The 136,968-nt window shown below is 56.5% G+C and overlaps 6 protein-coding genes across 13 annotated transcripts; 4 read left to right on the top strand and 2 right to left on the bottom strand.

The window, feature by feature from the left end:
• Positions 1–19,846: 19,846 nt before the first annotated feature.
• IQGAP3 (IQ motif containing GTPase activating protein 3) lies at positions 19,847–56,760 on the bottom strand. Of its 7 annotated transcripts, none has more exons than XM_062192500.1 (38): positions 56,661–56,760; positions 53,697–53,784; positions 51,015–51,171; positions 50,425–50,502; positions 48,490–48,566; positions 47,734–47,801; positions 47,525–47,638; positions 47,145–47,323; positions 46,644–46,722; positions 46,018–46,181; positions 45,457–45,544; positions 43,775–43,938; positions 42,350–42,507; positions 41,042–41,163; positions 40,785–40,948; positions 39,068–39,158; positions 38,176–38,343; positions 37,946–38,085; positions 37,685–37,855; positions 36,013–36,096; positions 35,812–35,883; positions 35,660–35,729; positions 33,204–33,412; positions 32,405–32,557; positions 31,974–32,137; positions 31,468–31,692; positions 27,838–27,978; positions 26,509–26,593; positions 25,908–26,140; positions 25,461–25,593; positions 25,266–25,368; positions 24,613–24,739; positions 23,712–23,799; positions 22,765–23,013; positions 22,444–22,610; positions 22,053–22,154; positions 21,540–21,648; positions 19,847–20,984 (listed from the first exon to the last, which is right to left on the bottom strand). In XM_062192500.1, exons 1-38 carry the CDS (start codon positions 56,695–56,697, stop codon positions 20,871–20,873), a joined length of 4,935 nt encoding a protein of 1,644 aa, XP_062048484.1. In that variant the 5' UTR covers positions 56,698–56,760; the 3' UTR covers positions 19,847–20,870. The 7 variants fall into 7 exon arrangements, 6 of the variants coding, with proteins under 6 accessions (XP_062048484.1, XP_062048483.1, XP_062048486.1 ...); XM_062192499.1 differs by having other exon boundaries at positions 22,053–22,151; positions 46,644–46,731; XM_062192502.1 differs by having other exon boundaries at positions 22,801–23,013; positions 56,661–56,758.
• Positions 56,761–58,749: 1,989 nt separating this feature from the next.
• On the top strand, positions 58,750–66,874 carry TTC24 (tetratricopeptide repeat domain 24). The gene is made up of 11 exons (XM_062192504.1): positions 58,750–58,805; positions 60,649–61,352; positions 61,465–61,668; positions 62,040–62,168; positions 62,279–62,391; positions 62,569–62,640; positions 64,242–64,324; positions 64,464–64,555; positions 64,884–64,962; positions 65,123–65,266; positions 65,374–66,874. Exons 2-11 carry the CDS (start codon positions 60,653–60,655, stop codon positions 65,438–65,440), a joined length of 1,683 nt encoding a protein of 560 aa, XP_062048488.1. The 5' UTR covers positions 58,750–58,805; positions 60,649–60,652; the 3' UTR covers positions 65,441–66,874.
• Positions 66,875–68,285: 1,411 nt separating this feature from the next.
• On the top strand, positions 68,286–70,404 carry NAXE (NAD(P)HX epimerase). 2 transcript variants are annotated; one of them, XM_062192507.1, is made up of 6 exons: positions 68,286–68,486; positions 68,592–68,700; positions 68,836–68,946; positions 69,029–69,142; positions 69,660–69,807; positions 70,148–70,404. In XM_062192507.1, the coding sequence occupies exons 1-6, from the start codon at positions 68,305–68,307 to the stop codon at positions 70,348–70,350; spliced, it is 867 nt and encodes a 288-aa protein (XP_062048491.1). In that variant the 5' UTR covers positions 68,286–68,304; the 3' UTR covers positions 70,351–70,404. The 2 variants fall into 2 exon arrangements, with proteins under 2 accessions (XP_062048491.1, XP_062048492.1); XM_062192508.1 differs by having other exon boundaries at positions 68,416–68,486; positions 68,596–68,700.
• On the bottom strand, positions 70,241–77,388 carry LOC133760277 (G patch domain-containing protein 4). Its single transcript, XM_062192506.1, has 8 exons — positions 77,319–77,388; positions 74,811–75,027; positions 74,286–74,359; positions 74,093–74,185; positions 73,913–73,999; positions 72,400–72,491; positions 72,122–72,172; positions 70,241–71,926 (listed from the first exon to the last, which is right to left on the bottom strand). Exons 2-8 carry the CDS (start codon positions 74,887–74,889, stop codon positions 71,122–71,124), a joined length of 1,281 nt encoding a protein of 426 aa, XP_062048490.1. The 5' UTR covers positions 74,890–75,027; positions 77,319–77,388; the 3' UTR covers positions 70,241–71,121.
• A 21,850-nt stretch (positions 77,389–99,238) lies between these two features.
• On the top strand, positions 99,239–100,881 carry HAPLN2 (hyaluronan and proteoglycan link protein 2). Its single transcript, XM_062193664.1, has 5 exons — positions 99,239–99,326; positions 99,533–99,886; positions 100,032–100,148; positions 100,245–100,427; positions 100,598–100,881. Exons 1-5 carry the CDS (start codon positions 99,239–99,241, stop codon positions 100,879–100,881), a joined length of 1,026 nt encoding a protein of 341 aa, XP_062049648.1.
• A 21,572-nt stretch (positions 100,882–122,453) lies between these two features.
• Positions 122,454–135,448, top strand: BCAN (brevican). The gene is made up of 13 exons (XM_062193663.1): positions 122,454–122,544; positions 123,172–123,543; positions 123,823–123,997; positions 124,311–124,438; positions 124,876–125,169; positions 127,093–127,326; positions 127,864–128,514; positions 131,616–131,723; positions 132,235–132,393; positions 132,923–133,005; positions 133,269–133,413; positions 134,531–134,721; positions 135,341–135,448. The coding sequence occupies exons 1-13, from the start codon at positions 122,454–122,456 to the stop codon at positions 135,446–135,448; spliced, it is 2,739 nt and encodes a 912-aa protein (XP_062049647.1).
• Positions 135,449–136,968: the final 1,520 nt, after the last annotated feature.

Here is a 136,968-nt window from a genome sequence, read left to right on the forward strand (position 1 = left end):
GGAGGGAAGAGCGGACCTCCCATCACCTGGTTCCAGCCGCTTGGCCAGAGGAGTGGTAGCCACCTCGTCCTTGGTCAGCCGGTCTTGCAGCTGCTTATCGATCTGATTGTCAATATCTGCCACCATCTCTGGAGTTGAAAGCCTGGCAGACAACAGAAGAACTTCCTACTTCCTGCCAGGGAGTAGGGACGGAGAGCCCTCTCCTTCCTTGAGGAGGAAGAAGTGGCGAGACCCTCTTCTGGCTGACAGCAACACCGTCAACCTGAGGAACCCTTGGGGGGGTGGGCAGTGCGGGTGGGTTTCCCCCACAGGAATCTCCAGTCAGCCTGGAGGCCGGCTCCGCCCCCTGCAGGGTGGGGTGACATCCAGGAGCAGCGTGTTCCAGAAAACCCCAAAATAACCTGCCTTTGCTGTCCGGCTGCTATTTCTGTCCATCTTGTTTAATTATTCAAACCCAAGTTGGGGAGTGAACTATAAAAAGCTCTCCTGCTTGGGGACCCAGGAGAGCCGGGAGACTGGCCAGGTTGCAATCGCAGCGGCCACAGGGTCTGGGTGAGTTCACATGGGTCAGCCTCCTGCTTGAAAGCTCCTCTGCCGTGTGCCTGCCACCTCAGGCAGAAGGCAGAGACCGGGACCTCCCTCCGGAAAGCTGGCCTGCCTCGCTTCAGCCTCTCCACACCCCTGTCTGGCCCCGGAGCTGGCCCCAGCCCCCTGCCCTGTGCTTTGCAAGTATTTCCTCTCCACTGTGCCTCTGCACTCGACCCGTTCCTTAGCCTTGGCTTCCTGACCCACAGATTCTAATTGTTCGGCCTGAGTGTCCACGGCCACGGCAGGCAGTGTGGCAGGAGACAAGTCAGGTGGACCCAGGGACAGGGAGATGGACCAGGCTCTTGGCAGCGGGGGGTGGGGTGGAGAGCACTGTTGGTGGGGTGGGTGCTAAGGCTCTTTGGGAGCTTCTCTTAGGGTCCCTCACTGTAGTCAGCAGGATAGAGGTAAGGCTGCAGGAAGCACATTCGTCCTCTTTTGAGCCTAGTTTTTTTCTTTTGTTTATTTCTTGTATTTATTTGAGAGGCCGAGACACAGAGCCCCCACCCACTGGTTCACAAGTGTGAGGAAACTAGGAACCCAATCCTGGTCTCCCATGTGAGTGGCAGGGACCCAAGTCCTTGAGCCATCACCTGCTGCTTCCCAGAGTGCATTAGCAGGAAGCTGGGATCAGGAGCAGAGCCGGAACTGGCACCCAGACACTCCCAGCTGCTGGGTCCTAGCTGCTGTGCCCAATTCCTGCACCAACTCTAGTCTTCTTTTTTTTTTTGACAGGCAGAGTGGATAGTGAGAGAGAGAGAGAGAGAAAGGTCTTCCTTTTTGCCGTTGGTTCACCCTCCAATGGCTGCTGTGGCCGGCGCACCGCGCTGATCCGAAGCCAGGAGCCAGGTGCTTCTCCTGGTCTCCCATGCGGGTGCAGGGCCCAAGGACCTGGGCCATCCTCCACTGCCTTCCCTGGCCACAGCAGAGAGCTGGCCTGGAAGAGGGGCAACTGGGATAGAATCTGGCGCCCCGACCGGGACTAGAACCCGGTGTGCCAGCGCCGCAAGGCAGAGGATTAGCCTGTTAAGCCACGGCGCCGGCCAAGCTCTAGTCTTCTGGTTTCCCGGTCTTGTGGCAGTTTCTGTTGCAGTGGAAGCTCGGGGTGGCTAAGTGAGAAAAACAGGGCTCCCCAGGACTTTCTTCTGTGACTGCTCCTACCTGACAGGCCTTTCTTAGAAAAAGAAGGAACAGGGGCTTGTGTTCATGGTTGCTCTGGCAACATGGGGTTGTCATGGCGACTGGCCTTGGAGATGGTTGGTCAGGGGACTCATGTTAGTGAAGGGGGGACTGGCAGTTCCGCAACCTGAGCAGGAAAAGGTACAAGAGCAGTGGGCAGCCTCAGAGATCCCAGACATAGAAGTGAGTCTCAGGACAGACAAAGGGACAAGGGCAGCAAAAGTGGCACTGGAGCCCCAAGACAGGGAGAGACCACAGCAACAGACCCAGAGACCCAGGTCCAGGGCCAGATGCAGGAATGCACACAGTGAGGGGAGAGGCCCTGCATGGGATGAGGAGCGTGGCAGGACTGTGCCGCGGGCAGTGGGGGCCTGAGTGTTAACATAGAGCCTGGGGTTCACAGTGGGGCCCTCTTCCAGGGCTTGTGCCCCCGTGTTCCCTGGCAGCGGTGGTCACGGCTCCTGCAAGGTCCAGCCTGGCTCTCCCTGCTGTGGCTGCTACTAGAGCTAGGAGGGGAGGTTGCTGAGGGATGGGGATGAGGCCATGTTGCTAAGCAACAGGAGGCTGCGCACCTGGAGGGCATGGGAGGGGCCTGGCACGGTTTGTGCCAGGGGAGCAGGGAGACAGTAAAGGAACTGGGTGGGCAAAGCACAAGGGCCCCTCTCCCCCGCTGCCTGTGCTAGTCACGGAGGGCAGCTGTGCTCCGTCTCGGGAAGCGCATGGGGACAGTATGTGGTCCGCCTCCCGGATGCGTGTGTGTGGTGTGTGCCGACCTGGGGGTCGCACACAGGGCCATCCTGGAGCAGGGCGGGGCTCCGGCAGGGATATGAAGGTTAAACAGCTTCCACAGTGCCCGACTGGTAGGAGGAGACCAGGTCTTGCTCAGCCTGTGGAAAGGAACAAGGCAGGAAGCTGTGCAGAAATGCAAAGGCCCCGGGCTGGGAACTTGGGAGCTGGCAGAAGGCTGGGAAGTCGCTACAGCCTCTTGAGAGGTATTTTGCCCTCGAGAGGCACTGTGGGGGCACGTGGGCCTCATGCATCCAGCCATCTGCTCGAGGTCTCTGTGTTCTCAAAGCCGGAGGTCTCCACTGTATTTCATTACCCTGATTCTCTCCCTCTCTTAAAAATGTACTTATTTATGTGAAACACGGAGTGATAGAGAGGGAGAGACAGAGACTCCTCAGGGCTGGGCCAGGCGGAAACCAGGAGTCTGGAACTCCATCCCTGTCTCCCACGGTGGGTGCGGGGCCCAAGCAGTGGACCATCATCTACTGTTTTCCCTAGTGCTTTAGCAGGGGGAGCTGGATCAAAGTGGAGCACCCAGGACTCAAACTGCCCGACGCTCATAGGGGATGCTGACGCTGTAGGCGGCAGCTTAACCCACTGTGCCACAACAATACCGCTGTTCTCTCGATTTTTATGTACTATTTTCTTTTTCTTTCTTTCTTCATTTTTAAAGATTTATTTACTTATTGGAAAGAGTTACAGGCCGGCGCCGTGGCTTAACAGGCTAATCCTCTGCCTTGTGGCGCCAGCACACCGGGTTCTAGTCCCGGTTGGGGCACCGGATTCTATCCCGGTTGCCCCTCTTCCAGGCCAGCTCTCTGCTATGGCCCGGGAAGGCAGTGGAGGATGGCCCAAGTCCTTGGGCCCTGCACCCCATGGGAGACCAGGAGAAGCACCTGGCTCCTGGCTTCGGATCAGCGAGATGCGCTGGCCGCAGCGGCCATTGGAGGGTGAACCAACGGCAAAAAGGAAGACCTTTCTCTCTCTCTCTCTCTCTCTCACTATCCACTCTGCCTGTCAAAAAAAAAAAAAAAAAAAAAAGAGTTATGGAAAGAGAGAGTAAGAGGGAGGTCTTCCACCCGCTGGCTCACCCCCCAGATGGCCACAACAACCGGGACTGGGCTAGGTAAAAACCAGGAGCCAGGAGCTTCTTCCCAGGTCTCCCACGTGGGTGCAGGGTCTCAAGTACTTGGGCCATCTTCTGCTGCTTTCCCAGGCCATTAGCAGGAAGCTGGATCGGAGGTGGAGCAGCCAGGGCATGAACTGGCACCATCCCCTATTATTTTCTTTTTAATCTTCAGGATGACTGGTATGAAAGTCCAGTATTAGGGTAGAAAGGCGTGGAGGCAGAGAGCAGCCTCATGCAACAAGCAGTATTTATTGAACACTTGTGACCTGCCAGCCGGGGCGCTGGGGAGGCAGCGAGGGCCGGATCTCGTGGGGGTCCGCAGGCAGCCTCCTCAGCAGCGCAGGCAGTCACTGGCTTCTCCCAGCAGACACTGCCTTCCCACGTGCTGCTCGTGCAAGTTGATGGCTTCTCCCTGTTCGCGCTGGCATGGTCCTACAGTTCCCCAGGGAGCTCCAGACTTGTCCCACAGACTGATTGCTGGGGAAACAACAGGGTGCAGTGAGGACTTCTGGTTGATGGCCCGTGAGGAAGATAAACATCTGGGAATACAAGGAGTCTGGGCTTGTTTTGTTTTCATTCCTGCTTTAAAGGCATCGTGACAAAGCGACACCATCCTCATTTTGTAGACGATGAAAATGAGGCCCAGAGAGAGTAAGGAGCACGTTCACATTCAACAGCAAGAAGCAGCTGTGGCATTCCAACCCAGAACTCTCTGTCCCCGGCCAGCGGTCAAGGGAGAAAACAGCTCGGCTTCCCCACTGCCGAGCGGAGTGGTAGAACCTGACCACGTGTTCACAGGGACACCCAGGCTGGGGTGGGGGCAGGACTCATCCCAAGCCTGGTGAGGGGAGTATCCTCACGCACTCACAGGTCCAGGATGGCCACGCGAACACCTCCGAATGGCGCAGATTCAGGGAAGGCTGGGGCAGACAGAGCCGAGCGCCAGTCCAAGCCCCAGTCCTTTCCAGCTGGCGAGCTCTGGTGAGTCACCGACCCTCTGTGAGCCTCAGTTTGCTGGGGGTTGGTGTGAGTGTCACGGTACGGAGTGGTAACGACCTGCGCCGTGCTTTGGAGACGTGCAGTAACGAATGGCCCTCTCCTGCCAACCCTACACCAGGACACAAGGAGGAGACGGGAACCAAGGGCAAATTCAAGGTGGGCGCAACCCTGTGGGTATGCACAGGAAGCCCACCGGCTGGAGGAGGCAAGAACAGCAAAAAGACCCTTCTTTTTCTCGCACTCTCTCACTCTCGCTCCTGGAGCAAGTGCAGGAATGACAACAGATAACAGAGGGCACAAACCTGCCAACTCCTATTTCTGTCCCTGTTCTCCCCCAAGGCAGATGTTTAGTGTAGAAATCAGAGAACGGGAGCCCTGGAAAGGTGAGAATCAAGTCTGCAGCCCCATTCCTCTGTGGCTTCTTGGAGCAAAGTTCACCAGAGGCACCGGGAACTTGCACAGATGGTGGTGGCAGTGGTGTTGTCCCCTGTGTGGGAGGAATCTGGGGTGTAGAAGAGGCATCAAGAGCCTGGAGGTGGAAACAGGGGACTCTGGTCCGTAAGAAGGGGAAAGACAGCTTCCAACCACCAGGGCTTAATCCCCACGACTGTTCTAGAAAGCTAGAGAAAGAAGGTAGGGTCATCCGGGCATTGTTTGAGATTCACCAACCCCTGACTACTTATGTGAGTGTGGACATCACCCAGGAGACGGCCGGAAGTCCGGAGGATCTCAGCCCACCCTAGACCTAATCACAGTGGCACTGAAGAGTCATGGGTGCTGGAGGCTGGTGTTGTGACAAAGCGGGTTAAGCCACCACCTGTCATGCTGGTGTCTCCTATGAGCAGCGGGCTATTAGAGTCCCGGCTGCCCTGCTTCTGATCCAGTTCCCTGCTGATGCACCTGGGAAAGCAGCGGAAGATGGCCCAAGTGCTTGAGCCACTGCCACCCATGTGGGAGACCCAGACGGAGCTCCTGGTTCCTGGCTTTGGCCTGGCCTAGCCCCAGCCATTTGGGGAGTAAACCAGCAGATGGAGGATCTCTCTCTCTCTCTCCATGTATATAAATAAGTGTGTGTGTGTGTGTGTGTGTGTGTGTGTGAGAGAGAGAGAGAGAGAGAGAGAGAGAGATTTTGCCTTTCAAAAAAAGAAATCTTAAAAAAAAAAAAAAAAGGCATGGGTGCTCGGAGAGCTCATTTGAGCCTGAGACGTGCTGCCACAGCCTGTCCTTGGCACAGGTGACCTCCTGTGTCCACCTCCGGTCTCTTGGCACCTCTTCTATTGCCCATTTTCCTCTCATGCTCAGGGACAAGGCCACCCACATCCCAGAGCCTCTGGTGAACTCCACAGGCAGAGACAAGAAGGCCCTGAAGGAATGGCGCTGTGGATTGGATCTTTGCAGGCCTGCAGCTGTCCTAGCCATTGAGAGCTGGGAATCTCTTCCAGGAGTGGGCATTTGGCTCACTGGTTAAGATGCCGCGTGCAATGCCCATACTCCGTATCAGAGTGCTCAGGCTTGACTCCAGCTCTGCCCCGATTCCAGCTCCCTGCTGTCAGCTCTGGGAGGCAGCAGGTCATGGCCCAAATACTTGAGTCCCTGCCACTTGGAAGACCTGGACGGAGTTCCCAGTGTCTGGCTTCAGCCTGGCCCAGCCCCAGCTGTTATGGGCATTTGGGGAGTGAACCAGTGGATGGAAGCTCTGTGTCTCTCTTTCTCTCTGCCATTCAAATAAAAGGAAAGGAAATAAAATGGAAAAACATTTGAAGGAGGCTCTCCCTCTGGGGAGGGGAGGGAAGGAGGCGCTGGGCAGGGCAAGGCTCTGTGCCCGTTGTCCAGCGGCCTCTTTCATGTGCTTTACGCAGGGGGTTTCCGGCTAAGCTTTCCCTTGAAGGGCTGGAAGAGGTTTGAAAATCATCTGAGCCGTGTCTCAGAACATCTGAGCTCTGGGATGCCACACAGCCCTACAAAGCCTGAGGTAGATCTGGGCCCAGTGATGCAGAGCGTCTGAGACAAATCGTCAATGAGTAAAGCAAGTTTCAGAGCAATCTATATAACCATAGGCCACGTATGCAAATAAGCCTATGTGGGTATCTGTGTACTGGTCAATGATCGACTCTTACAGTGGTGGCCTAAAATGACAAGAGTTGCTTTGTGTATGCGTGTACGATGTGTGGTTTGGAAGAGTGACTGGGCTCAGCGGGGTGGTTTTCAAGCAGGTCCATGCTGTTGTGGTTGAAGGATCAGGAGTCTTCTCGAAGTCTTCCTCACATGTCTGGCCCTCTGACTGGGCTCACTCCAGCAGGTAGCCTGGAACAGCAGCAGTCTTTCTCCCCCTAGGCTCAGCTGGTAGTCTCTCCAGCAGCCACACCTCTCACAAGAAGGCCTAGGGCACCAAAAGCATGCATCCGAGATAGAAAGCCAAGAGGACTCAACATTGCTTTGCAAGGCCTAGGGTTGGGGTCACCTAGTGTCACGCTGTCATATACTGGTCAAGGCAGTCAGAGGCCTGCCCACTTCTAGGATAGGGGACAGAGCCTCTACCTCACAACGAGTGGCAAGACTGTAGAAGCAACTGTGTGATGGGAAGTGTTGTAGCCATTCTTGGAGCCTACGTTCTGGTAGAAGGTGGCAAGTTCTATACTTGAGGGTAACTGTACAGAAAAGAGCCCTGGAAGAACCCACAGGCTTACCTCTGAGGAAGGCGGGTGCAGGTATGTTTTACCTTACTGTGCATGTATTACTTGTGTCTTTTACATACAGAGTGTACATATGTATTTTATTAGATGAAAAGGAAAGTAAAGAGAAGGAAAAGGAAGCGAAAAGTAAAATTTATAAGAAAAGGATTTAATTGATTGGATTTCTGGTATTTGGGTTGGTTATAATATCTTTTAAATAAGATAGAGGCGTGTGGACAGTCTTATTTGTTTATGTAACAGATACCTATTACATGTCTGCTCTGTGTTCATGGAACAGCTCTGTCCAGAAATCTGAATGAGTCTGAGTTGACTTGGAGGGTCATCTCTGATAACTTCATCCACTTGAGCACTTTTATTTGGAAAGACAAAAGGCAGGCTTGCCCAGAAGGTAGTGGCTTCTAGCAAAAAGTCTTCAATTTATTAGATGAAGGCAGTGGAAGAGGGGCTGGTGTTGTGGTGCAGTGGGTTAAGCCATGGCCTGTGACACCAGCATCCCATAAAAGCACCAGTACAAGTCCTGGCTGCTCCACTTCTGCTTCAGCTCCCTGCTAATGCTCCTGGGAAAAGCAGCAGAAGATGGCCCAAGTACTTGATCCCCTGCCACAAAGTGGGACACTCAGATGAAGCCCCTGGGCCCTTGCTTTGTCCTGGCCCAGTCCTGGCCATTGTGGCCATCTGGGGAGTGAAGATCTCTTCCATCTGGGATGGAAGATCTCTCTGTCTCTCTGTAATTCTGCCTTTCAAAAAACAAACAAATCTTTTTTTTTTTTTTTTTGACATATAGAGTTAGACAGTGAGAGAGAAAGACAGAGAGAAAGGTCTTCCCTCCGCTGGTTCACTCCCCAAATCCCAAATGGCCGCTATGGCCAGAGCTACACCGATCCAAAGCCAGGAGCCAGGTGCTTCTTCTTCCTGGTCTCCCACGCAGGTGCAGGCGCCCAAGCACTTGGGCCATCCTCCACTGCCTTCCCAGGCCACAGCAGAGAGCTGGGCTGGAAGAGGAGCAACCAGGACTAGAACCCGGCGCCCATATGGGATGCCGGTGCCACAGGCGGAGGATTAACCAAGTGAGCCACGGCGCTGGCCCCAAAACAAACAAATCTTAAAACAAGCAAACAAAAAAAGACTGTTCGGCTTTATTCTTCCAGTTCTCTATTGCTGTGTAACAAATGGCCTTAAAAATGCAGTGGCTTAAAACCTGATTGCTGTTGTGTTCTGGACTTCTGTGCTCAGCCAGGTGGTTCTCAGTGGGGTTCCCTCATGTCGTTGCACACAGAGGGTGGCTGGAGTCACCTGCAGCCAGAGCTGGGGTCATCTCAAAGACTTCCTCGTGTGTCTGGTTGTCAGTAGGACCTCGGCTGGGAAGCTGAACCTCCTGTGGCCTTACCCCGTTCAGCATGGCAATGGGGTTCCAATAGGCCCAGGCGGAAGCCACCTGTCTTGTTATGACCTAGCTTCAGAAGTCACATAACTCACTTCCACAGCCCAGATATGAGGGGAGGGAGCAGAGCTGCCACTTCTCAATGGAGGCATGTGTGGGGTGTGCAGTGCAAAAGCAAGAGGAGCATGGGAGGGGATGGGAGACTTTTTTATGGCTACCTTAGAAAGTGCAATCTATGGGGCTGATGCTGTAGTACAGTGGGTTAAAGGCCTGGCCTGCAGCACTGGCATCCCATATGGGTACTGGTTCAAGTCCCAGCCGTTCCACTTTTTTTTTTTAAGATTTATTTATTTATTTGAAAGGAAGAGTTACAGAAAGGCAGAGAGAGAGAGAGAGAGAGAGAGAGAGAGAGAGAGAGAGAGAAAGGCCTTCCATCCTCTGGTTCACTCCCCAAATGACTGCAACAGCCAGAGTTGCACCAATCTGAAGAGCAGCCTCTTCCAGGTCTTCCCATGCGGGTGCAGGGGCCCAAGACTTGGGCCATCTTCCACTGCCTTCCCAAGTCACAGCAAAAAAAGAAAGTACAATCTACTACATTTACTAATGATCAAAGAAAAGCTAAACAGTAATGTTTCTATTTTTCAAGTAACAATACACTTGGTTAACGCAGAGTCAGGGCCGAGTCCTTGTGCGTCCGGCCTGGTGGACTAACTCAGTCTGCAGGTGTAACCCCCGCGGGTCTCAGGAGCAGAACATGATGAGCGTCTCAGGGCCAGACAGGAGCTGACCCTGCCGGGTGCCGCCAGTCCCAGGCCGGTCGGGGAGGCACTGAGTCTCACAGCCCCGGCCGACAGGGGCTCCTCCATGCTACAGCTGCCCCGACTGGACCACAGATGCCACCTTGGGAAAAGGAAGATTGCAGAATCGCATGTTGGGTTCTCATTGCCTGAACCTGGAAGTGTCCTGTTTTGTGATGTAGATGCATCTCCCTTCTAGGGGCTGGGCAATGTGAACAGAGCTTTCGGTGAGCGTCGGCGGAGGGGGTTGTCTCTGCTACGCAGGACTACAGGTTGCAGCACCATCCAGGGCCGGGCAGCCCACCTGACCTCCCAGGCCCCCAGGGCTCACCTTGTCACCTTCTCCAAGTCTTGGCTGAGATGTTTCCTTCTCTGTGAATCCTCTCCTATATTATTTACTTATTTGAAAGGCAGAGTGATAGAGAGGGAAGAGACACACACACAGAGAGAGGGAGAGATCTTCCATCTGCCGGTTTTCTCCCCTAATGGCCACCACGGGCTGGGGCTGCAATGGGGGCTGGGCTGGGCTGAAGCCAGGAGCCCAGAAATCTACCAGGGTCTCCCATGTAGGTGGTGGGGACCCAAGCTCTTGGGCCATCTTCCACTGCCTCCCCAGGCACATTAGCAGGAAGCAGGGACAGGAACTGGTGCTCCAGTGTGGGATGCTGGCACCCTAGGCAGAGCTTAATCCCCTGCGTCTCAAGGCTTGTCCAGATCACTCTCCTAAAGGTGCCGCCCACCCCTCCCCGCTCCCCTCCAGCCTGCTGTCCCTCACCTTGCTGTCCCCCTTCCCCCCAGCGCTGGTTACTTGGAATGCGCTGCAGCCGGCGCCCTCTGCCACGTCTCTGCCACGGTGTCAGTTCTGTGCGGCCGCTGGGTCTGGTCCGCTCTGTTCAGCGCCGTAGCCCGCACACACAGGGCACTTCCCAAATATTTGCGGGAGGATTAAATTTTTTCAAAATCCTTGCAGCTGGCGAGGGTGTGGTGAGACTAACACCTCTATGCCCTCTGAGTGGGGCTGTAAATTGGCGCAACACCTTTTTTTAAAATAAACTTTTAATTTTGTCATAATTTTAGATTTACAGCAAAGTTGCAACGACGGTACAAAGAGTTCCAGTGTACACCTCGCCGAGTTCCTTCTTAGGGTAACTGCCGACATTACAGTGGGATGTTTGTCAAGACCAAGAAGCCAGCAGGAGCACATGGCCGTGAACTAAACCCCAGCATTTATTCGGTTTCACCGCTTTTCCCATTATTCTTTGTTCTGTGCCAGGACCCAATATATATTTTTAAAAGTTATTTATTTGAAAGGCAGAGAGACAGAGAGACAGCTCTGAGCTGCCGGGTCACTCCCTGAATGCCTGGTCCTCCACGTGGGAGGCAGAACCTTGAGCACTGGGGTCATCGCTGCTGCCTGCTCGCGTCTGCATTTAGCAGGAAGTTGGAGTCAGGAGTCAGAGCAGCCATGGAGCCCAGGCACCTGGAGGTGAGCCGCAGGCATCCTAACCAGGACCCCAACTACGTAGGCCAAATGCCCTGCTCCCCGCCAGGGGTGTTTTAACTCTGTGTTCCTTGTGGAGAAAGGGATCCTCTTACGCCACATTAGTGAAGAGATGAGATAGAGCTAGAGCTAGAGAGATGATAGAGATAGAGACAGAGCTGGAGATAGAGAGATGATAGAGAGGGAGATAGAGAGATGATAGAGATGGAGATAGAGATGATAGAGATGGAGATAGAGAGATGATAGAGGGAGATAGAGACAGAGCTGGAGATAGAGAGATGGTAGAGAGGGAGACAGAGATGGAGACAGAGAGATGATAGAGAGGGAGATAGAGAGATGATAGAGATGGAGATAGAGATGATAGAGATGGAGATAGAGAGATGATAGAGGGAGATAGAGACAGAGCTGGAGATAGAGAGATGGTAGAGAGGGAGACAGAGATGGAGACAGAGAGATGATAGAGAGGGAGATAGAGAGATGATAGAGATGGAGACAGAGATGGAGATAGAGAGATGATAGAGAGGGAGATAGAGAGATGATAGAGATGGAGATAGAGATGATAGAGATGGAGATAGAGAGATGATAGAGGGAGATAGAGACAGAGCTGGAGATAGAGAGATGGTAGAGAGGGAGACAGAGATGGAGACAGAGATGGTAGAGAGGGAGACAGAGCTGGAGACAGAGAGATGATAGAGAGGGAGATAAATGATAGAGCTGGAGATAGAGAGATGATAGAGAAGGAGGTAGATGATAGAGATGGAGACAGAGAAATGACAGAGATGGAGTTAGAGAGATGATAGAGAGATGATAGAGAAATGAGAGAGGGAGATAGATGATAGAGATGGAGACAGAGATGGAGATAGAGATAGATATGACACAGAGAGAGCTCCCATCCACTGGTTCACTCCCCCAGTGCTTGCAACAGCTGGCAGTTGGCCAGGCTGAAGCCAGGAGCCCACACTTCAGTCCAGGTCATGCATATGGGTGGCAGGGACCCAAGCTCTTGAGCCATCATCTGCTGCCTCCCAGGAGCTTGTATTAGCAGGAAGCTGAATGCAAAGCCAAGGAACCAGAACTTGAACTCAGCACTCCAATATGGGATGTGGGCAATTTAACCATTAGGTCAAACACTGGCCTCACTCTTTTGCTTTTCTTTTCTTTTTTTAATTTGACAGGTAGAGTTATAGACAGTGAGAGAGAGAGAGAGAGAGACAGAGAGAAAGGTCTTCCTTCCGTTGGTTCACCCCCCCAAATGGCCGCTATGGCCAGCGCTGCGCCAATCCGAAGCCAGGAGCCAGATGCTTCTCCTGGTCTCCCATGCGGGTGCAGGGCCCAAGGACTTGGGTCATCCTCCACTGCCTTCGCAGGCCACGGCAGAGAGCTGGACTGGAAGAGGAGCAACCGGACAGAATCCAGCGCCCCAACTGGGACTAGAACCCTGTGTGCTGGCGGAGGATTAGCCTAGTGAGCCGCGGTGCCGGCCTCCTTCTTTCTTTCTTAAGATTTATTTGCTTATTTGAAAGGCAGAGCAACATAGAGGAAAAAACAAAGGGATAGAGAAATCTTCCTCCACTGGTTCACTCCCCAAATAGCTGCAACAGCCAGGTCCATGATAGGCTAAAGCCAGGAGCCAAGAACTCCATCTGGGTCTCTTGTGTGGGTGGCAGGAGCCTACGTATTTGAGCCATCATCAGCTGCCTTCCCAGGCACATTAGCAGGGAGCTGGATGGGAAACAGAGCAGCCAGGACTCAAACTGGCGCCCCAATGTAATATGCCAGTGTTGCAAGCACCAGTGTAGCCTGCTGGGCCACAGGCGGGCTCACTTGTAAAATATTTCCTGGGGGCTACTATTTGGTGCAGCAGTTAAGATGCACTTGGAATGCCTGCATCCCATATCTGAGTGCCTGGGTTGGAGTCTGCCTCTGGGCCCAGCTTCCCGCTAATGTACATCCAGGGAAGCAGCCGTCGTGGCTCAAGTACCTAAGTCCCTGCCACTCAGGTGGGATTGAGTTCTGGGCTCCTAGCCTTGGCTTGGACTAGCCCCCAGCTGCTGCAGGTATTTGGGGAGTGAACAAACGGATGGAAAAAAATCTCTTTGTCTCTAATAATGGAAAATCAATAAATACAGATTTAAAAGATTTCCTAGATGGCCGGCGCCGTGGCTTAACAGGCTAATCCTCCACCTTGCGGCGCCGGCACACCGGGTTCTAGTCCCGGTTGGGGCACCGGATTCTATCCCGGTTGCCCCTCTTCCAGGCCAGCTCTCTGCTGTGGCCTGGGAAGGCAGTGGAGGATGGCCCAAGTCCTTGGGCCCTGCACCCGCATGGGAGACCAGGAGAAGCACCTGGCTCCTGGCTTCGGATCAGCAAGATGCGCCGGCCACAGCAGCCATTGGAGGGTGAACCAACGGCAAAAAGGAAGACCTTTCTCTCTGTCTCTCTCACTGTCCACTCTGCCTGTCAAAAATAAAAATAAAAAATAAAAAATTTCCTAGGACTGTATATTATAATGAAGAAACTACAAAATGTCTATATTCTTTGATGTACTAATTTCTGTTCTAGTAACCTATTCTAAGCAGATAATCAGAAATGTAGTGGGGCTGGCGCTGTGGAGTAGCAGTAAAGCGGCTGCTTGCAGTGCTGGCATCCCATATGGGCACCAGTTCGAGTCCTGGCTGCTCTACTTTATTTATTTATTTATTTTTGACAGGCAGAGTGGACAGTGAGAAAGAGAGAGACAGAGAGAAAGGTCTTCCTTTTCCGTTGGTTCACCCCACAATGGCCGCTGCAGCTGGCGCACCGCACTGATTCAAAGCCAGGAGCCAGGTGCTTCTCCTGGTCTCCCATGTGGGTGCAGGGCCCAAGCACTTGGGCCATCCTCCACTGCACTCCCAGGCCACAGCAGAGAGCTGGCCTGGAAGAGGGGCAACCAGGACAGAATCCAGCGCCCCAACCGGGACTAGAACCCTGTGTGCTGGCGGAGGATTAGCCTAGTGAGACACAGCGCCAGCCAGGCTGCTCCACTTTCAATCTAGCTCTCTGCTATGGCCTGGGAAAGCAGTAGAAGATGGCACAAGTGCCTGGGCCCCTGCACCAGCGTGAGATATCCGGAACAAACTCCTGGCTTCAGATTGGCGAAGCTCCAGCCGTTGCAGCTATCTGGGGAGTGAACCATCAGATGGAAGATATCTCTCTCTCGTTCGCTCGCTCGTTCTCTTTCTCTCTCTGCCTCTGCCTCTCTGTAACTATGCCTTTCAAATAAATAAATAAATCTTAAAAAAATATAGTGAAGATCTTGTACACAAAGGTATCTGTTAGAGACAGAATAGTAAAAGTTGAAAACAAAACAACAGTTCAATGTCATAGAAACATTAGACATTGACTAGATGAGCTATTTTATAGACATTAATAATATTTTTTAAAAAGATTTATTTATCTATTTGAAAATCAATTCGGAATTACACAGAGAAATAAGGAGAGGCAGAGAGAGAGGTCTTCTAGCCACCTCTTCTGGGTCTCTCATGTGGGTGCAGGGGCCCAAGGAATTGGGCCATCTCCTACTGCTTTCCCTGGCCGCAGCAGAGAGCTGGATTGGAAGTGGAGCAGCAGGGACTCGAACTGGCGCCTATACAGGTGCCTATAAGGTGCAGGTGGCAGCCTTATCTACTACACCACAGCGCTGGCCTCAATATTCTTTTTAAAGAAACAGAAAGGATCTGGCATTATGGCACCGCAGGTAAAGCTGCCATCTGTAATGCCAGCATTCCATATGGGTGCCGGTTCGTGTTCCAGCCGCTCCACTTCTGGTCAAGCTCCTATTAATGGCCTGGGAAAGCAGTGGATGATGGCTTAAGTGATTGGGCCCCAGCCATCCACATGGGAAACCCAGATGGAGTTCCAGGCTCCTTGCTTCAGCCTGGCCCAGCCCTGGCCGCTGAGACCATCTGGGAATGAATCAGCAGATGGAAGACCTCTCACTCTCTCTGTCTCTCTCTGTCCCTCTCTGTAACTCTGACTTTCAAATAACTCTGACTTTTAAAAAAGTCAGAAGATTTGGGAAAAATAAATTTCAAAAAAAATGAAAAGTATCTCATGGTTATATGAATAAAGCAAAATTTAAAATTGCAAATAGAGTGTGAACTCAGCTACTCCATTATTTCTATTTATTTTATTATAAATTGACAATTTATAGTTGTGCATCAGTCTCTCTAGTTCAGTTTGGCAAAGCTAATGGATTCTTACGTCGCATTGCTAAAGTCTGTCCTCTAGAAGAGTTCTCAAAAAGTCTGCGGTGAAAGAGGCATACTTCTAAATTCCCAGGCTGTTACAGACCGACATTTATGCAAAATGCAGTAAAAACTGGTTACTAGAAAAATGAAATGAAAGAGAGCTATAAAATATAAGCTTCAACATTTTTATTATATTCAGGTATAAAATTACTGACAGGTTGCTGTTAAGTTTCTAAATGCTTGCTCTCTCTCTTTTTTTTTTTTTTATGATTCATTTACTTATTGGAAAGGCAGAGTTACAGAGTGACAGGGACACACACACACACACACACAGAGATCTTTTACCAACTGGTTCACTCCCTAAATGGCTGCAATGGCTGGGCCTGGGGCAGGCTGAAGCCAGAAACTCCTTCCAGGTCTCCCACGTGGGTGTAGGGTCCCTAGGTCTTTAGACAGCTTCCACTGCTTTGCCAGGTGCATTCACAGGGAGATGAAGCAGAAAGGACTCACACCAGTGCCCATATGCGGTGCCAGCATAGCAGACAGCAGCTTAACCTGCTGTGCCTCAATGTCGGCCCCTTCATTTTTTAACATTTATTTATTTATTTGAAATACAAAGTAACAGAGAGAGAGAAGTGGAGACAGAAAGAGAGAGGGAGAGAACTTCCACATACTGGTTCATGCCTTGGATGACCATAGTAGCCAGGTTTGGGCTAGGCCAAAGCCAACAGCCAAGAACTCCAGTCTGGTCTTTCATGTGGATGGCAGGGGCCCAAGTAGCTGGGCCATCTTCCACTGCCTTCTCAAGGGCATTAGCAGGAAGTGTTTGGAAGCGGAGCAGTCAGGACTCAAACTGGCACTTGGATACGGGCTGCTGGTGCTGTAGACAGCAGCTTAACCTGCTGCTCCACGGCGCTGGCCTCCCGCTCTCCATTTGTGCACTTATCTGGCTGTGGGCCAGTCCCAGCGTGTGGAGTCCACTTTGATAAGTGCTCCCCTGGATCGAGGGCCAGGCCACTGGTCCTTGTCGCTCACATCACAGTTCTAGGGTCAAAGCACTGGCTTTCCTTTTCCTAAGAGCAATAGCACCAGTGCAGAAAGCCTGCCCTGGTTAAGCTGGTCCTGCTCCCCCAAGGCGACCGCCGCCACACTCATGTGTCATTCCAAATAACCCAGAACACTGACAGTGCTTCCACATTGCACAGGTGCGTCCAGCTCATCATCTCTGCTGGCTATTTAACGTTACATCCTGTGGCCGCCCTTTTAAGTTCATTGCCTTTACAGAGATTATGGTAGCAAACACTCCAGAGCTCTTTGCCTGCTTATCCAGGTATACGAGGGTTTTAAAAAGTTCACGGAAAATGCATATTATGAAAACTATGAATGGATTGAAAACTTATTTTTGCAAACAAATTACCTTTTAAATCCATTGTCCTTCCTTCCTTCCTTTCTTCTTTCTTTCTTTTGTTTATCCAAAAGGCAGAGTTTACAGAGAAGGATAGAGATAGAGATATATACATACATACATACATATATATATATATATATATATATATAGAGAGAGAGAGAGAGAGAGAGAGAGAGAGAGACTTTCCACCCACTAGTATACTCCTCAAATGGCCTCAATGGCCAGTGCTGGTCTTGTCCAAAGTCAGGCGCTTCTTCCAGGTCTTCCATGTGGGTGCAGGGGCCCAAGCACTTGAGCTATCCTCAGCTGCTTTCCCAGGCACATTAGCAGGGAGCTGGATTGGAAGTGGAGCAGCTGGGACTCAAATTGGCACTCATATTGGGATGCTGGCATCTCAGGCGGTAGCTTTATCCGCTATACAACACCAGGGCCCCCCATTTTCATTTTTAAAAAGAGTATTTATTTATCAAAAAGGTAGAGTGAGAGAAAGAGAGAGAAATCTTTCATCTGCTGATTCATTCCCCAGGTGCCCGCAACAACTGGAGCTAGGCCAGGCCAAAGTCAGCAGCCAGCAACTCCATCTGGGTCTCCCACATAGGTAGCAGGGGCTGGCCCAAGTACTTGGGCCATCTTCCACTGTCCCCTAAGTGCATTAGTAGGAAGCTGGATCAGAAGCAAAGAAGCTAGGACTTGAATCAGGCACTTCAACAGGAGATGTGGGTATCCTCAAGTGACAGTTTTTTAAAAAAAGATTTGCTTATTTAAAAGGCAGACTCAGAGAAAGAGAGGGAAAGGGAGAGAATCTTTCATCTGTTGGTTCGCTCCCCAGATAGCTGCAACAGCCAGAGCTGGACCAGGCCAAAGCCAGGAGCTCTGTGGGTGTAGCGGCCCAAGCATTTGGGCCATCTTCCACTGCTCTCCCAGGCACATTAGCAGGGAGCTGGATCAGAAATAGAGTAGCTGGGACAAGAACTAGTGCTCTATGGGTTGCCAGCAACACAGGCTGCAGCTTTGCCCGCTACATCACAATGCCTGCAGCCCCCATGCGACATTTTTACTGCTGCACCAAACATTTGCTTTATGCACTTACAGTGTCAAAAAGAAAAGCTTTCCTGGAATATAACTTACATACCATAAAGTTCACCCTTTATGAGGAATACAATTGAAGGACTTTTACCACAGTCAGACTTGTGCAGCCATCACCACCAACGGTTAAAGAACATTTTCATTTCTCCCCAGGGAAATCCCATACCCATTGCCAGTCACTCTCCGTTGGGCCCTTTGCCCACCGCGACCACTGAGCTCCCTATTCCCATAGGTCTGCTTATTCTGGACATTTCATATAAGAGAAGCCATGATTTGGGCCTTTTGCATCTTGTCTTTGTACATAGCCCAATGTTTCCAAGGTTCCTCCATGTTGTAGCGTGTGTCACTACTTCACTCTTTGTTTAAGATTTATTTATTTTTTGAAAGTCGGAGTTACACAGAGAGAGGAGAGGCAGAGAGAGAGAGAGAGAGAGAAAGGTCTTCCATCCACTGGTTCACTCCCCAGTTGGCTGCAATGGCCAGAGCTGCGCAGATCCAAAGCCAGGAGCCAGGAGCCAGGAGCCAGGAGCTTCCTCTGGGTCTCCCACGTAGGTGCAGTGGCCCAAGCACCTGGGTCATCTTCTGCTTCCCAGGCCACAGCAGAGAGTTGGATAGGAAGTGGAATAGCCAGGACTAGAACCGGCACCCATATGGGCTGCCAGTGCTTCAGGCCAGGGCATTAACCCACTGTGCCACAGCAACGGCTCCAAAAATTTTCTTACACTTAGGTCTGTGAGGTTTTAATTTCTGCATATGAGGTAGGGGTCCAACTTCATTCTTCTTGTGGATCCCAGCTGTCCTGTTAGAGACTGTGCTTTCCCCCCGTGAGCTGTCCTGGCACCTGCACTTCCATTTTTGTCATTGCCAAACTGTCTTCCACCTTGTCCAGCCCCGGCTGTTGTGGCCATCTGGGGACTGAACCAGCAGTTGTTAAGCTCTGTCTCTCCCTCTAACTCTGCCTTTCAAATAAGTAAGTAAATCTTTAAAAAGAAAAGAGAGTGACTGAGAGGGTTGGTGGAAGGAAGAGAAAAATGCAGGGGAATACAAACTCTCGGGGCAGTGGGGGCCGGAGAGCCTCGCTCTGCCCCTTACCCACTGAGGGGCTCCAGGCAGAGTTCCGAGCCCCTGAGCTCCTTTCAACGTCTGTTAGACAAAGATGGTGACCGCTTACCTAGTACGCTGTCGTGAGGGGCAGATGTGTGTAACTACCGCAGCCCTCAGTGACGGCGTGGCTGTGGTCCTGGCACTGTGGGGGAGCCCACGGTGGCACCGTGTTGGAGCCATTTGGTTTGGGAGTGTGATTTTTAATGATGATTGAGCGCAGTAGAAACCAGGATGCACTGGTATGTGTCACTGTCACCCAGAGCAAGGTGGCACTTGAAGTCTTGGCTGTGACATGTGAAGAGGGGGAAGAGGCTGTGAGTGAGATTGGATGTGACAACAAGACAGATCCTGAGTGACAGAATGGAATGGCGTGGAGGGGGGCCGACTGCACCCGCCAACGTGAGTGCTAACGGGGGCTGCTTGGGAGTTCAAACGTCAGGGCAGATGTCTGTGTGTCCTGTCTCCTCCCTCATGGACTCCCCTCCTGTTTCCTGAAAGCAGGGAGCAAAGGAGGGGGCTCTCTCCCCAGAGAGGGGCTTCTGATGGGAGTGCAGGACCTGCAGCGCCTGGCGAGCTCAGTTCAGGCCCTTCTGGTGTCAGGGCGCAGGGCTCCAGGAAGAACCTGCTGGGAACGTGTGCAAAATGGGTGGGGCGGAACTCGGGCTGGGCTCCCCTCCCAGTTCTAGGCTTCAGAGTGGCTGACAAAAACAGAACCGAAATCGAAGCATTCCTTCCTCCTCTGTCCCCAGGGGAGGGGAGAGGGCAAACACGCCGCATCTCATTAGCTCAGGCAGGCACAGGGGGCCTACTGGAGACGGGCAGGGGCAGGGGCAGGGGCAGGGGCAGGGGCAGGGGCAGGAGCAGGGGCGGCTGCAGGAGGGATTCCCCGGGCTCTCGGGGAGATGTGGCCCAGAACCCGGGGGACTGCTTTGCAGGAGATGAAATAAAAGGTAAATAACAGATGTGGGGGTAGCAGCTGCTTTTATTAAAATGAAGTCAGAAAAATTGTGGCAACAGGGACAGGAAGTCAGGAAAATGTGGAAGTGACAGAAAGACAGTGGCAGGGGCAGGACTGGGGATGTGGAAATCGCCTGGGAGAGTCGCCTCCAAGGCCTGAGAATCCTGAGGGCAGAGGAGAAAAGGGAAAGACTGCACTTGGCCCTGACAGGAGGGTGTAACGTGGGAGGGGACCTAGGACTCCCCCGAGGTGACTTTAAACCCAAGGCCTAAATGCGTCCTGTGGATACCACTTGGAATAGAGAAACAAGAACCCTTTCTCAGCGCAAAAAGAAGAGAGAATTAAAACCATGATTAAGGCGGCTCAGCGGTTGGGAGTGCAGGGGTGGGAGAGAAAATAAATACCCCAGTGACCCACATATAAAACAGACCATAAACAGGGGAGTGCGGTTTGAGGTTACTGGAAGGTCAGCTTGCCCATAACGCCATGGAGAACAACAGTGCCACAGGCCACGGGGCATCAACAAACCCCAGTGCCAGGGCGAGGGGCCGAGGGGTGTACGATGTCACAGCAGCTGAGTGGCCGGGGCGTTGGCCGGGCAGGCGCAGCCGCTGCTGATGTGGTGGGAGGTGGGGCTGGGGAGCCTGGCCCTGGCTTTGGGGGTCTGCTAAGAAAAGGAAGTGGAGAGGAAATCAGGCCATCGGGGCAGTGTTTATAATATTGGGGTGACCGCGGGAAGGCAGCAGCAGGCACGAGAGCAGTAACTTTCCCAGGCCAACGTGTGGAGCCTAGGTTTGTACCCACCACCAGGCTGGAAAACCAGGGGGTTCCTCATGTGGGGCAGGGCCCACTGTAGCCAACCAGAGAGCTACTGCTGTGGCCAGCGGGCAGACTCCTTGCAGGCGGGGAAGGATGGAGACTCCCCGAGGCGTGCTGGGTCCTGGGCCCCAGTGTCTGTGGGCAGCACGGTGCTGAGTTAGTGTTAAAGAAAAGCATCCAGCGAGGCACCAGGGGCAGGCTCACACCTGGCCTCCATCATTTCCGCAAGAACTTCTTGTTGAGGAGGAAGATGAGAAGGTTGACATTGACCTTGGCCTTGTTAAAGAGTTTCATGATAGCCACACCCTCATACTGCAGCTGCAGGAGGTCCTAGGAGGGAGGAGGCAGGGAGGGGAGGTGAGCGGCCGCTGGCTGCTGCACAGACACACAGAACACCAGCACCACGGAGCCTTCCAGGCCACCGAGCTAGGGCAGTGAAACCCACTTCACCACCAAGGCCGGCGAGGCCAAGGGCCAGCGACTGTGACCTGATAAATGTCAGAGCCAGCCTTGGATTCAGTTTTCCTCACTCAAAAACCCGAAGCAGCAAAGAGACTGGGATTTAACATCACTGCCTCCCTGAATTCCAGCCTTGCTGTCACTGAGCCGCTCTGGGCGCCCGTGGGCTGGCTTCTTAACCTTTTCACCCTAGAGCCTATCAAAGAGGGGTGTCGCTCAGTGCATGGGTAGGACTAAATGGGGTCTCACGGGAAGCCCCCAGCGTGTGCCAGGCTTCATGTGTTAACTCCGCCCCATTGGCCTCTCCCCGACGCTTGCTTGTCAGGGTTTGGGCTGCACAGACCCCACTCTTCCCTCCGGGAGTGGACAGTGCGGACTGGGCGGGGAATGGAGCTGCAGCCTAGCACCACGGGAGGGACCTCTCACCTGGTAGTGCAGCTGGAACCGCTCCATGTCCACACCCAGGAACTTGGCGCTCACTTCAAACTTCCCGGCCTCATCTCCAGGCGTGATGTCAAAGATGACGTTTCTGAAGCTGTTGGGAACAGGATTTGAAACAGGGAGCCCTCACCTCCCTCCAGGACCCTCATTCTGGGCAGCGGGGTGTGCCACCCGGAGCCCGGGCTTTCCCTCTGTTGGTTGCTCCTGGGGGGGGGGGCAGCCCTCTGTTTCCTCCCAGTTTCACGTCTGCTCACATCACCTCTTCTACTTGCCCAGCTGCTCCCGCCTCCTGGCAGATTTCCCAGCATCCTCTGCTTTGGGGTACCTAGAACTGTGCTAGGCCTCGTTGGCTGTCCCTAACTCTCTGCCTGGGATGCTCTGTCTCCACCAGCATTCTAGCGGCACCTTCCAGCCAGGACTGAGTTCCTCCCTCCCTCCACCTGGCGCCCGCCCAGGGGACAGGAAGGGGCTGAGCTCCTGTGCCCCGGAGACACGTACTGAGAGGTGGGCAGATCTTCAATTTCCACCAGGACCCCCTTCTCCAGGAGCTGGGCCGCCGTGTAATGGAGAGATGGCTGCTTCTTCCCCTTGCCAGCACTCCTGATTGAAAGAAGACCCTCAGAGAACTCCGCCCACACACTCCCCTCTGCCAAAGACTCTCGCTCTCTGTGGCTGGCACGAGATGCTAGACCCCAGGGACGACATCTCAGGGGTGGAAGGCAGGGGACAGGGGTTGCCATTGCACCCAGGGCTTTGAGAGGGAGACCCCGAGGCCAGAGCCAGGAGCAGCTGTGCCATGCCAGGGGTGAGAATCCCCTCTCAAAGCCAGGACACAGTGGGACGCAAGTTGACGTGGGCAGGGGGAGGGGCCCTTGAGGCCAGCACCCACTTGGAGCTGGGGGCCAGGTGGCCCAGGCAGGCCCGGATGTACTGGCTGTAGTAGTCGCCCTGCTCCTCATAGAAGGTGGTCTTGGCGTTTAGGCCCTGGACGGTGGCCTGAAGCTTCACCAGCTCTGCCTTCCGCCGCTGCCGGTGCCTGCGCTGGTTGCGGATGTCCTGGGATTGGGGGGCGGGGGAGGAGGGGGCATGAGTGGGCCCTTCCTGGCAGGAAGTGGATTGTGAGGCTGCTTTTCCTAGGAGGACCCCGCCCAGGCCTTGAAGGCACACCTTCCCGCCACACGCGCACGCACACGCGGGCCCGGATCGTCACCTTGGCCAGCTCGTCCACTAGCCCCTGGATCGTCACCTTGGCCAGCTCGTCCACTAGCCCCTGGTAGCCGTCCCGGGCGCTGACCAGGCCCAGGCCCTCGAGGCGGCGCAGGTTCCGCAGGACACGCCGTTGCTTCTCTGCCAGCGGCAGGAGGGAGTGAGCTGTCAGCGAGCGGTGTCGTCGCAGTGGCTCTGGGGTCTGGGCCTCATAGGCCTGGCGCCGGCACATCAGCCGCTTGTGGGCCACTTCCTGGGGGGCAGAGAGGCTGGAGGGGTCCACCAGGCCCTACGTCTGCCTTCCAGGCCCCAGGTGCACTTCTCGGGGTGTCACCAGGAGAGTGGGGGCAGGGTGTGGGGGTAGCTGGTGGAGAACACGGAGGTGTGGCACAGGGAAGGGCCTCACGGATGGTCACATGCAGTGGTTCTGAGGAACCCCGAACAGAAGCTCCAGCTCTGTGGATCTGGACAGATGCTGGCCGTGACCTCCCCACAATGGAGCCTGGGATGCCGTGACCTCCCCACAATGGAGCCTGGGCTACGTCTGCAGCCCTCACCACCTTTCCCTGGGAAGCTCCGGCTGAGCTTCTTGGCCAGCAGGCTTCTCGCCCCTCGCTTCCCACCTTTCCTGCCCCTGGGCCTTCAAGCCGAGCGCTCTGTTCCCTGAGCACAGCCCTTCTGCACCTGCCCATTGGCTCGTTCCCCACAGCCCCAGCACGGGGAGTGGGGAGGAAGGGGCCTCCCCGGACAGCGCAGCCTGCAGCTTCTCAAGGCTATGGCTGTTCCCCTCGGCCTGTGGGCCTCCAGGGGTCAAGGGCAAAGGCTTTGGGCCTCTGGAGCGCTCACTGCTGGTGGGCAGAATGGGCAGGGGCCCAGGGGAGGGAAGAGCAGCGCTGGGGGGTGAGGAGGGGCACGAGTGAGACAGAACCTGAGGCTGCCCTGGCTGCTCACCTGCTCTCTGGAAGCCGAGAGGGACAGGATCTCCGTGAGGGAGTCCCCGGGGTGGAACTGTATGATATCGGCCAGCATCTGCTTGGTGCTACAGGAGGAGGGCAGTGACGGGAGACAGCAGAGAGTAAGCGGACCCTGTCCCACACATTATGGCTGCCAGGGACCCTTGGGAGCTAAGGAGAGAGCGTGAGTGGTGGTGTTGCTGCCCAGAACACCCTCCCCACAAACCATCTTCCAAACCACTTCCCTTTGGTTGAGGGACCCGTGTCCCCTTCCCTTCTGAGTTCTCAGTCCACCCCACGCCCCCTCCCTCTGGTGGCTCTCTGTCTGTTTGCCCTAAGCTCTAAGGCCTTGCATGGCAGGGCAAAGCTCCAGGCCCGCTCACTTGTTGACAAATGGGTGAGCCGGGGGTCGCCACGCTGGCTCTTTTCTGCCCAGACGAGCAGCCTGGCCCTGCCAGGGGGCCTCCCTCCCTCTCGCAGAGCTGGGGAAGAACATCGCTGTGCCCCTCTCCTGATCTTCACACTCCAGAGGAGCGGGCAGTCAGAACAGAAGTCCACGACCCGCTGGCCGCGGGACGGTGACATGTCACACGCCTACCGAGCCATCCCCTCACAGTGAAGGCGGAAAGGCCACCCACCTCCCGGCTGGCTCCTGCCGTGGGCTAACACGTAAGGCTGCTTCTAGCGGCCTGGCAGCAGCCAGCACTGTTTCTGGCGACGTCAGCCACGACACAACGCACACAGCTGAGGTTGTCAGAAGGGAGGAGCCGAGATGGCGGCGAAAGGAGGGAGCCAAGTTGGGTCCCAGGGGAACTTCCGGAAGGGCAAGGGAGCCCAGGAAGGAGTGGCCTGAGAGGAGGGCCACTTGGTTGCGGGACTCAGAGGCCGGCCTCACCCACCTCAGAAGCAGACTCCGGGCGCTGGTATCGTCGGCATCCGCCTCCAGCCCTTCAAACTTGTTGGTGAGCGTCAGGGACACTTCGAGCTTGCTCAGGTCCATGTGCCCATCTGCAGCTATGTTCTCCCCTGAGGTGAGGTGAGGAGTGAGGCAGGCCCAGGTGCACACAGGTGTTGCACACACATCCACATCGTGGTCGGTGTGCTGCTCTGTGCACCCCACAGGCAGGAAGCGTGCCCACGTGCCCAGTGGTCCTGCACTGTGCCCTCTGCCCTCAGCACTGCCCTCAGCCAGAGCACACCCCGGGTTCCTGAGGGTGCTCCTCCCCAAGTGAAGCCCTTGGCGCTCTCCCCTCACCACCCCCACTCTGCCCTCCCAGCCCCGCAGGCAGGCTGCCTGTCATTCCACAGCCCTGAGATCTCACCTCATCAGAGGGACCTACTGAGACCCGCACAGGCCGTGAGCCCATCGTGTCTCACTGACCTGCTGGTGCTGGGTCCCTCCCTCTACATCTGTCCCTGTGTCCCCCTCAGGGCCGGCGGGAGAGGAGAGGGAGAGGAGAGCTGCCCGCCATGTGGGTAAGCCGGCCCGCCTGCTTGACCCTCCCTCCCTGCGGGCCCCCGGCTGGTCCCGGCTACCCAGCAGGACACGCACCGATGAGGTCAGGGACAGTGGGCAGCTCCCCAAGGTCCTCTAGGAGCTCGTGCAGGGGGTCCCGGTGGTCAGGGGCGATCCAGTCCTGGTGCTCCAGCAACAGCTGCAGGAGGCAGCACGGTCTGAGCTGGGCCCTCCCCACCCCTGGCACGGGTTTCCGGACCCCTGGCCACCCTCCAGGCGGCAGCCCCTCACCCTGTGCGTGTTGACCAGCTCCCCCACGGTGATGTACACCATGGGCTTGGCCACAGCCACCATGTCTGAGTACTCGTCCATCGCAAAGCGCTCCTCTGGCTCAGGCACCTGGCAGGCTCTGCACACGAACTTCCTAACTCCGGGGTGGGGGTGGGGTTGTGAGCGAGCGGGGAGGACCAGCAGCTGCCTGTCTTCTGTCCCAATCACTCCTCTTGGCTCTCTGATGAGGCTGCTCAAGCTAATGCTGATGCTCCAGGCTCAGCTCCCACCCTCTGTCCCAGGGGGCCATGGAGCCAACCTTCTCTAATAGGCCTCTTGTCTCTCCACGGGGGTCCTGGCTCCCAGCCCACCACTACACCCTCCCTTCCTCACAGGTTCCGGGGGAGAGGCGGGATGTGAAAGTCGAGGAGAGAGAGGGATGGAAGGGGTGGGTGCCATCCCCCAGACCTGAACTTGTGGTGCGTTTCCTCCAGATAGTCGTTCAGGACCCGCAGGTGCCCATTCTCCCCGGAGAAGGCCTTGCCGGCTGCCGCGTGCTGCAGGAGCTGAGCCACAGCCCCCAGGGCGTGGCGCTGCGGGGCAGCCAGGGCGCCGCCTGCGGCCATGGCCACAATGTCGAAGGCATCGGGGGCCACCACAGCGGGGTTCAGGAAGCGGTAGTACAGGAGGTTCCCCACCACCTGAGGGCAAAGAGACTCTCCCAGAGGAGCCCGGAGGCCCCCTTGCCAGCACCAGCCCTGCATCCCCAGCTGCCTTGGGCCGACCCCTTCACTTTACAGAAGACAAAACAGACCCAGAGCAGGTGCACCAAGTGCTCAAGGTCACTTGAGTGAGCGCTGGGCCTAGAACCCAGATCTCCCGACAGGAAGCCCGGGTTGTCACTCTCTGCTCATGCCCCGGCCTTCCCATCTGCCACCTGACGCCCTGCTGGTAAGCCAGGTGCGGTCTACAGGGTGGATTTTTCCAGCCCTTCTGTCTCAGTGTCGAGATCACAGACACCAGCACGGCCAGGCAGGGCTCCGGAGGCGGGAGGGGAAATGACGCTTACCTTATAGACTTCGGTCTCTGTAGCATCCGGGAACTTTTCTGTCAGAGTTGTCTTCAGAACTTTGGCCACATATCGCATCCCATACCTGGGGACAGAGCAACAGGTGCAGTGGTTCTGCTTGCCCAAAGCCATCTTGCTGCTGAGACCTTGGGGCCTTGTCCCCTCCCTCCTGCCCTTGCATCAACATCCATGATCAGGAGCCACCGTCTACTAAAGCTCTCACTCACCCTCCAACTTGGCCCGAGAGCCTCTTCTTTGAGACCCTCCTGTCTGCCCTGGAGGACACCTTACATCCCAAGACCCATCCCACCTTCACCCCCGGAGGCACCTTCAGGCTGTACCTGGGTATCTGACGCTCACAGCCAAATCTTGTCCCAGGACAGCCCAGGGGGCTCTGAGGCAGCTGAGCTTGCCAGCTACACCAGAGCTCCTGGGAGGGGCCTGTTCTGGGCTAGGGCAGGGCTGGGGGAGGTCAATGGGCTGGGGGAAGCTCCAGCCAGCGATAGCACTGTAGGCGATGTCTTCCCCTTTGTGTGCTCCCCGGCCTGGCGCGCAGGAACCATCCTCCCTGCCTCTTTGGCTCACAGGGGTTTTGCGAGGACCAAGCGGAACTGTGCGTGTGGAGGGGGCACGTGGTGCTGCCTGACTCAGCGGGAGTCCTGTCACGGAGGCGCCACCTGCACATCTCATTACGTTCACCTAAAGCCACTTCCATCTGCTGGGTTCCAGAGACAGAAGCGCACCTCTCCTTGTGGCCCTTCCTCTCCGACGCCTGGTTCAGTCTTGTCCGACTCCCAGTGGTCGGCTTGCTCCCAGATGCCTGCACCAGCCCCTAGCTGGGGACGAAGTCAGAGCCAGGAACTCAATCCAGGCTCCAGTGCGGGCGTCACAAGAACCCAGTTACTTGCACCATCGCCACTGCCTCCCAGGTTCTATGGGAAGCCGGAGTCAGGGGCGAAGCTGAGTATCGAGCCCAGTTGCTCCACCATGGGATGATGGGATTTTAACTGCTGGGTCAAATACCCACCCCCACTCATTTGCTTTGTAAAAACCATTGATTGACTAAATTTTCAGAAAGAGAACTACAAACATGCCTTACTTGTTTAACAACAACCACGCGAGGCCCTCTCCTGTGGCTCCAGTGAGGGTCTCAGAGGCCCACACAGACCTGCGAGCTGTGTTCCAGTCCCTGTGCATCTCCTGGGACCCCTCTGAGGACCCCGCTCCTCTCCCCTTCCTGTCTCCTGAACGGCCAGCTCTGCTCTCCCCAGCATGGCTCAGTGCTCCTGAGATCCGGTGCTGAGGCTGGCATGGGGTTGTGGCACGTACGGAATTTGGTCCACTGATGAGATGATGGCTACCAGGAACTTATCAGTCACGGCCAGGAGGTTGCGCAGGGAGATGTCCAGTCGTCTCTGGACCTCAGGGTGGCTCAAGGCCTGCTCCGGGGTGACATCATAGGGGAGTTGGCTGTGGACAGTGGACAGGGAGAGACAACGTAAAGCCGGGCCCTTCTCTCATGGCCTCCCTTCCCTGAGGCCCTCCATGTTAAACTTGTCTTTCAAAGTTTTATTTATTTGAAAGGCAGAGTTACAGAGAGAAAGACACACTCACACACACACACACAGAGATATCTTCCACCCACTGGTTCACTCCCCAAATGGTTGCAAGGCCAGGGCTGGGCCAAGCCGAAGCCAGGAGCCAGGAGCTTCTTCCAGGTCTCTCACATGGGTGCAGAGACCCAAGGACTTGGGCCATCTTCCACTGCTTTCCCAACCAAATTATCAGGGAACTGGACTGAAAGCGGAGCACCCAGTACTCAAACAAGTGTCCATATGGGATGGTGTAGGTGTTGGCTTAACCCACTATGCTGGCCCCACCCCCGCCACTGTTAAACTCTACCCAGCGACAGGATCTCCCACAAGCAGGCTCAGGGCAGCCCAGCATTCCAAAGGGAAAGGGCCAAAAACAAGAAGGGACTCAGAGAGGGCTGGAGGACGTGAGGGGCTGATGAAGAAGGAAGAGCCGGGGAACCCCCGGGGGAGCTGGGAGTGTGCAGGAAGGAATCCAGAGGTGCGGTCCCTGCTGACTCCCAGGGGAGCTGGAGCAAACCAAGGGCTGCCCTGCACGTGAGAGGGCACTTCTAAAGCTTGTGCAAAAACGAAATTAAAAGTATGAGTTAGGGGGCGGCGCTGTGGCGCAGTGGGCTAAGTCTCTGACTGCGGCGCCGGCATCCCATATGGGTGCCAGGTTCTAGTCCCAGCTGCTCCTCTTCCAGTCCAGCTCTCTGCTGTGGCCTGGGAAAGCAGTGGAGGATGGCCCAGGTGCTTGGGCCCCTGCAGCCGCATGGGAGACCCAGAGGAGGCTCCCGGCTCCTGGCTTCGGAACGGCACAGCTCTGTCCATCGCAGCCATTTGGGGAGTAAGCCAGAGGATGGAAGACCTCTCTCTCTGTTTTTCGCTCTCGCTGTCTGTAACTCTGCCTCTCAAATAAATAAACAAATCTTTTAAAAAAAAAAAATTATGAGTTAGGGACCGGCACTTTGGCATAGAAGGGAAGCTGCTGCTTGCAGCACTGATATCCCACATGGGCACTGGTTCAAGTCCCGGCTGCTCCACTTCCAATCCAGCTCCCTGCTAATGTGCCTGGGAAAGCAGTGGAGGATGGCCCAAATCCTTGGGCCTCTGCACTCACATGGGAGACCTGGATTAAGATCCTGGCTCCTGGCTTCAGTCTGGCCCAGCCCTGGCCATTGTAGCTGTCTGGGAGTGAACCAGAAGATGAAAGATATCTCTGTCTGTCTCAGCCTCTCCCTCTCTGTAACTCTGTTTTTCAAATAAATAAACAAAGCTTTAAGAAAAGCATGAGTCAGGACCCGATATTGTGGTGCAGTGGGTTAAGCCATGGCCTATGATGCTGGCATCCCACCAGTTGAGTTCCGGCTGTTCCTTTTTTTTTTTTTATTTTTTTTTTAATAGATTTATTGATTTATTTGAAAGGCAGAGTCTACAGAGAGAGGAGACAGAGAGAGAGAGATCTTCCATCTGCTAGTTCCCCAAATGGGCACAACAGCTGGAGCTGGGCCAGTCTGAAGCCAGGAACCAGGAGTTTCTTCCAGGTCTCCCAAGTGGGTGCAGGGGCCCAAGCTCTTGGGCCATCTTCTGTTGATTTTCTAGGCACATTAGCAGAAGTAGAGCAGCCAGAACTCGAACAAGCACCCATATAAGATGCTGCTGGCACTGCAAGATGGCAGCTTAACCTGCTGTGCCACGGCAGGCTCTGCTCCATTTTTAATCCAGCTTCCTGCTAATGTGCCTGGGAAGGCAGCAGAAGGTGGCCCAAGTACTCAGGCCCCTGCTACCCATGTGGGAGACCTGGATGAGGCTCGAGGCTCCTGGCTCTTGGCTTTGGCTTGGCCCAGTCCCGGCCATTGCAACCATTTGAGGAGTGAACCAGCAGATGGGAAGATCTCTCTGTTTTGCTGTCTCCCTCTCTCTCTGCAACTCTGCCTTTCAAATAAATAAATATACCTTTAACAACAACAAAAAAATATGAGTTTTTTTGGGTGCAAAAGGGATCTGAGATACATCCATAATTTTTTCACAGTACACATTTTTTATATATTGTGGACATACAAATTATTTGACAAAAAATTTTTTGTTCCAAAATAAATTCATACTTTTAATTCTTTCCATGAACTTAAAAAAATAAAAAAAATACAAAACTTACCTGAGAGGGAGAAAGACAGAGAGGCAGACAGAGAAAGAAAAACAGAGAGCATGGCCGGTGCTGTGGCTTAACAGGCTAATCCTCCGCCTTGCAGCGCCGGCACACCGGGTTCTAGTCCCGGTTGGGGCGCCAGATTCTATCCCGGTTCCTCCTCTTTCAGGCCAGCTCTCTGCTATGGCCCGGGAAGGCAGTGGAGGATGGCCCAAGTCCTTGGGCCCTGCACCCGCATGGGAGACCAGGAGAAGCATCTGGCTCCTGGCTTCGGATCAGCACAATGCGCCGGCCGCAGCGGCCATTGGAGGGTGAACCAACGGCAAAAAGGAAGACCTTTCTCTCTATCTCTCTCCCTCACTATCCACTCTGCCCGTCAAAAAAAAAAAAAAAAAAAAAAAGAAAAAGAAAAACAGAGAGCTCCTGTCTACTGATCCATTCCCTAAAAGCTCTTGGCTTTGGCCAGGAGCCCAGAACTCAACCCAGGTCTCCCACATGGGTAGCAGGGAGCCAAGTACTTGAGTCATCACTTCCTGCCTCCTAGAGTGCACATTTAGCAGGGAGCTAGAATCTGAAGCAGAACCAGAACTTGAACCCAGGCACTTGGATGTGGGACGTGCCCATCCCGAGCAGTGTCAACCCCTAGGCCAAACACCCGCCCCTCCATGAACTTTCTGAAGTACTCTCATAGCCTTCGGCAACTGGGACGTTAGGGAGGGCTGTGCCAGAGCCATGTGGTGCCCCCACGTCACTCCTGTTCCAGGCAGAGCATCACCAGGACGGCCTGCTGTCCTCAGTGGCTACATTTCCCAGCACCCGCGAACCTCAGTAACGCTCCTGATCTTCCAGAGCAGCCTCCCTCTCCAGCGTCTCATTTGCCTACTCATCTTTAGATCTGAAAATTCATCTGCTCCCCTATCAATAACGAGTCTATATCCCAGGTCCCAGCAAACCTCACATATCCTTTGCAAGCCCTGACACAGCAATTAAACACATTTGCATATTCATCTGTGCTCTTCCTATGTCAAGCCTGCTGGGTCTGGAGTCTTTTACATCGGTTCCATGTTAATTACTAGAAGGAGTCTGAAAGACTACCTTATTTACTCCTATAGGGCTTGTTCCGTATTTGCATAAATCAGCATGCTCATTTATATATCACCTTCAAACACACCCCAGTTTTCCCGGCGAGGCCCAAGAAAAGCTGACGGAAGAGCGTGCTCCTTTTGCCCATGTGCTCACCTGCGCTGCCCTGTCTGGGCCTCTGTCTGGTTGATCCAGGTCTTGTAGAGGTGGACAGGGTCCGTGTGGACGCTGAGCGTCTTGTCCTCCAGCACGTCTTGGATGACCTTGCCCAGGATCTCCCGCAGGGCGCTCTGTCCCCGCTCGTTACGGTAGAATCTCACCACCAGCCTTACGACCGTCGGGTTGCCAGTCACCACATCCTGGGGCTGCTCCACCTTGGACCTGCGGTTCGAGCAGTCATTGATTGGGCCAGGCTGCTCACTCTTCCTGAAATCTGACTCCTCAAAGCCTACTCTGGTGTTCCCCTCTTACCGGAATGTCCTGGTACCTCCACCTCACCCTTTGCACTAACGCATCAGCCCACGTCACCCCAAGTCTGCTGTCTCAGGTCATGTCTTACAGTCTCTCCCCAAAACCTCAATAGGTTGGCGCCTCGTGATGGAGCCCCCAGGGGCATCTCTGAACTCACTCTCTCCCCTGCCCTCTGTGTCCGCACAACCTACTTGATTTCCTCCTGGAGCGCTGTCTTGAAGAGCTGGAGCAGGAGATAGGCCTCTCGGCGGTTGGACGCATAGTTGTACAGGCTGAAAATCACCGCCTCCATGAACTTGGTGGTTCTGTTCTGTGGCATCTGAAAGATCAGCTTGGCCAGGTAGATGGGCTGGGTCTGTAAGCAACAGGGGAGAGACAGGAATGGCTGGTAATACACTCCAAGGACTGGCGATCGGAGCCAGCTCTCCTCAAGGAGACGTGGGACAGGGGAGGCACTACCACACTCTCAGGGAACTGGGAACATTCTGGACAAAGAGAAGAGGCTGCCTCTTGCCCTGGTGACAGGCATTGCGATAATAGGAAAGGACATGGAGGCCAAGGCACAGACAAGAAAGTCTCAAGGTCCTGGCAGAGACTTCTCCTTCCAAAGCCCTCGGCTCACCTGGAGCAGGTAGAAGAGGTGTTGGTAAGCTTCTAGTTTCTGCCGTTTCTCTTTGCTCAGCGACTTTAATCCCTTCTGCTTGTCCAGAACCATCATATCCGACAGCTGCTCCTTATTCTTCTTGGTCAGCTTCTTGCAGTGGGAGACCACCTCCTGCAGGGGTGGGGGAGCAGGTGATACAACCAGCCCAGGCCACGAGATGGAGCATATGGTCTGGAATCAGCACCTGGAGGAGCCAGGCTTTCTTCTGTTTAAGACACAGGCATGAGCCAGGGGAGATGAGTGGTTCTGAGGCCAGGGAGGGCCCTGCTACTGTCCTGAGACTCTATCTGGCACCCCTGCTCTCATGGGGTGATCCCCAAAGAGACCTGGGTTGCTAGGCAAAGGCAGCATGTCTACTTTTTTTTGCGCTTCTTTTTAGACTGTTGTATAACTGGGAGGTGGAGACATCACCTGTCACCGCGTATCTGTGTAAGGAGCTTTCACGTCTACCTCCACATCTGGCCCGGGGAGGCAGTTGTTCTCACTGTTCCCAGCTTACTAATGAGGAAACAGCCGCGGAGGTTAAAGGACCACCCACAGCTCCGTCGCTGGCAGTGTAGCTCCATGACCTGTTCCTCTTCCCACTCTATCACATGTCCCCAGCAAACTGTCTGCTACAGGGAGAGGGTCCTGGAACAGGGCCCTAAGCCAGGTAATGAAATCCACAGATTTTAAAAAGATGCGATTAGCACGCAGAGAACGTCAGCAGCACCTCCCCAGAGGCGGCTGGACCTGGGGAGGGCGGCCAGGGCCTCACCTGCAGCGTGATCCGGTTCTTCACCAGTAGGCCAATCTTGATGTCCATAAGGTTGAGGTCTTGCTCCAGCTGCTGATTGGACCGGATCTTCCTGACCACCTCCTCCTGGAGCTGTAGCAGCTCCGCCTCAGCCGAGAAGTCCTGCTGGCTTTGATTCAAGAGGTGGGCAAATCTGCGGACCACACTGAGAGGAGGGTGGGCTGCATGTACTGGCAGGAGGGGAGGAGGCGTCAGGATCAGGCAGGTCTCATCAGGGGCCTCTTGGCCAGCCCCCTACCCGAGAGTTGGCCCACCCTTAGTCCCCATCCTGCTTGAGGTCAGCAGGTCCCCAGCCCCAGTCCTGCTTGCAGTAGGAGGGCTGCTGGAGCCAGGCCTGACCCGAGCTCCTTGTCTTATAACTGGGGAAGACATGGAGCTGCTCTTCTCCTGCCTTCGATGCACCTGCACCCTGGGCCTCTCCCATGAGCTCCCTCTGACCAAGGCCGGAGCCCCAGCTGCCTCTGATGAGCCTCCCTAGTCTGCGGGATTGACGCCCCGCTCCTGCTGGGCCAACCCACTCCCACCCCTCCACCTCCCCTTGGCCCCGCCTGCTCCCCACAATCCTCTGCCAGGAATGTCTGGGCATAGGGGGAAGGACAGGCAGACAGTGTGGTCAAGGTCAGCTGGCCTCATAATTACAGGGGAGGGCAGAAACACATGGTGACTCTCCTTGAATCACCTTTCGAATTGGTATTTGGGCAAAAAAACAAACAAAAAAGTCCTCTGAGCTAAGCTACAGGGAACAACAATTCAAAACAATAGCTAACACTCATAATATTGACTACGGGACAGGCGCTAAGTGCCTCACGTACACAAAACAGCCCAGTGAGGTCAGTAGGCTGGAACCATCCATCTTCCTGGTGAGATTACCGAGGCACAGAGAGGCTAAGCAACTTGCCTTAGGTCACACAGCTAGTAATAAATGGAGAAGTCAGATTTGGAAGAGGAATAAAACTAGGCCTTGTCCTTAAAGGCACTCTAGAAGCAAAACCACACGGCACTCACAACAGGGTGGCTGGTGATCAGGGCAGGTGAGCACAAGGATCTCTGGGAAAACAAAAGCAGGCCACCGGGGCAACCTGGGAAGTGAAGAGACACTTCCCGAGGAGGAGCCCCGCCTGCTGTCTGTGAAAAGGAGGTGACAGAGGGTAAGCGTGGCTCCCTGGGAAGTGCGGAAGGACCTGGCATCTAGAGTACAGCACAGAGGGTGCAGAGTGAGGGCCGGGGTCAGGCAGCTTGGGGGGCAGAGGTGGCCGGGTCACGGGCAGACGTGGAAGCTGTGGTTAGCAGACTGGACGTCGTCCTCGGGGCAGTGGGAAAGAGTCACGACAGAGGGATGAGATCACATGTTTGATGGATTAATCCAGCTACAGGGCGAGGATTGATCTTCGAGGAGTGAGAAACAGGGGAATCTGAGACAATGGACGGCCGCTCGGATGTGATGAAATATTTATCCATCTGCCCTAGGGACGGGCCTACACGACAGGTCTTACAAGGATGTCCGTGTATGAAGAAGAAAACGGAAGCAATAGAGGGATCAAGCAACTTGCCAGGCCGCGCGGAGTTTGGGGGCTAATGAAGTTGGGGGACAGAACTGGCAAGAAAAAGTGCTTCCAGCAAAACTATAAACTGCTGAGAAGAAGAAGGGGATGGAGGGTGCCCAGACAATGGCATTAGTGTAACAGCAAGAGAAAGGCCAGGCGGGAGTGGTGGGGAGGGGAGAGAGGCCAGCTGTCTCGGTACAGAGGGACAGGTGAAGGCCCCATGGGTAGGACCAGGAGCTGACTCCTGAATGGGACACCTGCCCTGAATCCCAAGCATGTGGCCCGCAGTCCAGAAAGCAGAGGGCCTAGGCTAGAGGAAGCCAGGGGCCAGAGGCGAACATGGAAATGGACCCCTCGTTTCCATCACCAAAAGGGGTCCCCTCACCCCCAGTTGGGCTCCTGGACTTGAAGGACAGGTGCCAAGAGCAGCCAGGGAGGACATCTTGAAGGCTCCGCACTCACGCCCAACTATGGGCGGGGTGGGGCTGGAAGACAGCATTCCCCCCAATGCCCCAAGAGTGTGGACAGGACTGCCTGCCTTGCCAGGCCGTGCGGGCGCCAGGATGAGGGCAAAGTGGGAGAAGGGTGGAACTCTGGGCAGAAAGACCCCTTTCTTGCTTTAGTGGTAGAACAGGTAGATTACCTGAGTCTGGTGCAGATCACCCTGGCTGGAGAGCTCTCCCCGTGACAAGGCTGCTACTGCCATGGCCGGGGGGGCTTTTGTTACAACTCACGTCCAAGCTGCGGCCCAGACACCTCCCGACTGCCTTCCTCTCACCTGCTGAGCGGCTCCAAGAGGGACACCCAGAGCTGCCTGGCCTTGTGGGTCCTAACTCTGCCATCAGATTTGGGAAGGCTAGGCTGGGGGCTCACCTAACATCCTGTAGTCACCCCGGGCTTTCCGGGCACGGAAAAACGCCTGGATCTTCACGACGGAGTCAACCTGCCACACACATGCGCGGGGGAGGGGTTGCCAGCTGCCCAAGCTCTCACGGGTGAAGGCAGGGGTGCAGGGCGACACTCACATGCTTTTGGAAGTAGTGCAGACGCCTCAGGTATTGTCTCCGAGCTGCCCACATCCGGGCCCAGGCCTGGATCTGGGAGAGAGACACTGACTCAGAGCTCCAGGCTGGAGGCCCCCTATTGGGCCAACTCCACGGGGCAGGAGGAGGTTCTCGGAGGGCCCCTCGAGTTGCACAGGAACCCGCCTAAACCGCTGCCGCTACCTTGATTACGGCATCCACGTTTGCTTTTAGATACTGCAGCCTCTGCAGGTAACTCCTGCGCTGTCTGTGACCCCGCCAGTGAGCCTGCAGTCATGGGAGACAAAGAGGCAACCAGGGTCTTCAGCCCCAGAGGCTTCTGGGAAAAGGCATCCCAGGCTGGAGTGGCCAGGATTCAGGACCCTGGTGGTGGTTCCGGCTGGCATTGCACCTTTCAGGAGAGATGAAGGTCTCAGCATGTGCGGGTAGCTCCATTCTGAGTCTCGCTTTGCTTGGCTGGAGGGCAAGGGGTCTGGGGCTCTGGGCTATCTCTGTCTCTGTCCCAGCACCCAGGCAGACCCACATGGCTCCCTTTCCACGTCCTTCCCACTGTTGGTGTGAAATTCCTGCCTGGGCTCACAAGGGAGCAGCCCCGTGACTCAGACCACTACATGCAGATCACTAAAGTTCTGCGTGGCCTTCTGGGACCAATGCCCTGAAAATAACATTTCATAATGGCCGCCACCAATGGAGCACTTACCACACTAAGTGCTAAGTGTAATTTTCCTACTTAACCCGCACACTCCACATGGGAATATGACTAAGGGAACCGAGTGCAGCAGAGGGGCTTAAGCAGGGTGCACGAGCTCATGTGGCCCAGAAGCTGTAGGACCGAGAGACAAACTCTAGCCTCTGGTTCCCAAGCCTGAGCTCTCAGTTACCCCCCGCCCTAGGTCTTCATCAAGGGCCGCTTGCACCTCCGACTGTATAGCTGTCAACCGTGGGTTCTTTGGTACTGTCTTCATGTCCCTACCTACACAGAATCTAGCAGCGATCCTGCCCCAGCTCCTGCAAGGGGAGAGATGGGGCCCTCGCCCGTGGGTCTCACACCCATCTGTCAACATTGCCCGGTGCCGAGTGGCGCGCTTCGCAGGTTCTGGGCACTCGAAGATGCCTATTAACTCAAGTGTCTTCACATTGCTAATATCTCCATGAAGCCCTCCAGACCACCTCCGTTCAACTCCCACCATTCCTGGTTTGCACAGTGCCCCCAGGAAGCTCCCTGGCTGCCTCTTGTCCCACTTACTTGTGGGCCCATCTCCAAAGCCTCCCTGGGACCACCCCCACGTTGGAAGGAAAAAACGCGGAAGTGGCGGGTAGGCGAGGGAGGGAGCAGACTCTTCCTTCCCTAAGGGGTACTCCAGCCTTTCCTGTTCAGCCACTGACACCTCTTCGTGACTCCTACTCAGGGAGTCCTCCCGGTGTCTAAATCCTGGGTCTCACTAGGTTTTATTTCACGCCCCCCTCACCCCCACCCCATGGAAGCTACGAGGCAGCTCTCGTGCTCGCTGGATAGAGAGGACGATGGCGACAATAACCAGCACTCGTTCCATCTTCTCGCTCACCTGCCAGGCAGTGTAGAAACCCTGTAGATGTTACTATCTCAATCCTCATAGCAATCCCAGAGGGTGGGTGCTAGCTCTATCCCTAGTTTTCAGATGCGGAAACAGGGAGAGAGAGAAACGTGCCAAGGACCCAGGTTAATAGGCAGCAGCGCTGGGATTCAAACCTAGGTAGCCTGGCTCCAGAATCCACACTCTTCACCACTACTGCTCAGAAAGATCATCTCAACGGCGCTCAGTAAGAAGCAGCGGGGAGGACAGACTGGAGACTCGGAAAGCCAGAGCCACCCCACCTGGATCTTGACGACTGCCGGGAGCCAGGTCCTCAGGAAGTGGGAGCGCTCGGCGAACTTCTGCCGGACTAGAAAGCCGCGGAGGCGGGCCTGCAGCCGGATGACGAGGCCCACGTTGGCCTTCCAGAGCTGCTGGCGGTCGTGGGCGGCCGTGACCTTGGTGACGGCTGACTATGGAGGCAGGACGGAGAGTGGGTGGGAGCCTCTCTTGCAGACAGCCCCTGGTCTATGACCCCAGCCCTTGCAAGGGGCCCGGCCAACCTGGATCTCTTCCCGAGTCAGGTGGGCAGTGTTGAGGCGGCAGTCACGAGGGCGCTCCCAGGCCCCCTGGAAGGTCTGCAGGTGGAAGTAGTAGGTGGTGCCATCCTTCATGTCATGTTGAACCCAGAAAGCTGTATCCCCTGAGCAAAACCAGGTAAGCAGGGAAGGTTGGGAGGAGGCGAGGGATGGCCAGGGTGGGCAGAGAAGGGAGGGCAAGGCCTGGCCATTACCTGGACGCCGCTTCTTTGCCACGGCACCTTCCAGGGCTCGCTGGTAGCCGTTGGCACAGTCCGGAACTACCCCACGGAGGCCCACCGAGGGGTTCCTCAGCACCCGCTCTGTCTGGGCTGCCTTGCCTTCCTTGATGGCTTGATTGATGGCGGCCACGCCAAGGGCCACTGGCAGGGGCGTCAGGACAGAGCAGTCAGCCCTTCCCCAAGTCCCTCCCACGGGCCCTGTGCTGTCTCCTGGGCAGGGATTCAGTGGACACAACAATCAATCCCTGGAGGGCATGGAGAATACCCCAGGGTGTACAGACAGGAAAAGCAGCAGCACACGACACATCTGTGTGCAGAGGCTAAAGTACAGTCAGGGAGGGCTCCGGAGGGTGGCTGTGGGCCGGGGCTTGGTAGAAGCAGAATCAGCTCCTATAGAAGCTTAAAGGTAGGCTATGGACAGAAGGACTGCTGTCTCCGACAGCCAACACCATCCATGTCCCCCATCAGGATGCTGCCTGTTTTCTTCAAACTCCTGCCAATCCCTCTCCTCCTTCCCTAAGACTAAACATTTCCTAGCCAGAGCTGGTTGATCAGAACGCAGACTCAGGAGACCAGTAGAAATGGTCCGGACTTGTGGCTACCGTGGCTTGCACTTGCTCGCATCACAGGAAAAGAGCCCACAGGAAGGCACAGAGCAGGAGCAGGTGGACTACGGGCACGCAACTCCTGTGCACTTCCTGCCCCACGGAGTGCCAGGAAATGCAGCCGTGGTGCGTTTCTGATTCTGGCCAGCCTGCCTGCCCACGGAGGTGGCGGGAGAGGGAGGTGACTGGGCCCCCTGATTATCTGAGCTACAGCTGAGCTCCTGTCTCCTCCCCACGCCTTCCCAGCCCCGCCCGTTTACTTCTCTGAGCTGTGTCTGTGTCCTGGTTGGCTCTGACTACTCCTTGGCGGATCTCCTCCAGCCACAGCACAGCTCCAGGATCCCCTGTCGCCTGGAGAATGGAGAGAGAGAAAAGACGAGACCCGAGGATGGTTGCTCTAAGTGCCCCGGCCCAGCTGCCCTGAGCAATCAAACTGCAGGCCGACACCGGGAGCCACAGGGAGAGCGCTCTCCACGGCCCTCCCCTGCCCTGGCAAGCAAGGCCTTGTGGCCCCTCGGACTGCTGCAGGCTTCTCCTACCCTGCCGGAGCCTGCCCCAAGCATCAGCCCAGCTTGGCCACAGGGTCCGACAGAGTTTCTTCAACCTTCAGATCTCAGCAGCTTGATTCCCTGCCCTTGTGCCTCAGCTACATCCGGGGATGAACAGCCCACACTGCCTGACCCCCATTCTCCAATGCCTCAGTTCACATCTTCTCAGGCTGAGCCTGAGCCTGACCCTGCACCATCTTCCTGTTCTTGTACCATACTTCTCAACCCCGACCGGTCGGGTAAGCCCTGCCTGCCACTCTGTTGGCCTAACTCAGAGGCTTCCCCTCCTCGTCTCACTCAATCCGACTCTACTCCCTCCCACCTCTTCTTATTAGGAACAGACTTTATAAACTAACATGAAAATTACATAATTATTTTCATTTTATTCAAAAAGCAGAGAGATAGAGAGGGAGACACACACACACACACACACATCACACACAGAGACCTTCCATCTGCTGGTTCTCTCCTCAAATGCCTACAATAGCTACAGTTGGATCAGGTGGGAGCTGGGAGCCCAGAACTCCATCTGTGTGTCCAACATGGGCAGTAGGGACCCAAGTATTGAGCCATCATCTGTTGCCTCCCAGGGTGCAGGAAGCTGAATAGGAAGTGGAAGAGCCAGGACTCAAAGCAGGCACTCCAGCATGGGATGCGGGCAACTGGAGACACCCTAACTGCTCTGCCGAATGCCTGCCCTTATAAACTAGCATTTTATCGAGTACTATGTTCCAGGCACTGTTCTATATCATTTTCTTAGGAATTAGTATTTGCAAAGCACATAAAATAATGCTTGGCACAGAGTGAGAACTCAATAGTTAGCCAGCCCTCCTGTCACACCGTATCACAGCTAACTCATCACTAGGAGATATGATCATTGCCCCAAGTTTGTCAGCGAGGGAATGGGGGCACAGAAAGGTGAGGTGACACATGCAGGGCTGGACTGCCAGCACGCACACTCAAGCAGTCTGGCTCAGGAGCCCCTGCTCTCAGCCACTCGCCACTGCCACCTCCTCGGGACACCTCAGGCTCCAAGACCTGCCCCATCGGTCCACTCATCGGATTTTCGCCCTCACTCTGAGAGGTGGGTAGGACCAGGGTATGCGGTATTTTACAGTCAAATAAACAGAGCTCAAAGACATCAAGGGATCTGCTGAAGGTCACGTGGTCACTCAGTGTGAGAGCAGGAAATCCAGCCCAGATACCCTGGCTCCTGCACGCACGCTCCTCCCACACTCTGTCCAGAGCCCTGGTGACAGGAGGCATCGTCCTCTCCTCCACCAGACTGGAACCCTGCCTGCCCTCCTCTCCTGGAAGTGACCGGCTCCACCAGACTGGAGCTCTCGGCCAGGTTCCATCTGGGCACAGCTCTCCCCACAGGGGCTGTTCCTTCTGCTCTGGTGACCGACGCAGCCAGCCCTAAACTCACCTGGGCCTTCTGCCTTTTGGCTGCCACGAGGAGCAGATGGTACCGAGGGGCCACAGGAAGGCTAACGCTGTCCAGGCCAGCCGTGGGAAGCAGCAGGGCAGAGAGGGTCTTCTCAGGGCTGTCCTGGTCCAGAGCCTCGTTGATGAGGCTGACGGCAAGCACCTCTGAGAAAGACAACGCTAGGTGGGCAGGGCCCCGGCCGTAAAGCTAAGGGGCGGGTGCTGGGCCGTCCTCCCCCAGCCCTGGGTTGCACTCACGGTCGGTCTCTTCTTGGACTTGGGCATTGACCTGGCTCACAGTGGCCTGCAGATCATTCCAGCTCAGGAAAGCCCCGTCCACTCCACGCACCTGTCGCAGCTTCACCAGGGCGTCAAAGTACCTGGCAGCAGGGAGCGGAAACGCACGGCGAGTAGATGAGCAGCAGTCGGGGACAGAGCGCACTGCTTCCCTGCGTGCTCTCAGGACCGCACGCTGTCTGGGCTCCTTTCACCCTGCTGTTCTCTCGGCCCCTCTGCTGGCTCGTCCCTGAGCTCCAAACTTCCCACCGCTTCTCTCTCCAGACGCACACCCTGGGCGATCTCCCCTAGCCTCACGGCTTCAAACACCACTTGCCAGTGACTCCCCGGAGCAGCCCTGCAGCCCACCCATGGATCTCAGCGGCCTCCCGGGATCCCCACATGCAAGTGTCTAATAAGCTCCTCAAACCCAGCCCTCCTGATCCCTTGCTCAACGCGCAGGTCCCACTCTCTCCCATCTCGCCAGGAATCATGGTGCCACGCCCAACCCCGTTCTCTCTCACAGCCCATTTGCAGTTCACCCCGTCAGTTCTGCTCTCAAAGCACATCCCAGATCTGACTCCTTCGCACAGCCGCCACGGCTCCTGCCCCCGGCCACTCCCGCTCCTCGCGTGCCTGGATGACTGCAGTAGCTGTCTAGCAGGTTCTCCCCTTGGGCCTTCGAGGCCTGGTCCTGTGCAAGTAGGTCAGGTCACCTCCTTCCCTGCCCAGCATCCTCCCTGGCTTCCCTTCTCACTCCGGGGAAAGGCCAGAGGCTAAAGGACCCGGCCTCTGCCGCTGCGGCCTCACTGCCCACTCCGCCCCCTTCCTAACTCCACTCCGCCACACCAGAGTCCTCGGAGCACGCCTAACCCCCTCTTTCCTGGGGCCTCTGCCCCAGACAGTCCCATGACAATCCCTCAGGCCTGCCGGGTCTCTCCAGTGACTCCCTCACCTCAGAGGCCTCTGCAGCCAGGCTGCGGGGAGCGGAGAAACCGTCCACCCGCCACGGCCCCACCTCCAGCCCCTGCACTCACAGGCCAGTTTGATGAGAGCAGGGTTTTGTTCCCAGCACCTGGCACTCAAACCCAGTCACAGGAGGGATCGACAGAGCCAAGAGGAATGAGCAGCGACCCGCTGACTCCCAGGCCGAGAAACGGAGGCCAGCCCCCGAGGGTGGCCCGGGCCCAGGGGCAGGGTGGCATGCGGCAGCCTGGCCTCCCAGAACCCGGGGTCCTAACCACACTCCTCCGTGCCCCCACGGCCCGCAGGTGGCTGACGCTTTCTCACCGCTGAGCGTTTTCCGCTTCCACCCCCGCCAGGCCTGTGGCGGGGCTCCCCAGACTGCTCCAGAAGCCGCTGGTGTCCTTGGCCTCCAGGGCCTGGTTGATCAGGACCACAGCTGACAGCATCTCCACGGCCACAAAGAGCTCCTCCTGGCTGAGCTCCTACAGGGGGAGGGCAACGCGCGAAAGGCCTGGCAGAGGGCCCGGAGGCCTGCTGCCGTCCTGCCCAAAGGCTCCGTCCCAGCGTCTCCATCCTCAACCCCCAGGGGCCGAGCCAGGCACGAGCGTCAGTCCCAGAATGCTTACCACGCGCTCAAGTACAACCACTGCACACACGGTCCCACTGACTGCCCACACACACCAGCAAGGAGGCACCGTGAACACGCCCAGCGCACAGAGGGGCCCACAGCAGTAATGCAAGCTAACCCCAGCTGTCTGATCCCAGAGCCCACGCTCGACCAGTGAGCCCTGCCAGCTCCCTTCTGGTCCTAACTACGCAGCAAGAATCGCAGCAGGCCCTGCGCACACAGAGGTGGAGCCCGGTGGTCACCGCCACACCCAGGAGGCCCTCGCCCATTGCTCTGCTGGGCCTTCTCCTTCTCACATACCAGCTGCGCTGTTCCCTCGGTCGGGAGCACCCTTCCTGCTCCCCCGAATGGAGACACCGTGAATAACAGTGGCTACCGCTCACCTTCTCTAAGCGTGTACGTGGACGGGTTTAATTACATGGTAGGAAGGAACTGAGGGGTAGCGTCACCTAGCTGGGAACTAGCGGAGCTAGCAAGGCAGGGACTGGGACTAAAGTTCCCAGTCTTAGTCACTGCGCTTCCTTGTAGGAGCTCAACTCATGTGTTAAGACCACGCCTCTCCTGAGGCTCATGCCCAGAGCAGATGCTCTGTAAACCCTGCTGCGGGTATGATTCTCTAGAGGTTGCCCTCTCTTCCAGGAAGCCTTCCCAGATTTATCTCTAGCTCTGCTTCCCCCATTTCCGGGGTCTGAAGTCTTCTTCCATATAAGTCATCTACTGTTGTTTCCCTAAGTCTCTGTCTGGCCCCTTGGGTATATCCTGACTCCCTTAGTGGATGTCTCAGCTTGCTGGCCCGGGGGTGGTGAGGCAGCAGAGTGGTTACCAGCATGGGCTTCAAGTGTTTTCTGCTTCACTCTTCCCCACCTGCCAATCACAGCAGTGCCGGGCAAGTTGCTTGGCCTCGGAATCTTGGTTCCCCCATCTTTAACAAAGAAACAATCCGCCTTCCCTTCTAAGGTGTTTTTAAGCACTGAGTGAGTGTATAAGGCAGTGTGTGCTCAAAGGTAGTGACAGTGCGCCCTTTCCCCAGCCCTTGACCCTCACCTGCATCCCTGATGGTCCTCGGGGGGTGCTCTGGACAGACTGCCCGGCCCTCCCGCAGCCCAGCCCTGGGCACTCACCCCCTGCTGCTGCCGCTGGAGCACTGCCAGCTCCTGCTGGTACACAGCCGCGGCACCAGGGTACACGGGAGGCAGCTGGGCTTCGGGGCACATCAGCTCCCTCACAGTGTCGGCTGCCGCGCCCCTCTGGATGGCTCTGTTGATCCGCCCCACAGCCTGGAGCACTGCAGGAGGGGAGAGGAGAGGTGCACAGGCCGGGCGCTCGGGGCCATCTCAGTGATCCCGGCCAGCCGGGCTCTGCTGGCGACCACGGCGGGGAGATGGCCTTGTAAGTGCTCTTGAAATGCATTCTGTTGGGTTCAAGATGTGTTTCTAAATGCTCGGGGGGAAAGGGGCTGGGCTGCTTTAAGAGGAGGCTCGGTGAGAAGCAGTTTGTCAGGTGCCAAGCCGAGTAGCTCAGCGTGTAACACAGGGTGGCTGGATGGCAGAGGTGACCGATGGTGGCTGTGGCGCACGAGTGAGCTGAGGTTAGTCCAGGGCTCCAGGACCTCCTTGGTGACAGCAGAGGAATAAGGCGTTAGCTCCAAGGTGGAGCCCTCCGGGTTGCCAAGTGCAAGAGGAAGCTACAAAGGGGCTACAGCGCATCCTTGTAGCGTGAGTTTACAAACCCTGGGCCGTATAAAACGCTAAGCAGACATGGGCACTGGCATGGTGAGAGGGGCACACAGTCTCCTGGGGGAAAATAAAGACACAAAAGCACCCACAGGGCACTGCTGTGAATGGCACGCCACAGCCACAGCCCCCTTCTGCACAAAACGCCATGGCAGCACAGGGCGGGATGGACGCTGGCGGGGAGAGACTGCCCTGAAGACTTGGAGCAAGTTCTGGGGGATGCTCTCACCACTTCCAACAGGTGAAAATGGGGGAGAGGGACAACTGGGGGGACAGGAAGGGCTGGGAGCACAACCAAGGAACTGGTGCTCCGAGCAGACCAGAGGGGAGGGACTCCGTGGAGGTACCAGCCCGCCAAGGGGCTGGGACTCAAGTGTAGATAAACAATGGAAGAAGCGGTCAAGGGCTGAGGCCAGGTCAACAAGGGAGATAAGATCAGATCAGCGCAGGAGCTGATAAGGGGAGCAGCTGCTAACAGACGCCCTGGGGCTGGGTCTACACTGTTCGCCCAAGGCAGGCCCAAGGCAGATGGTGACTGCGCAACCTCAGGAGCTGCCAGCCAGTCAAGACCGAGTGAAGCAATTAACACAGGGCAAGGTCCACAGGCTACTGCCTTCCGCCCGTGCTCTCCTCGCTCTGGCTACGCGGATGGACCTCTTAGGGAAACAGCTATGATTCCCACTGTTTCTGAATAAAGAACTGTATTTGGATAGAACGTTTTAAGAGAAATGGAGTGAGATATGAGTTTCTCTCTCACCTGGGAAATCACTACGCTCAGAAGCCGAAGGAATCGAAGCAGGTAGAAACTGTCAAAATCGCAGGCGAGCTGCCTGGAAGGAACCGGCCTGCCCAGGAGCCAGCCTGGCGCAGCCCTGACACGCCGTCATCTCACCTAATGAACTCATCTGCGGTGTCCCTCCAGGCGGGCTACCCCAGGGCAGCAGTCCCTTGCCAGGAGAGGGAATCGGGCAGCAGTCCCACTGCCCCGTCCTGAGCCAGCACAGGGGCTGGACACTCCCGCAAGAGCCCGCGGCGCACCAGACCAGGCCTTGGGCCTAGGGAGGACTTACTGGCTTGCTCCTGCTCTCCCTTCCTGTTGGCTGCAGCCACGCCGGCCTGGACCTCTTCTTTCTCCAGAAGCTCCACCAGGCCCAGCTCCTGAGACAGAGATGCGGGCGAGAGTCCTGCTTTAGGAGCGGCCAGCAGGAGCTCCCCAGACCACCAAGGCACCGACCCGCGATCCCACTCTCCCCGCTTGGCAGAATGGGCTGGCCCACCCTTGCCTATTTACCCATTTTTAACCTTGTTTACTCGGCAAGCATGATAAATAACAAAACAACACAAGTGTAGATAGCATCAGAGCGAAGGTCAGCAGCACTAGGACAGCAGGTGCTGTTGCAATGGGGGAGCACATCACCGCCTACTCTGCAGCCCCTGGGTCTCTCCGGGTCACAGGAGCGGACCCCCAGGGGACAGGAGCTGATCAGTTCCATCCAGGAGGCTTTGGGATGAATTTCAGCCTTTTGAACATGTAGTCAGCGCTTACTGAATACAAAGAACTGACAGCGGTGCTCCTTGGGTAAGAGGTCCCCTCAGTCACCCAGAGGAGATGGCAGGTGACAGGGCCTGACCTGTGCTTTCTGCTCTCTGTCTGAGCTCAGCTGTTCCAGGTACCAGTCGGCAAAGTCTCTCCTCACCCCTCGGAGGGCCAGGGCGGGGTCTTGAAGGGCCTCGAGCAGGGCCTCAGGGCTCTGTCTTTCCAGGGCATCATCTACAACTTCTAGAGCCCCGTGGACTGCAAAGGGCCGACATCTAGTGAGCATCCCAGCCCTGGGAATCTGCCCAGTCACCCCACTCCCACCCCCTCCCCCGAGTTCCTGGGCCCATCTGATGCAGCCCTCATTCTCCAGCTTGGCCCTCACAGCCTCATCTGCGCACTCCAGGAGAGCAGAGAGCCTGATGCAAACAGGCAAAGCCTCATCCATCTGGAGCCTTCAGGCAGCCCCTCCCCCAACCACTGCACACTCCCACCCCAGGGTCCCCAGCACCGGGGGCTGAGGGGCCTGTCCCTTTGCCTTTGTCTTTCCTGTGGACCTCTCTTCCAGAGGATGCCACCCTGGCAGGGACCACTTCTCCAGACACTCAGGGCCAGGAGGCCTCTGATCGTTCCCCAAGACAATAGCTGGTCCAAGTGGGGACTGAAAAGCCACCCTCACACCCCAGGGGAGAACCCAGGCCCCCCTGGGCTGTCTCTTACCATTGACGTGGTTGATGTTGCCCTGGATTTCAGCCTGCGTGAGGTAGAAGTCGTAGACGTCCTGGCTCTCTCTGTCATCCTGCAAAAACTTCATTGGGGGAAAGCCAACTCGACCTCCTCCCATCGCTCCCTCCCCGTCTACACCTGTTCCTTCTTCCGGGGGCCACCCTCTGCTCAGGACTCTGGGGAAGCTGGGTCTCATCCCTGGCACCGACCGTCCCTGCTTTCGGGATCTCCAATCCACTCCTGTGCCGCTCTGTGTTTCAGAGCCTCGCCCAGTCCTCCCTGAAGGCAAGCCATCCCCCCAGAACCTCTTCTCTAGGCTGCTCTTCTGGGTTCTCATCAACCTGCGAAATTCCTCTCCTATTTCTCTAGTCATCGATAAACTAGTTTCTCCGAGAAACTTTGGAACCTAGAGACAACAGTTAGGAACCCTGGCTTCACTGGAGGCCTCCAGGCCACTTGACTTTCTGGCCTCTGCTCCCCAGGATGCCTCCTTACGTGGTTCCTGGCGTTGGCAGCCTTCTCCAGCTTGGCCTGGGCCAGCAGCTCCTGGTAAATGGGTGCCAGAGGCTCTCGAAGATTCCCCAGAAGAGCATTGGGATTCTGCAAGGCAGCCAGCGTGTCCTCGACCACCCCTCGCTCCACTGCCTCATTGATGGCAAGGACAGCGGCATGGACTGTGGGGGGCAGGGAAGCAAAGTCAGGAGGTCAGGATGAACCCCAGACCAGAGTGCAACCAGCTGCAGGCCACCCCGACATCGCTTCCTTTTCCAGGTCGCCTGATGGCCCCGCCTGTGGGTGACAGGTGGCCAGGATCCATCCGAAGACGTTCACTGAGCCTGGTGCTAGCAGGAGTAGCCCGGCAGCCTTGCCCCTACCTGCAGCCTCATCTACCGAGAGCTCATTGGCCAGGATGCCCCCGATCTTGCTGAAGGCAGGCAGCTGGAGGCCATACTTGGCCAGTTCAGAGGCCATGTTGCTGAGTTCCTCGGCTGCAATGACAGTGTAGGCGCACTTCCTCAGGCTCAGAACTCCTCAGCCCCTGCCCGGGCTGGTGGCGGGGCCGGGCGAGCCGAGATGGGCTTACCTGTGAATTCCACTTTCCCGTACAGATCCTGTATCTGAGGCGCTAATCCCAGCCGAAAGAGGAAGAGACTGGGAAGGAATGGGAAGGCATTGGAAGACACACTTTGACACTGTGCTCACAGCTGGGTTTGCAGGAGACAAGATGGGGACTCGGAGTGAAGTCCGTGCGGCACCTGCCCTCCAGTCACCCCCAATCCACAGGGAGAAATGTTACCAGCAGTCAGCCAGGACAAGGGCCACAGCAGGCAAGCACGATGCTGTGGCAGGACTGGGGCAACGGGGAAGGTGTCACAGAGGACACATGGCAGGAGCAGGTCACCGGATGGACAGAGGAGAGGCCCAACGAGCAGACACCCGCTGAGCAGAGGCACAAAGGAACACAGGAGATGAGCAGACACAGGTGTCGCTCTCCGTGAATTTAGCCAACCGGCTGGGAGTAGGACCAAGCAGCCCTGCCTACTCACCCTATGTGGCTTATGTGGGACACTCTTGCTGGGTGCTGTCCTGGTGCCTTTACACCCCAGTCACAGAAGCTGAAAACCCTACCCTGCCTGCTCATTCCATTCACCCATATGGGTCATGCCCAGAGGCGCCCACAAACACGCACGTAAACCTAAGTGGGACCACGGACATCTAGATCCTCAGGCTCCCGAGGCGCTCCCTGGGGTCTACCCCCATCCTGCCTGCTGCACGGGTTGCTATCAGTTGCTGGCCCCATCCACAGAGGAACAGCTGACAAAGGTCTGGGGTCTCTCACCTGAGAGCATGGATGCAGTAGACCACCCGGGGCATGTTCTTCTTGTCATAGATGTCCGTGGTCTCGGGGAAGAAGGTCTGGAGGAGAGACCAGCTAGTTATTGCCGCTGGGGGCTTGGAAGCCGCACCATAGAAAGAGGAGGCAGAGACATGGGTCTTCCTCTCCAGTCTGAGGTGTGTGCCCCCTTTTCGCTCGGGGTCACTCTCCCCAGTCGTTCTGAGTCAGCTCAAGATGAGAAGACCGGGACACATAAGCCAAGACTCAGCCACAGGGCTCCCTGGACAGACAGAACTCCTGATGAGACTGCCGGAGCCCCGGCCCCAGCCATCTCACAGACACAGGGAGCCTGACCTCGCTGCAGACCCTTACCAGAAAGGGCATATGCTGGGGAGCTGGCTGTCCTCCCGCAGAGGGCCCTAGGAGGCATGCATTGTCAAGAACCATGAAGGCTGGGCCTGGCACTGTGGCATAGTGGGTAAAGCCACTGCCTGCAGTGCTGGTTAGAGTCCTAGTGCTCCACTTCCCATCCAGCTCTCTGCTATGGCCTGGGAAAGCAGTAAAAGATGGCCCAAGTCCTTAGGCCGCTGCACCTGCGTGGGAGACCCAGAAGAAGCTCCTGGCTCCGGATCAGCATGGCTCTGGCCATTGCGGACATTTGGGGAGTGAATAAGCAGATGGAAGATCTTTCTCTCTGTCTCTCTCTTGCTTCTGCTCTTCCTCTCACTCATGCTCTCACTCTGCCTTTGCCTCTCTATAACTCTACCTTTCAAATAAATAAATAAATCTTCAAACAAAACAAAACAGAAGGAACCACAAAGGCCCAGTTACTCCTGTCCCCAAGCTGGAGGCCCATAATCAGTGGGGGGAGAGCCAGAACTAAGTCGCCCTAGGCCTGGATTCCTATGCCAGCTGCAGACGGTGACAGGGCCTGACCTCAGCACATTTTGATTACATTTAGGTTCATAATAAAGGATCGAATCTAGAGGCTGAGTGCCCTGGTCCCAGGGTAGGCACTGTGGTGCAGCGGGTTAAGTCACCACTTGGGACATGGAATCTCCCACAGGAGCGCCAGTTCAAGTCCTGGTCGCTCTGCTTCCACTCCAGCTCCCTGCTAATACCTGGGAGGCGACAGAAGGTAGCTCAAGTGCTTGGACCCCTGTCACCCATGAGGGAGGCCTGGATGGAGTTCCTGGCTCCTGGCCTCAGCCAAGCTTAGCCCTGGCTGAGGCAGCCATTTGGGGAATGAACCAGAAGATGGAAGATTTTCTCTCTCTTTCTCTAACTCTGTTTTTAAATAAATAAATCTTAAAAAAAAAAAAAAGGCGTCCCGGGTCCACTATTGCTCCCACCAGAGTATCTTCCTTTCCTTTCGCCTCCTCACCGTGTAGTTCCCATCTATAGTGAAGAAAAGCAAACCAGAAAACAGTGCTAAGTTCTATGGTTCTCTACAATTCCCAAAGAGAATTCACATCGGCCACGTGACACCCTGACATTTCACTGGGCACAACTCTCCCCATTTTCCACGTGAGAAACAAACTGAGATTCACAGGGAGAAAGGACAGGCTTTGTGTGTCCAGCTGGGGTCTTGGGCCTAGGCTTCAGCTCAGTCTCCCACAACGTGGAGTGTCCGCGCTTCACACTGTGAAATGGGTGGGAGGCGGCTGGCCACCGTGTGCCCACCTCCGGTGTGACCTGGGAACCTCACCGCTAAACGGGGACAATGCAACTCAGTCAGGGAGACCTCACCTTTTATCTACGGGGACAGTGGAGTCAGAGACCAGGTTACTTGGTTCAAAGGCATGTAGCCCCCCAAACGGTTCCTTAGATTGTTAGCTCAGAGGACACCTGCAATGGGGCTGAGCGGCCCAGGGAGCTAATGTGTGTATCAGGGCGGGGGCGCCGGAGGTGAGTGAAGAACAAAGGCCCCAGGGTTACCGAAGGCAGACCGATGTGGGCAATTGCAGACAGCCAAAAGTTGATGTTCTCCGTGTGACGGAAATGCAAGCCAGTTGCCTGAAAGGGAAGGAAAGAGAAGAGACTCTGTTTCCAGTCTCAGCGCTCCCTGTGGGTAGTGCCGGGACCACAGCTTAGATTCTGGAGGGAAGGGCGGCCAGGGAGCCAGAGGAAACCACTCCATGGACTTCCCATCCCCCAGAACAGAAAAACGGAGCGGGAAAGCACCAGCTAGACATTTGGGAAGGAGGGCAGGGGTGGGGAAGAGAGGACTGGACAGCAGGGAGCAAGGAAGGGGCAGCACCCGCAGGTGGCTGAGCCCACAGGCCTCTGGGCGTAAGCGTGGCAGTGCTCACGTTGTGGCACCTGAGGGCCCACCGAGCAAGCATGCTTGCTGCTGCAAGAGTACACACCCACCTGGCGATCCAGCACAGTGAGCAAATGCACCCACCCCTTTCCTCCTCGGAAGTGTCCAGTTTGGGGTAATAAATACAGGGCCACCTCCCCTCCCAACTGCAAGGTGGGGGGAGTGGAGAGGAAGCAGGCAGACGGTGGCGCTCACTGCTCCCCACCTGGTACCGCAGCTGCTCCACGTCGTAGATCTTCTTCAGGGGAACCACGGAGGGTGCGAAACAGTGGCCCAGCTTGGCCAGCAGCACCCCGTTCCGGAGGCTCTCCTCCAGCTCCACCGGGGACGGAAGCTCCTCCTTCAGGCAGGCCTCCATCCAGCTAGGAGCACGAGAGTCCCTTTTCACCCACTCCGGCAGGCCACAGTGGCTTATTCCAACCTCCCCTCCCTCCTGCCCCCTGACCCTCCCCTGCCTCTCTCCCTGCCCAATCCCAAGCCCCACTCTGCCCATTGCCTGGCTGTTTCTACCTTCTCCCAAGTTGCCCCACACTTGGACTGGCCAACTCTCAGCCCCACCTGCCCCAAGCTAAACTCCCGGACAGACCTTGAACCTGCGCGCCATCAGTGAGGCTTAACCACGTGCACTGTTACATGACACAGTCTGGTTACATATCTGACTGCTGGACCAAATAAAACTGCTCACTGCTCTCTGAGAAGCCAGTTCCATCAAGGTCAGGTCTGCCTATGGACTTACATGGTCATAACCTAGCTTTGATAATGAGGGTAGTGGAGACTCCTGGGCTGATGGAAGGGACGCAGCACAAACGGAGAGAAAAGGGGCGGCCACTGGCCTCACAGTTGACATCTGCATCTCACAGAGGAGTGAGAGTCCTGGCTCTGGCTCCTGACTCCAGCCGCCTGCTAATGTCCACCCTGGGAGGCAGCAGGTGATGGCTTCAGTGACAGGGTCCCCACTCCCCGGAGAGAAATGTGGGTTGTTTTCCCAGCTCCTGGCTCTGCTCTGGCCCAGCTCCAGCTATGGTGGGCATTTAGGGAGTGCACCAGTGGATGGGAGTTTTCTGCTCACTCTTTCTTTCAAATAAATGAATAAGTAATTTTAAAAACAAAACAATCACAACAAAGGAGGGACCGAAAAGTCACAGCTGTTGGAATAAGACCCACTTTGCACACCATCACTTGCAGTACACCTCCCTGAGCCTCAGCTGTAGTCTGCAAACTCAAGATAAGACCAACTGTGCTGAGCTTGTGTGGTTTGCTGGGTCAAACGATGTTTCCAACCTACACTCTATCTCATTGCCACTTTAACTATTTTTAGTCCTATTTATTAAGTAATGCAGTTTGTACTTTTTTATTTTGTAACATTTTGTGATTTTTTTTGTACAATACTGTATTTGTATGATAGAGCAATTCTCAGCTGATGGAATGAATAAAATGGCATAATTAAAAAAAAAAAAAAAAAGACCAACTGTGCTTCCTGCCACAGCAGGCCGCCAGGATCTAAAGAGCGCACACACCTGATAGCACCTTGAGTACCAGTGTAAGGTATTACCAATGCTGGTGGTTGCATGAAGAAATCTCAAACTTCCCTAACACTGGGTCTGCGGGAAAACATCCATGTCCAGAGAGCCGGTCACACTTTGCTGCTGCTTCAGACTTTCTTTGCCATAGACACCTGATTTCCTCTCCGCAACCATCCCATCTACTTTTATGGAGAACATTAAAGTATACTACTGGGGCCAATGCTGCAGCATAGTGGGCTAAACCACCGCCTATGACACTGACATCCCATGTGGGTGTTGGTTCGAGTCCTGGCTACTCCACTTCTGATCCAGCTCCCTGCTAATGCACCTGGGAAAGCAGCAGAAGATGGTTCGAGTCCTTGGGCCCCTGTACCCACATGGCAGACTGACCCAGAAGCTCCTGGCTCCTGGCTTCAGGCTTCAGTCTGGCCCAGCCCTGACTGTTGCAGCCATCTGGGGTGTGAGCCAGCAGGTGGAAGATCTCTCTCTCTCTCTTTCTCTATGGCTCGCCCTCTAATTCTTTCAAATAAATAAATCTTTTAAAGGAAACACCGCTGCTATTGGTTCCGGTGAGGACCCCAGACAGAGGCAGGCTGAGATGTCAGGTTAGCAGGGAATGTTCAGTGAGGAGATCAGCTTGCTCTCACCTGAACTCCTGGATCAGACCGAGCATTACTGAAAGTGGGACAGGCAGACATGAGGCTCCCCTGGGAGATGTGATGTGAAACACACACCACCACCAGTGAAGTCTTGTCAAAAATGTTGAACCTGAATTTCATCGAGCCTTTAGATCCATTTATAGGAAATATGGGGTATAGAGGAATCAGTTGAATGACACCAGGAAGCAAATAAAGTCAGAATGTAGGATGTTCGTACGGGGGGAGGGGGGGGGGGGGGGGGGAAGGAAGGGGGAAAAATGATCCAGTGTCTTCAACAAGGCAATGACATGCAAAATGGAAAAGGGGAGGTTAGCTGCTCCAGATTAAAGACTTATGAGGCAAGGATAATATATGTACTTTTAAAGATACTTCTTTGAACAAGCCAAACGAAAAAACAGACGTTCTTTTTAGACAAACAGGAAAATTTGAAAATGGCTTGGGAATCGGTCTTCCAAGGTCTTGGGGATAACTCAGCTGGGTATTATAATAGCATTGTGGGGATGACGGCAGAAGTCTGTATATTGTACAGATACATACTGAAGGACGCAGAGGGATAAAAGAGGTAATGTTTGGTATCTGCTTAAAAAAAAAGTTATTGCAACTCTCCCTTTCCCATAGAATGGAGCCCTGTCCCCTGGCACTTGCATTGGGGGCAGGCACCTAGGGTGGGGAGACCAGGAGGCCCTCTCTAGGGACTCTACTCACCGCTTGGCTTCCTCCAGCCGGCACAGGTACTGATAGGCCACGTTCTGCCGCCTCTGCTCATCCATCTGCTCGGCCGTGAGGCGTTCATCTGCGGGGTGAAGGGGAGGGGTCCACCAAGGGCGAGTCTGACAAGAGGCCTCAGCAGGGAAGCACCTTCTTGTATTAAAAAAATAATTTTGTAACAGACACAAAGAAGTTTGAGGTATGGGTCACCATGCAATGTTTTGGTCCGTGGATACATTGTGGAATGTGAAGTCTCTTCTTAGGCAGCTCTGCTCAGAGCCCTGCAGCACCTCCCACCCGCCCTTCCTCCGCTTCCCTGGACCCCTTTACCAGGGGCCACCCTGTAGATTGGAAGCAGCCCTGCCTGGCCCCCCCAGTTATCTTCCGGCCTTCCTCCTCCTCCTCCCCAAATCTACTCCATGGCCCTTCCCTCAGTATCTCGGAGCAGGTGCCTCCTGAGCCTTGTGTGGCTGAGAACTTAGCACCTTATCTCCCCCCGTTAGACTCTGAGTTCTCCAAGAACTGGACCTGTGTCATCCTCATTAGGTTCTCTCTCAGAGGCTGCTAACAGAACCCACAATGACCTGGCTTTCAACAGCCATTCATCAATGCAATACCTCCTTTATGTCAGGCACTGGGTCGGTCTGATATCAGATTATGGGGGGCATATGACATCACCATGTGCTTATTAATAAATCCCCAATATTAATAAGCATGTGTGGGTTCTTGCCTAATATTCAGAGAAGAATTCTGAATACCAGCATAAGTGAATGAGGCAGCATGATACATTTTAAGCTTTTATTCAGTGAGAGAAATGCATAGGAGAGTAAGGGCTCTATCTAAAAGGAGATATAAATCTGGATTCATACTGAGCACCAGGAGCCAGCCACGTGGAGGAGTATGCAGGCCAGGAAGCATGGGGCAGGTGGCCCGAAGGCCATGCACCCTGGAGGCACTGGCCAGCACCGGCCTGCAATGGCAAAAGGCCAAAAAGAAGGAAGAGACCTGGCACACCGTGTCCTAGGCTTTTAATCCACTTCCAAGGAGGAGTGGTTAATTAACCTGATTGACAGGTGGGAACACAGGTGTGGCCAGGTAGGGGCATGAGGTCACACAGGGGTGTGGGGAAGGTGTGGTCTTACAGCTCGAAAACCTGATCAATTTTATCCTCTATGCCTGCCTACATCAAGTGGACTCCTATTCTCACAAAACACAGATTATTATTAGAGAAGAACGTGGGGATGGGTGTTCGGCGCAACAGCTAAGGGATTGCTTGGGACACCTACAGCGCATATCAGAGTGCCCGGGTTCAAATCCTGGCTCTACTTTTATTCCAGCTTCCCGCTAGCGTGCTCCCAGGGAGGCAGCAGGTGATGGCTCAATTCACCGGGTCCCTGCCACCCATGAGGGAAGTCCAGACTGAGCTCCCAGCTCCCGGCTTCAGACTGGCCTGGCCACAGCTATTGCAGGGATTTGAGGAGTGAGCCAGCAGGTAGGAGTTTGCTCGCTTGCTCTCTGCATCTCAAGTAAAGAACTAAATAAGAGATACAAATGTCTGGAAACAACTCCAACCCTAAGAGGGTAAGCGTGACTGCAGTCCTAGCCTCAAGTCTACAGAGGAGGCAGAGGCTTCCACCTGTGAGCCACGTCTCCAAGAACGAACAGGCAGAAAGGAGGAGAAGCCAGTGCGACAGAAGGCACTGCGCCCACCGGGGATCACAGGCACCTTCACTCTCACTCTAGGCATAGCTCACCCAAGGAGGAAAATTATCTTGAAACTAAATAAATTAGAGGCAATGCTGCAATGAAACAGGGCAAGAGAAAGCTATGCAGACACTGCTCCCCCCCCCCCCCCCAAGAAAAGAAAGCCGGACGGCTTGCAAAGGGCCAGGCTGCTCAATCTGTGTTTGACTCAGCACTTAGTGCCATTCTGGCTCTTTATCCTAGTTCCCTCTATTGCAGGTCCTGCAGGGTAATTTGAGGGAGACAAGGCTTATCTGAACTGGCGGTTAAGCAAGTTAAAACACACATCTCCAGCTACAGATGGGAAAGCACTGGCTTTCCAGCCACAGGAAATCCATCAGTTCCTCCGAGGGGGAGGCTAAGCAACAAGTGTTGGTTGTTAGGCATGGAAAATAAACCGGTAAGTGAGTGACATCACTTCAGAGTTATGAATCGAGGGCTGTGAGAGATGGGCGGGGCTTTGTACACACACACACACACAGTCTCAAAGGGGAACAACAACAAAAAAACGATCTTCCAACCGTCGTCATGCCTGAGAGTAGCTTTCTTTCCACCAAGGGTTGGACATGGACTTCGCTCCGGTCAGACTAGCAAACGGAAACCTTCCTGCCTTCCACCCTTCCAGCTCCAGTCTCTCAGGTAGGGTTATTGGAAAGGACTGCTTGCATTAGAACTCACAACCTCTTGGGGAAGCCTCACAGCAGTGCTTGCTATAAATGCAGTTCACGGTGGAACCCGGCTAGGACTCAAGGAACCTGTAGTTTGAGAGCCGCAGGGAATTTCGGCGCCTGAAGTCTGACAGGCTTTGTCTCAAAGCGCAGTGCAAAGCGCCAGGGTGCGCCCGGGTCGCTGCAGGTCCCGTGGCTGCGCTGGGCACGCATGGAAGCCATCAGTAACTGCAGCATTGTAAGGAACCGGCCAGACAACCTACGTCCTCCTCACCCCGCAGCTCCGGAATTTGGGAATCAGGGAGAACGCTCTTGGTAAGCTCCGACGCGCGGCCTGGGGGTCAGCAGGCGTTTCACCGCTGGCAGCTCCGCCAGGGCCCGCGGGGGCCGGGACCCAGCGCTCCCTCCCCACCCAGCACGGTCCCACAGCCCCTTGCCCGGCAGGATCTGCACCAGCCGCCGCCCCAGCCTCCCCCGAGGCAGCCAAGCTACCCTCCCCCACCAGCAGCGGCACCACCGCGGACCCTCCTCCGACCCTTCCGGCACTCACAGGCCGCGGGGCCCGGGCCCGCTCCTCTCCCTTCCATGTTCCTCCTTCTTCCAGGTTTGAATCTCCCGCCGCTGGGCCACCGCCCCTCTCCGTCGCCGCGGTCGGACAGGACACTTCCGGTCCGCTGCGCAGAGAATCCTGGGATTTGTAGTCCTGGGCCGCAGAGACCGCCGCCCAGGTGCACAGAAAAGCTAAACCCCTTTACCTCAACTAGCCCTTGCCCTTACCTCCGTCATTTCCCCCCAGTACTCCCGTACTCGGTGTGCTGCTCGGTATGCTGGGTCCCGCTAACTCCCGGGGCCTACGTGGTGCAATGCATTAAACTACGTGGTGCACATGCAGAGGTACACTGAATGTTCTAAAGAAGTTTGCTGTTCCCACGCACAGTGGAATAAAGTAGAGGGCAGAGAGGCGCAGGGGGAGGGGAGTGGTGGCCATGACGTCATGGAGAGCCGTGAAGCGCAGGGATGACTTCCTAGTGGAGCTGACAGCCGTTCAGGGTTGCAAAGTGAAGGAGGCTTCGTCAGCTTGGAGGTCAGAGGCGTTCTTATCACTGGAAACAGCAAGCACCAGAGCAAGGAGGTGAGTTTGGAGGATTAATCTCCACTCAGTTTTAGGGGTGAGTGGAAGTCAGGCAGGGCAGGAAAGAGGCCCCGAGGTGCAGCCCAGGACCTGCGGCGCCTTGGGTGCCACTCGAAGGCGCTGGGATTGGTGTGATAAGCAAGCAACACTTCAGGCGCTAGTGAGTCAGACTGATGTTTTGGGAGCATCCCTCCTCCCGCAGGGGCTTGGAGGGGTGGGACTAGGAGCAGAGACTAGTGGCGGCAGAGGTGAAAGAGAAGGGCCTGAACAACTGTGCGGATTCCCTGATGGGCTTCTCCCATGTGCTATTGCTCCCTTTACCTTTCCTCCCAACTCCATGCAAACAGCGGGCAGCCTAGGCTGAGCCTCAGGGCAGAAAAAGGGAAAAGACCCCATGGCTGGCGCTGTGGTGCAGTGGGTAAAGCCACCACCTGCAGTGCTGGCATCCCACATGGACACCGGTTTGAGTCCCAACTGCCCCATGTCCGCTCAAGCTCTGCTGTGGCCTGAGAAAGCAGTAGAAGATGGCCCAAGTCCTTGGGCCCCTGCACCTGCATGGGAGACCCAGAAGAAACTCCTGGCTCCTGGCTTCAGATCGGCCCAGCTCCAGCCATTGTGGCCAATTGGAGAGTGAGCCAGCAGATGGAAGACCTCTCTCTCTCTCTCTCTCTCTCTCTCTCTCTGCCTCTCCTCTCTCTGTGTAACTCTGACCTTCAAATAAATAAATAAATCTTAAAAAAGAAAAGAGACCATTGGTAGATGGAATATCTCTTTCTCTGTCTCTGTCTCTGTCTCTCTCTCTCTCTCTCTGTAGCTCTGCCTTTTAAATAAGTCAAAGAGCTCACGAATGTGTAGAGCAATATTTAAACCCAGACAGTCCCCCTCCAAGCTTGAGTTCTTAACCACTATAAAGTACACCACGTCCAAGGCCACGGACATGAGGCTGCAGAAGAGGCGACCGTGGAGAGGGGTTTCAATAGGCCGAGGCTGAGTCAGGGAAAGAGGAGTCAAGGGCGACTTCTGGTTTCCAGCTTGGGGGAGGGGGGAGGGTCGAGCTGGGGAAATGCAAGTTTTGTTTGAAGAAGGGTACAGGTGCACATTTAGAAGTGATTGGCGTATTTGGTGGTGCTGAACCCACAGGAGTGGGTGAAGTGTTCTGGGAAGAGTAGGTAAATGCAGAAGAGAAAATAGCAAGGGGCAGAGGATTGGGGAACCCTAGCAATTGGGAGGTGCTCAGAGAGCCCAGCAGAGGAGATGGGGAAAGAAAGGATCCATGGGGGTCGTGGAAGCCCAGTGCGGAGGGAGTTGCCAGAAATGGCGGCCACAGCAGGGAATCAAGCCAGGAAGGCCTTCAGCAGTGACCGCTGAGTCTTTGGCAGGTCCAGTCCCCCCCCTCCCCCACTCATCCTGGCTCCTTACAGAAGTCTGCGTGAGAGGCGGCTGGGTGAGCACGCCTCTCCTTGGCCCCGTGCCAGTGCTGCAGGGCCAGTGCGGGTGAGCCCAGCACTTCCTTAGGGTGTTGTTTCTGGCCAAGTCCTCTCTGCCCACAACAGGCCTCCCCAGGTGAGTGGGGACATTTGCTTTCTGATGCCAGCCACCTTCAGTGAGTTGGGGCATTCTGTGCCCGCTGTCCCGGGGCTGACTGTCCTCTCATTAAGCAGGGCCTGGAGCTTCTAGGTCAGGCCTTTCCTGATCATCAGCCTTCCGCCCTGCTCCCGAATGTGAAAGTACCGCAGAGAAGCACGGGGTGTGTGTGTGTGTGTGTGTGTGCGCGCGCCATCTCTGAGCGTGCAGCCAGTAACCAGCCCCACAGTGTGCTGCTTCATTCCTTGACGGGAAAGATGGGAGGGCTGTGTGTGCCGGGTGGGGAGCGGCAGCCCAGGTAGGGCAGTGGAACTCAGTGTCTGTGTCCAAGCACTAAGATAGGATACCCGAGCTGTCACTCAAAGAATTCCCTAGGAACGGAGGGCAGCACCTGGTTGTCTGGTAACCCCAGGGGCTCTGAGCTAAGAGGGGAGGTAACCCAAGCCAGAGGATCCATTCCAGAAAGCCAGCCACAGACAAGGAAGCAGGTGAGGTGTCCTGCAGCCGGGGCCCCAAGACCGGATGGAGGTAGCCTGAACGCCCAGGGTTGAGGGCCTGGAAGAGCAGGGTTTCTGGGTGTTCTCTGAAGCAGAGGGAATGTCTTTTTAAAAAGAATGCATCACCTCTGCCTGTCTCTCCCCAAAAAAGAGGGGAAGGAGAAAAGGGGAGGAGCCAAGAACCCAGCGCTCTGGGCTTTCCCCCCCTTTTCCTGCCTCCTGGGAGGAGAGCTGGTGAAAAGGCTTTGCCTTCCAAGGGGAAGGATTCTAACCGGATACACGTGCTGAATGGATTCAGTTTAAGAGGACCCTGGAGACCAGGGCAGGATGTCGGGGGGACCGGAACGGGCCAGGAGACAGAAAGCTGAGGACCCTCGGGGAGACAAAGGGAGGGGCTGGCCATGGAAAGGCAGCACCCCCTGGAGGCTGGCTCCCTGCCAGTCCAGTCCCCAGGCCGGCTCAGGCAGGAGTCCTCTGAGCACTGGCCTGCCCTGGACTCCAGTGTGCAGAGGAGCCTGCCGGAGTGGGGGCGGGGCAGGCAGAGGCACAGGGAAGCAGCGGAGGGAGAGGCTGTTCCTCCACTGTCATTTTGACTGTTGTGAACTGTGTCTAACAGCAGGTGCGCTCTAACCCTCCCAAAATTAATCAGTTACACTTACCTTGAATATAATGAAAAGTTCTGGGCGGGGAGGGTGGATGGTGGTGATGGGTGCACAGCAGCAGAAGTGTACTTAAAGCTACAGACCTGAACCCCTAAGAAGGGTTAAAATGGGGCTTGGTGTTTGTTTGACACAGTGTTGCCACTTAGGATGTGTGCATCCCACATCAGAGTGCCTGGGTTAACAATGTTTTATTTTATTGGAAAGGTAAAGAAACACACACACACAGAGGAGAGAAGAGAGAGGAGAGAGAGAGGGAGAGGGAGAGGGGGAGGGAGGGAGGGAGAGAGAGAGAGAGTTATTTCCCATCTGCTGGTTCATTTCCCAAACGCCTATAACTGGGGTGAGCGAGTTCAATGGTGGCAGCCAGGAACTCAATCCCAGTCTCCCATGTAGGTAGCAAAGCCCCAACTACTTGAACTATCATCTGCACCTCCTAGGGTGTGCATGAGCAGGAAGTTAGAATTGAGACCAGAGCTAACTCAAATCCAACCACTCTGATATGGGATGTGGGCGTCCCAACCGCTGTGCCAAGCGCTGCCCACGTCAGCCATTCTTAGGCGTGCAGTCCTGTCGGGAGCAGGGCGGGGGCTGAACTGCTCTCCAGGGAGGCTGCTCTGGGTCAGCCAAGGCCAACAGACCCAGGCCTCTCTTCCCCATTGTCAGTCCCATGTCTTCTCCCAGCCCTGAGGATGCCCCACCAGAGCCTGAGCTTGGTTCCGCAAGCCGCAAGAAGAAAAAGAAGATACGGTCACAGCAGGAGGCCAGCATCCAAGCCCTCACCAGAGCTGGCCACGGGGCTCTACGAGCTGGCCAGAGCTATGAGGCCTTGGCTAGCTTCCAGAAGGCCTTCCTCCTGGCCTCCGAGGCCCCACGGACCAGGGACACCTCCGTGCTCCGGGCTTGCGCGTGCAACCTGGGAGCCGCCTACGTGGAGACTGGGGACCCAGCCAGAGGCCTTGAACTGCTCCTGCGGGTCCAGCCCGAGGAGAAGGCGCAGGGCAGGCCTCATGGAGACCACTGTTTCAATGTGGCTTTGGCCTACCATGCCCTGGGCAACCTGACTCAAGCTCTGGCCTGGTACCGCAGGGCTCTGGGCCACTACCAGCCCCAGGGAGACCAGGGGGACGCCCAGGCAAAAATGGGAGCCTGCTACCAGGCTCTGGGACAGCCTGAGCTGGCAGCCCACTGCCTGCAGGAAGCAAGCCGGGCCTACTCCCAAGCTAAGCGGCCCCGGGCCGCAGCCCTAGCACTGGGGGCCGCAGCAGAGTGTATGCTGGAGAGTGGGCGGCACCGGGTGGGTGAGGTGCTACAGGTGCTGGAGGAGAGCCGAAAGCTTGCCAACAGGAGCGCCGAGCGGGCACAGCTGGGTGAGGCCTTGGGAGAGGAGGGAGGCGGGGGTCTGGGGAGACACAGAGCCTGCAGGGAAGGGTCTGGGGGACATCGGATGTGGCCACCAGTGACCCCGGCTGTGTTCTCTAGGGTGGCTGTATAACGACCTAGGCCTGGGCTACTCCCGGCTGCAGCTGTTCCCTATGGCCGTGGAGGCTTTTGGGCAGGCGCTGCCTCTGTGCCGGGACCCCCGGGAGCAGGCCACGGTACTGGGAAACCTCGGGGTAGCCCACAATGCCCTTGGCAACTATCCGGAAGCCCAGGCATTTCACCGTGCCGCCGCCAGCCTACATGGTAGGTGCTGGGGGCGGGACCAAGGACTAAGAGGAGGCCCTGAGGCTTAAGGAGAGAGGGGGGGCTTTGGGGCCAATGGTGAGGCCTGGCGGCCTGGGGCCAGGGGGCTCAGGAAGAGCCTGGCAGGATGGAAAGGAACCGTGGCGTAAGGAAGGGGAGGGAAGAATGTGTGGGGGGGGCCCCAAGAGGGCGCAGCACCCCTCTTAGGGACACCAAATCCACCCAGCTTCAGCGGGCACACCCGCCTTGCCCCCCTGGACTAGCCAGTGGGGGGAGGTGGTCAGCCCCCCACCCCCAGGTTGCTGGGTGAGGGTTCCGGTGAGCCAGCAGCCCCAAGTGCCCGCTTAGGCCCGAGTGGGCTGTGTTGCCAGGCGCTGCTGGGCAACGGTGGGAGCAGGGCCGGAGCTTTGGCAGCCTGGCGTTTGCGCTGAGCCAGCTGGGGGACCACGAGGCCGCCAGAGACAGCTACCTGCACGCCCTGCAGGCCGCCTGCGACTCCGGTAAGGGTAGGGCCGGAGCCCAGCGGTCCCGGGCGCTGGGCGGGAGGGTAGCCATGGAGGGGCGGGTTAGTGGGGCAGGGAGAGGACCCTTCACGCCTGCCTTCCCCCAGGGGACACGAAGGGGCAGTGGCAGGCCTGCGAGGGTCTGGGGGCTGCGGCAGCCAGACTGGGGCAGTACGACCAGGCCTTGACGTACTACAAGGAGGCGCTGGCCTGGTGTCAGGTGAGCCCCTCCACGCCCCTGCCTCTGGACTGTAGTGTCGGGACCCCCGGGAAAAGGCATGGGGATGGAGCAGAAGAGGGGGACACGGAGCCCCCTCCCCTCGTCCCCATCCCGTTTTGTTCCCCACCCCCGACCCCACGAGGTCCCCACCAAGCCCAGGCCCGCCCCCCTCTCCAGGAGGAGTCGGATTCTGTGCGACAACGGCTGGTGGCCAAGCTGGCAGACACCATGAGGACCCACTCGGCCCAGGTGGGACTGGTCCCGGCTCACACCCTGGGGAAAGGACGCCTGAGACAAGGACCGGCCAGAGTGGGGGTTCCTGGAGGAGGGGGTGGCGGCGAGCAGAGCCAGCGTTCCCAGGGGCGCTGCGCTTGGCTGCTCATCTGTGTTCGGCTGCCCCAGGCTCGCGTGTGGGACGCGCGCCACTTTCCCCGCGGGGTGGGGAGGTGGGCGGACGAGGCAGGCCGCCAACGCCAGGGCTGCCCGGCGCTTTGGCTGACTGGTAAGAAGCCCATTGGGTGAGGCTCCCGGCGCAATCAAGGCTCCTAGGACGGCTCTGCCTGGAGGTGGAAACGGTTTTAAGTCCTTGGCTGCAGTTCCCGAAATGACCACAGGATGGGGGTAGTGTCCCATGAAAGTCCCTTTCTTCCAGCTCCAAGTCGCCAGGGAGCATCACCCAGGGGCTCCGGTCCTGGCTCTTCCTCCTCTTCCTCCCTCCAACTGCCTCCTCCTCCCACTGTGAGAACCTTCTGGAAACTTCCACCCCAGAACTTGAAATTACACTTTAATATTTTAAAAAAGACTTACTGAGGCCAACGCTGTGGCACAGGCTAAGCCCCTGCCTTCAGTGCCAGCGTCCCATATGGGCGGCCAGTTCTAGCCCTGGCTGCTCCAGCTACTTATGGCCTGGGAAAGCAGTGGAAGATGGTCTGGATTCTTGGGCCCCTGCACCTGTCTGGGAGACCTGGAAGAAGCTCCTGGCTCCTGGCTTCGGATCAGCCCAGCTCTGGCCATGGTGACCATTTGGGGAGTGAACCAGCGGATGGAAGACCTCTCTCTCCCCTCTGTCAATCTGCCTCTCAAATAAATTGTTTATTTGAAATACTGAGTGACAGAGAGAAAAGAAGAGACACATACACAGAGACAGAAAAAGATCTGTTCAGTGGTTCACTTGCCAAATGGCTGCAATGGCCAGGGCTGGGCCAGGACAAAGCCAGGAGCCAGGAGCTCCATCTGGGTCTCCCAAATAGGTGGCAGGGGCCCAAATTCTTGGCCCATCTTCTGCTGCCTTCCCAGGCACGTTAGCAGGGAGCTGGATCAGAAGTGGAGCAGGAGAAGCCAAAACTCGAACTGGTACTCATATGAGACGCTGGTGTGCCAAGAGGGAGCTTCACCCACTGTGCCACAATGCCGGCCCCTACACTTTAATATTTATTACAGGAACTTACTAGGTCTTAGGTTTTCATGTAAAGACTAGAACACTATACTCATAATTTGCAAACAGCATTAAATTAGCCTGCTATAGGCAGGGGATGGTTTTGGGTCCAGAAGGCTGGGTGCCACCTGGGGTCTGCCACAACTTCCAGTGAGCTTGCCTGGTGAGGCTGCAGGTGGGGTTGGTGCCAGGCTCTGGGGTGGGTGGGGGTGGGGGGTGCTGAGCCTGACCCTCTAACTTGAGGCCTCTTAGTGACCTCAGCCTGAAACTTGGTTCTGAGACAAGCCGCCGCACACCCTGAGTTGTCTCTATAAAGCCTCTATCTACCGAGGGTGGCCACTCCCGCACTTGTGCACAGCTGCCAAAAAAAAAAAAAAAAAAAAAAAATCATTCCCTTTATTCCCCTTCATTCCAGAGAAGGCCCCAGGCTCCAGGAGGGGCCTGCCAGGCAGGGACCCCATCCGGGGTGGGGAGCAGCACAGCAGGTGCGCAGCCCAGGTGAGTGAGGCCAGGGCAGAGCTTAGGGGATGGGCCTGGCTCCAGGGGCAGTGTTGGAGGTGTCCCAGCTTTGGGGGAGCCTGATTGGTACCCCCTGGGGAGGAGGCCGGTGGGCTGGGGTGTCTGTCTGCCCCTGCAGGTGGGAAGAGGAAGAGTGTGAGGAAGGCCAGGAGAAAGATCGGGAGGGACTGGTGAATCAGCCCACAGCGTCCAGGCCTGGGAGACTGGAGCGTGAGTCCAAGCAGGCTGTCCCAGCTGTAGCCCGCCTCGGTTTCCTTGCCCCAAGCTCCCCATTCCCGTGTCTCTCCCGAGCGGCTTCTCCCCAGCCCCTGGCGGGAGCAGCATTGCTGAGCACTGGGGTGCTGCCCTGGCCTTGCTGGCGCTGTCTCTGCGATTCCTCCCAGGCGTGGTGCATCACTGCCATGGCAGCTTCTAGCACCCATGTTTGGCCGGAGCCCTTGGTGACCAGTGCGCCCCCTCTTACCCCCGTCTCTTTCCCCCATGGTGGTTCTTGGTGCAGAGCTGCCTGCGGTGACCACGTCTGTCACCCCCCCTTTAGGCTCAGGACCCGGGGCCCGTCTTCCCACCCGAGTGGACCACCCTGGCATCCTGGTACCCAGTGGCCCCCAAGCCAATAGGTGCGTCCTGGGGGAGGGGAGGCGGCGCGGAGAACGGCACGGGGAGTGGACAATGAAGCTTCCGATGATTTCCGTGCAACGTGACCTCTGTTCAAGTTGAAGGAAGAGGTGACCGGTGGTTGGGATACAGAACCCTGAGCCTTTGGTCTTTGCCCTTCAGCAACCTGAACAACCCTCGCCCAGCTCTGCAGGCCCGAGCTGTTCCTTGCCTCCTGCGTGGCCTCGGAGAGAGGGCAAAGCCTGCAGAATGGGGGGACATGAAGTTTAAGTCCACTCCCTCCTGCCCCGGAGCCCACCGGCAGAGGTGAGTGCTGGGGCCCAGGCGAGCCAGAAGTGGGGCAGGCTGCTTCCGGCTCTTCCCCCAGTTTCCCCCGCCCCTCCCACATGACAAGTCCCTTCTGGCTCCTGCAGGTCGTCCCAGTGGTCCAGGGGACCCCAGAGGAGACCCCCCCAGTCTGGCTTCTGCACGATCACGTGACCTGCACCCTGCTGGCCACAGTCTTCACCCCCACAGCTCCCCCAATGCCGCAGGTTAAGCTGCCGCCTGCGACACCGGCATCCGGCATTGAGCATCGGCTGGAGTCCTGGCTGCGCAAGCTCCTTGCGTTTGCTGGGGCAGTCCAGTACAGAGCGACCCGAGTGCAGACTCCCAGGTCAGGCAGCCTGGAGCCCAGCTCCTCCGACACCTGTCGCTTCGCTGCACCGTGGGCATGTTGTTCGACATCTCTGAGCTTCTCACCTGTGAAATGGGAATACTAGGGTTGCTGTGAGAATGGAATGTTTCATGTTAATATCTGGCACATGTGTTCAAAAATGTTATCTGTGTCATAAAAACATGCCTTACATTATGTATAACTAATGAATCTTCATGAGGCCGGTGCTGTGGTACAGTGGGTAAAGCCATCCCCTGCAATGCTGGCATCCCAGAGGAGCACAGGTTCAAGTCCCAGCTCCTCCACTTCTGATCTCATTCCCAGCAGATGTCTCAAGTCCTTGGGCCCCTGCCATCCATGTGGGAGACCTGGATGGAGCTCCTGGCTCCTGGCTTTGGCCTGGCCAGTGCTGGCTGTTGTAGCCATTTGGGAAGTGAACCAGCAGGTGGAAGATCTCTCTCTCTCTCTCTGTCTCTCCCTCTCTCTTGGTCACTCTGCCTTCCAAATAAATAAATCTTGAGGGATTTTCTGTCCACACCTATTGACCAAAAGTGGACCCTACTAAGAAAACCTAAGTTTGGGAAATACACTTAAGATGTCTTTGTAGAGCACCAAAACTTCCCGAGGAGCCGGCAGGAAAACGGGGCCTGAAGGCGTGTCCACACGGCAGAGTGGGGAGGCAGCTGGGACAGCCTGCAGGGTCCCCATGCAGACACCTTGGTGCAGTAGCTGCTCTGTGCATCTTGGGCATTAGAATCTCTGGCAGAGCTGTCTCGGCCGCCTCCTGTTCGCCGTGAGCTGGGTGCCCTCGGGAAACCAGAGCCCATGCCCTCCCCTCCGGCTCCAGGGACCCCGGGGGGCATCTGGTTTCCAGAGCGGGAGGAGCTGCAGCCCCCACCGCACCCCCCCATCACACAGGACGGAGGAGGCTCCACCCCGTGTTCTCATCTTTGTTTTTAATCAGCAGGATCCCGCCCCCACTTTCTTTTTAATGATTTCTGTAGCTGACTCGTCTGAACTGTGGCTGTTGTGCATTCTTTGAATAATCACTTGTAAAAAGTGTCCATGCTTGAAGCTATTTCCTTTACTCGAGCTGAGGGGACTTTGTTGGTTTTGGGGTCTTGGCAGTGACTCCCAGAACAGAGCGGGGAAGAGCCCAGCACAGGCTTGGGTGCCATGATGGCTGCAGCCCGGTTTTATGGTTCCGCTTTTATGTGATCCTTGATAACAGTGACTAACAATATACATTCCTCCTAAATAAGAGAATCTAAAAAAAAAAAAAAAAACTTTAAAAAAAGAAAGCATTGGAGACTCTTAATGGCCTCACTTAGGTAAGTATTTCACAGACACAACATCAAAGGCGCAACATATTTAAAAAAATAAATCCTTGGGGCCAGCGCTGTGGTATAGCAGCTAAAGTCACCGCCTGCAGTGCTGGCATCTCATATGGGTACCAGTTCAAGCCCCGGCTGCTCCAATTCTGATGTGGCTCCCTGCTAATGTGCCTGGGAGAGCAGCAGAAGATGGCCCAAGTCCTTGGGGCCCTATACCTCATGGGAGACCTGGAAGAAGCTCCTGGCTCCGATCGGCCTAGCTCCAGCTGTTGTGGCCATTTGGGGATTGAACCAGTGGATGGAAGATCTCTGTCTCTCCTCTCTGTAACTCTGCCTTTCAAATAAATAAAATTTTAAAAACTGGGGAACGGGACACAAACCTGCAGTCCATAACAATCTGGGCACTTATCTTTACTGCTTTAATGGTAACTGGTTTGCCATCTCCCAACCTCTTCCCATAACCATACTACAGAATGTGTTTGCATTCTCAAAAATACTTGGGCAAAATTTATTATTCTCCAGGTTTCCAATGAGAAATTTGTGTGATTCAGAGCCTATGGTATCAGTCACATTTTTAACCATAGTTTACTCAACCTAGTTAAGGTTTATAGTTTTCAGGGTTGGCGCTGTGGAGCAGCGGGTTAAAGCCCTGGCCTGAAGCGCCCGCATCCCATAGGGGTGCCAGTTTGAGACCCGGCTGCTCCACTTCCGATCCAGCTCTCTGCTATGGCCTGGGAAAGCAGAAGAAGATGGCCCAAGTCCTTGGGCCCTGAAAACACGTGGGAGACCCGGAAGAAACTCCTGGCTTCAGATCGGCGCAGCTCAATTCTTTGCGGCCATCTGGGGAGTGAACCATCAGATGGAAGATCTCTCTCTGCATCTCCTCTCTGTGTAACTCTTTCAAATAAATAAATCTTTTTTTTTTTTTTTAAGGGTTCCGTTTTCTATTTCCCCAGAATCAGAGAGAGTTCTTTCATCTGCTTGTCCACTCTCCACCGCCAGGGCCGGGCCAGGCCGAAGACAGGAGCCTGAAACTCCATCCAGGTGTCCCATGTGGGTGACAGGGACCCAAAGCCAGCCCTGCTGCCTCCCACGGCCTAGGAAGTGGTGGCGCAGGAGCTGCTGGGCCACAGAACCGCAAATGAAGAGCGACTGGCAGCAGGCACCCCGCCACAACTGGAAACGCGCCGCACCATGCAAACGCTCCGGAGGGGCGGGGTCCCGGCTGCAGAGGGTGGGATTCGGCGCTGCAGGCGCGGGATGGGCGGACCCGCGCCGGCCCGGCCCCCGGGGCGGGGCGAGCGCCGCGCATGCGCCAGGGCCGGGCGGGCCGCGGCGCGCGCGCACTGAGCTGGATGTCCGGGCTGCGGGCGCTGCTGGGATTCGGGCTGCTGGTGGCGGGCTCGCGCCTGCCGCGGATCACAAGCCAGGCCGGCGTCTGCCGCCAGAGACCTACCTGGTGGAGGCCGCAGCGGCAGGACTCGGGTGGCCGCAGGTACTCGGAGGTCATGGCGAGCACCTCGGTGAAGTACTTGAGGTAGGCGGGGCTCCGCCGACCGTCGTCCCTCCCCTGCGGGACCTGGGCGGCGCTCTGTCCGCGCGGAGCGCCGGGGCGGGGACTCAGGCCAGGGGTTTGCCTCAGCCAGGAGGAGGCCCAGGCCGTGGACCAGGAGCTGTTTAACGAGTACCAGTTCAGTGTGGACCAACTCATGGAGCTGGCTGGGCTGAGCTGTGCCACAGCCATTGCCAAGGTCAGTGGCGCACTCTCACCTTGGGGAAGAGCGAGTCTCTGGTCGAGCCCCCGGCCTAGGCACAAAGGGGTGTGGAGGAGACAGCTGGCCCAACCTGCTCGGTCATTCCCGAAACCCCTCTGACTTTGCCTCCAGGCATATCCCCCCACGTCCATGTCCAGGAGCCCCCCCGCCGTCCTGGTCATCTGTGGCCCCGGGAATAATGGAGGAGATGGCCTGGTCTGTGCTCGACACCTCAAACTCTTTGTGAGTAGGTGAGAGGGGGCCCTGGAGGAGGGCGTGAGGCTTTGGGGGCCTGGGTTAAATGATCACTTTGCCTCCTTCCTAGGGCTACCAACCAACCATCTATTACCCCAAAAGGCCCAACAAGCCACTGTTCACTGCGCTGGTAACCCAGTGTCAGAAGATGGACATCCCTTTCCTTGGCGAAATGCCCTCTGAGGTAGGTGGCTCCAGTTGCACCCCATCTCTGCAGTAACCCCTGCCTGGGCTCTGTTCCCGCTTCGTGTTTCCAGGGGCTCAGGATCCCATTTGGATAAAAGTGCGTTAAGCACCGCCCTGCCCTGTAAGGTGTGCTCCATGACTCCCCCATACCTAAAGCTGCCTTTCCCCTCTTCCCTTAGCAGGACACATGAGCTGCCCCTCTCTGGGGCCAGAGTGACTGCCTCATCCTAACCCCTTTCTGCAGGTGCATGGATTTAGGGATGGGAAACTGGAAATTTGTAAATTTCTTAGTGCATTTTACTGATGAAGAGACTGAGGTGCAGACAAGTGGCTTCCCAGTCATAGAATGAGTCTAGTCTCAGTTTGGCCTGAGACCAACTCACACTTGCCCTAGGCCTTGGGACGCCCTGGGAATGAGTCTTATCTGTGCTTTTGTGAATGGTCGGTGGGCACAATAGGGCCAGCCCTCTCCAGCTAAGGCTCTGACGTCGTCTCCTTTTCCTGCCCCACTCCAGCCCATGGTGATTGATGAGCTCTATGAGCTGGTGGTGGACGCCATCTTTGGCTTCAGCTTCAAGGGTGAAGTTCGGGAGCCATTCCGCAGCATCCTGAGTGTCCTGAGTGGACTCACCGTGCCCATTGCCAGCATTGACATTCCCTCAGGTGCTGGGACCGGGGGATCGGGGCCCTACCCTGTATCTTCAAGGTGGGATACCTGATTCTTAGACCCTAGCTCAGACCAGGTCTAAATTCAGGTCGCAGGGGGCGGGACACAGCTTTCTGGATCCCACAGAGCTGCGGAGCAGAGTTCAGAAGCCCCCTTTACACATTGGTCCCATAAAGAACCTCAGGTCCTGGAGCACAAGGAGCTCCTAGGATGAGAACCCCTTAGGTGGGGGCTGCGGGGTCCCCAGTTCTCTAGGACCAGAGCACATCCGGGCGAGCAGAGGGCCTAGACATCTGGCCTCTTCAGCGCTGCCTGAGCACCACCCTCTGTTTTCAGGATGGGATGTGGAGAAGGGAAGCTCTGGAGGGATCCAGCCAGACCTGCTCATCTCCCTGACGGCACCCAAAAAGTCTGCAACCCAGTTCACCGGCCGCTACCACTACCTTGGGGGTCGTTTTGTGCCACCTGCTCTGGAAAAGAAGTACCAGCTGAACCTGCCGCCCTACCCAGACACGGAGTGTGTCTACCGCCTGCAGTGAGGGACTGTGGCAGCAGCCGTCCCAATAAAGACCTAGTGCCTCTCTCTCCCAGAATGGTGGCATCCTTGGAATCTTCTGGCAAGATTTGTGGGTGACGGGAGCTCCCAGAGCAGTCCTGGAGATGTGCTCTCTCGGGGGGAAACAGGATAGGCAAGAGACTGCCATGTCCTGGGAACTCACTGGTCGGTGCCAAGCAAGGTGAGCTGTCCCTCATGGACGTGCGGTTCTGGACCGTGTGGGGAGCAGGGCGCTGGGTGAGGTCAGCAAGCACACAGGAGAGTAACAATTTCTCCAGAAGCCTCCAAGGGAAATTTCCTAATTTGTACTCAGAGCCTTCCCATGCTGGGAACGGAGATGCCAGTCTGGACGTACCCGTAGGCTAGGAGCCCGAGCTGAAGTTTATTCAGCCATTTGGTAGAATGTCGGAAGCCGGCCATCTGGGTGAAGGTGGCCCCCAGAGCTGAATCTGTTCCATCAGCATTCACAAGCCAGGACGTGTCTGGCAAGTTGATGTTTTCAGCAGAGAGGTCCCGCCCCCGCCCCCGCCCCCAGCCCGCCTTGCCCTGCAGGCGCCCGAGTCCGTGATGTCTGGGTCAGCACAGTGCAGGGGACGGTGCCCGCTTGCTCCGCTCAGCAGACTGCGGTTCCTGAGTGTGTTTCCGCTTGGGACCGTCTTCATTGAGGGGCTGCAGTCACGGCCATTGGCCCCAGTGTCCGAGGCCACTGTGTCCAAGGCCACTGAGTAGAGCTGAACGCTGCTGTGACGAGGATTCAGTCTCTCTTCTTCCGTTTCTTCTTCTTGGCTCTCTGGTTGGGGCTGGTCCTAGCAGGCGCCTCCTCTGGGTGCTGCCGCCGCCTCTTCTTGCTTCTGCTGCTTGAGCTGCTGTGTGCCCTGCCCTCTTCCCCAGTCCTGCCACCCTCCTCTTCACCCCTTACCTCCATGGCCACCTCCTCTTCCCCTCGATGCTGTCTTTTCTTCTGCTTCCTGTGTCTGCGATTCCTGCATGCCCCGCGCTCTGCTCCCCCAGCCCCACCTGCCGAGACGGTCTCCTCAGCTTCTCCGTCTTCCGAGTGCACGTCCCTGAGCTGCCGCCTCGCGCTTCTGCTGCCCGGGTCAGCTGCCCCGCTCTCCCCCGCCTCCGTCTCTGGACCTCTTCCTCCACTATCCAAGACCCCCAAGTCCTCCTCCTGGTGATGCCGCCTCTTCTTCCTCTTCCTCCTGTGGTCGGTCTGCTCTCTGCTGGGCACTGCTCCAAGCCCGCTTGCTCCTGCGGCCTCTTCCTCCTCTGCCCCTACGGCTGCTCCCTCACTCCCAGCTGAGACCTCTTCTTGATGGCGTCTTTTCTTTTTCTTTTTGCTCTTCCGGACGCTCTGGTCGGCGTGCTCCGGGTGCTGCTCATCTGCATGACCTTCCGTTGCTGCGGCCTCTTCCTCCTCTTCCGGCTGCTTTTTCTTTTTCTTTTTCTGGGGGAGCTTGCTCCCAGAGTTCTGGCCCTTGAGTTGAGCCAGGAAGGCCTGTTCCTGGGCCTCTAGCCGAGCAAGCTTGGCCTTCATCGTGATCCCCAGACGAGCAGCCCTGAAACCAGTGGGGTCCGAGTCAGAATGAGGGTTACCGGGGGAAATGGGCCCAGCCTCCGGGGCTGCAGGAAGCTGCCTGTCTTCTTCAGGCAGCAGATGCCTGGAACCGTTTCCCTGGGGTAAGGAGAATCAGGAGGTGGCCAGGCCATCCTCAGGGTGGGCAGCAAGGAGCCCAGGGCCCACCACGACTTACTTGTGTGCTGTTCGCCCCTCACAGGCCTGGAGCAGCATCTCGTCAGTCAGACTGTCGGGGGAGATGAGGAGTTAGAATCAGAGCTGGTAGGAGCGCGTGACCGCTCCTCCCCTCTAACGCATCCCTTCACTGAGCCTGTTCAGGAGCTGGCACTGTGAGATGCTGGGATGCAAAGATCCGCTAGGCATAGTCCCTCTCCTCCCCACCAGTAGGCCAGTCCTCTCTCTCGGGACTGCACAGCCTCTTCCCCAACACACTAGCGCTAAAAGAAGTCTCACATCCTTGGTGGGTTGGGCCCCTCGTTGTCCTCGTCACTACAGCTCTCCAAGTCTTTGTCTGGCTTCTCTCCACCTGAAGTCAGCGTGGCCACCTAGAAGAGGGACCATGGAAGTGGACAAGGTCCAGTCGACACCACTGCCATCCCTCCTCCCCGCAGGAATTCACGGCCCTAGGCAGGAATCTGCCAGCATCAGAGCCACCGGGAGGCGTGCCATCCTGCAGACTTCAGCTTGGGCAGGAGGTGGGGCAGCCTGGGCTCTGGCTCTCAGCTGACTTGTGGGCAGAGCGAGAAGGAAGCGCCCTGCATCACCAGGTCTCGCAGTGACATAAAGATGGCAACCCCACGCCACGGAACCCCTTCACACACTTTCCTCTGACAGGGTTAAATGAGAATCTACGATGGGCCACAGAATTGGGACACAGAGTAGAGCAAGAATGAGATGGGTCCAGCTCAGATGGGATCCCTGGGGGCGGGAGTGGGGAGTGTGGCAGAACCTAGGCGATGACTGAGCGTTGGCCTGTACAAGAGGTGGGGTTCAGGAAATGTGTTCCAGAAGTAATTGCTGTGTAAGCCAAGTTCTGAAAGATAAAGACGAACTAGCAGGGAAAAGGGTGGAGAGAAGAGTGTCATAGGCAGAGGGACAAACCTGAAGGAGGAACATGGTACCTTCAAAGAAAACAAAGACTCCAAGCGGCTGAGTACAGTGGTCCTGCAGAGGACTGGCAAGGGATGAGGCTGGAGACACAGAGACAAGGCCTGTAAAGGCCATGGGCTGGTCCATGAGTGTGGACCAGAGACAAGGCCTGTAAAGGCCATGGGCTGGTCCATGAGTGTGGACCACGTCGCCCTTGGTCAAGGAGCAACAGTGACGTGATGAATTTTGTGAGTTAGCGAGAACACCCTGGAGGCTTTGTGACTGTCGTGGGGAGGGACAGCAGAGGTGAGGAGGCTGTTAAAGAGATGACGGCACCCTGAACCAGGGCAGCACAGATGCAGAGCCATGGGAAGGCGTGTAGGTAACACATAAAGTCCTCAGCATACAACAGATGACCATTCAGTGTCCGCTCCCTTCTGTTTGAATACAGGGGAGCGGGAGCCTCAGGCCTGGGCCCTAGTCCTGTCCATCACTGCCAGCAGTGGTGCTCAGCCACCACTCCCCACCGATGTGGCCACATCTGTGAAATGAGGATGGACCAGATTCTCTCCCAGGTCTCCTCTGGCTTCTAAATCCTTAGAACTAGAGCCCCTGCCCCAGTCTTCCAGCAGCTTCGTATTTGAAAGCCTGTGTGCCCCCTCCCACTCCCTGCTGCTGCGCTGTGGAATGGGAAGGTGTCAACGCTTGCTGAGGTCTGGGCGGGCTGCGTAAGCAACAGCGAGTTGGTCAGAGGATCCCCCTCTGGAGGACAGTCCTGAGAACCAGTAGGGCATACAAGGCAGTTGCTCAGGCCCCAGGCAAGAACAGAGGAGGAAAAAGCAAGGGTTAGCTTCACCCCACCCCCAGCCTCTCATACCTTCACAAATTTCTGATACAGCAGGTTGGGCTTGGGACGACTAGCACGGGTAGTCTCCTCAGAAAGGCGCCTTATCTGTACTCCATCCTACAGGGAAGTCTCCGTGAGCAGGGGACATAGCACGTCTCCCTCCCCCACATCCCTGGCCCTCCCGTGTCGTGTGCCTGTCCGAGCTCACACCTGCCCGGTTTCCACTACCAAGTTGGCCGCAGTCTTGTTGAAGAGTTCATTCCACCAGTGGTTTGTGAACTCCTTGGCAGGGTCGTGTCCCACCTGCAAGGGGGTAAATGAGCTCTGAGCACCCACCTCACCTGCGCAAGGGTAGTCGTCCGCTCCCCATCGTGGTGACCTTCCTCAGCCTGCCCAGTCTTACCCCATGAGTGTCCTGCTTCAGCGTCACTCTGAGGGCCTGGGTGATGCCATTCTCCTTCCGGCCCAGGCCTTTGCCTGTAGATGACAGAGTGTCTTGGCTTAATCGGCTGCTTGTCCTGAGCCCTCCCCAGGCAGGCCCACAACACACGGCATGCCTCGCCATTGCACACCCGCTGTCGGCACATACCGTGTCCCTCTCAGGAGCCCCCCCCCCAGCTCCTTTCTTTCTGGTACCACTGGATGCAGTCCCCCGGTTTTATCTAAGCCTGAACTAGCTCTTCCTTCACCCCTTTTGAGACAGAGGCCATGTCTCTTCCTCCTTCCCCAAGTCCTCTCAACCACTTCTTTCTCACTACCCACCGTCAAAGTTCTTCTATTCTTCCCTTTTCTGCAGAATTCAGAAAACTTGGCTTTAAACTAGTGTTTCCTCCTCCAGCTGAATGGATGACGGGGGTCAAGTCCAAATGCCCCTCTCCTGGGCAGAGGGCAGGGACTTAGAGGACGTGGGGGAGGCCCCCGGGATCACCTTGAGTCCATCCATGCTTCAGCAGCTGCTCTTCAGCAAACTTCATCCCACGACTCTTGGTCTCTGGAGCGACACTCATGGTGCCAAAGCGGCTCTGTCCCTCAGGCTGTCACCAGCAAAGAAGAGGTGACGTCACCTCTTAAGAGGAAAGGAGAAGGTGTCCAACGCAGTCCTCATCCATCCTCCCTGCTCTTCTAAGGAGTCCCTTTCATGAACCCTGGGGAGAGGAGGAAGGAGGCCAGGTCCGTGGGATACTCCCAGTCTGGCCAGAGGGCCGGCAGTAACCCAACGGGAAGTCAAGGAGGGCTGTGCGGGTGCTGATGCCTGCACTATGCAGAGCTACCATATGCCAAGCTGTGCTAAGACTTTAAGGGGACGATTTCACTTGCACTTCCCAGCCCAGTCAGGAAGATGGTGTTATCCCTAATTTACAGACGAGGAAACAGGCTTAGAGGTTAGAAGACGTGCTCAAGAGCACAAGGCAGAGGTGTACAGAATTGACACCCAGGCCGGCGCTGTGGCTTAACAGGCTAATCCTCCACCTTGCGGCGCCAGCACACAGGGTTCTAGTCCCATCGGGGCGCCGGATTCTATCCCAGTTGCCCCTATTCCAGTCCAGCTCTCTGCTATGGCCCGGGAAGGCAGTGGAGGATGGCCCAAGTCCTTGGGCCCTGCACCCACATGGGAGACCAGCAAAAGCACCTGGCTCCTGGCTTCGGATCAGCACAATGCGCTGGCCGCAGCGGCCATTGGAGGGTGAACCAACGGCAAAAAGGAAGACCTTTCTCTCTGTCTCTCTCTCTCTCACTATCCACTCTGCCTGTTAAAAAAAAAAAAAAAAGAATTCACACCCAAGCAGCTTGTCTGCACATTTCCAAAAATATACAAATATACTCCCCTGCAAAAACAAAGCTATGAGAAGCTTGTTAACCTGGGCTATGAGAAACTGGTACTTAATAGAGCCCCTGTCTTACCCCCTGCTTCAGCACTGACACCATCTTCTGGGTGAGGGGCTGCACACTTCACACACCACTGCTGCATGTCAGCCTCGCTGACGCTCCCCTCTGCAAACGGTCGAGCTTAGGAAGGGCATTCTCACTGCGCATCTGATGCTAACAGGTGCACTGCACACACTGTCACAGGACCTCATTTCAACCTGATGCTTCTGTAGAGGCCTGGATTTCTTGCCTGAGGTTACGCAGCTGACAAGAGATGCTGCTCAATGTGAGCCCAAGTTGCCCAACTGCAACGTGATCCACTTTACCTCATCACACACTCACCAGTTCCTCCTTTTGGACCCAGAACGGCATTACCCAAATTAGATACTTGATTGGCCTCTGAAATGGTTAAACTGGCTCATCACACAAGACTTTGCAAACTAAGAGTATCCACACTGACTTGACCCACTATAGTTAACCTGTACTCAGATCTGTGGACAAATATTAAAGCTGACTAGCAGCACTACTGCAGTGGGCGCCTCCCCAAGCAACGACTCTGAAGGGTAAAACTTTCATTTGAAATTAAGAATGTATATAAAAATTCTTAAAAAAAAAAAAAACCCAGACACCAGTATAGTCACTTCCCCTAACCATTATATATTAGGCTTAGGAACAGTGGCCGATCTCTTCAAGAACCAAGAGAAACTAACGCTAGTTCAGGATAACTTACACTGCTGCTGCGGAGGATGGTAACCTGAAAACGTTAACTGACACCTTGAGAGTTCCCACAGAAACGTGCTGATGGCAGACATGCCCAGGTCTTGCTTCCTGATACTTGTAAGACAAGTAAAATTCAAACCCCAAGCCCTTCAAGGCCACCTCAAAGCCACCTCTTCTCAGAAGTCCTCTCTGGTCTGTCAGTGCTGATTTCAGTAATTACGGTAAAAATCATAACTAAAACCTGCTGTGCATTCACTCGGCCAGCCTGCTACCTGCTTCACGTGGATTGTCTCCATCCTGCCAACAACCCTTTTAGGAGTTGTCATCGGTGATGTACAAACGAGAAACGGGCATTTGCTCAAATCAAATAGCTAGCAAGTAGTAGGACCAGGACTGGTAATCAGGCATTCCAGAACGGCTTCCCGCCGTGAGGCTGACCACCGCCGCCTACCCCTTGGCGCAGTCATTTAAAACGACGCGCCCTCGAAGTTAGAACGGGCTTTATGCAACCCCAGCGCGCTCAGTGCAGCGCCAGAAATCCAGAATGCGTTCAGTCGCTAACTGCACAGAAGCAAGTAGGTCCCGAGCTGTGTGCCCCAGTCACCGTGAAGGCTGCCAGCACCCTACGCGGCACTGTCTCCTCCCCTGTCAGAATGTGCAGGGCCAGCGGTCTGTAGAGCCGGCTGACCTTTCCTTCGGCCTCCCTCCCCCGCGGTGCTACGCGGGCATGGCTCTTCTTCCGCCTTCACATTTGGTTCCGAGCCCTGGCCCCGACTGCCACCACTCGGGAAGAGGGCGCCCCTCACCATCCTTTCGGGGTCGGATCTCCCCGCAGAAACACGTGCCTTACCTGACTTGTGAGCCGCCACCTTCCCGGAAGTGCCCTTTCGGTCTTTCTAGGCTGCCGAGACCATAGAGACGCCAGCGGGAACGGAAATCCGGGTCCTCCCGCGAGAAACCTTTGCGGTGGCCGATTGGCTTGTGTTGTTGCCGTGGAAACGGGCTCCGGGAGCACGCCGGTTTCTCGGGTTTCCGACGCTGCTGCTCCACTTGCTTCTTCCCTGTGGTCCCTGAGCGGCTAAAGGACTTCAGTCCAGGCCAAGCCTCTAGAAATGATGAGCACAGGCTTGGGTTCTGCCCTGAAGTAGTCCCGAGCCCAGAGATGAGGAAGGGAAACTCCAAGGAAACAGGGCGTCTGGCCTGAGCGGTTCAGGAAAGGCAATGGAGGAGGAACCTCAGCGGTGATTTGGGGATGAATACGCAGCCTTGGGGACGTTATTTAGAAAAGGCCTAGACATCAGAGGCTTCCTTAGGTTCATCACTTTTTTAAAAAAGATTTTATTTGAAGGGCAGAGTGACACAGAGAAACAGAGGGATCTTCCATCCGCTCGTTCACTCCCCAAGTGGCCACAACGCCTGGGGCTGAGCCAGGCTGAAGCCAGGAACCAGGAGCCTCATCCCGGTGCCCACGTGGGTGAGGGAGCCCAAGAACTTGGGTCATCTCCCACTGCTTTCCCTGGGCGCATCAGCAGGGAGCTGGATCAGAAGTGGAGCAGCCGGGACTCAAACCCACACGCATTTGGGATGCTGGCACTGCAGGGGCAGCTCTACTGGCTAAGCCACAGGGCGGGCCCCAAGGGATAGAAATTGACTTTGCGGGCTGACTTTGTTGCCTAGTATGTTAAGCCACTGCCTGTGATGCTGGCATCCCATATGGGTGCAGTTAGGCCCCGCTCGCTTCATTTCCAATCCAACTCTGTAATGATGGCCTGGGGAAAGCAGCGGAAGGTGGCCCGAGTGTTCGGGCCCCTGTTACCCATTTGGGAGATCCAGAAGAAGCTCCTGGCTCCTGGCTTCCACCTGACCCAGCTCAGACTGTTACAGCCATCTGGGGGAATGAACCAGGAGATAGAAGATCTATCTCCCTCTCTCTCTGTGTAACTCTGACTTTCAAATAAGTAAATTTGTTTTGTTTTGTTTTTAAAGATTTACCCATTCGTTTGAAGGCAGAGTTACAGAGAGGCAGAGGCAGAGAGGGAGAGAAAGAGAAAGAGAGGTCCTCCATCTGCTGGTCCACTCCCCAGATGGCCACAACAGCCGGAGCTGCGCCGATCAGAAGCCAGGAGCCAGGTACTTCCTCCAGGTCTCCCATGTGGGTGCAGGGGCCCAAGGACTTGGGCCATCCTCTACTGCTTTCCCAGGCCAGAGCAGAGAGCTGGATCAGAAGTGGAGCAGCCAGGACTCGAATCAGTGCCCCTCTGGGACGCTGGCACTGCAGCTGGTGGCTTTACCCTCTACGCCACAGCACCAGCCCCTCAAATAAGTAAATCCTAAATTACCCTGGATATTTAAAGGAGAGAATAGTCTGTTTTGTAACCAGTTTCTGTAAACAAATTCATACTATGTTTTTTTAAAAATATGAAAAAATTATCCCTCATCATCGCCCCCTCTCTCCCCCATAACAATATTTCAGCACTTAGCATCGCCTGGAAACTTACCAACAGAAAAATCACCAATTTTGCAGTGTGGCTTTGTCGTAGGTGCTTGGAACAAACGCCCTCATTCACACACATTTTTTTTCCCATCAAGTTAATGTGACTTTAAAATACGCCACCAGTGGAGGTTTGTTGCTGGGATTTGAAATGCTTGCGGAAGGGACAGGGGGTGCCTGCAAGGCATTCTTCGAGGCTGTGTCCAACAGAAGAGCCCCGTGCAAGAGTCAGGACTGAGGCTTTCCCACTCTGCCGCTAACTGTGTGGTCTCAGATGGATCACTTCTCATGGTCGTAGAATACTGGGAAATTTCATTCATTTTTACAGACTGGAGTTTTACAGGAGTGTCTCAGGGACCACTGAGAAAATTCTACAGAGAGGTCTTCGATTTCCACCATTCTCCCATCTGTCTATGTTAGATGTGTGTGTGATCTTATACCTAATATTATATGTAATACAAAATGTAAGCAATCTTCAAATGATCCGTGGTAAATGCATATTATAAAACAACTGCATGGGAGCCGGCGCTGTGGCACAGCGGGTTAAAGCCGCAGCCTGCAGCGCCGGCATCCCAAATGGGCGCCAGTTCGAGTCCTGGCTGCTCCACTTCTGATCCAGCGCTCTACCATGGCCTGGGAAAGCAGTGGAAAATGGCCCAAGTCCTTGGGCCCCTGCAAAAACATGGGAGTCCCAGAAGAAGCTCCTGGCTCCTGGCTTTAGATTGGCTCAGCTCCAGCCATTGCAACTAATTGGGGAGTGAACCAGTGGATGGAAGACCTCTCTCTCTCTCTCTCTCTTTCTCTGCTTCTATCTCTCTAACTCTACCTTTCAAATAAATACAAAGGAAATATTTTAAAAATTACTTTTCCTGGGGGAAGCATTTGGCTCAGTGGTTAAGACATAACTTGGAGCCGGCGCTGTGGCTCAATAGGCTAATCCTCCACCTGCGGCGCTGGCACACTGGGTTCTAGTCCCGGTCGGGGCGCCGGATTCTGTCCCAGTAGCTCCTCTTCCTGTCCAGCTCTCTGCTGTGGCCCAGGAGTGCAGTGGAGGATGGCCCAGGTCCTTGGGCCCTGCACCGCATGGGAGACCAGGAGAAGCACCTGGTTCCTGCGTTCGGATCAGCGCGGTGCGCCGGCCACAGCAGCCATTGGAGGGTGAACCAACGGCAAAGGAAGACCTTTCTCTATGTCTCTCTCTCTCACTGTCCACTCTGCCTGTCAAAAAAAAAAAAAAAAGACATCATTTGGGGGACTGGTAGTGTAGTGGGTTGAGCTGCTGCCTGTGATGTTGGCATTCATTGTGGGAGCTTGTTCCAGTCCTGGCTGCTCCATTTCCAATCCAGCTCCCCACTAATGTGCCTGGGAAAGCAACAGAGGATGGCCCAAGAGCTTGGGCCCCTGCGCTCACGTGGAAGACCTGGAAGAAGGTTCGGGCTCCTGGCTTTGGCCTGGCACAACTCTGGCCATTGCAGCCATCTGGGAAGTGAAGCAGTGGATGGAAGACCTCTGTCTGTCACCAAAAACAACAAAAACACTAAGACATCACTTGGGACACCTGCAGGTGTATCACAGCGCCTGGATTCAAGTCCCGATTCCAGTTTCCTGCTAATTTGCACTCTGGGAGACAGCAGTGATGGCTTAGCACTTGGGTCCTTGCCACCACAGGAGAGACCCAAACTGAGTCCCAGGCCCCTGGCTTCGCCTGACCTAGCCTTGGCTGTCACTGGCACTCAGGGAGTGAACCAGTGGATGGAAGAACTCTCTCTCTCTCTCTCTCTCTCTCTCTCTCTCTCTTTCTCCTTCTCTGTCTCTGCTTTTCAAATAAAAAAAAAAAGAAAAATATTGTATGTATTTGAAAAGCAGTTACAGAGCGAGAGGGAGAGAGAGAGAAAGAGAGAGAACTTCCATCCACTGATTCACTCCCCAAACAGGACAACAGCCAGAGCTGAACCAGGCCAAAACCAGGAGCCTGGAGCTCCATCTGGATTGCTCATGTAAGAAAATGCTTTATAGCTTATTTTATTTTTTAAAAAATTTAAATATTTTATTTATTTGAGAGGTAGAGTTAGACAGTGAGAGGAAAAGACAGAGAGAAAAGGTCTTCCATTTGCTGGTTCACTCCCCAAATGGCCGCAAATGCCAGAGCTGGGCTGATCCGGAGCCAGGAGCCAGGACTTCTTCCTGGTCTCCCACATAGGTACAGGGGCTCAAGGACCTGGGCCATCTTCCACTGTTTTCCCAGGCCACAGCAGAGAGCTGGATGGGAAGTGCGCAGCCAGGACTCAAACTGGCGCCCATATGGGATGCAGGCGGAGGATTAACCTACATGTGCCACAGGGCTGGCCTCATTTTACAGCTTATTTTCAAAGGGCATGGCCAGCCTCAGTCGGCCATAACATAGACTTCTAGCTGTACTTACTGTAGTTTTAAGACAAAGTGGGACTGTAATAAGATAACGTAACAAGGCCTCCCATAGGAGGCCTCTGCCACAGTCCCAGCCAATCCCCTGCCCCTCCTGTTTGCCCAGCAACAGTCCGGGCACCCAAACACCTGCCCTGTCTTGGGCAACATTTGGGAAGATTGTGACTCCCAAAGTACATAGCCAGTGAGGAACTAGGGACGGGACCTGCGCACTAGGAGATAAAAGGGTGCTTAGCTCCTCTCGGGTGCCTGCACCAGACACCCCTTCAAGGCCGTGAGTGAAGTCTCTCTTCCTGCCGCCTTCATGTGTTCGAGCCTTCCCTCAGTGAGCAGGTGGTCTCAGGCGCACTTATTCCCCACAGTCGTGTGGGATGCCAGGGTCACAGGCAGCAGCTCACCTGCTGCGCCGAAACACTGGCCCTGATTACTATCCCCTGGTGCTGCCGCCCCAGATTTCTGGAGAGAAAGAAACCCTAGAACGTAAGGCTTTGGATTCTTTGTCTACACTGGGTTTAAATCGATGCCAGCAAATGCCTGTGGTTCATAAACTATGCCATTCCTCTTCTTTCACCTCTTCTCAGTTAATTTGTTTTCTATCAGTGAAATCTGAAACTCAGGGAAGGAAAATATCTGTGGCTGCAACTATAATGTGGAGTTTTGAAACCCAAAGAACATTGGGGCGCCGGATTCTGTCCCGGTTGCCCCTCTTCCAGGCCAGCTCTCTGCTGTGGCCAGGGAGTGCAGTGGAGGATGGCCCAGGTGTTTGGGCCCTGCACCGCATGGGAGACCAGGAGGAGGCACCTGGCTCCTGGCTTCGGATCAGCGCAGCGAGCTGGCCACAATGCACCAGCCGTAGCGGCCACTTAGGGGGTGAACCAACAGAAAAAGGAAGACCTTTCTCTCTCTCTCTCACTGTCTAACTCTGCCTGTCAAAAAAAAAAAAAAAAAAAGGAAAAGAAAAAGAAAAAGAAAAAAGAAAAGAAATCCAAAGAACAAACACTGGCAAGGTTTGCCTAATGCATTTACTTTTCATTCTGTTGAGAAAAAACCAGTGTGTGTCTCATTAGACGTTTCTTAGACCCTGATAATTTCCTACCGGGGTTTGGCAGGTTCCTCTGGGTGTCCTACACCATTTGAGTTCCTAATGGCTTAAACATTACAGTCCAGTGGTGTACGGTTAAAAATGTCATTTTCAGATCTTACAGTAAGCCGTTTTCTTTTTTTTAAGGATTTTTATTTATTTTATTTAAGAGGTAGAGTTACAGTGAGAAGGAGAAACAGGGAGAAAGGTCTTCTTTCCATTGGTTCACTCTCCAAATGGCCACAACGGCCGGAACTGCGCTGATCCGAAGCCAGGAGCCAGGCACTTCTTCCCGGTCTCCCAGGCGGGTGAAAGGTCCAAGCACTTGGGCCATCTTCTATTGCTATCCCAGGCCATAGCACAGAGCTAGATTGGAAGTAGAGCAGCCGAGACTAGAACCAGTGCCCATACGGGATGCCAGCACTATGGGGGGGGGGTGTCTTTACTGTATTATTATTTTTTTTAATGCGAGCAATACCCAGAGACATCGGTAAAAGTGCTATGGGAAAGTTTCTGAAGGGAGCGGGTGGAAAGACCCCAACACCTGTGGGAGCAGAGGTGGGAAGGGGAGCCCGGGGGCCACAGGAACACCAAGGGGTCCCCGTCCTGGCTCCTGGCACTGGGGCCACAGACAGGAAGAATACCTCGCTCCCTCCGGAGCTGAACGAAGCCAGGGGAAAGCAGGGGTCTGAAGAGAGCTCGAAGCTGAAGGCCGTCGCCGGGGTTTTGAGGGCTGGGCTCCAGCCTCTCGGTCTGCGAGCCTCCTCCGACGTAGACGTCCACGCCCCCCAGCTTGGGTGCCCAGGACGCGAGGGGAGGTGGCGCCCCAAACCCTGCAGGGACCCATGGCGCAGGCAGGGCAGCTCTCTCGCCCACCTGCTGGCCTCCCGCCAAATTGCACGTTGCCGTTTACTCTGAACTGGTGCCAGCGCAGCGGGTAAAGCCAAAGAAGCTAGCATCCCATGTGGGCACCAGTTCAAGTCCTGGCTGCTCCACTTCCGATCCAGCTCTCTGCTATGGCCTGGGAAAGCAGCGGAGGATGACCCAAGTGCTTGGGCCTCTGCACCCACGTAGGAGATCTGGAAGAAGCTAGATGCTCCTGGTTTCAGCCTGGCCAAGTTCTGGCGTTTGTGGCCATCTGGGCAGTGAACTTCAAATAAGTAAATCTTTTAAAAATTATAACTAAAAAATTCGTACACATAATATACAAATCCCACAAATGCCACAAAAGACCTGAAGGATACACAAAAAAAAAAAAAAATTAGTGAAAGGTATTTTCTCTGTGTGTTAGGATTAAGGGAGTTTTCTTTTAAATGTTTTTATGTTTGTTAAATATTCTACAATGGAGTGTGCAATTGTATCATTGTGTAAAATAAAAGGAATAAAAGCCTTCTGATTTAAGATAATATTCTTGGTTGAGACTGGTGCTGTGGCATAGTGGGTTAAGTTGCCATCTACAAGGTCAGCATCCTATACGGGTGTGGGTTCGAGTCCCGGCTGCTCCACTTCCAATCCAGCCCCCTGCTAATGCGCCTGGGAAAGCGTGGATGATGGCCCACGTGCTTGGGTCCCTGCATCAATATGGGAAACCAGAAAGATGCTCCTGGCTCCTGGTTTCAGCCTGGCCAAGCCCTGACTGTTGCCACCATTTGGGGTGTGAACCAGCAGATGGAAGATCCCCACCACCACTTTGTAACTCTACCTTTCAAATAAATAAATATTTTTTAAAAAAGTAATATCTTGGGGTGGGCATTTGGGCTGGCACCCAGTGCCCACATCAAAGCCCCCGGGGTTCTATATCTGCCTCGGCTCCTGACTCAGCTCTCTGCTAATGTGCACCCTGGGAGGCAGGGATGATGGCTTACGTAACTGGGATCCGTCCACCCAAGTGGGAGATCTGGATGGAGTTCCCAGCTCTTGGCGTCAGCCTCTGCCCAGCCCCAGCTGTTGCAGGCGTTTTGTCCCCTAAACATTTTCTGAGTGCGCAGCACACACCACAGGGAAAAGCCATTGACTGGCTTCTTGCCTCGGTTAAGGAGAAGCACAAAGGCCGGTGCCTCCAGCTTCCGTGCTAACGGTAACCGGACTGAGCGGGCGGGCGCGACCAGCCTGCGTGTCCTTGACCGCCAGAGGGCGCTGTGGCGGACTGGCAGGAAGACCGCTGCCTCCCGGCGCCCAGGCTGCAGTGGGCCGGAGCTGCAGAACGGTCCCCCGTGCAGCGGGTTTGGCCTCTGGGGAATTACACAGTGTTTTATTCCCCCAGTGGATCTGCTGGAAGGGAGAAGCAACGGGTGCTAGTGTGTTGTCTTCCTTGGAGGAGAGTTCCTTGTTAACTCACATCGGAGTTCGATCTAGGGAACTTCTTATGAGGGAACTCAGAAGAGAGAGCCGCTCCCAGGAGCAAGAAAAGGCTCGCCGACATCACATGGCTCACGACGTAAGATCGGCCAACTTTCTAGACTATAAAGCCAAAGCACCTTTGTGGTTAACTTCCCCACGGTAATAAAACCCTATCATTGGCCGGCGCCGCAGCTCACTAGGCTAATCCTCCACCTTGCGGCGCTGGCACACCGGGTTCTAGTCCCGGTCGGGGCGCCGGTTCTGTCCCGGTTGCCCCTCTTCCAGGCCAGCTCTCTGCTGTGGCCCGGGAAGGCAGTGGAGTTTGGCCCAAGTCCTTGGGCCCTGCACCTGCATGGGAGACCAGGAGAAGCACCTGGCTCCTGGCTTCGGATCAGCGCGGTGCGCCAGCCGCAGCGGCCATTGGAGGGTGAACGGCAAAGGAAGACCTTTCTCTCTGTCTCTCTCTCTCACTGTCCACTCTGCCTGTAAAAAAAAAAAAAAAAAAAAAAAACCCTATCATTTCATCACCCTCTGCAGGTGAACCTCTAGCCGTACAGGTGTGGCTGGTTTATCACACTTCCTGCACCAGCGAAGCGGCATGCTCCAGGCAACTCAGACACAAGTGTCAACCAAGCTGACTGGAGAGTGCTGTAGCCAAATACCAAGAAAAGAAGGAAAAACCTAGCCACTCTATTGTTACCTTTCCCCTTGTTTGAAGGAAATTATTTCTTTTTTAATAAAAATATTTGATTATTCGAACCTCAGAGTTACAGGGAGGGAGAGAAGGAGAGGGAGAGGGAGAGGGAGAGGGAGAGGTCTTCCCTCTGCTGGTTCACTCCCCAGATGGCCGCAACAGCCAGAGCTGGGCCAGGCTGAAGCCAGGAGCTTCTTCTGGGTCTCCCACATGGGTTCAGGGGACCAAGGATTTGGGCCATTTTCCACTGATTTCCCAGGTGCATTAGCAGGGAGCTGGATCTGAAGTGAGCATCAGGATCTCACACTGCTGTCCATATAGCACCACGAGACGGCAGCTTTACCTGCTACGCCACAGTGCCAGCCCCAGAATTATTCTTTTTAAAAATATTTAGTTATTTTTTTTGACAGGCAGAGTGGACAGTGAGAGAGAGAGAGACAGAGAGAAAGGTCTTCCTTTTGCCGTTGGTTCACCCTCCAATGTCCGCCGCGGCTGGTGCATTGTGCTGATCCTAAGCCAGGAGCCAGGTGCTTCTCCTGGTCTCCCATGGGGTGCAGGGCCCAAGCACTTGGGCCATCCTCCACTGCACTCCCGGGCCACAGCAGAGAGCTGGCCTGGAAGAGGGGCAACCAGGACAGAATCTGGCGCCCCGATGGGACTAGAACCCCGGGGGCTGCAAGGCGGAGGATTAGCCTATTGAGCTGCGGCGCCGGCCCTATATTTAGTTATTTTTAAAAAGGATTTATTTATTTGTTTGAAAGTCAGAGTTACAGAGAGAGAGAGACTCACACACACACCCACACACACACACACACACCCCATACACACACATACACACCCCACACCCACCCCCCCACACACACACCCACACACCACACCCACATACACCCACACACCCCCCACACCCACCCCCTAGACCCCCACACACACCCACACACACCCATACACACACCACACACCACACACACACATACACCCACACACCCATACACACACCACACACCACACACACCCACACCCCCCCACCCCCACCCCCCACACACCCACACACCACACACACACACACACACCACACACACCCACACACACCCACACACCCATACACACACCCATACACACACCCATACACATACCACACACCACACACACACACACCCATACACACACCCATACACATACCACACACCACACACACACACCCATACACACACCACACACACCCACACACACACCCACACAGCCACACCCCCCACACACACCCACACACCACACACACCCACACCCACCCCCCACACACCCCCACACCCAGCCCCCACACACCCACACACCACACCCACACACCACACACACCCACACACCACCCACACACCCACACACCACACACACCACACACACACACACACCACCCACACACCACACACCACCCACACACCACCCACACACCCACACACCACCCACACACCCACACACCACACACACCACACACACACACACCACCCACACACACACACACACACCCCACCCACATACCACCCACACACCCACACACCCACACACCCACACACCACACACACCACACACCCACACACACAGAAATCTCTGCAGCCTGAGATAAGTGAGACGGGCTGATGAAAGGAGTCGGATCTCAAGGTATTTGCAGGACTGGCTGAGGAAAAATGCAGGTGAACGGTCCCCGTGAGTCTAGCAGTGCCTGAGTGTGGCCCACAGAGTGACAGAGGGCAGCATCCCTAATACGCGAATCTGATTGGTGCGTCTTAGAAACCCTGACGCAGCATCTCCGTGTCTGTCTGCCGCCGCTGCTGCACTGCGCACCCTGTTACTCTGCAGCAGGCAGGCGGGACAGGGATCGTCCCGCAGGACAGCGATCGTCCCGAAGGACAGCGATCGTCCCACAGGACAGGGGTCGTCCCACAGGACAGGGGTCGTCCACAGGACAGGGATCGTCCCACAGGACAGGGATCATCCCACAGGACAGGGATCGTCCCTCAGGACAGCGATCGTCCCACAGGACAGGGGTCGTCCCACAGGACAGGAGTCGTCCACAGGACAGGGATCGTCCCACAGGACAGGGATCATCCCACAGGACAGGGATCGTCCCGCAGGACAGCGATCGTCCCACAGGACAGGGGTCATCCCGCAGGACAGGGATCGTCCCGCAGGACAGGGTTCGTCCCACAGGACAGGGATCATCCCACAGGACAGGGGTCGTCCCGCAGGACAGCGATCGTCCCACAGGACAGGGATCGTCCCGCAGGACAGGGATCGTCCCGCAGGACAGCGATCGTCCCACAGGACAGGGGTCGTCCACAGGACAGGGATCATCCCTCAGGACAGGGATCGTCCCGCAGGACAGCGATCGTCCCGCAGGACAGGGGTCGTCCCGCAGGACAGGGATCGTCCCACAGGACAGGGATCGTCCACAGGACAGGGATCGTCCCGCAGGACAGCAATCGTCCCACAGGACAGGGGTCGTCCACAGGACAGGGATCGTCCCACAGGACAGGGATCGTCCCGCAGGACAGCGATCATCCCACAGGACAGGGATCGTCCCTCAGGACAGGGATCGTCCCGCAGGACAGGGATCGTCCCACAGGACAGGGATTGTCCCTCAGGACAGGGGGCGTCCCGAAGGACAGCGATCGTCCCGCAGGACAGGGGGCATCCCGCAGGACAGGGGTCGTCCCGCAGGACAGCGATCGTCCCGCAGGACAGCGATCGTCCCGCAGGACAGGGATCGTCCCACAGGACAGGGATCGTCCCACAGGACAGGGGTCGTCCACAGGACAGGGATCATCCCACAGGACAGGGATCGTCCCGCAGGACAGCGATCGTCCCGCAGGACAGCGATCGTCCCGCAGGACAGGGATCGTCCCGCAGGACAGGGATCGTCCCGCAGGACAGGGGTCGTCCCGCAGGACAGGGATCGTCCCACAGGACAGGGATCGTCCCACAGGACAGGGATCATCCCACAGGACAGGGATCGTCCCGCAGGACAGCGGTCGTCCCACAGGACAGGGGTCATCCCGCAAGACAGGGATCGTCCCTCAGGACAGCGATTGTCCCACAGGACAGGGGTCGTCCCGCAGGACAGGGGTCGTCCACAGGACAGGGATCGTCCCGCAGGACAGGGATCGTCCCGCAGGACAGCGATCGTCCCGCAGGACAGCGATCGTCCCACAGGACAGGGATCGTCCCTCAGGACAGGGATCGTCCCTCAGGACAGGGATCGTCCCGCAGGACAGGGATCGTCCCACAGGACAGGGATTGTCCCTCAGGACAGGGGGCGTCCCGCAGGACAGGGGTCGTCCCGCAGGACAGCGGTCGTTCCGCAGGACAGGGGGCGTCCCGCAGGACAGGGGTCGTCCCACGGGACAGGGATCGTCCCACAGGACAGGGGTCGTCCCACAGGACAGGGGTCATCCCACAGGACAGGGATCGTCCACAGGACAGGGATCGTCCCACAGGACAGGGATCGTCCCACAGGACAGGGGTCGTCCCGCAGGACAGGGGTCGTCCCACGGGACAGGGATCGTCCCGCGGGACAGCGATCGTCCCTCAGGACAGTGATCGTCCCGCAGGACAGCGGTTGTCCCGCAGGACAGGGATCGTCCCACAGGACAGCGATCGTCCCGCAGGACAGGGATCGTCCCACAGGACAGCGATCGTCCCGCAGGACAGGGGTCGTCCCGCAGGACAGGGATCGTCCGGCAGGACAGGGATCGTCCCACGGGACAGGGATCGTCCCGCAGGACAGGGGTCGTCCCACGGGACAGGGATCGTCCCACAGGACAGGGGTCGTCCCACGGGACAGGGATCGTCCCGCACGACAGCGATCGTCCCGCAGGACAGGGATCATCCCACAGGACAGGGATCATCCCACAGGACAGGGATCGTCCCACAGGACAGGGGTCGTCCCACAGGACAGGGGTCGTCCCGCAGGACAGGGGTCGTCCCACGGGACAGGGATCGTCCCGCAGGACAGCGATCGTCCCTCAGGACAGCGATCATCCCGCAGGACAGGGATCGTCCCTCAGGACAGCGATCGTCCCTCAGGACAGCGATCATCCCGCAGGTCAGGGGTCGTCCCGCAGGACAGGGATCGTCCCACAGGACAGCGATCGTACCGCAGGACAGGGATCGTCCCGCAGGACAGCGATCGTCCCACAGGACAGCGATCATCCCACAGGACAGCGATCGTCCCGCATGACGCAGCCCTGCAGGAAATCAGGGCTCCCACGAGGCCCTTTGCTTCCGCCCCTCCCCAGGCCTCCGATGGGGGCCCTTCAGAAGCCAGTTTAAACTGAGCGGCAGTTCCATGTGCAGATGAGGAAACAGGCCTCTGCAGGCCTCTTTAATCCCCCCCCCCCCAGATTTGTTTATTTATTTGAAAGACTGAGAGATAACTTTTTTTTGTTGTTAAGATTTATTTATTTATTTAAAAGGCAGAGTTACAGAGAGGCAGAGGCAGGGAGAGAGAGAAAGAGAGAAGAGAGAGTCTTCCATCCACTGGATCACCCCTTGAATGACCACAACAGCTGGAGCTGGGCAGATCCAAAGCCAGAAGCTTCTTCCATGTCTCCCACACAGGATCAGGGGCCTAAGGGCTTGGGGGCATCTTCTACTGCTTTCCTAGGCCATAGCAGAGAGCTGGATCAGAAGTGGAGCAGCCGGAACTAGAACCAGTGCCCATATGGGATGCCAGTACTGCAGGTGACGGCTTTACCCGCTGTGCCACAGTACTGGCTGAGACAGGGAGAGAGAGAAAGAGAGAGAGAGAGAGAGAGAAAAAATCTTCCATCCACCAGTCCACTCCCCAAATGGCCCCAATAGCCAGGGCATGTCCCTGCCAAAGCCAGGAGCCTGGAATGCCATCCTGGCTTCCCACATGGGTGGCAAAGTCCCAAATATTTGGGCCGCCCACTGCTGCTCTCCAAGGTGCACAGCAGGGGACCAGAGCGGAAGCAGAGCAGCAGGGGTCTGAACCAGCCCTCTGATACGGGCTGCTGGCATCATAGGCAGCAGCCAACTCCCTGCACACCAACCTCCTCATGCATCTCTTGCCTTTGCCCGCCCCCACTTCCCTATCGCATTCTTAGACACTCAGGGAGTGACCTTCTCTGTCTAGAAGGAGCCCCCAGCCCCCAGAGGCCTTGCTGTTCTTAGGGTGTGACTACTGTGGCGGGGTGAGGGGGAGGTCGAAAGGGTCTCATGTCCTTTCTGCTTTGCTCTCCTCTCTGACTTTGTCCCAACTTGAGCCACTGAGCAGTGACCCTAATTCACTGCATGGTTTTCACTCCGCAGGGTGCTGTTCCGTTACCTTCCCACCTGCCAGCCCCGGGGGGCAGGTATGGCGCTGGTTTCACAAAGACGGTGGCGCTCCAGGAAAGCGGTATAGAATCCCGTAGGCAGTTAGCCTCTGGCTGGAACAGGATGGGTGCTGGTGATCCAGTGCTCCTGCTAGTCCACAGACTTCCTCTAGATGGCAGCACGCCCAGTCCCCAGGGCATGGACCCTGCCTCCCCCTTCTTCCCATCCCTGACTCAGTGCAAGGTGCAGAGGCGGTTGAGGTCCCGCGAGGCCTCCTGAGCAGAAACCACGCCTCTCCAGGCTGGTAGCCCCAGGCTCAGCCCACACACCATCCCGCTGTACAGCCAGGGTCCAGCCGCACCAGAGCCCTGAGCCTATACCAAGGGAGAGAGACACCCGGGGAGTCCCAGGGAGGAGGGAGCACGAAGCTGTGGAGCTGAGAACGCTGCTGCCCGAGGCAGCGGTGGGACGGGAAGTAGCTGAACTTGAACGTGAACTTGGTTGGAAGGAGGAGAGACCCTGGCCACCACCCTTAGCTGCTCCATACAGCCCTTCTGGAAGTGTTGTTGAGCCAGCTCTTCCCACCATTCATGCAACAGTCCCAGTCGACTGGTTCCATGCTTACTATCTGCAGGGGTCCAGAGAATTGGCCAGCAGGCCCTGCCTGGAGGGCGGAGGCTGGCTCTGTCTGTTGGAGATAGAGGTCCATGCTTCTCTGAGATTGTCGCACGTCACCTGGGCAGTGGGCAGCAGCAGCAGCAGCAGGGTCTCTCCTCAGAGGATGCCACAGGGCCCGGCACTGTGGCATAGTGGGCTAAGCCTCCTCCTGCGGTGCCGGCATCCCATGTGGGCGCCAGTTCATGTCCCGGCTGCTCCACTTCCGATCCAGCTCTCTGCTCTGGCCTGGGAAAGCAGCAGAAGATGGCCCAAGTGCTTGGGCCCCTGCACCCACACAGGAGACCCGGAAGAAGCTCTTGGCTGCTGGTTTCAGATCAGCCCAGCTCTGATCTGCAGCCATTTGGAGAGTGAACCAGCAGATGGAAGACCTTTCTCTCTGTCTCTCCCTCTCTCTGTAGCTCTGCCTCTCAAATAAATAATGAAATAAAATAAAATAAAATATTTAGAAACAAAAAAGATGCCAAGTCAGGGAAAACACACCAACTCAAGCATGAGCAATCTCCGCCTGTCTCATTTCATGGTGTCCTGGGGAAAGCTGAGAATGAAAGTGACAGTGACCTTGAGCAAAGCAAGCACAGCTAGGCTCTGTGTAAAGGGCTCTGTCTGTGTCTGTCACACATACCGGCCTCCCCCTGCAGGGCCCAGCGGCTCAGGAAGCGCCCACCACAGCCTTCCAGGCCGCTGCTCAGAAGTGATGTGGGGAGCCTGGGAGCAGAGGCGGCCGCTTCGAGCAGCCCTCCCTCCGCCCGGAGGCTGTGTGTTTGAGTTGGGAGGAAGCCAGTGAGATGTGCTGGGCCAGGATGTCCTGGCCGAGGAGACAGGGGCTATTTGTCTTCTCTCATAAGAGACAGTCCCCCCGGGGATGGAGGGGGGCAGGGAAAGGAAGGGCTTAGAAACTGGGATCGAGTAGACAGGGTAAGAGCGCTCCCTACTAGTGTTAGGTATGGCCCAAATACAGACCGGAGCACGCCTGACCTGGAGCGTCAAGAACAGGAGCAGGGGAGGGATTAGTAGGAACATCAGAATGTTCTAGGGGCCGGCGCTGTGGCATAGCGGGTAAAGCCACCAGCTGCAGTGCCGGCGTCCCATATGGGCGCCAGTTCAAGTCCTGGCTGCTCTACTTCTATCCAGCTCTCTGCTATGGCCTGGGAAAGCAGTGGAAGACGGCCCAACTCCTTGGGCCCCTGCACTCGTGTGGAAGACCTGGAAGAAGCTCCTTGCTCCTGGCTTCAGATCAGTCCAGCTCCGGCTGTTGTGGCCATTTGGGGAGTGAACCAGCAGATGGAAGACCTCTCTCTCTCTCTGTCTTTCTCTCTCTCTGCCTCTGCCCCTATGTAACTCTGACTTTCAAGTGAATAAATAAATCTTAAAAAAAAAAAAAAAGAATGTTGTGGGCTTGATTAGCCAGCTCTGTCGTGTGACATCTTGGACAAATCCCCTTCCTCACTGTGGGGTGAATGAGGAGCCTCTGTGTCCTGAGGTCCCCTCTGGTTCTGAAAGCACCTGGTTCTAATAACACAGGGAGGAACGGCCGCCAGGCGACTTCAAGCTGTTTCTAAATGACCATGTACAGGGCTGGATGTGTCCCCCCCTCCCCCCAGCGAGTGAGAGAGAACTGGGCTTGCTCCGCACTGTTGGCCATGTGCCACGTCTTCATCTGGGAGATTTTTTTTTAAGATTTATTTATTTATTTTGAAGTCAGAGTTACAGAGAAGGAGAGGCAGAGAGAGAGAGAGAGAGGTCTTCCATCTGCTGATTCACTCCTCAAATGGCCCAGATGGTCAGAGCTGGGTCAAGTCGAAGTCAAGAGCCAGGAGCTTCCTCCAGGTCTCCCACGTGGGTGCAGGGGCCCAGGCCATCTGGGGGATTTTGCTGCGTAGACTGTGTGTACAAGGGTGAAGATTCACAGAACTGTACCTGGGGTTGGGGGGCGACATGTGGCACAGCTAAGCCGCTGCTTGCATCGCAGGCAACCCACTTGAGCTCCAGTTTGAGTCCTGGCTGCTCCACTTTCAATCCAGCTCCCCGCTAATGTTCCTGGGAAAGCGGCAGAAGATGGGCCCAGTGCTTGGGCCCCTGCACCTGCGTGCCATCTGGGGAGTGAGTAGTGGATGGAAGATCTCTCTCTCTCTCTCTCTCTCTCTCTCTCTCTCTCTCTCTCTCTCTCTATCTGTTGCTCCTGTTCTCTAACTACCTTTCAAATAAATACATGTCTTAGCAATAGCAATTATGCACTTCCCTGTGTGTAAACTATGCCTCTTTTTAAGAACGGACCTAACTCCAGCAGGAGTTTAGACAAGTTCCTCTCAAGACAGACTTCAGAGAATGCAAACCTTCACCCTGAGAGACGAAGGAGTCTCTTGGAGACTAATGGAAGCAGGGTGCCCTCTGTGCTGATGGAGGAGGTGGGGAAATAGAAAACAGAGAGGATGGCTTCTCTCTCAGAGAGTTTTTTTTTTTTTTTTTCAGGTAAGTGGATAGTGAGAGAGAGAGAGAGAGAGAGAGAGAAAGAGAGGAAGGTCTTCCTTTTTGCCATTGATTCACCCTCCAATGGCCGCTGCGGCTGGCACATCGTGCTGATCCGAAGCCAGGAGCCAGGAGCCAGGTGCTTCTCCTGGTCTCCCATGCGGGTACAGGGCCCAAGGACTTGGGCCATCCTCCACTGCACTCCTGGGCCATAGCAGAGAGCTGGCCTGGAAGAGGGGCAACCGGGATAGAATCCAGCGCCCCAACCGGGACTAGAACCCGGTGTGCAGGCGCCGCAAGGCAGAGGATTAGCCTGTTAAGCCACGGCGCCGGCCTTCTCGGAGAGCTTTTTAAGGTCCCTCCATCCTTTAATGTCCCCCATCCCTGCTTGGGAATACAAAAATCCTAGCCGCCTAATTTCCATCTGTCCTCCTGTAACACTGGCCACTCCCTCTGCCCGCCACGGAGCCCAGCCATAGCCTCTGACAGGATCTCTTCAGCATCCCGTGGTCTGGAGTATGGATGGGGACCCCACTTCAACCTTCCCACCATCTGTTCCCCCCTCACGCCATTCCTTTTTCCTTGGCGATGTCAGTGCCCACCACGAGCCCGCCTCCCTCCCCGGGCCCTTTTTCCGGTGGTATGTGCCAGCCGGTCCTGCATCCCACATCCCCAGCTGTTGACATTTCGTTGCCATTATCCACGGGATAAAGAAAGGGGCCCTGTTATTCAACAATAGGGGGAAACATTGAGACAATGGGAAATTGTGCTTCCGACGGGGTGGGGACAGAGAAGGAAAGGACAGACAGACAGACCGGAGGGCTGGGCCGAAGGTCAGGTTTCTTGGAGCAGCTGGAAGTCTGGATTCCAGGTTGAGAGGCTCTCCCCAAAGGCGATGCCCACCCAGGCACCAGGCGGAGGTAAGGATCCTCGGGAGGTGGCGGGGGGAGGGGTGTGGCATAGGTGCAGCTGTGTGGGAATGGAGGCGTAGCTGCAGCTGTCCAGCTGTGGCTCTTGGAGCCACATTTGGAGTCCATTCCCATCCCCATGCATGCTCATACCCACCACTCAGCCGCCTCCCCACCCCGCCCCGACCCAGAAGCAGTCAGAGTCCGCCATGAGCACATGGGCAGCCATCCCTGGGTGGCCTCTGTTACCCCATCTCCCTTCCTGAGCTCCAGTCCTTCATCTTAAGTCCAGCCTCTTCCTTGGCCCCAGTACAGCGAGCCTCACCATTCCAGTCACAGGGCTGGACACTGGTCACTTCGCCTGGCCCAGTGGACTGATGGGTGGGGGCAGGTCTGGGCACCTTGGCGTCTTCTTTGAGCACAGGGAAGAAGCCTTTCCTCCAAGGTGCAAAAGGAGCAACCGTGTTGATCAGGTGCTCAGGTTCCTGGCCTTTAAGGTGCTCAGACCGCGTGGGAGCCAGAGCGATTCCTTCCCCGGGACCTCCTCCGCAGCAAACAGGGCAGGGGGCTGCTAAGCGTGGCTTCCCGTCTGCTGAAGAGACCGGCTTTTAACAGGTAGGCAGTGGGGCTGCCAGCCACCTGCTGTTTTCTTTCTCTCTACAATTCCTTCCTTCCTTCCTTCCTTCCTTCCTTCCTTCCTTCCTTCCTTCCTTCTTCCTCTCTCTCTCTTTCTTAAAGACTTACTTTTTTATTTTTTGAAAGGCAGAGTTACAGAGAGGCAGAGAGAGAGAGAGAGAGAGAGAGAGAGAGAGAGAGGTCTTCCATCTGCTGGTTCACTTCCCAAATGGCCACAACAACCAGGACTGGGCCAGGCTGAAGCCAGGAGCCAGGAGCTTCTCCAGCTGCCTTCCTAGGCACATTAGCAGAGAGCTGGATCAGAAGTAGAGCAGCCGGGATGTGAATCGGCACCTATACGGGTTGCTGGCATCGCAGGCGGTGGTTTCACCCACTGCTCCATGACACCGGCCCCTGTGCACCTGTTTTGAAACACACGGATATGAGGAGTCTCCAGAGAGTTCATGGAAACATGTATTACGAAAATAAAAAGAAAAGAAATGATGCATGGATTTCATTTTTGGTGCACTAAAATCAACATCTTTTAATTCTATTTTTCCATGAGGTTGTTAAGGGAGCTTCGTGTAGACTGGTGATTAGGAGCTTGAGCCTCACTCTCAGACCTGGATTCCAGTCCCAGCAGACCCCTCGTTTTCCCAGCTGTGTGCACCTTTGTGTCACCACGTGCTAGAGGGGGCTTTCAGTGGCCCTGCCTCACAGGGGTGAATGTGGAGGGCTCATGGCAGCGCGAGGCCACCAGACGGAAACGTCTCGTGCGAGCTGTCACGACGGTCGGCCCGGGAGCATCTCTGTGGCCACCACTGCCCTTCTCACCAGTTCCCCGGGGAGGGAGAAGCGGATCTCTAGCTCCCCTCCCCACCCGAGATCCGTCCACTTTAACCACCGGGACGTGGTTTTGGCATTTCCTACTTGGCCCTCATTTGCAGGAAGACGGGGCTGAGTTCTCTGGCTCCACGGGGTGTTTTCTCCCTCTTCCCAGGCTTTGATGTGAGCTCGTTCATTAAAATGCGCACACATTTATTCTGCTCCCACCCTGTGCCAGAAACTTTGCTGAGAACTGGAAGCCACCGCCAATAAAGACAGGGCACCTCTTCTGTAGCAGGCATTATTTTAAGCATTTTACATATATGTATTTATCTAATCCTCACATCTCAGTGAGGTGAGTGTGCCAGGATCACTCACGTTTTACTGACAAGGACACTGAAGCACAGAGAGGTTAAGTAACTTCTTCAAGATCATGCAATTAGAAAATGAGTACAATCAGGAGAAAAATGAAGAAAGGCTGGGCGTTGTGGTACAGCGGTTCACCAGCTGCTTGCAACACCCGCATCCATAACCCAGTTCCTGGTTCCGGTTCTGGTTACTCTGCTTCCAACCCAGCTTCCAGCTAATGCCCACCCTGGGAGGCAGCGGATAAGGGTCCAAGTGCTTGGGCCCCTGCCACCCACGTGGGAGACCCAGAAGAAACTCCTGGCTCCGGGCTTCAGCCTGGCCCAGCTCTGGCTACATAGGCATTTGGGGAGTGAACCAAGGAATGAAAGATTCTCTGTCTCTCCCTTTCTCTCTCTCTCTCCCCCACCCCCGTCTGCCTTTGAAGTAGATGAAAATTTTAAAAATAAAGAGAATAAAGTCAGGTCAGAGTCCTCAGTCCAATTAAAAAACATCAAGGTAGAAGAATAGATATAGATACAGTGCAGGAGGAGTCACCTACTGATATAACTGCATTTGAAACTTTTCCAACTGCCTAACTTTACACTTTATAACTTTTGGACGGCCTCATTGACATCATCTGTGCATGCATGTGTGTTACTTTCAAATTCAAAGTTAGTATAGGTGCTGGCCGGCGCCGCGGCTCACTAGGCTAATCCTCCGCCTTGCGGCGCCGGCACACCGGGTTCTAGTCCCGGTCGGGGCACCGATCCTGTCCCGGTTGCCCCTCTTCCAGGCCAGCTCTCTGCTGTGGCCAGGGAGTGCACTGGAGGATGGCCCAAGTGTTTGGGCTCTGCACCCCATGGGAGACCAGGAGAAGCACCTGGCTCCTGCCATCGGATCAGCGCGGTGCGCCGGCCGCAGCGCGCTACCGCGGCGGCCATTGGAGGGTGAACCAACGGCAAAAGGAAGACCTTTCTCTCTGACTCTCTCTCTCACTATCCACTCTGCCTGTCAAAAATTAAAAAAAAAAAAAAAAAAAAAAAAAAAAAAAGTATAGGTGCTAATAAAAGTACTTTTTTCAAAAAATTATTTTTGACAGGCAGAGAGAACAGTGAGAGAGAGACAGAGAGAAAGGTCTTCCTTTGCCGTTGGTTCACCCTCCAATGGCCGCCATGGCCGGCACGCTGCGGCCAGCGCACCGCACTGATCCGATGGCAGGAGCCAGGTGCTTCTCCTGGTCTCCCATGGGGTGCAGGGCCCAAGCACTTGGGCCATCCTCCACTGCACTCCTGGGCCACAACAGAGAGCTGGCCTGGAAGAGGGGCAACCGGGACAGAATCCGGCGCCCCGACTGGAACTAGAACCCGGTGTGCCAGTGCCGCTAGGCGGAGGATTGAGCCACAGCGCTGGCAAAAGTACTTTTTTAAAAAAAGATTTATGTATTTGAAAGAGTTAGAGAGAGAGAGAGAGAGAGAGAGAGGTCTTTCATCTGCTGGTTCACTCCCCAAATGGCCACAATGGCTGGAGCTGGGCCAGGCTGAAGCCAGGAGCCAGGAGCTTCTTCCAGGTCTCCCACGTGGGTAGCAGGGGCTGAAACACTTGGGACATCTTTCGTTGTTCTTAGGACGTTAGCAGGTTCGGAAGTGGAGCAGCTGGGACTCAAACCAGCACCCATATGGGATGCCGCTGGTGCAAGCAGCCCCTAAAAGTGCTTCCAAGAGAAAGCCCCCAGCGCAGCGCAGTGGAGCACGGAGCACTACAGTGACTATAGTGTCATAAACCAGGGGCTGGGGGCTTTCTCAGAGGAGCTCCCCCAGCGGATGCCTGTGGAAAGGAAGTGAGCCTGGGGGCGAACTGTTTTACAAACTGCCAGGAGCAGCCAGCATGTAGCATAGCAGGTCCAGCTCCAGGCTCCTGGCTTCCGCCTGGCCCAGCCCTGGCTGGCCACTGCGGCCATCTGGGGTAGTCAACCAGCAGATGGAAGATATTCTCTCCCTCTCTCTCTCTTTGTGTATCTCTGTCTCTCATTCTCTGAAACTCTTTCAAATAAATAAAACATTAAATATTTTTAAAAACTTTCTAAAAAATTGCCAGGAGCTCTGTCTGGAGCAGGGTGTACAGGGCAGGGAGGGGAGGGGCTGGGCGGTGGATAGCCCGGGAGCTGGGTGGGAGACAGGACTTCCCGCAGGGCAGCAGGGAGCCGCGTGGCCAGCACCAGTGACTCTGGCTTGGGGCTGGAGAGCAGCGCCTCGGGAGGCTGCACTAGGGCTGGCATCCTTGGGAAGTGGCCCTTGTGATGAGAGGGGACAGGAAGAAGAGATGGTAAGTCAGGACCTGCTGACTTGGGACAAGTGAGAGAGGGAGAGGGAGGGGCCCAGGGTTGGGGGAAGGGGGCGTTACTTCCTCCCACCCCCTGCCCACACACACCCAGTTATCTTCCTTCTGTCACTCTTTCTCTGCCCCCTTGGCTTCCAGAGGGACAGCCCCCTCCAGGAGTCCCACCCCTTCCCCACAGTCCTAACCGGGTGCTTACCCTTGTGCCCTGTAGGCAGTGCCGGGCTGACTCCCTGCCATGTCAGGCCAGCTCACCCTGCACACACTCTGGCGCGTCCTTCTCCCTTGGGCTTTCGCAGTCATCCACAGAGCCCTGGGGGACCCAGGTAAGACCCCAGCCCAGCCCAGAAGGTGGACCAGGGTGGAGAGAGCAAACAGGGCCGCAGCTGGAGGCACCCCGGGAGCAGGCGTCCTTGCCAGAGAACTCTGCAGGGCTGGGGGCGGCCGGGGGAGGCATCTGGGGACAGACCGGACGGGCACGCGGGGCAGTGAGGTCCAGGGGGTTCCTGCCACTGTGGCCCCCTCTGCTCAGCACCCCACCCGGGCCCCCACTACCTCCTGCCCCCCATCCACGAGGTCATTCACTCTCGTCGTGGGGCCACGGCCACGCTGCCCTGCGTCCTGGGCGCCTCGCCTCCCAGCTACAAGGTGCGCTGGAGCAAGGTGGAACCTGGAGAGCTCCGGGAGACGGTGATCCTCATCACCAACGGGCTGCACGCGCGGGGCTACGGGCCCCTGGGAGGCCGCGCCACCATGCGGAGGGGGCACCGGCTGGACGCCTCCCTGGTCATCGCGGGCGTGCGCCTCGAGGACGAGGGCCGGTACCGCTGCGAGCTCATCACCGGCCTCGAGGACGAGAGCGTGGCGCTGACCCTGAGCTTGGAGGGTGAGGCCCTGCCGCGTGCGTCTAGCCAGGGTCGGGCGCCCCGCCGCGGGTCCCCCAGGGCTCCTCCCCTGCACCTCCCTGCCCCCTCCTGCCCTTCCCAGCTCAGCGGGGGCCCTTCCCAGCTCTCACCGCCACCCCTCCCCAGGTGTGGTGTTTCCCTACCAACCCAGCCGGGGCCGGTACCAGTTCAATTACTATGAGGCTAAGCAGGCGTGCGAGGAGCAGGACGGACGCCTGGCCACCTACGCCCAGCTGTACCAGGGTGAGCGGGCGGGGCTGCCCCAGGGCACCCAACGAGGACGCCGGCCGGGGACCCGGCTCCTGCTGTGACGCCTGTCCGTCCCCCGTCTCCCGCCAGCGTGGACCGAGGGTCTGGACTGGTGCAACGCGGGCTGGCTGCTCGAGGGCTCGGTGCGCTACCCCGTGCTCACTGCGCGCGCCCCGTGCGGCGGCCGAGGCAGACCCGGGATCCGCAGCTACGGACCCCGCGACCGGAAGCGCGACCGCTACGACGCCTTCTGCTTCACCTCGGCGCTGGCGGGTGAGGACGGAGGCCGGGCCCGGGGCGGGTCTGGTGGAGCGGGAAGCGGAGCGGCCTCGCGGCGGGCGATCGGGGCGTCGCCCCCGGCACTGCCCGCGTCTCCGCGCCCCGCAGGCACCCCGCCAGCCAGGGCCCCACCCGGCCGCGAGGTGATGCGCTCCGCTTCCCAGGCCAGGTGTTCTTCGTGCCCGGGCGGCTGACGCTGTCTGAAGCGCACGCGGCGTGCCGGCGGCGCGGGGCCGCGGTGGCCAAGGTCGGGCACCTCTACGCCGCCTGGAAGTTCTCGGGGCTGGACCAGTGCGACGGCGGCTGGCTGGCGGACGGCAGCGTGCGCTTCCCCATCACCGCGCCGCGGCCCCGCTGCGGGGGCCTCCCCGACCCCGGGGTGCGCAGCTTTGGCTTCCCCAGACCGCAGCAGGCGACCTACGGGACCTACTGCTACGCCGAAAAGTAGGAACCGGGGCTCCCGCCTCGGAGCTCGGGAGTCGCACCGGGGTCTCCACAGCCCTTTGAGAAGCGGCCCTTCCAGCCTGCCCTCCCAGCTGTGGCTGCGGGCCACGGACCCCGGCTGGCCCGGCATCCGGGAGGGGACGTGGTGGCACCCCTGGCGGTGGGGTCCGGGTGCGACCCTCGGGGCCGCGCATAGCAGAGGCGCCGCGGTTCGCAAGCTCCCAGCAGGGAACGCGGCGAGAGGGGCGTCCGGGGGGCATTAACTGACTCCTGTGTACAGCAATAAAATAACTCGCGGACCTTCTGTGTTGGGCGGAGCTGCACGCGCTGCGAGGCGTCAGGGAATGTGAGAGCGCGTGAGGAGTCTGTTCCTGAACCCACGGTGCGGACTGTGCTCCTGAGAACACAGGAGTGCTGCTACGGGGTGGGCCTGCGGGAGACGCGGTGTTTTCACGGGACAGCACAAATAAGCCAAAGGAGAGACGTGGTGCTGGGCCTGGCCCAGGGCCCACCCGGGGGAACCCAAGGCTGCGGTTGCGCCAGGCGCCACGCGGGGGCGCCGCACACCCACCTAAATGCACTCCATGGTTCCACTCTACCCGGAGCGCCCCACACCCCCGGGCTAACCCTCGGCGCTCCACAGAGCAAGTGTAAGCTAGACCCGCACAGATTTCAAATGTGTTTGTATGCTGCCGGTCTACTAGAAGCGATTCCGGGGGACTATGATTTTTTTTTTAAGGATTTATTTATTTACTTGAAAGAGTTACAGAACAAGAGGGAGAGACAGAGAGTTCTTCCACCTGCTGGTTTACTCCCCAAATGGCCACAGTGGCGGAGGGTTGGGCCAGGCCAGTGCCAGGAGCCTGGAACTCCATCTGGGTCTCCCACGTGAGTGACGGGGCCCAAGCAGTTGCACCATCTTCCACTGCTTTCGCAGCCCATTAGCAGGGAGCTGGATCAGAAAAGGAGAAGCTGGGACTTAAACCAGCACCCAATGGGATGCCAAGGTCTCAGGCAGCTAGGCCACAAGACCGCCCAAGGGGGTTAGAATTGAAGACGGGAGAGACACGTCATTACAATAGGTGGGAACTCCGCCCTGCCTGAAGGAGGCGACTGTGGCCACCAAGGCCAATGGGGCCCCAGGACCAGGAACTCTCACCGCCACCAGAAGGAAACCCACTAGTGTTCAGGAGTCAAACTCGTTAGTAATTTATATGCATGAGATATATACATAGGGCATTTCCTTTTTTTTTTTAACTTTTATTTAATGAATATAAATTTCCAGTGTACAGCTTATGGATTACATAACTTCCCTCCCACCCGCAACCCTCCCCTCTCCCGCTCCCTCTCCCCTTCCATTTGCATCAAGATTCATTGTCAATTCTCTTTATATACAGAAGATCAATTTAGTATAAAGATTTCAACAGTTTGCACCCACATAGAAACACAAAGTGGAACATACTGTTTGAGTACTAGTTATAGCATTAAATCACAATGTACAGCACATTAAGGACAGAGATCCCACATGAGGAGCAAGTGCACAGTGGCTCCTGTTGTTGACCCAACAAATTGACACTCTAGTTTATGGCGCCAGTAACCATCCTAGGCTGTCGTCATGAGTTGCCAAGGCTATGGAAGCCTTCCAAGTTTGCCGACTCTGATCATATTTAGACAAGGTCATAAAAGACAGAGTGAGGATAGTAACGAATGATCCTAAGAGTGGCATTTACCAGGTTTGAACAATTATACAGCATTAAGTGGGGAAGAGGACCATCAGTACACACATGTTGGGAGTAGAGCCATTGGTGGTAGAGGTTATGATTACAAAGGAATGAGGCCCAAGTGCACTAGGCAGGGCCTAGAACAAAGGACAGAGTCATTATTAGAGGAGCTAAGAAAGGTGCTGTCTAAGCTACAATTAAGTTTTCTGATTGAGAGGCAAATAGAACCTGATAGAAGGGGCTTGATAATAATCTGGTGGGCTTTAGGCCTTCTAAATTCAGAGGCCCAGACCTATCTATCTCTTCACATGGGGTATATCCTAAGGGAGGTGTGAACCTCCTAGGGGAAGGCACTCTGTTGACTTTCATTACTTGGCTGGCCTGGGAGGAGAGCTGGCCAGGGGCATTTCCAAAAGTTCATGAGAATTGGAATTAAAAGACCAGCTAATTTTGGTGCACAAACTGTGTGAAGTACACGTGTGCTTTATTTTTCCATAATATGCATGCTCCACGAACTTTTTGAAGATCTCTCATAGGTTTCAGGCAGTCTACACTACCAATAGCCTGTTCTAGAGAATAGTAATGTGTGCAGTGAAACGTAGAAGTGTTCTAACCGTGCTTGGTGCCTGGTGCTTATTGAGAAGGTCCTTGTTATGAGTGCTAGAGAATTCATCCCATGGACATTATATAAGTAACAGAGAATTAGAAAATGAACAACACCTTCAATAATCAACAGCAGCAAAGGAAATGTTTGCAGGTTTCCAAGCTTTGGTTTTCTCATCTTGGTCGTGAGCTAATGCTGTCTGGCTCCTGGGTGGCTGCGATGGTTGAGACATTGCATGTGCTGGGTAGTGCATGCCTGGGACACACAGAAGCATAGCTATAATACCTTTACAAAAATATAATACTGGAGGCCGGCACCGCTGCTCACCAGGCTAATCCTCCGCCTAGCGGCACTGGCACACCAGGTTCTAGTCCCAGTTGGGGTGCCGGATTCTGTCCTGGTTGCCCCTCTTCCAGGCCAGCTCTCTGCTGTGGCCCAGGAGTGCAATGGAGGATGGCCCAAGTGCTTGGGCCCTGCACCCCATGGGAGACCAGGAGAAGCACCTGGCTCCTGCCATCGGATCAGTGCGGTGTGCCGGTCGTAGCGTGCCGGCCATGGCGGCCATTGGAGGGTGAACCAACAGCACAAGGAAGACCTTTCTCTCTGTCTCTCTCTCTCACTGTCCACTCTGCCTGTCAAAAAAAAAAAATATATATATATATATAATACTGGAGCTGACGCTGTGGCATAGTGGGTAAAGCCACTGCCTGCAGTGCCAGCATCCCACATGGGTGCTGGTTTAAGTCCTGGCTGCTCCACTTCTGATCCAATTCTCTGCTATGGTCTGGAAAAGCAGTAGAAGATGGCCCAAGCCCTTGGGCCCCTGCACCAGCATGGGAGACCTGGAAGAAGTTCCTGGCTCCTGGCTTCGGATTGGCCCAGCTCCAGCTGTTGCAGCTGGAGTGAATGAACCAGTGGCTGGAAGACCTTTCCCTCTCTCTCTGTAACTCTGCCTTTCAAATAAATAAATAAACAAACAAATAAATAAATCTTTGAAAAATATATATAATACCAACAATAATAATGATTGTTACTCTGGTTCTTGGCAAGCAGCTTGTGGGACTGGGTGCTGTATAGCATGGTATTATTCAGGATCAGCTAGAATATTCTGTGATAACAGCTCTGAAATCTCAGGGCTTAGAACAACCATCTCACTGTTCACATGGGGACTGTGATCAACAAGAAGGCTCTTTTCGTTGTAAACATTCAGGGGCCTAGGCCGATAGAGCAGCCGCCATCTCAAATGCTGTCAGTCACCACCCAGCAGGGGAAAAATACAAAGGGCTCCGGAGGATCTTCCCCAGGCAGCTAAGAGCTCACACCCAGAGGTGACCCGGAGCCATCACGTCACAACTCAGTCTCCAGAATTAAGCACAGGGCTCCGCCAACCACCAGGGGGCAGGGAAGAGCAATCCTAGGGCCAAGACGTGGGGGACCCGGAACGACTTGGTGAACATCACAAGCACCAAGCAGGGCGGTCCACGCCCTGCAGCATGTGGATCGGCACCTGCCACCCCCATCCCACATCTGGATTTTCTAAGTCTGGCCTATGATGAAGTCATATCCTGGGCCCCAGCAGCTCAGCAGTTAGGAAGAGGCTTTTCTTCAGTATGATGCCTTCAGCCTTGATAAAGAAACATTAGCAAATGACCAGGGGGCCCCGCATTGTGGGGAAGCTGGTTAAGCTGCTGTCTTCAAGGCCAGCATCCTATATGAGTGCTGGTTCAAGTCCCAGTTGCTCTGCTTCCAACCTGGCTCCCTGCTAATGCACCTGTACTTGGACCCCTCTCACCCATGTGGGAAACGTGGATGAAATTCTTGGCTCTCGCCTTTAGCTTGGACCAGCCCTGGCTGTTGTGACTATTTGGGGGAGTGAGTCAGTGGATGGAAGATCCCTCTGTCTCTCTATTTCTCTCTGCCTTTTTTTTTTTAAGATTTTATTTATTTATTTAAGAGAGAGAGTTACAGACAGTGAAAGGGAGAGACAGAGAGAAAGGTCTTCTGTCTGCTAGTTTACTCTGTAAATGGCTACAATGTCCAGAGCTGTGCTGATCTGAAGCCAGGAGCCAGGAGCTTTTTCCCAGTCTCCCATGCAGGTGCAGGGGCCAAGCACTTGGGCCATCTTCTACTGCTTTCCCAGGCCATAGCAGAGAGCTGGATCAGAAGAGGAGCAGCTAGGACCAGAACTGGTGCCCATATGGGATGCTGGCACCACAGGCAGAGGGTTAACCTACTGAGCCACAGCGCCAGCCCTCTCTGCCTTTAGAATAAATGAAATATAAAAAAGAAATGGCCTTGGGAGAGCTTCCCATTTGCTGGGAAGCCCCGTTTCTTTACCACAACAGCACAATGCCACTCATTCTTACAACTTCTCTGCATGTTGCTATTCCTATTTTTTTTTAATATTTTATTTATTTACTTGAGAGAGAGAATTACAGTGAGAGGGAGAGACACAGAGAGAGGTCTTCTATCCGCTGTTTCACTCCCCAAATGGCTGCAACAGCTGGAGCGGGATCGATCTGAAGCCAGGTACCAGGAACTTCCTCCAGGTCTCCCACGCGGGTGCAGGGGCCCCAGGACTTGGGCCATCTTCCACTGCTTTCTCAGGCCATAGCAGAGAGCTGGATCGGAAGTAGAGCAGATGGGACTTGAACCGGCGCTGGTATGGGATGCCTGCACCTCAGGCGGAGGATTAACCCACTGTGCCACAGCACTGGCCCCACTATTTCGATTTTTAATGGAAATCTTTAGACACATCCACAAAGGTTGAGAAAGTAACATGATGAATCACCCCAGCATGTGCTTGATGTGGTTAGTAAAACTCTGCCCTGCTTGTTTTATGAATACTCTCCATTGTGTTTGTTCTTTTTTTTTTTTTTTTGAAAGGCAGAGGGGGGGGGGGAGAGAGAGAGAGAGAGAGAGAGAGAGAGAGAGAGAGAGAGAGATCTTCTATCCTCTGGTTCCCCAGATAGCTGCAATGGCCAGGTCTCTGTACAGGTCTCCTAAGTGGGCCTCAGGGACACAAGCCCTTGGGCCATCTTCTGCTGCTTTCCCAGGCCCTCAGTGTGGCATTGTAGGCAGAGGCTTTACCCACAATGCCACAACACCGGCCCTCTGTTCTTACTGAAATATTTGGAAATAAACCCCAGACATCCTGCCATTTCACCTGCAAACACTCAGTATGTATTTCTAACACATAATGGCTTTTCAAAAATAAGCATAACTCAGGGCTGACACTGTGGTGCAGCGGGTTAATGCCTTGGCCTGAAGCACCGGCATCCCATATGGGCGCTGGTTCGAGTCCCGGCTGCTCTTCTTCTGATCCAACTCTCTGCTATGGCCTAGGAAAGCAGTAGAAGATGGCCTGAGTGCTTGGGCCCCTGCACCCACATGGGAGACCCAGAAGAAGCTCCTGGCTCCTGGATCCTGGCTTTGGATCGGTGCAACTCTGGCCATTGCGGCCAGTTGAGGAGTGAACCATCAGATGGAAGACCTCTCTCTCTCTCTCTCTCTCTCTCTCTCTCTCTCTGCCTCTTGTTTCTCTGTGTAACTTTGACTTTCAAATAAGTAAATAAATCTTTTAAAAAATAAGCATATCTGGGGCTGGTGTTGTGGTGCAGTGCATAAAGCTGCTGCCTGTGACACCAGCATCCTAAATGAGCCCTGGTTCCTGTCCCGGATGCTCCACTTCCAATCCAGCTCCCTACAAAAATGTGCCTGGGAAAGCAGTGAAAGATGGCCCAAGTGCTTGGGCTCCTGCCACCCATGTAGGAGACCCAGATGAAGCTTCTGGCCCTTGTGGCCACTTGAGGAGTGAACCAGTGAAGGAAAAACATTTCTCTCTCTTCCCCTCTTGCTCTGTAACTCTGACTTTCAAATAAATAAGTCTTTTAAAAAATAACCAGAATTCCATTATCATACTCCTCCAACAAAATCCGTGTCGTCTGGGGTGGGCATTTGCTGCCTGGGTGACTAAGAAGCTGCTTGGGATGCTTGCGTGCCGTATCGAGAGCCTGGCGCTGCTTCTGACTCCAGCTTCCCGCTGATGCCCACCCTGGCAGGCAGCAGGCGGAGACTCAAGTTCTTGGCTCCCTGCAACACATGGGGGAGAACTAGACTGAGTCCCAGGCTCCTGACTTGAGCCTGGCCTGGCTCTGGCTATTGTGGGTTTGGGGGAGTAAACCAGCAGATGGAAGACCCCTCTCTCTCTTTCTCTCTTTTAAATAAACAGATTTTTAAAATGATGTCATCTAATGTTTAGTTCATAATAAGTTTCCCCTGAATGTCTAAAAATATAATTTTGTGCCTGATTTACTCAAAATAGGATCCAACTAAGGGTTGGTTAATTTTTCATGTGGTGGTGGTTAATTTTTTTAAAGTGTCTTTTAAGCTATACTAGATTTATTTTGTTTGAAAGGCAGAGTGACAGAGAGGGGGGGGGGACACACACAAAGAAATAGAGATGGGGAGAGAGACAGACACACACACACAGAATACTTCTATCCACTGGTTCAGTCCCCAAATGGCTGCAGCATTTGGGGCTGGGCCAAGCTGAAGCCAGAAGCCTGGAACTCCATCCAGATCTCCCACAAGAGTGGCAGGGATCCAAGTGTCAGGGGCAGCGTCTGCTTCTTTCTCAGGCACATTAGCAGGAAATCGGATCAGAAATGGAGCAGCCTGTACTCAAACCAGTGCTGCCATTTGGGATGCCAGCATCACATCACTGGTGTTGGGGTCTTAAGCCTGAGACTGGTCCCTGACCAGCAGGGGGCAGTACAAGCACTCCCCGACAAGGCGAACTGGAGAGGAAAGGTCGGCGGCTCAAGCACACCGCAGCAAGCACCCGTGAGTTCTGTGGAAGCAGGAGCTACTTTATTGAGAAAGTGTACAGGCTTATAAAGCTTACAAAAAGACATGCGCAATAGGGGAGCCAATCAGCGAAAAGGTCATGAAGGTGTGGGTGGACCAAGCACAGGGGCATCTTAAGCAAGGTATAGAGATCATGTACTGTCCACGTGTCCGGAACTAAATTGGACCTTGTGGTAGAATGAGAAGGCCATGCCAAGATGGCCACTGGCAAGCCAGTGTCAGTTACTCAGGAATGGCTTTGAATCCCACCTGGCAACGGAGCCTGCCTGGCTACAGGCTGTGATTGGATGGGGCATAGACCGCCCCTTGACTGGATTGGCTGGTCTTGGCTATATAAGCTGTTATACTGAAATAAATGAGTGTGCGGGTTGCTTGCCTCAAGCCCACTTTCACCCGACTCCCGGGGTCTGTGTGGTGACTCCGTGCCTCTTGTCCCCACCACGCTCCTCCTCTCAGAAACGAATCCACTGCAACATTGTTGAGAAATCAACTGCAACAGGACCTATCCCTGCAGGTGGTTTAACCGCAGTGGCCACAGACACGCCCCCCAGAACATCCTCCAGGCGCCATGTTGTTAGGGACTATTTTAGGCAATGCCCAACAACTGGTGGAGGCTTAAGCTGCTGGCCACAACACTGGCCCCAGCTATGATATTTCTACCCCTGCCATTTTATTTGTCATTTGTCAAGTTCCCCACATTCTGCATCTGGCTGAGTGTATCCTTGTGCATCATTTTACGTATTCTTGGCTCCCCTATAATTACATGTAGAAGTCGGATTAAATTCACAGTCACGTTTTCCCTGGGAATATTCTGTAAGTGATCCTGCGTACTACCCCCTCCCCGGCATCAGACACCACTTGGCGCCTCGCTGTTCTGCTCCACTGATGCTGAGCTGACCTGCGGATCCAGGCAGTGTGGGTCTGCCTATTCCTTACAAAACTTCTTATGGTGTGAGCTTCCTGTGGCTGCTGTGACAAATCCCTAACAATAGCCACTGATTCCCCAACCCCACAGGAGGCAAGAGAGAGAGAGAGAGAGAGAGAGAATCTCATCTGCTGGTTCACTTCCCAGATGCCCACAATATCCAGGGCTGGGCCAAGCCAAAGACAGGAGCCCAGAACCTCCCCAGGTCACCCACAAGGGTAGCAGGGGCCCAAGTACTTCCATCATCACCTGCTGCCTCCAAGAATGCATTATCAAGATGTGGGGTATTTGGGGCTCCTACTGGCACTCCCTTATGAGATCTGAGCATCCCAAGGGGTGGTTTAACCTGCTGCACCACAATGCACACCCCACCCAGGAGCTTTTAATCTAATGGGACTAATGATCATTGTCTGGATCTATTATTTCATTAAGAGTTGTAAAATGGAAATTTTCTTTTTAAGTTGTTTGCTTTATTTGAAAAGAGAAGAAAAGAAACAGAAGAAAAAGCCAAAGACCCACTGGTTCACTCCTTGGATACCTGCAACAGAGCCAGGCTAACGCCAGAACTCAATCCGGGTCTCCCAGGTACTTAGGCAATCGCCTGCTGCCTCAAAGAAGTCACAGGCAGTCAGAACCAGGACTCGAACCGTGGCGTTCCAACACGGGATGCAGGTGCTGCAGGAGACACCTTAACTTTTTTATTTATTTATTTATTTGAAAGACAGAGTTTACAGAGAGAGAGAGAGAGAGATTCCATCCGCTGGTTCACTCCCCAGATAGCCGCAATGGCTGGGGTAGGTCTGGACCAGGCCAAAATCAGGAGGCAGAAACTCCATCCAGGTCTCCTATGTGGGCAGCAGGAGCTCAAGCACTTGGGCCATCTTCCGCTGCTTTCCCTGGTGCATTAGCAGGGAGTTGGATCAGAAGTGGAGCAGCCAGGACTTGAACCAACTCTCATAAGGAATGCCTGAATTGTGGGCAGCAGCTTAACCTACTGTACCACGGTGCCAGCCCTGTAGATTTTTTTTTCATTATGCACTTTTTCATGAACTTTCTGAAGACCCTTGTACATCCACAGGTAGAAAATGGGCTCCTACAGCCTTTGGCTTCTCGCAGGGAGTGCTGAGGGAGACTGGGTGGAGCACAGGTGGGCGTTACTATGCTCATCACTTCAAACCAGCATCTGATGCACTGTCAATGTCCAAAGGTGACCAGCACTTTTACTTTTTAGTATCCTGATGAACTTTAACCATTTTTATTTATTTATTTATTAGAGAGAGAGAGAGAGATATCTCCCACCCCCTGATTTACTTCCCAAACCCTTGCCACAGCTAAGGTTGAGTGACGCTGAGGCAGGGAGCCGGGAGCTCAGTGTGGGCCTTCCACATGTGCGGCTGGGACCCAGCTCTTTGCACTACCAGCGCTACTTCCCAGGGCATGCATTAGCAGAAAGCTGGGATCAGGAGCAGAGCCGGGACTTGAACACAGGCCCTGTGATAATGGGATGTGGGTGTCCCAAGCCACGTCTCAGCCACTACACAAAAAGCTCACCTCTCACAGACTTTTTATGTATTTGATATGTCTCAGTGTCTTACTGTCACCGTTCTTTTTTTTCTTTTTAAAAGCACATTTAACATTTTGGTCTTTTATTTATTTATTTATTTTTGAGATTTATTTATTTGTTTGAAAGTCAGAGTTACACAGAGAGAGGAGAGGCAGAGAGAGAGAGAGGTCTTCCATCTGCTGGTTCACTTCCCAGTTGGCCGAATCGGCCGGAACTGTGCCAGTCTGAAGCCAGGAGTCAGGAGCTTCTTCCGGGTCTTCCATGTCGGTGCGGGGTCACAAGGACTTGAATCATCTTTTACTGCAATCCCAGGCTATAGCAGAGAGCTGGATCGGAAGAGAAGCAGCCAGGACTAGAACCAGCGCCCATGTGGGATGCCGGTGCTTCAGGCCAGGGTGTTAACCCACTGCACCACAGCGCTGGCCCCAACTGTTCTTTTTTTTTTTTTTTAATATTTATTTATTTATTTATTTGAAAGTCGGAGTTACACAGAGAGAGGAGAGGCAGAGAGAGAGAGGGGTCTTCCATCCGTTGGTCCACTCCCCAATTGGCCGCAACAGCCGGAGCTGTGCCGATCCGAAGCCAGGGGCCAGGTCTACCACGTGGGTGCAGGGGCCCATGGACTTGGGCCATCTTCTACTGCTTTATCAGGCCACAGCAGAGAGCTGGATTGGAAGTGGAGCAGCCAGGACTCGAACCGGCACCCATATGGGATGCCGGCACTGCGAGCAGAGGCTTTACCCCTACGCCACAGTGCTGGCCCCTCCTTTTTTTTTTTTTTTTTTTTTAAGACAAATATATTTATGGGGCCGGCGCTGTGGCACAGCAGGTTAACACCCTGGCCTGAAGCGCCGGCATCCCATATTGGCACCGGTTCCAGTCCCGGCTGCTCCTCTTCTGATCCAGCTTTCTGCTATGGCCTGGGAAAGCAGTAGAAGATGGCCCAAGTCCTTGGGCCCTTGCACCACGTGTTAAACCTGGAAGAAGTTCCTGGCTCCTGGCTTAGGATCAGCGCAGCTCCAGACGTTGAGGCCATTTGGGGAGTGAACCAGCAGATGGAAGACCCCCCCCCCTTCTCTCTGCCTCTGCCTCTCTGTAACTCTGCTTTTCAAATAAATGAATAATTTTTTTTAAACAGAGTTACATAGAGGGAGAGACAGGAGATTTTCCATCTGGTGATTTATTCCCCAGATGAGTGCAATAGCATTATGGCCAAAGCCAGGAGCTTCATCCAGGTCTCCCTCATGGGTGGCAGGGCCCCAAGCACTTGGGCCATCTTCTGCTGCTTTCCTAGGTGTGTTAGCAAGAGTAGCAGCCAGGACTCAAATTGGTGCCTATACAGGATGCTGACATCGCAATTGGTAGCTTCACCCACTGTGCCATAGTGCAGCCCCCACCTTCAATTCACGATGAAATAATTTTGTCTTTGCATTGGGAGTCTTCTCAAGTTGGCTACTGGGTCAATTTGACATGACCCTTGCCTAAGTTTCATACTTCTTTCTTCTTAATCATGACAAAACTATCCAGCACCAGACCTGGAATTTTTCCAAAAAGACGTGGCAGTTAGAGACCACAATCTGGACCCAAAGGGTATTCATTGCTACTAGGTTGTCACTGCTTCTGAGTCTTTTTTTTTTTTTTTTTTTTTGACAGGCAGAGTGGATAGTGAGAGAGAGAGAGACAGAGAGAAAGGTCTTTCTTTTTGCCGTTGGTTCACCCTCCAATGGCTGCTGCGGCCAGCGCATCTCGCTGATCCGAAGCCAGGAGCCAGGAGCTTCTCCTGGTCTCCCATGCGGGTGCAGGGCCCAAGGACTTGGGCCATCCTCCACTGCCTTCCCGGGCCATAGCAGAGAGCTGGCCTGGAAGAGGGGCAACCGGAATAGAATCCAGCGCCCCAACCGGGACTAGAACCCGGTGTGCTGGTGCCGCAAGGCAGAAGATTAGCCTGTTAAGCCACAGCACCGGCCCTTTTTTTTTTTTTTTTTTTAATTGTTACTTGAAAGGCAGAGTTAGAGGGAGAAAGAGAGACAGAGATCTTCCATCTGCTGGGTCACTCCTCAAATGGCCTCAATAGTCGGGGCTGAACCAGGCCGAAGCCAGAAGCTAGGAGCTTCATCCGGGTCTCCCAACTGGGCTCAGGTGCCCAAGCACTTGGGCCAACTTCCACTGCCCTCCCAGGTGCATTAGCAGGGAGCTGGATCAGAAGTGGAGCAGCCGGGACCCGAATCAGCGTTGCTGGTGTCAGCTCAACCCTGTACGCCACATCCCCGTTCCTGGCTTCTGAGTCTTTTCAGTGGACTGGATATATATATATATATGAGTTCAGCTGATATTTCCCATTCAGATTAAAGATAAATGTATTTTGTTTAACTTCCCTTCTCTTACATTGAAAAAAAGAAAAAAAAAAACACCTTGGTTGCTAACACCATTACTGTAATTACTTCTTTGACTCATCATGATAAGCAGTGCTATAAAACAATGTTCAAGGGCCCAGCACTGTGGTGCAGCAGGTTAGGCTGCTGCCTGCAATGCCAGCATCACCAGTTTGAGATCCAGCTGCTTTGCTTCTGATCCAGCTTCCTGCAAATGCACCTGGGAAAGCAGTGGATGATGGCCCAAGTATGTGGTTCCCTGTCACCCATGTAAGAGATCCAGATGGAGTTCCAGGCTGCTGGCTTCAGCATGGCCCAGCACTGGACACTGTAGCCATTTGGGAGGAAAGCAGAATATGGAAGATACCTCTTGGGGCTGGCATCGTGCTGTAGCATGTTAAGCTGCCACCTGCAGCACTGGCATCCCATATGGACACTGGCTGGTTCGAGTCCTGGCTGCTCCACTTCCAATCCAGCTCCCTGCTAGTGTGCCTGGGAAAGCAGCAGTTGTGACCATTTGGGGAATGAACCAGCATTCTCTCTGCAACTCTGCCTTTCAAAGAAATAAAAAAATCTTAAAAAAGAAGAAATCTGGGCTGGCGCTGTGGTATAGTAGGCTAAGTCTCCACCTGTGGTGCCACCATCCCATATGGGTACTGGTTCAAGTTCTGGCTGCTCTGCTTCTGATCCAGCTCCCTGCCTATGGCCTGGGAAAGCAGTGAAGGAAGGCCCAATTGCTTGGACCCCTGCACCCACGTGGCAGACCTGGAAGAAGCTTCTGGCTCCTGGCTTCAGATTGGCCTGTTGCAGCCATTTGGGGAGTGGGCCAGCTGATGGAAGATCTCTCTTTCTCAGCCCCTGCCTCTGCCTCTCTGTAACTCTGCCTTTCAAATAAATAAATAAATTCTCTTTAAAAAGAAAATTTTTAAACTAAAAAGATACCTCCCTATCTGCCTTTCAAATAAAAAAATAAAATCTTCAAGAAAATACAACAATGCTCAGAATAATAATGGCAGCATTCAGATTTATCCACCAAGGGCCGGTGCTGTGGCGTAGTGGGTAAAGCCAATGCCTGCAGTGCTGGCATCCCATATGGGCACCAGTTCGAGTCCTGGTTGCTCCACTTCTGATCCAGCTCTCTGCTATGGCCTGGGAAAGCAGTGGAAGATGGCCTGACTCCTTGGGCCCCTGCACCCACGTGAGAGACCCGGAGGAAGCTCCTGGCTCCTGACTTCAGAAAGGCACAGCTCCAGCTGTTGTGGTCATCTGGGAAGTGAACCAGCAGATGGAAGACCTCTCTCTCTCTGTCTCTGTCTCTGCCTCTCCTTCTCTCTATAACTCTGCCTTTCAAATAAATCAATCAATCTTTTTTTTTAAAAAAGATTTATCCACCATACCTTTGTTCTTAGAGGGCAATGGATTTGTAGTCAAAATGCTGAGTTTTGTGGTCACTTGAAAGAAAATTCTTCCATGTGGTTTTGCTCCAAGTTCACGTACAGTCAGGTGCATTTGTTAATGTTTATCTTAGAACTTTAGCGATGACTTCATTTTTCTTCTTTTTAATTTAAATTTAATTCTTTTAAATTTTCTATTTTACTTACATAAAACATTTACGTGGTTCCAACATCAAAATGGTACAACAAGGTGTTCTTAGCGTTTAACAGGTGAAGAAGCTGGAGCTGAGGAGGAGTAGTACCTGAGTGGAGAGAGGCTGGGATGGGGCAGCAGGGTCCCCTGGGGGAAAGACCCAGAGCAGGTGCGAATGTGTTCAGGGTCAAGCCCTCCGGGTCCTCCAGCTGTTCAGCCTGGAATGCACGGCCAGCGTCTGAGCGGCTCAGGGGGCGGCCGGCTCCTGGAGTGCAGCACAGGCTCTCGCGATGCCGCTCAGCCACTCGGTCCCAGCGCGACCTCCCTTATCCACCGCCATCCCCTCCTGCCCCTGCTGCCTGCAGCAGGGGCCCTCAGAGCTACACCCAGCCAGCTCCGGCCCCTCCCTCGCCTAGCCTGGGGTCCCGAGCTTCCTGGCCCCTTTCAGAAGCTATCAAAGCCCCCATTCTCTGCACACAGCTGTGCCAGCGTTCAGTCCCCAACACCCCCCGCCCCAGTCAGCCCCACTCCCACATCCCCACGGTGTAGGACCCAGGTGCCTGTTGGTGTGCAGGGTCTCAGCTGCCTGGGCCCCCCACCCGCAAGCAAGCCGGGGAGACAGGGGCAAATGTTCCGGGGGCTGCAAGGACCAGCTGTGGAGAGGCAGCCGGCAAGCAGCCCAGGGCTAGCTCTGCAGATAGGGGGAGCTCCGGATGCAGGAACTTGGAGGGAGAGTCTGTTTGCTCTGCTTGGGTCATGGCCTCAGCTTTGGCTTGGATGGGATGCTGGGGGGTGGAGAGGAGGCAGGAGCTGGATTGTTCTCGTCCAGAGAGGTTGGAAAAGTCTCCAGGGCCTCGGAGGCTGGGAGGCAGCCAGCCGGGCTGCATGTGGGAGACGGAGGAGAGCTACCCACGCTCGCCCTCCCTCCGTTTCTCTCCACCTCCTCTCGCTCCCCTGAGAGAGACGCCTGGGGGACCCTGGCCTGGGAGGCTGGAGACTCTCTCTCTGGTCAGGGTCCAGTTCCGTGCTGTGTGACCCAGGACAGTCACTTTGCCTCTCTGGGCCTCCATTTCCTCATCTAGAAACACATAAGTCTCCTGACACCTCCTCCAGTGTCAGAGCCTTCAGGTCTACCTGAAACCCAACTGTCAATCTCCCTGCTCCCATGGGTCCTGCTGCCTTCAGCCAGTCCCTGGAGACCCTTTGGTGAGGAAGGGGCCAGACAGAGGGAGGTCTTGCCTCCTCTCAGAAAGCCAACAGCAAATGGCAGGGCGAGAGTCATGGCCACGGGTCCGGACACAAGGCTCTGTCATTGGAAAGAAAGTTCCAGATCAGTGACAGGCAGTTCAAAGCGCAGGTTTGGTTTTGGCATCCATTTTCCCAGCTGGGGACACTGGAGGAGTTCCGAGGAAGCCACGGGAAAGGACTCTGCTTCCAAACCACTCACGGGGGAGTGGTCCGCTGACCTGCTGGCCAGATCCGGCACGGGGTAGGGGGTCCCTGTGCTCAAGCATGTGTGTGGCCCACAAAGGAAACGAACCTGACTTTGCTGAACCCAAGCCCTACGCAGGGGCTGGGGACTGACTGCCCAGCGTGGCGGCACTCAGTCCCCCCTGCCTGCGCAGAAGGCAGGTCCAGAGACACACAGCCTGTTCTGAGGGCTGCCACTGCCGGGGGCAAACCAGGAGCCTGGCCCCAGCGCCTGTGCTCCAGAGTCCTCATTGTCACCGAAGCAGCTGCATGTTCTCACGCCGGGTCTGGCTTCCCCCCAGGGGTCTGCCTGGTAGAACAGACTGTCTGGCACCAGCCCTTGTGCTGCTGGCCTTGGCCAAGGTTGGACACCCTCAGAGCGCCGACGCGTGTGCCCATGCTTTGTGGCCGCGAGGGTGAGAGGCGAGGAAGGTCATTCTCTCTGCCATCTCTCTCACAGCCCGGCTTCTCCCGCATAAGAACTGGGGTTCTAGCTGAGCCACCCCTGGGATTGGATTTCAGCCGCCGGGGGTGCCTGGCTCAGCCTGGCTGGCCTCTGGTCCTGTGGTGCCCACATGGAGGCAAGTTCCACAGAGTCCTCGCAGAGGCAGGCTGGACGCGTGGGGGAGGGAGTTCCTTCCAGCTCCGACACGCAAAGTGGGAGGCTGCCCAGGCACTGCTCAGCCTGTCCCCAAGGACCTTCTCAGAGCCTCTCTATCCTATAGAGGACTTGCGGCTGCGTTCCTAGAGCCCGAAGCAGTGCCTGGCCTGTGTTGGCATTCGGCTCATATTTGTCGGGTGAAATGAGTGAGCTGCGGGCTCTTCCTCTCCCAGTACCTCGCTCTGTCCCTTGGTCTTGCATCCCTGCCCGGGGCGTTTTTCTTGTTGAGGAACCTTACCACGCGTCACCTCCAGGTCTTCCTGCCCTGTCCCTACAGGAGACGGACAGGCCTCTGGGGAGGAGGCAGAATCCTCCATCCAGATCCTCCAGGAGCTGGGGCGGGGCGGGTATGGTGAGCTCCGCAAAGCCTTTTAGGACCATGTCCACAGCACTGGGAATAGAATCCAGGCAGTGGGGAGTGGGGAGCTGCAGCCTCCAGCGCGGAGCACTGCAGAACCCTCTGGAGAGACGGCTGAAGGCCTGCCATGGGGCTGCTTTCCCATTGCAGGCACCCCTTTTGACTTGGGGTATTTTGGGGGTGCTCCTGGAGTTTATGGGGATCAAGGCCTCCCACAAGCTGTCCTTGGTGCCAGCACTGTCGTCCAGCAATGAGAATTCAGGCAGCAGGCTGTCCTGCCCATAGTCCAGTCCCTGGGTGGGGGCAGGGAGGGGGTTGCCAGGAGTCCCAGGAGGGAGGAGGGAACTGAGCCTGGGAAAGCAGTGAAGCAGGGGCCTGGGAGCCCAAGGCGGGCGGCTATCATTGGTATTCTGGGCACCAGGGAGTCCCGGACACTGGGCAGAACCCAGGGCCCACCCCCTGGCGCCAGGCTGCACATTCAGCAGCCCCAGCCCTGGCCCTGTGGGCTCCCAGCAACGCCCGTGTTTTGCACATTGGTTGGCGTGACCAGCGATGTCCCTTCCCTGTGCCCCCTGCTCCCCCCCAGGCCTGGCAACCTCTGGACTTGCTCTGCTTCGGCCGGGATCCTGCTGTCTAACCTCCACCCCTCCCGCTGCAAAGTCAGCTCCTCCTCTGTGCAGGGAGTGCGAGTGCCTCCGGAGATAAAACCCAATCAGAGCTCCCTCCAGGAAAGTGGCTACAGTCATCTGCACCCCGTCCCTGCCTCCAAACAGGAGCTTCCCACTTTTATGGGGGAGGGGTGTGTCTCTTTCCAGGAGCCCTTGGTCCTCCTCCCTACTGTCCAAGTCTGAGTCCCTCCTCTTCCCCCTTTGACCAATGGGAAGTCCCTCCGGCTGTCTAACCTTCATCCCTCCAGCTGCAACATCACCCCGGAGCTCGGTGAGCTCTCCCTCCCCACCCCTTCTGCCCTCCCTCTCTCCTCCAGGTCCTCGGCTCCTCATCCCCGCAACGATGTCCTACTTCGCTCGTCCTTGCTCTCGCCGCTGCGGCCGGGAACCGACACAGAAAAGGCAGTGGGTCCCGTGACCGTCCCGAGACCCCCGCGTTCCCGGCCAGGGGGCGGGGGCGGCCCCGGGGAAAGGCGGGGCGGGGGCGGGGGTAAGAAAGGGGGTTTTGTGCTGCGCCGGGCGGGCCGGCGCCCTCTCCCGAGCATCCTGCGGGCCCGGCCTCTCCGCGCGTCCGCGCAGTCCCCGCCGCAGTCTCCGCGGCAGCTGGAGACCCGAGCCGAGGACCCAGAGGCCCCTCTGGAGGAGGTGACAAACTTCGCAGTGCCGCCCCCGGCCCCGACTCTCGGTAGGTGAGTGTCACCGCGGCCCGGCCACCAGTCCTGGGAGGGAAGAGAGAGAAGGGAGCGCCGCCCCTCCTCCCCCACCGCCCTCGACCTGACCCCGCAGCCCTACGCTCCCAGGCACCCAGCTCCCCGACCCCCAACTCCTTCGCGAGGTCCGCGGCCGGCAGCCCCGAGCCCCCCTGGCTACACTCGCCAGCTGCGCCGCGGGTACCCCCACTGCTGCTGGCCGTTGCCATCAGCAGCCCCTGGGCCAGTCGGCTAAAGGGAACACCCCCTCTGGGTCCTGGGTGCTCCCAGCCCCGCACTGCCGCCCGGGGGTTCCGACCTTGTCCTGGGCAGGGCTGTGGTTATCCGGCCAACCCCCGACTCCATGCCCGCCTTGCGCGCCGCGGTGCGCCGCGGGAGGAGCGCTGGCGGCAGCCCTGTCGGGGGCATCCCCACAGTAGCCGGGTGCCCACTCTGGAGCTGGAATCCCAACTTTGCCACTCACTTGCTGTGTGACCTTGGGTGAGTTAGCCGACCTCGCTGAACCTCGGCAAGGAGGCAGAAGCAGTATCTTTCTCACAGGGAAGGGTATCCTTGGCAAGCATCTAACAGGAGGCCTGGATCAGCTGGGTGGTCCCTCACTGTTAGCTGAACTCAATACCGCTCCTGCTTTCCTCGCGGGCACGGCCAGGGGGCTGGGGATTCCTCCTGTGGGGATTCCCACGTCCCTCCCTCCACCCCCTCAGAATAGCTCTGCCCACATGGTTCTTACAGACCCAGAGACCAGCGTCAGTTTCGGGGTACAGCTGTTGGCAGCATTACCCTGATGGCACCACCCACAGCGTTACCCCCGCCTGTGTTAAGGCCAACTTGGCCGTTGCCAACCACGTCATGCACCTTCCAGATTTTATTCAGGGAGAATCTGCAGTGGCTCAGCTGGTGATGTAGCTAACACTGTTATTAGCTGTGTTCCAATAAATAGGACTCTTCGTAAGAGGATGGCGGTGGCTCCCGCAGGCAGGAAGTCCTCGCTGATTTTGTGTGGATTCCTGTGGCTCTTCACCCAGCTGCAGAGGGCAGAGCTGAGAGCGCGCCTCCTGCGCCTCCCCTGCTGACCCTGCCTGGTGCTGGCGCTCCGTTGCTATGGGAGGCCTTGGGCTGTCAGCTGGTGGGCACTCAGCGTGGAGATGGTGGGCGTGAGGAGTGTGTGCGCATGCGCACGCGCAGCCTGGTCTTGGGTCTCCGGATTGGCTCTGCAGAGCCTGTGAGGCGGATGGGTGTCAGTGGTCAGAGGAGGAGACCACAACGCAGCAGCAGGAAAGTTTCCTGAACAGCTTGAGAAACTCAAGACAGGGGCAGATGGCCAGAGGCCAGAGCAGGAAACGGAGCTGGGGCAAGAGAGAGGGATGGCTGTGGCATCAGGGGACGGGACGAGGGCTGTGGACTCCTTGGTAGAGAAGGAGTTCCCGAGTCAGCTGTGGGGGAAGCCGAGAGGCAGCAGGGGTGGGTGGAGTGGCGAGGCCGAGGCCGGGACCCCCGGCCCCCAGGTCTGGTGCCTGGTGCAGGGAAGGGCAGAGCTCTGTGAGATGCAGGGAGTGGAGAGACAGTGCTCTGTGGACTGCACGGGAGTAGCCTTTGGCCTTTGTGGTCAGCGACCGCCATTCCTGAAGGTGGGGATGGGCTGCTCTCTTTGACCCAGAGCAGCCGGGCTCTCCCTGGCTCCCCCGCCCCTTGCTGCTGTCTCTCTCTCTCACACCATCAGAGCAGTGGTGAAGCCCGTGGTCTGGGAGTGGGCCCAGGCTGACTCCCACCATATGGGTTTCTGGGCCGCCTGTGAGAGTTGGGAGCCAGGTCTGTGAGCAGCTCCAGCGCCAGCCCAGAGAGAGGGGAGGGAGGGCGCCGGCAAGGGGCCTGGCACAGCTCACATGCCTGGCAAGCAGCACCGACCTGACAGGCCCTCATGCCAGAGGGTCTCCACCCCAGTCCTCCCAGGCACTCCCATGGCCGAGCCTGGTCTCAGCACTCCTGGATCTGGCCCCATCAAGACCCTCCTCCTTCTCGAGGGTCAGTGGCTGGCTCCTGCCACTCCTCCCCACCTCTGATCCTGACGCCAAGGCTCAGTTTGGAAAACAGCAGTTTCAAGGGGAGGCAGGGTGGCGTAGCTGGGTGGACCTGGGGCCGAGGGATGTCCCCGTCAGCTGGGGCTCAGGAAAGGGCGTGTGGAAGGTGCAGTCTGAAGGGGCACAGGAGACGGGGGCTGAGTGACGAGGCTTCCACGGAGGGAGCAGCCTGGTCTCTAGTGATCTTGCCTGAGTCTAACCCTCATTTCTCCTCTTGCATCGCAGAATAACAGAGTTAGAGAGGCAAAGGCAGAGAGAGGTCTTCCATTCGCTGGTCCACTCCCCAGATGGCCATGGTGGCCAGAGTTGGGCTGATCCAAATCCAGGAGCCAGGAGCTTCCTCCGGGTCTCCCATGTGGGTGCAGGGGCCCAAGGACCTGGGCCCTCTACTGCTTTCCCAGGGCATATAGCAGAGTGCTGGATCGGAAGAGGAGCAGCCAGGACTCGAACCAGCGCCCATACGGGATGCTGGCACTGCAGGCAGCGGCCTTACCTGCTACACCACAGCGCCACCCCCCTTCCCCCACCTAACCCCATTCTCTTCTAAGGGTAGCCCAACCCTAAGGATGCTGTTGAGCCCCAGTTCTGCGACCTGCCCTCCTGAGTGCACATTGGCCTGCTCCCTGGCTGGGCTTTGAAGGGGTCCCAGGGCCGACCCTGTGGGCCTCAGTGTCCATTCCTCAATGTCACACCCACCCCACCCCTCTGGCCTCTAGAGCTGCTGATAGCCCGGCGTAAGGAGGAGTGGCCCCTCCTATTCGTTCTCACCCCCTTCGTCTCCCCTTCCTGCCCAGGGCTCTCACAAAAGGTAGGGTGGGGGAGAGAGAGAGAGGCTGGAAGGAGGCCAGACTGGCAGAGACAGGGGCTTTGTCCCAGCTGGTGTCCGAGCCAGGAGATCCGGTGGGAAAGCCCGTGCCAGGCAGAAAGGAAAGGCTGGGAGGGAGAAGGGAGGAGGCAGCCGAGGAAGGGAGCCGGAGGACGCTGGGGAGTAAAGAGAAGACTTCCTTATACATAATGATGGGAAGGAGGCGGCGGCTGGGCTTGGGAGAGGCTGGGCATTGCCTGACTTCAATCCAGGAGGCCCTCCTGGAGGAGGTCGGGTGGCTATTGTGCCCAGGGAAAGAGAGACAGCCAGGAGAGGTTGGAGGGGTCACTGTGGGATAAGGAGTCCTTCCCTCTCTAGTTCAAGGGAGAGGCCTGCTTGGAGAGAGACAGGTGAAATTCTAAATATAGTTGCAACCTCCATTCATGCTGTAAGCATTTATTGTGTTCCTACTGTGTGCCTGGTGCTGTGCATTTGTAGTTTTTTTTTTTTTTTTTTTTTGACAGGCAGAGTGGACAGTGAGAGAGAGACAGAGAGAAAGGTCTTCCTTTTGCCGTTGGTTCACCCTCCAATGGCCGCCGCGGTAGCGCACTGCGGCCAGCGCACCACGCTGATCCGATGGCAGGAGCCAGGTGCTTATCCTGGTCTCCCATGGGGTGCAGGGCCCAAGCACTTGGGCCATCCTCCACTGCACTCCCGGGCCACAGCAGAGAGCTGGCCTGGAAGAGGGGCAACCGGGACAGGATCGGTGCCCTGACCGGGACTAGAATCTGGTGTGCTGGCGGCCGCAAGGCGGAGGATTAGCCTAGTGAGCCTTGGCTACGGGCTGCATTTGTAGTTTTAAAAGACTATCTACCTATCTGGCTATCTATCACCTATGTGTTGCTCTCAAAGCACATAGTAATGATGCTCTTCTGATAAGAAAACAAAGGCCCAGCAAGGGTAGAGTCCTTGGCTCGGGTCACACAGTGAATTGACTAGGACCCAGGTCTTGGCTCTGAGGAGGGATCCCTTGGCAGAGAGACAGGAATCAGAAACAGAGAGCTAACAGTGAATGGGGGCAGTGGGCTTGTGGGGCCAGCTTGTGTATGGTGGGAAGCCAGGGGCAGTCCATCCTGCCGTCTAACCCCATCTTTCCTCCACAAGTCCCTCCATCGGCCTGCGGCATGGCCCCACTGCTTCTGCCCCTGCTGGCGGCCCTGGCCCTGGCGCAGGTCCCTGCAGCCTTAGCTGATGTCCTGGAAGGGGACAGCTCAGGTAAGCAACCCCAGGGCCGCTGTCTGGCTCCTGCATCTCCCCTGTGGTGGTGGTGGTGGAGAGGGGCTCTTGTTCAGCCAGAACCAACTGCTTCCAGCCTCCGGGACCTGGCGGGGAGAGAGAATTAGGACTGTGCGGAAGGGCTCTGGCTGGACACTTGGAAATAACAGGATGGGGTGTGGGCCCCTGGGAGGGTGGGAATGTTGTGGGCGGGGCTGGGGAGGGGCGCAGGTGCAGGGCTGCAGGTCCCTGGGGGGCAGGAGGAATGGAGCAGGGAGGCGGCAAGAAGTAGAATGGGGGAAACCCTGATGGAGATTGGGAAGAGAACACATTGGGAAATGCTGAATCGGGGCTGGAGGCTCCAGGAGGTGAAGGTGGAGGAGGGTCTTCCGGGGAACCCTGGGCCGGGGGTGGGGGTGGGGGGCGAACTGGAAGGCTCTGGAAGCACCGCAAGGATGCCGACCCAGGCCTGGGAGGCAGCATTAGGGGAGGTTGATGGCAAGACTGGGGAATCCCGGAACCAGGCGGGGTGCGGGGAGGCTGCCTAGAGCCCGGCTCGGACTCCGAGGCCGCGCTGTGGGACCTGGCCCACCGCACAAAGTGCCAGCCGGCCCTGCCCGTCCACAGAGGACCGTGCCTTCCGCGTGCGCATCGCCGGTGCCGCGCCGCTGCAGGGCGTGCTGGGCGGCGCCCTCACCATCCCGTGCCACGTCCACTACCTGCGGCCGCCGAGCCGCCGCGCGGCGCTGGGCTCTCCACGGGTCAAGTGGACCTTCCTTTCCGGGGGCCGGGAGGCTGAGGTGCTGGTGGCACGGGGGCTCCGTGTCAAAGTGAGCGAGGCCTACCGGTTCCGCGTGGCGCTGCCTGCCTACCCCGCCTCGCTCACCGACGTCTCCCTGGCACTGAGCGAGCTGCGGCCCAACGACTCGGGCATCTACCGCTGCGAGGTCCAGCACGGCATTGATGATAGCAGTGATGCTGTGGAGGTCAAGGTCAAAGGTGAGAGGGCACAGAAGCAGGGAGGAAGGGGAGAACTCCACCGTCTGGGATGGGGGGGGGCAATGCACGTGGAAGGGGCCAGGTGGGCAAGGAGGGAGGAGACACAGACTTTGGCTCCTTTTTTTCCCTTCAGGTGGAGGAAATTCTACCCACAGTCTAACTTAAGTCCCACATGCTGTAGAACAAGCACAGTTGGGAATTTACCCGTGTGTGTGTGTGTGTGTGTGTAACAAGGAGGGTGAGGAGAGGCAGGCTCAGGAGTCCTCTCTACCCCCTCAGGGGTCGTCTTTCTCTACCGAGAGGGCTCTGCCCGCTACGCTTTCTCCTTTGCCATGGCGCAAGAGGCCTGTGCCCGCATCGGAGCCACAATTGCAACCCCAGAGCAGCTCTATGCCGCCTACCTTGGGGGTTATGAGCAGTGTGATGCCGGCTGGCTGGCCGACCAGACCGTGAGGTGGGCTGGGGGCTGGGGCTGGGCTCGGGAGCTTGCAGTCAGCAGTCATGGGGCTGTGGCCCCCAGGTTGGGGGCGGGGGGCTGACTGCTGCCTCAGCCTGGGCACACAGGGCTCCTTCTCTGCAGAAGGAGCTTGGGCCGCGGGGGAGGGGTGGCGAGGACTCTGCCCTAGGGGTGTGCGTCCCAGCAGAGCGGGGGGGGGGGGGGGGGGTGGGTGCAGCCGGTCTGGCCACTCTGGGCTCCACTGAGAGAGCAGTGGGATTTACTGCGGTCCACAAGGGACAGCTCTCCGGCGCCCATCCTCCCTCCCCAGGTACCCCATCCAGACCCCACGGGAGGCCTGTTACGGAGACATGGACGGCTTCCCTGGGGTCCGGAACTACGGAGTGGTGGACCCAGATGACCTCTACGATGTCTACTGTTATGCTGAGGACCTAAATGGTGAGTGGGGCTGAGCGGTGACCAGGGAACCAGCCCCTTCTCCGAGAGTAGGTTCTCTAGGAGCCTCGGGTGGACCTTCGTGTCTTTCATGCGCTTAGGGGACAGGTGGGGTGAAGAGATGATCGGTGTCCCTTCCTCCAGGCACTGTGTTGAGCCAGCCCATGCCCAAAGCCTCCAATGGGCGGCAGGTCCCAAGCTGGGGTCCCGCCCTCCAAACCTGCTCTGCACTGGTGCATGGCTCTGCAGAATGAGGCATGGGGCTGGGTGCCTTGAGCTCTGCTTCTCCATCCGAAGGTTCTGTCTGGACTCGGATCCCATGATGTAGGGTATTTGACCCTTTGTCACAGACGAGAAGTTTTCCAGAGTCCCTGTTGGGGGGCCCAGGGTGGAAGGGGCCACCAACTGCCTGATAACCCAGCCTTATCTTCCCCACCCAGGAGAACTGTTCCTAGGTGCTCCTCTAGGCAAGCTGACGTGGGAGGAGGCACGGGAGTACTGCCGGGAGCGGGGTGCAGAGATTGCCACCACGGGCCAGCTCTACGCAGCCTGGGATGGTGGCCTGGACCGCTGCAGCCCAGGCTGGCTGGCCGATGGCAGCGTGCGCTACCCCATTGTCACACCCAGCCAGCGCTGTGGTGGGGGCCTGCCTGGTGTCAAGACTCTCTTCCTCTTCCCCAATCAGACCGGCTTCCCCAACAAGCATAGCCGCTTCAACGTCTACTGCTTCCGAGGTGAGCCCAACTCCCTGCAGAGGCTGAGACCAGCCTCAGGCAGGCAGGCTGCACCCCGAAAGTCCTACCCCAGCTTGCACCAGTCCCTCTTGTGTCACTTGCCTGCAGTAGTCTTGGGTGGTGACCAGCTTGTTAAGATTCTGGACATGGCCCTAGCTTGGTCCCACTCAGTTGGGTGACCTCAAGGAATGGTCATCGCTCTATCTCTCCTTTCCTGCCTCCCCACCAGTTGTCCATGCCTTTCCCTCCCAGTTGCAAAGCTGCCCCTCCATGACGGGCTGCCGAATACCTTCCTGTTTCCTGTCAGTCTATTATTGTCAGAGCAGAAATGGCCAAGACGTTCTGAGTCCAATGAATTAGCTGCTCAAGTTCTTCCAGTTGACCAGATCCCCTCACAGGAGCCCTTGGAGGGTTTTCAGAACCTGTGGCTTAGAGAAGGTGTCAGACCTTTCACCATCACATACAGATGGATACACACAGTGCCCCCACTCCACCACTCATACACACAAAGATCAGGACCTCAAGGACAGTTGAGTATAGACATGGCTTCCTGCCTGCATCATCTACTGGGAGCTGCAGGGGAGGTAGTGCCTGGAGCCCCAAAGGCATAGAGCCCAAGCCAATTGGGCTGACAATTACAGAGGCAGCACCATGGGTTGTCTGGGTCCCTGTTCAGCACAAGGGTTGGGGGCAGAAAAGAGAGAAGACACAGACTTTACTCTCAGGGAACCATGGAGCTCCCTGAAGAGGGAAGACATAGTTTCTGGCATGGGAGCCCCCAGTATGAGGGAAGAGGAGCAACCTCACTCCCAGGATGAGGAGAGACTGGGAGAGCAGCCGCCCTCACAGATCTATGGGCATCTATGGCCTGAAACTGAGGATGTGAAGTCCACAGGGACACAGGGGCGGGTCCGTCTGGAAAGGGATAACAACAACAGCTAACCACAATAATAACAGCTAAAACTTCTACTCATTGGGTATGGTTATGTGCTGAGCCCCGTTCTGGGAAGGAGGAAGTGGATCAGGAGAAGGTAGGAGGAGGGGAGAGTATGGCTACAGTTGAGAGCAGATGGAGGCAGCAAGAGCACAGGTTTGCTTGTCTGGTGTGGAGCAAGGCTCACTGGAGCAGGAGAGGAGTGCGGGACGTACTGTCCGGTCTTGCCTGGCTGAACACACTCTGTCCCCAGGGTTTTTCCTAACCCAATTCCAGTGTTGCTTCGTTGGTTTTCTGTTCTTGGTTCCTTTTCCCAGAGGACATGGTAATCCATTCCAAACCCCTGATTATTTGAAGGGAGCAGATTCCAGAATGAGGTGGCCCCTTCCTTTGGCTCTTGTCCTAACACTAAGGTCCTCAGGTAGTGACTGCTGGATGCTCTTCCTGCACTCAACCCTTCTGCAGTCCTGTGGGGATGGAGCCTGTTCTCTCCCCTTTTGAGAATCGTGGGATTATTGGGATCCCTTGCACCTTGCCCCAAGTTCAAGGGTGCTGAGGCTCTTCCACTCCCCTGTCTGCCTCTCTCCCTTACTCCAGGGAACGTCTCTCACTGGAGCCTTTCATGACTACTCTAAACTAGTACTCCCCATCATCCTGACTCTGCTTAATTGCTCTTTATATTGTAGCATCCCATGTTTGTTGGTTTAGTGTTCATATCTAGAATATAAGCTCCCTCAAGAGCAGGAGCTTGATGCTTGTTCTACACTATGTCCTCAGTATCTGAGAAAGCTTAGTCCCCTGACTAATGCTAGAGAAATCAGTGACAGAGTTCTGAGATGCTCCCTGGGCGCCCGTGAGTGCTCCACAGGGGATATGGGTGAATCCTATGGTCTTTGTCCATCTAACCCAGAGCCCTTGTGGGCAGGCCCTGGCCTGGGAGGGCAGAGCCACCTGTTGTGCTTCCCATCAACACTTTCCTCCTGCCGCAGACTCTGTCCAGCCCTCTGCCGTCCCTGAGACCTCCAACCCATCCTCCGATCTGGCCTCTGATGGACTGGAGGCCATTGTCACAGTGACAGAGACCCTGGAGGAACTGCAGCTTCCCCAGGAAGCTGTGGAGAGCGAGTCCCGTGGGGCCATCTACTCCATTCCCATCCTGGAGGATGGAGCAGGCGGAAGCTCGACTCCAGAAGACCCAGCAGAGGCCCCTAGGACCCTCCTAGGTAACTCAAATCCCTTGTGCTGTGGATATCTCTGCCTGGGAGAAGTTGGGGGCAGAGGGGGCAAGCCCAGGTTAATGCTGGTCCCATAGCTAGATTCTGCCCTGTCCTTTATCAGCAGCTACGTGGTGCAGGGCATAGCTCCTATCCCTTTCCAACTTTTGCCTTTCCAGTAAATTCCACCCGCACCTCCCTGGGACTGGAGATGCTTGGACTAAGGAGCTGCCTCTGGGAAAGAGGGGCCTCCCTTCTTTGCCCCTGGCCCGCCCCACCTTGCTTTTCCCTAACAGACTAGCGACTGGAGAAGGGGATGCGACAACCAAGCTTTCCCAGGCTCATGCCCGCTCATAGAGTCTTCTCAAGTGTTGCCTCAACAATGCAGTTCAAATTGAAGTTCTTCCAGTGTGGAACAAAGACCATCTCTTCCCTCTCCCCCACTACACCACCCTCTTCAGTGCCCCCTTGCTCCCCTCCCCCGTCCCTCCTCCCAGGCTCTGCTGGGTGCTGTCCCTGGTGCTGAACTTTTTGTGTTTTACCCAGAATTCGAAACCCAATCCATTGTAACACCTGAGGAGTCCTCAGAGGAAGAAGACAAGGCATGGGAGAAAGAAGAGAAATACAAGGCTGAAAAAGAGGAGGAGGAGGAAGAAATGGTGGAGGAGGTGGTGGAGGATGAGGACCTGTGGGCATGGCCCAGCGAGCTTAGTGGCCCAGGTCCTGAGGCTTCTCTCCCCACTGAGCCAGCCCTGGAGGAGTCGCCCTCCCAGGCAACCCTGCCAGCAAGAACAACCCTGCAGCCTGGTGCGTCACCTCTTCCTGATGGAGCATCAGAAGCTCCAAGGCCTCCAAGGGTCCGTGGACCACCTCCGGAGACTCTGCCCACTGCTAGGGAGGGGAAACTGGCATCTCCGCCCCCTTCCACTCCTCTTGGGGCGAGAGAAGTTGGGGAGGAAACTGGAGGTCCTGAGCTATCTGGGGTCTCTCGAGGAGAGAGTGAAGAGACAGGGAGCTCCGAGGATGCCCCTTCCTTGCTTCCAGCCACAAGGGCCCCCGAGGGTACCAGGGAACTGGAGGTTCCCTCTGAAGAGAATTCTGGAAGAACTGACCCAGCAGGGACCTCAGTGCAGGCCCAGCCAGTGCTGCCCACTGACAGCGCCAGCCGAGGTGGAGTGGCCGTGGCCCCCTCTTCAGGTAACTCTGCCCAAGGCTCAACCTCCCTCTTTATCCTCTTTTTACTCCTCCCGCTGTGGCTCTGGGTCCCCTGACCTGTGGTCCTTTAGGCCCCATCTCCCTGGACTCGCCTGTCCTTCACCTTCATTCTCATGCCCCCTCCACCTGTGACTTCCACCCGGGCACTCTGCTCACCCTGTGACCCAGCCCCACCATTCACTGCCCGTGCCCCTTTCCTGCCCTCAGGCCCCCTGCCTGTGGCTCACATCTCACGCACCCCACAGAGCAGCCCAGGCCTCTTCAGGGCGCCCCTGTCGCCTCTGCAGTCTTCAGGGCGAGGCCCACCTTCCACTGCTCCCTTCCCCGTCCTATGTGCCGTCTCCTGCAGCCACTCCTCACTGGTCTCAGGGAAAGCCTGGGAGTCCACCCCCGCTGCTCCACCTCTGGGGTCCAAGAGACCTTGTACCCCACAGAGCCTTAAGAGACTACTTCTGTGAAGTATTTTTGACTGTTTCATGGAAAACAAGCCTTGGAAATAAACCTCTATTAAACCGCTTTGTAACCAAACGCTGGCACCCTGTCGCCCTCTCCAGCTGTCTGCCTTTCTCCTGCCACTGATCTGTGCCCTGGTGACTCCTTGGTGCTTCTCTTTGACTCCTCGTCTCTCCTTCTCGCCTGTGTCTCTGCCTCCTTGTGTCTCTTGGCCTTTCTTCTTTTCTGTCTTCAGTCCACACCCTCTCCTGTGCTCGAGGTCTAACAGTCCCTTGCTGTCCCCTCCTCCTCCCCCTCTCAGGCCAGGTGACAGCGTCCCTCCTGACTGATGAGACCCCACGTCTGACTGCATGCATTACCCCAGGGAAGCCAGGGTCTGCCAGTCTGCAGGGGTGCTGGGAGTTGTAGTCCCCCACTCCTGATTGGGACAAACCCACACATTTATATTCATTTCTGAGCCATCTGGGTGGCTCATAGAGCAGTACCTAAAAATACCCCCCCGGCATAGGGCCAGTTCCCTGGCACCCAGGGGCCCTAACCACTCACCACCCACCCACCTCAGCAGGGGACGATATTTAACTCACCTCCACTAACCCTTTTGCACTCATGACCACTTCTTATCCCCGAGGGGAATGGTTCCCTGCACCCCAAACCCAAAGGATTGCAAAGGCCCTGAGTCTGGAGAAGATACAAGTCAGGGTGATGGATGCAAGTGTAGAGGGAGGGGGGATGGGGAGTTAGGGTCTGGGGTCTTCTAGGGGGAGCCCTACCTATTCCTGGAAGGCTAAGCTTCACCGTGGAGACCTCTGGAGAAAGCTGGATTCCTCCCAGACCCCAGCACCACCCTCTCCTAGATGGCCTAGTGCGGGTTAGGGGCCTGTGTGTCACACTCAGGCTCGCCCATTTCAGGATTGGAGCTCAGCGCTGTGTGGGGTGGGGAGGGCAGTAGGGGAGAGGAGACCCACTGGAGGTGTCGCAGTGTCTTAGCCACCCTCCTGCAGGGTGAGCGAGAGGTCCCTAGCCTGCTGCTTCCACAGAGGGAAGACAAGGTTTCTGGTTGTGCAGAACCCACAGGAGGAGGGAGGGAGGCCAGAAAGTGGCGAGAAGAGGTCCTGCACCTTGCTCTGCCTACCCTGGGTTCAGGCTCTGCCAGCCCCCAGCCACACGGAGGGACCAGTGGCCTGGGTGGGACCAAGGGCTGAGTTTGATGGTTGGACAGGAAAGAGCAGACAGGACAATGGGCAGGGCAGGACAGTGCGAGGAATGGGAAGGCGGTCAGGTCTGTCACCTTCTGTTGGGCCTGGCACTTAATGGGTTAAATAAATCACCCTCCCCCTCTGGGGGGAGGGGTGTGAGAGGTTGGGGGGCAGCCCTACCAGCTGGGAAGAAACCATTGGCAGGGGAGATGGCAGGGACAGTGGGACTGGAAAAGCTGATTCATCTACCCAAACCATCTAGGTCATTCTAGCACAATTCCTTGAATCAAGTCCAGCGTCCCCTCCCCCAGCCCTGCACTGATCCCGGCCAGGCCAGTGTGGAGCACTGTGGGCCTTGGCCCCGGCTGCTGGGGGTGGATGGTGAGCTCTGGGGGGTCCTGACCTGAGCGATGTTCTGTGGCACCATCTTCCCCTGGGGCTGGTGGACCAGAAAGGAGTGGAAACTGACAGCTCCTCCCACACACAGGCGTGGCCTAAGGGCCGCCTCCTCCCACCTCAGGATCCAGAGAAAGGTGGATGGCCTAGCCAGCTGGAACTGGACCCAGACAACAGATTGCAGGCCCTCAGGGTAGTCTAAGAGGACTGCCTGGAGGAGAGGGAGGCCGGGAGTGAGCTGCATGTGGCTGGGGAAGGGCTGGGTGGGGGGAGCAGAGCCCGGGAGTGGGGAGGAGTCTGAGTTTAGTAAGGGGATGCAGAGGGGCTGGGTGCTGCTGAGAGGAAGCTGAGGGGTGGGGCCAGCCAGCCAGCACCTGGGGACAGCTGACCTCCCTGGGCAGCTTCCTCCCTGGGCTGGGAGGAGAAGGGGCAGGCACTGGTGAACACGGTGGGCTCCCTAGCAACAGCCGCAGCTGGCTGCCCCGGCCCAGGGGACATGCAGGCAGGGCTTGCCCTCACCCGGACCACACGGCTGATCAGCCCCCAGGAGCAGTGAAGGGAGGCCAGAGACCTCTGCTGCTAGGGGTGGTGCTGTCCCCTCCTCCAGGTCCACCCCGCTGTTCCCCAGAGCTGTGCTGGTGTCTGTCACAAGACAAGGGCTGTGAGAGGAAACTTGGCCTGGGAGCCAGGGAGGGGCGGGGGCGGGGGCGGGGTGGGGCATCGCTCAGCGTCACCCAGGAGAGCAAGGAGCCAGCGGAGTCCTGAGCAGCCCAGGACCTTTCCCCTCCGTGCGGCTGGCTCCCAGGGACCTCCCTGGCCATCTCCCCCAGCCCCTTGTTGCACAATGGCCTTCACAGCGCTGAGCCGATACTGAAGGCAGGGTTAACAGAGCAACCCAGACCTCAGGGCTAGGTTGTGACCAGAGGCAGGCTCTGCAGGGACCCTTCTGAGAGCCATGATGGCTTCCGTCCAGGGAGGTCAGGGTTGAGGGTGCACACTGCCCTGCTGCCCCCACCTCACTTCTTCCCCCCCCCCCAGGTGACTGTGTCCCCAGCCCCTGCCACAATGGTGGGACATGCTTGGAGGAGGAGGAGGGGGCTCGCTGCCTGTGTTTGCCTGGCTATGGGGGGGACCTGTGCGATGTTGGTGAGTGTGCTGGGGGAGGGGTCTGAGGCCTAGGCCCCGCCTCCACGTGTGGGTCCAGGAAGGGGAGGGAGGACTCCGGTTGGGGGGCCCTGTTGTTAGGGAATCGCTGTTCCAGGCCAGTCTTGTTCTTCCCCTGAGTTCTTCCCTCGACTTCCGCCGCGGAAATGCTGTGAGGGGTCCGGGTGAGACGGGAGCTGAGCGCGCTCCGGGCCTGGGTGGGCTGCCGGCACGTGCCAGGGAGGACAGAAGGGCGTCCTTTAGGGTAGAGGAGCCTAGGGCCCAGAAAGGAGCTCCAGCCCTCATCCAGGTCCCAAGGGCTCCGAGATGGCGCCAAGTCCCTCCCCTAGGGCCCCTCCAGGGGTTCGCAGGCTGCTCGGCTCCGCCCTCCTGCCCCGGAGCCCCGCCCCTCCCGGTCTGCGGCCGTGCGGGGCACGCAGTCCCTCCCGGGAGGCCTGGCCCCTGCGGGTTCCCGGGTCCTCTGGCCTGAGGTGCCCGTCCGTCTGTGCCCCAGGCCTCCGCTTCTGCAGCCCGGGCTGGGACGCCTTCCAGGGCGCCTGCTACAAGCACTTTTCTACGCGGCGGAGCTGGGAGGAGGCGGAGACCCAGTGCCGGCTGCACGGCGCGCACCTGACCAGCATCAGCACCCCCGAGGAGCAGGACTTCGTCAACAGTGGGCTGGGGGACGCGTCATCCGCCCTCTCACGCGCTCCATAACTAACGCATGAACTCCCTCAACCGTGCATTCATTCATTCATTCACGCTCTTTTGACTTGGCTTCTGCATCCGCTCCTTCGCATTGCCGTTCTCTTCCCTCGCTTCCCACGCGACACCTGGGGTTCCCGGCAGGAACGCACACCTGCGCCAGCCGGGCCGCCTCCCGCTGCTCCCAACCTCCCTGCCCCCCCACCCTCCCCCATTTGCCTTTCCCAGTTCGGACCTTCTTGCAAGGTTTTACTTTTTCCAGTTTTTCTCTTTTCTTCCCTGGGCAGGGGTGGTGGTGGCCGGTTTCCGTCTCCGCCACCCCCACGCCCCGGCCTCCCTCCGGCCCGAGTGCAAAGTCTGGGGAGAGGGGGGAGCCGTCAGGGCGGCGCGTCTGTGGGAGCTGGGCGAGGGCTTCCCGGAGCGCCGGCGACAGGGGACGGCCGCCACCTGCCGGCAGCGGAGCTCACTGCACGCCGCCCTCTCCCCGCGGTCCTCAGATCAATACCGGGAGTATCAGTGGATCGGGCTCAACGACAGGACCATCGAAGGCGACTTCCTGTGGTCGGACGGAGTCCCCCTGGTGAGCAGCTCCCGCCGGCCCTCGCGCTGACGCCTCCTGGTCCGCTTCCTCGAAGCACTTCTGCCCTCCACAGCGAAGACCCCAGACTCCCCCCCTCCGTGGGCCTCCTTCTCTTTCCCCCTCTCCCAGAAGTCCCCAGTCCCCAGACCCTCAGCCTTCTCTCTGCCGGGGGCTCTCTCACGCCACGCCCTGCCCTCCCCAAGTGCCCTGAACTCCACCCCCGCAGAGTTCCTCACTCCCCTCCCCTCGCTGCCCATCCCCAGCTTTATGAGAACTGGAACCGTGGGCAGCCCGACAGCTACTTCCTGTCTGGAGAGAACTGCGTGGTCATGGTGTGGCACGATCAGGGACAGTGGAGCGACGTGCCTTGCAACTACCACCTGCCCTACACCTGCAGGATGGGGCTGGGTGAGGGCAGAGGGTGTGACGTCACCCAGGAGGTGTGCTGGCCATGGGGGAGTGGCTGGGTGAGGGCAGAGGGTGTGACGTCACCCAGGAGGTGTGCTGGCCATGGGGGGAGCGGCTGGGAGAGGGCAGAGGGTGTGACGTCACCCAGGAGGTGTGCTGGCCATGGGGGAGTGGCTGGGTGAGGGCAGAGGGTGTGACGTCACCCAGGAGGTGTGCTGGCCATGGGGGAGTGGCTGGGTGAGGGCAGAGGGTGTGACGTCACCCAGGAGGTGTGCTGGCCATGGGGGAGTGGCTGGGAGAGGGCAGAGGGTGTGACGTCACCCAGGAGGTGTGCTGGCCATGGGGGGAGCGGCTGGGTGAGGGCAGAGGGTGTGACGTCACCCAGGAGGTGTGCTGGCCATGGGGGGAGCGGCTGGGTGAGGGCAGAGGGTGTGACGTCACCCAGGAGGTGTGCTGGCCATGGGGGAGTGGCTGGGAGAGGGCAGAGGGTGTGACGTCACCCAGGAGGTGTGCTGGCCATGGGGGGAGCGGCTGGGTGAGGGCAGAGGGTGTGACGTCACCCAGGAGGTGTGCTGGCCATGGGGGGAGCGGCTGGGTGAGGGCAGAGGGTGTGACGTCACCCAGGAGGTGTGCTGGCCATGGGGGAGTGGCTGGGAGAGGGCAGAGGGTGTGACGTCACCCAGGAGGTGTGCTGGCCATGGGGGGAGCGGCTGGGAGAGGGCAGAGGGTGTGACGTCACCCAGGAGGTGTGCTGGCCATGGGGGGAGCGGCTGGGTGAGGGCAGAGGGTGTGACGTCACCCAGGAGGTGTGCTGGCCATGGGGGGAGCGGCTGGGTGAGGGCAGAGGGTGTGACGTCACCCAGGAGGTGTGCTGGCCATGGGGGAGTGGCTGGGAGAGGGCAGAGGGTGTGACGTCACCCAGGAGGTGTGCTGGCCATGGGGGAGTGGCTGGGTGAGGGCAGAGGGTGTGACGTCACCCAGGAGGTGTGCTGGCCATGGGGGAGCTCCCTGACTCTGCTGTCCCCTTGGAGCTCTTCCTCCATGCTGTGATTCTGGGGACCCCCTCCCCCTGCAGAGCCAAGCTCCCACTTGGTTCCTAAGTGTGTGCCTCCCGCAGTGTCCTGTGGGCCCCCACCGGAGCTGCCCCTGGCTCAAGTGTTCGGCCGCCCACGGCTGCGCTATGAGGTGGACACGGTGCTTCGCTACCGGTGCCGAGAGGGGCTGGCCCAGCGCAACCTGCCTCTGATCCGCTGCCAGGAGGACGGTCGCTGGGAGCCCCCCCAGATCTCCTGTGTGCCCCGCAGGCCTGTGAGTGGGGGTAGGGGACCCCAGCTCTGCCTGTCACCGGCTGTGTGACCTGGGGGTCCTACTGCCCTTGGCTATGGGACAGAGAGAAGGGGGTGGGCTGGGGTCTCCTTCGGTGCTGATGTCTGAGATCACGTGGTCCTGCTCTAGGCTCTTTTTTTTTTTTTTAAGATTTATTTTATTTATTTGAAAGACAGAGTTACAGAGAGGTAGAGCCAGAGAGAGAGAAAGGGCTTCCATTCTGTTGGTTCACTCTGCAACGGCTAGAGCTGAGCTGATCCATAGCCAGGAGCTTCTTCCGGGTCTCCCACGCCGGTGCAGGGGCCCAAGGACTTGGGTCATGTTCCACTGCTTTCCCAGGCCATAGCAGAGAGCTGGATAGGAAGTGGAGCAGACAGAACTCGAACTGGCGCCCATATGTGATGCTGGTGCTGCAGGTGCTTTAACCCCCTGTGCCACAGCACCGGCCCCTGCTCTAGGCTCTTAAGACTGAGCCAGAGCAAGTGTTCTCATGAGTTCAGGGGTCAGGGGTCAGGGGTCAGGGGAAGGGACAGCAGAGGCTGGGCTCTGAGGAGAGAAGGGAGAACCTGGGGCGGAAGGTGAGTGTCTGTGTCTTCCCCAGGCCCGAGCTCTGCACCCACTGAAGGCCCCAGAAGCACAGCAAGGGAGGCTGCTGGGACGCTGGGAGGCACTGTTGGCCTCTCCTCCCAGCCCCCCTCCAGGTCCCTAGGGGGCCGGAGTTGGCACCCCAGTCGGACCTCACACCCTGGGGTCTCCCCATCACGGGAAGTTACAGCATGAGAGGGGTGGAGCTACAATCCAGGGGGTGGTGCCTGCAAGGGGCTCCTGGGACATACCTGGGAGGCTTCAGCCCAGCAGAGGCTCTCTCTCTCTCCACCCCACAACCCGGGCATCAGGGTTTCCCCTCGGGGCAGTGGAGAAAGTCCCCAAGTGCCTCAACTACCCTCTCCCTGCCAGCCACGCAGTCCCTCCATTCCTCTAGGGGGCACCGTCTCCCTCATCCTTGAGTTGCTAAGAGAATGAATGGGTCAGCAGGGTGGGAGTGCCAGTAAACCAGCAGGAAATAAAGCTGCATTTGAGCCTCAACAGCTTTGATGCTTCTGTGTGCCTGTGTGAGAGGGAGAGGTTGAGCAGGGCCTCGCAGCATAAGAGCTTCTGCACTTGTTTGCTGCTGAAGGTCAAAGACGCTCTCAAGGTGTTGATGGATGGAACAGTGCCTGGCCCAGAATGGCTGCCAAGGGAGACCTCAGGGGTTGGGGCACAGCAGGAGCGGCGTGGCATCAGGATGCTCGGCAAGACGCGAGTGCCCAGCGTGCCCAAAGTCAAGCAGTCCCAGGCGACCTCAGTCTGGGGAGAGAAGCCAAGGAACGCAGGCGGAGCTTCGGAGAGGGGTTCTCCCGGGGGTGTGAGAGAGAGGGAAGGGAAGACCCTGCCGCTGGCCCTGCAGGTCTAGGGTTAGTCTACAGGGGAGGCAGAGATGCAGGAGATAGGGAAGGAGGCAAGGGCGGAGCGGGTGATCCGGCTGAGCTGGGCCTCTGGGAACTGACCCGTGGGTCTTTCAGGTTGTAGCCAGAAGAGGGCGCTGAGTGCCGTGTGCGCCTATGTGAGTGGAGTCAGCGCGAGGAGTGGCAGGAGCCCCAGGACACCACCAGGGGGCGCCGCGGTCTTTTCTTTCTGAGGAGCATGGGGTGGGGTCGGAGGGAGGTGGCTGGAGGGGGGAGGGGCAGACTTCCGGTCAGGCTGAGCTGGCCCTGCGGGCTGTGAGTCAGCGGAGGTTGACATGGTGAGGTCATTGTGAGAAATGGCGAGAGAATGACCGAATGTGAGTGTGTGTGTGTGTGTGTAAGTAGCGAGCTTTTCTCCGGCCCTCATCACAGTGCACAGTGCCTTAGGGCAAGTGTGTATGGGGATGTGGTTCTAGCTTTTAAGATTTATTTATCGGAAAGGCAGCAGAGAGGGAGAGACACACAGAGAGAGATCCTCCCTCCGCTGGTTCACTCCCCCAAACGGCTGCAAGGGCTGGGGCTGGGCCAGGCCGAAGCCAGGAGCCAGGAGCTTCGTCCTGGTCTCCCACGTGCGTGGCAGGGGCCCAAGCGCTTGGGCCATCTTCTGCTGCCTTCCCAGGTGCATCAGCAGAGAGGTCAGAAGTGCAGCAGCGAGGACTCCAGCCAGAGGACCTGCAACAGACACGTCCCAGGCAGCTTACCCTGCTGGGCTGACTCCTCACCC

The sequence above is a fragment of the Lepus europaeus genome, chromosome 5, assembly GCF_033115175.1.
Source record: "Lepus europaeus isolate LE1 chromosome 5, mLepTim1.pri, whole genome shotgun sequence".
Classification (NCBI taxonomy): Eukaryota; Metazoa; Chordata; class Mammalia; order Lagomorpha; family Leporidae; genus Lepus; species Lepus europaeus.

Coding starts and splice junctions, on each gene's coding strand:
- IQGAP3 (XM_062192498.1), bottom strand. CDS start 56,697: ATGGAAGGGAGAGGAGCGGGCCCGGGCCCCGCGGCCT. Junction 35,730..35,811: donor TGCACTACTTCCAAAAGCAT/GTGAGTGTCGCC, acceptor TGTGTGTGGCAG/GTTGACTCCGTCGTGAAGAT. Junction 32,138..32,404: donor ACCTCTTCTACCTGCTCCAG/GTGAGCCGAGGG, acceptor TGTTGCTTACAG/ACCCAGCCCATCTACCTGGC.
- TTC24 (XM_062192504.1), top strand. CDS start 60,653: ATGTCTTCTCCCAGCCCTGAGGATGCCCCACCAGAGCCTGAGCTTGGT. Junction 62,169..62,278: donor GCAGGCCGCCTGCGACTCCG/GTAAGGGTAGGG, acceptor GCCTTCCCCCAG/GGGACACGAAGGGGCAGTGG. Junction 64,963..65,122: donor AGTGGCCCCCAAGCCAATAG/GTGCGTCCTGGG, acceptor TTTGCCCTTCAG/CAACCTGAACAACCCTCGCC.
- NAXE (XM_062192507.1), top strand. CDS start 68,305: ATGTCCGGGCTGCGGGCGCTGCTGGGATTCGGGCTGCTGGTGGCGGGC. Junction 69,143..69,659: donor TTGGCGAAATGCCCTCTGAG/GTAGGTGGCTCC, acceptor GCCCCACTCCAG/CCCATGGTGATTGATGAGCT. Junction 69,808..70,147: donor CAGCATTGACATTCCCTCAG/GTGCTGGGACCG, acceptor CTCTGTTTTCAG/GATGGGATGTGGAGAAGGGA.
- LOC133760277 (XM_062192506.1), bottom strand. CDS start 74,889: ATGAGTGTCGCTCCAGAGACCAAGAGTCGTGGGATGAAGTTTGCTGAA. Junction 74,360..74,810: donor GAAGCATGGATGGACTCAAG/GTGATCCCGGGG, acceptor TGTCATCTACAG/GCAAAGGCCTGGGCCGGAAG. Junction 71,927..72,121: donor GAGGGGCGAACAGCACACAA/GTAAGTCGTGGT, acceptor CACTGGTTTCAG/GGCTGCTCGTCTGGGGATCA.
- HAPLN2 (XM_062193664.1), top strand. CDS start 99,239: ATGTCAGGCCAGCTCACCCTGCACACACTCTGGCGCGTCCTTCTCCCT. Junction 100,149..100,244: donor CTACGCCCAGCTGTACCAGG/GTGAGCGGGCGG, acceptor GTCTCCCGCCAG/CGTGGACCGAGGGTCTGGAC. Junction 100,428..100,597: donor CTTCACCTCGGCGCTGGCGG/GTGAGGACGGAG, acceptor TCCGCTTCCCAG/GCCAGGTGTTCTTCGTGCCC.
- BCAN (XM_062193663.1), top strand. CDS start 122,454: ATGGCCCCACTGCTTCTGCCCCTGCTGGCGGCCCTGGCCCTGGCGCAG. Junction 123,998..124,310: donor CTGGCCGACCAGACCGTGAG/GTGGGCTGGGGG, acceptor CTCCCTCCCCAG/GTACCCCATCCAGACCCCAC. Junction 127,327..127,863: donor GGCCCCTAGGACCCTCCTAG/GTAACTCAAATC, acceptor TGTTTTACCCAG/AATTCGAAACCCAATCCATT.